At 35.0% G+C, this 144,179-nt stretch overlaps 2 protein-coding genes across 7 annotated transcripts; one reads left to right on the forward strand and one right to left on the reverse strand.

Moving 5' to 3' along the window:
- Window positions 1-19,873: 19,873 nt before the first annotated feature.
- Window positions 19,874-32,123, reverse strand: LOC140165733 (homeobox-containing protein 1-like). 5 transcript variants are annotated; one of them, XM_072189045.1, is made up of 8 exons: window positions 31,953-32,123; window positions 29,368-29,516; window positions 27,075-27,444; window positions 25,294-25,496; window positions 24,283-24,401; window positions 23,368-23,509; window positions 22,258-22,350; window positions 19,874-21,896 (listed from the first exon to the last, which is right to left on the reverse strand). In XM_072189045.1, the coding sequence occupies exons 2-8, from the start codon at window positions 29,504-29,506 to the stop codon at window positions 21,601-21,603; spliced, it is 1,362 nt and encodes a 453-aa protein (XP_072045146.1). In that variant the 5' UTR covers window positions 29,507-29,516; window positions 31,953-32,123; the 3' UTR covers window positions 19,874-21,600. The 5 variants fall into 5 exon arrangements, with proteins under 5 accessions (XP_072045146.1, XP_072045149.1, XP_072045145.1 ...); XM_072189048.1 differs by having other exon boundaries at window positions 23,416-23,509; window positions 31,975-32,122; XM_072189044.1 differs by having other exon boundaries at window positions 31,975-32,122.
- A 242-nt stretch (window positions 32,124-32,365) lies between these two features.
- LOC140165734 (uridine-cytidine kinase-like 1) lies at window positions 32,366-107,274 on the forward strand. 2 transcript variants are annotated; one of them, XM_072189049.1, is made up of 17 exons: window positions 32,366-32,515; window positions 41,528-41,736; window positions 42,309-42,415; window positions 44,986-45,111; window positions 51,441-51,485; window positions 52,727-52,798; window positions 54,916-55,105; window positions 66,834-66,895; window positions 68,979-68,995; window positions 70,039-70,137; window positions 73,206-73,299; window positions 74,477-74,536; window positions 74,947-74,967; window positions 87,224-87,346; window positions 101,586-101,693; window positions 104,797-104,953; window positions 105,952-107,274. In XM_072189049.1, the coding sequence occupies exons 1-17, from the start codon at window positions 32,442-32,444 to the stop codon at window positions 105,987-105,989; spliced, it is 1,602 nt and encodes a 533-aa protein (XP_072045150.1). In that variant the 5' UTR covers window positions 32,366-32,441; the 3' UTR covers window positions 105,990-107,274. The 2 variants fall into 2 exon arrangements, with proteins under 2 accessions (XP_072045150.1, XP_072045151.1); XM_072189050.1 differs by lacking the exon at window positions 74,947-74,967.
- Window positions 107,275-144,179: the final 36,905 nt, after the last annotated feature.

Raw genomic sequence — 144,179 nt, forward strand, 5'->3', positions numbered from 1 at the left:
AAGGTACAGACCATCCCCTATCCCCATCCTTCCCCCATTCCCCCTCAACCAATGTTGTGGGGAATGGAGAGCCCAATGTCAAAATTGCTTTCATCAACATTGAATTGGGGGAGAGGGGCAACAATTTACAGTTATTATGCCAGAGTGTGCCAACATTAATTTGATTGTCTGAGGGAAATCCTAAATATTGCATCTTTATTTCGTTTTTGGCTTATAACTCCAGTACGGATTATCATAAAAACATCTTGTTTCACACAATAACAGAGTATAGTGTGAGCTTTATGATTAACATATTTTGTAAAAATATGCTTATTTATTTAGGGAGCAGTCATAAAAAACACTGCTCAGGCTATTTCGCGCACAATTAGACATGTCTAAGGGAAATCGTAAATATTGCATCTTTATTTTGTTTCGGGCTTATAACTCCAAAACGGATTATTATAAAAATCTTCTTGTTTCCCACAAAAACAAGTACAATGTGGGCTTTATGATTAATGTTATATTTTGTAAAAATATGCTTGTTTATTTAGGGAGCAGCCACAAAAATTACTGCTATAGCTATTTAGCGCACAATTAACATACAGGAATAACACATCTGGTGGCGCGCGATCTCAAGTAATGGCAGTATTTAGCTAAATGTTGTCTATACAACAAATAACATGAGTTAATGATTCATTTAGAATGATTTTGTTTTAATTAAGGCAAAATGAAACGCAATTAAACATTATGTGTGCACATTTGAATGTGCACATTTACATTCTATTAATTAGCTACATTGTAATTACGGAAAGGAAAATGGAAATAATCATCAGTAAAATACAAAGTTAGGAACATGTGATCAAGCAACTTGCACTATAGTTCCTATAATCTGTGAAATATTTTCTATGTAGTTATTTACATGTATTTACTTAGTTATTTACCTATTTATTCATTTGTTTTACTTAGGCCTATTTGGGTAATTATTTAGTTATTTACTTAGTTGTTTACCTATTTACTTACTCCTTTAGTTAGTTATTTACTTACTTTTCACTTATTTACTTATTACTTTACTTTATCTGCTCTATATATGCTTAACAAATGCCCAGAGAACAAACATGAATCAAGAACATATTAATCAATATAAATCAATATGGCAACAAAACAAATAAGAAATAGCAACCTGTATGCCTTATTTTCTTGGCAGAGTACCCATGTTGGTACTCAGCAGTGGAGGACCTGACATGTGAGTACCAGTGTCGGTGCTCCGAGTACCTTCACAGTACATACACCACAAGGTATGTGTGAGTTGTAGCCATAAGAATCCTGTAGTGTAACACACACCTGCACCCTTCATCATCTTGTAGACTTAACTATTACACGCAAGGATAAAATGAAATTTAAAGTGAGTATCTCTGCTTTGTTAACATGTTAGTTGGAAAGAAGTTACACTTACATGTAGAAAATGCATTTACTAGTCATTCATTTGTCAATTCACAGGATTGAAAAGAAGTTACGGGGAGTGTATCATGCAATGGCGCCTCGGTTCATCACTAGATGGAATCGCTACTGCCAACAGGTGAGTGGAAAAGTCTGAAGTAATGAGAAGATGGATATGGATAGATGACAGTGACATAGCTAGCTATCTACAGATTATTTACCTGGTTGAAAAAGGTCTGAAGGTGGTGTGATGTACCCTGTATAGTTGTATTTCATGAAATAGGTGAAGTTACCTGTATAATCATGCAATAGTTTGTTTATTATGACTTTTCTGGAAATCCCCTATAATGGAAATAACAGCATCATATGTGAAGACTATTTATGTCAAGGGGAAAATCCCTGAGACTGTAAAGAAAGAATGACATCACAGGAAAAACCCAGCACAGGAAGTGATGTAAGGTGAAATGTTAATGTCTATTATTAGAATATTGGGAAAATCCCAGATTTGCTACAAAACATCATGTTTGCAATAATTCTAGGCAGACCTGTATCGATGTGATTGTATATGTGGTTGGTGTAGTTATCTCTCAAAATGAGAGCAATAATAATTAAGCTGGGTACTGGAGAGTATTACAAAAGTGTGGCCATGGAGAATTCCTACAGTGCTACAAGTTCAGCCTTTGAGCGAAGAAGATATATGTAGATGGATCTCGTCAAGTGCGGAAACCGTTGTTTGCCCACAGGGCAATTGTTTTGTCTTCAATGACATGCTGAAATTATGTTTATTATTTCGGAGCTACGGAAATGGACCAAAGTAAGACATAGGGTCTACTGCAGATTGTGTCTGACTTTATGGAAAAGGTTACAATTATTATTATCTGGATACAGATCTGACAGGCTGCAATAGCCTTTATCATTGAGACAGTTTATAGTGTTGATCTGGGCTAGCTAGCTAATATGCTTACAGTCCAATTCCTTCAAAGAAAGGAAATTGCAAACCAGAATTATTTTATGTAGTCAATGTACTACTACCTGTCAGTGTTGTCAGAGAAGATCTAGAATACGTCAAAGAACGTACTTCTTCCAAGAAAGGAATATATATTCTTCTGTCAACTTGCTGAAGTCTGGTTTTTTGATCCAACACAACTGTCAAAATAAGTGGGGACTTCGCTGATTTTCGCAGGACAAGTGATTTACATCAGCCGTCCAGAACATTACAAGAACTCTATGATCACCTACAAGAAGACTGCTGGTTAAGTACTGAGTAGTTAAAATATTCTCGTAACAGTGGAAATTGCGGATTTCTTTATTACCGTAAGCGATTCTGCTTTTAGTCTCACCGATGTATGTTTGAGGGCAAATTTTGTGCAGTATTTCATAAACACAGTTCACAGTTCTTTCTCTTGTTGTCCTTGGGATGAACGAGTATGAACAAGACTATATTTCTGATGAATTTGAGGGGGGTTCTGGTTTGGCAAATCATTGATTGGGGTATATGAATGTTGATGAATTTGAGGGGGGTTCTGGTTTTGCAAATCATTGATAATACTTTGAACTAGTCTTCAATTTTTCTTTGATATTTTCTATTTGTGTAATTATTGTCACTTCAGGTTTTCCGTCAGATCCTACAGAAGCTTGAGATGAACCAAGGTGGTGCAGATGAACATCAGAGTGAATTGGGTCAAATTTTGTCCACATATAATGTAAGTTATTGTGCTACAGATGTTCCATACACAAAAACAAACAATAGCAAATTTGTCTGACTTCTTATATGTATGCATGTAGGGGGGCTGTTTATACACCTAGCTGTGAGTGTTGATTATGCATGTTTATAGTTGTTAATGTACATCTATCTGTGAGTGTTACATGTATGCATTTATATAATATGCGACATGTCATGTCAAAAGGAGACACTTTTGGGCAGGTTATCAATTTTCAGGTTTTTACATATAAGTAGAGAGATATTTTGCTCCACAACGCTGTTTTCCCCAATGAAATTGGACATTCTTAAGCGAAAATATTGAGTTTATGGTATATTATTAAGTTATGGTATTATAAAATTGGAAATTGAGATATGAGCCTTTAAAAATATTATTGACAATGTTGAGAGTAGGAATTACCTTGAAAAATGTCTCAAAAAATACAAGATGCCAGTTATATTCCGGTCTGAAACTATCAGACAATATTTTAAACATTAATAACATCACAAATTCACAACAAACCCAAATTGAGAAAAAAAATCACCCCAGCAGATTTTTGTCTATTTCTCCATTTACGATCCTGCCCAAAAGTGTCTCCTTTTGACATGATCATTATGGATTTCTCCAAAGCTTTTGACGTAGTCCCCCACAACAAACTCATCACTAAATTACACAGATCGGCATACAAAACACCACATTGACCTGGATCAGTAGCTTCCTCAAACACCGTACTCAGAGAGTTGTCGCCAGCGGCGAAATCGGCCTGGTCTAACGTTCTTTCTGGCGTCCCTCAGGGTGCGGTGCTGGGGCCGCTACTGTTCCTGGTCTACATCAATGACCTTCCCGACAACATCCATTCATCCGTCTGTCTATTTGCAGACGACTGCATCATTACCGTGAAATAGCAAATGAGTTTGGCGCTCGCACTCTTCAGGAAGATTTGCATACACTTGGGGAATGGGGAAAAAGTGGAAATGAAATTCAATTGCCAAAAATGTTTTGTTATGACTTTAACTCATGCTAGAGCTCCTAAGCAGTTTTCTTACACACTCAGCGGTGTCACATTGTCTGTTGTTAGTAATCATCCATATCTTGGTGTATCCATATCCAACAAACTAAACTGGAACAGTCATATTCAAAATATCTGTGCAAAAGCAAACCGTTCATTAGGCTTCATAAAACGTAATCTTTATTCATGTAACCAATCCACCAAACTTACAGCATACAGATCACTAGTCCGGCCGCAAGTTGAATATTCCTCATCCGTCTGGGATCCGCACACAAAAAAGAACATAGACCAGCTGGAGAGAGTGCAGAAAAGAGCGGCACGATTCATCCTCAATGATTATAAATCTAAATCTCCCAGTTGTGCGACCCAGATGGTCAAAGATCTGGAACTAGAACCACTCAGCACCAGGAGGAAGGCTAGAAGACTCTGCGTATTCCAGCAAGCAAGACTAGGCGACCTGTCCCTGCCCATCGGAAACCTTCTACAGCCCGTCCAGCGCCAGTCGCGCATCATCATCCAGAATCCTATTCAACCATATCAGCCAACAAAGACTGTTACAAAAACTCATTTATACCAAAGACAATACGTGATTGGAACTCTCTTCCACCTCACCTAATCAGTATCACAAAACCGGAACCCTTCAAAACAGCAGTAACAAAATATCTAAGCAACCAAGACTAAGCAAGAATTTCAAAAACCACAGCGCAGATCACACATCCTGGCCGTTTGTCTCCATCTTGGAGTGTTGGGCAGTACCAAACTCAAGACTCAAGACTTTTGACATGACATGTCACATATATGTTTGTGTTTATGGTTGTTTATACATCTTTCTGTGAGTGCTAATATGTATGCATGTAGGGGTGTGTATAGGTTGTTTATACAATGGGGTGTGTGTGGGGGTGCGTCTGTAACTGCATTCAAACTGTGGAGGTGCGTATGTTTCGCCACATATTAACTTTGGAGGCTGCTCTCAACCATGGAGCTCCACAGTTGGAGATAACCTCAAAAAAGGGGTTTGGGGCTATAGAGGGGGGTATACCACCAACCATTTTGTGATTTGAGTGACCTCCAGAGTATGACGGTTGCTGTCAGATTTGTGTGAAAAAATTTCCCCAGTTTGAATGTGGGTGTGTGAGTCTCCAGTGGAATACACACACCTCCACACTTGGCAGCATTTACAAGAGAGTGTGTATACATATCAGTACTCACCCCGTCCAATCGCCGTCAAATGTGGGCGCTGTTTAGGACTATGCAAACGTGGATGTGAACATACCGAGAACCTTTTTGGCCATTTTTTTGTATATTTTTGTTGGTTATGGAATTTAACCTAGTAACTGCGTAGTCATCCCTGGCATAACGATAGAGGACAGACCAGCACTAACCGAGGATGGTCCCCCATTGCCAAGTAGTCCGCGGTTGGAATGTAGAGTGTGTGTGTCCTTGATTGAAGGCAATTGCACACGCTCAGGTGCATAACCAATCGCCTATTAACCAACCATAAAAATACTTACATATATGTATAGGTGTCCGCACTCTTAGCTCAGTTAGGTGTATAAACAACCATCAACACAAATATACATGCACTTATAGATGTATAAACAACCATAAACACAAACAGAAAAATAACTGCGTCGACATTTGATGAAAGAAGCAAAGAAGCGAAGAATAATTATAATGTCGTAATTGAATATTTTATTACACGAATTTTCGGGCCTCGCCCTTCGTCAGGTGACAAAAATAGTGTTGTGAGGCCTACACAAGAGAAACATTTAAAACATGATTAAAACGCGGCGCAGGTGAATGGTGGGAGCGACACGCATAAGCGACACATGAGCGACAAGCGGGTAAAGCGTATACAAATCCAGCGCGTTAAACATGTTTAAGTTGGAAAACAAAACGCGCAAGACGGAAAAAATAATAATAAAATGCGCAAACGGGTGTGCGAGTACAAAAAAAAAATTATAGGCGTCGCGCAAGCACAAGCATAAGCCTAGGTAAAAACGCGAAAAGCGTATACAAAAAAAGAGCGTTAAACATGTTTAATTAAAAAAAAAAAAAAAAAAAATGCACGCAAAACGGAGAATACAAAAAATATATAAAAAGCGGGCAAGCGCGAAAGCGTAACAAGCGAGGTCTAAAGGTTGAAACGCGTGGAGTGAAAAGGGGAAAACGCGCGAAAAAGTATAAGGAAAAGGGAGCGCTGAAGAAAATTATGATTAAAATTTCAAACTGTTGAAACTAGCATTGAGTCCATTGGGTTGAAGGGTGCGAGTCTGAAGATTAATTTCTGTTCCATGTCTCTTCTGGCTTGGTCGTCACCGTGGCATTTGTAGACTCCGGAAATCTTGATGTGTGTGGTGTTGTGTCCACTGCCGGAGAAATGTTGAGCTACTGGCAAACCTGGCATCTTGAGGCGGATTGATCTAAGGTGTTCTGTAAATCGATCTGCCATTCGTCGTTTGGTCTCGCCTATGTACAAGATGTTGCATTTTGTACACTGAATAGCGTAAATGACATTGGTGGTGGTGCAGGTGAAGGCTTCGGTGACTTTGACTGTTTCTTTAGGTCCCACGATGTTATCGGTGGATGATATATGCTTACAAGTGTTGCAGCGTGGTCGGTGACAAGGTGATGTGCTGCCTTCTTGTCGTCTGTCGGTAGGGCTGGTGAAAGAAGAAGTTACCATCTCATCACGAAGATTTCTATCGCGGCGATAAGCACACAAAGGAGGCGATGGGAAGATTTTCTTAGTGGTGCTATCAGCCTGTAAGATGTTGGTATTGCGCTTGATGATCTTGGCAATTCTGGTGTTGAGGGGATGGTAGGTGAGAACCAGAGGTACTCTGTCAGATGTTTTTGATGCATTCGAAGTTAAAGCATCAGTCTGAGTCATGTTGTTGGTACGATGAAGAGCTGCATTGGTGACTGATTCAGGATACCCTCGTTGGTGGAAGAAGGATGTCATTTGATTGGCCTTGCTGTCAAAGTCAGTGTCATCATCACAAAGGCGGCGTAAGCGCAGTAGTTGTGAGTACGGGATGCTATTCTTGCAAGCAGGAGGATGACAGGACTCATATTGGAGGTAACTGTGTGAATCTGTAGGCTTGTAGTATACAGACGTGGAAAGATGGTCTTTGTCAATTGATATGAGAATGTCCAAGAATGGTAGGCTAGTGGTGGATATCTCGTAGGTGAACTCTATGGCTGAATGGAATTTGTTGGCATAGTTCATGAATTCAATTAAGTCTTGACTGGAGCATGATGAAGCGCCCACGCAGTCATCAATATATCTGTGGAAGAACTCTGGTTTGGTGCCGTTATAGCTGTCAAAGATTTGTTGTTCTAGGTGCCCCATAAAAAGACAGGCGAAGCTACATCCCATCCTAGTTCCCATGGCGACGCGCGGTTTCCCCTTTTCACTCCACGCGTTTCAACCTTTAGACCTCGCTTGTTACGCTCGCTTGCGCCCCGTTTTTATATATTTTTTGTATTCTCCGTTTTGCGTGCATTTTTTTTGTTTTTGTTTTTTGTTTTTTTGTTTAATTAAACATGTTTAACGCTTTTTTTTGTATCGCTTTTTCGCGTTTTACCTAGGCTTACGCTTGTGCTGCGCGACGCCTATAATTTTTTTTTTTGTACTCGCACACCCGTTTGCGCATTTTATTATTATTTTTTCCGTCTTGCGCGTTTTGTTTTCCAACTTAAACATGTTTAACGCTGCTGATTTGTATCGCTTTACCCGCTTGTCGCTCATGTGTCGCTTGCGTGTCGCTCCCACCATTCACCTGCGCTCGCGTTTTAATCATGTTTTAAATGTTTCTCTTATGTAGGCCTCACAACACTATTTTTGTCACCTGACGAAGGGCAAGGACCGAAAATTCGTGTAATAAAATATTCAATTACGACATTATAATTATTCTTCGCTTCTTTGCTTCCATAAACACAAACATATATATACCCCTAAGCACTCACAGATAGGTGTATGAAAACAATAAACACAAACATATATACATGTAAGCACTCACAGATCTACATCTGCAAAATACTCAATAATTTTGCTAAAAGCAATATCTAATTGTGATTTCAACAACTCTTCCTGTACAGGAGCTAAGTGTTGTTAATCCATGATGAATCCAGAGTCCAGTAGCATATATGGGAACACACGCGGCCCAATCATATGTCATATCTTTTCCCAATCTTTCACAACAGGTTTCTACTGTAAGCATACATGCATACATATAAACATTCACAGATAGGTGTATAAACAACCATAAACACAAACATACATGCATTATAACAGCACTCACAGATAGGGGTATAAACAACCATAAACACTCATAAGGTGTATAAACAACCAGCAACACAAACATACATGCATACAAGTACTCATAAGGTGATAAACAACCAGAAGCACAAACATACATGCATACAAGTACTCATAAGGTGATAAACAACCAGAAGCACAAACATACATGCATACAAGTACTCATAAGGTGATAAACAACCAGCAACACAAACATACATGCATACAAGTACTCATAAGGTGATAAACAACCAGAAGCACAAACATACATGCATACAAGTACTCATAAGGTGATAAACAACCAGAAGCACAAACATACATGCATACAAGTACTCATAAGGTGATAAACAACCAGAAGCACAAACATACATGCATACAAGTACTCATAAGGTGATAAACAACCAGCAACACAAACATACATGCATACAAGTATTCATAAGGTGATAAACAACCAGCAACACAAACATACATGCATACAAGTACTCATAAGGTGATAAACAACCAGAAGCACAAACATACATGCATACAAGTACTCATAAGGTGATAAACAACCAGAAGCACAAACATACATGCATACAAGTACTCATAAGGTGATAAACAACCAGAAGCACAAACATACATGCATGCAAGTACGCATAAGGTGATAAACAACCAGAAGCACAAACATACATGCATACAAGTACTCATAAGGTGATAAACAACCAGAAGCACAAACATACATGCATACAAGTACTCATAAGGTGATAAACAACCAGAAGCACAAACATACATGCATACATGTACTCATAAGGTGATAAACAACCAGAAGCACAAACATACATGCATATACAAGTACTCATAAGGTGATAAACAACCAGAAGCACAAACATACCTGCATACAAGTACTCATAAGGTGATAAACAACCAGAAGCACAAACATACATGCATACAAGTACTCATAAGGTGATAAACAACCAGAAGCACAAACATACATGCATACAAGTACTCATAAGGTGATAAACAACCAGCAACACAAACATACATGCATACAAGTACTCATAAGGTGATAAACAACCAGAAGCACAAACATACATGCATACAAGTACTCATAAGGTGATAAACAACCAGAAGCACAAACATACATGCATACAAGTATTCATAAGGTGATAAACAACCAGAAGCACAAACATACATGCATGCAAGTACTCATAAGGTGATAAACAACCAGCAACACAAACATACATGCATACAAGTACTCATAAGGTGATAAACAACCAGCAACACAAACATACATGCATACAAGTACTCATAAGGTGATAAACAACCAGCAACACAAACATACATGCATACAAGTACTCATAAGGTGATAAACAACCAGAAGCACAAACATACATGCATACAAGTACTCATTACTGCTCGCCTGTTTGGAATGTTTACAAGAAATGTAATATTGATAAATTGGAACAAATACAGCATCGTGCTACTAGGTCAATTCTTTGTCAACGTAGGGGGGATCAATCATATGAGGACAGACTCAGAACTCTAAATCTCACAACTTTGAAAACTAGAAGGACTTATTTGTCTGTTACATTCGCTTGTTCATGTCTTACTAATGCCAATCCCTTTCTTTTTTTCCAGGTGGTGTGTTAATACATGAGACATGAAGCTTTAATTTTTAAACAATCAATCACTCCTAAAACAGATGCTTACAAAAACTGTCTTTTAGTTAATTTCCCAGTGTTATGGTCTTCAATTCCATCCGATGTCAGAGACTCATATCTCACCTGTAACAAGTCTACTTTTAAATCTCAACTCAAATCTCACTATATGGAGCATGATGATTAATTTGTATTGATGCCTTTTTGTATTTTTTTCCAATATGATTTGTACGTGTGTGGTCTGCTGAGTTGGGAGCGCTGCACCTTGTGGTGACAGTGCTCTTTTGTGCTTTCAGTGTTCCCCGGCAGCTCAGTAGACCCAATTTGTTGTTTTGTCTCAATTTTGTTGTTAATTGCCAGATGAATAAAATAAAATAAAAATAAATAAGGTGATAAACAACCAGAAACACAAACATACATGCATACAAGTACTCATAAGGTGTATAAAGCTTGACCTATTGGTCAGCTTCAGGCTATGGATATGTATGTTGAGCTAACTGAGCTACTTGACTGTCAAAGTGAAAATTGCAAGCAGCTGCCACAAACAACATGCTAATATATATCCCCTTTGTGTAGGTAAAACTATAAAAAAAAAGCAAGTGAAACAGTTCACAGTTGGTAAAAGTTGGTAAAATTTGTAGGCTCAAGGATGTGATATTTCTCAGGATGTTTGCATTTTCTTCTGATTACACTGATTTTAGGATTCCCTCCCTTCCTGCATTTACAAAGTATAGAAAATTCCCATTTTTAGGATCATATTTTCAGGAATTGTTTGACAAGTGCAATTATTGCACCCCTGTAAGTAACAAATTAAATTTTGTTGTCTAAAGGACTTAAAAAAGAGGTGACACTCATCATCCACCCTGTTTTATTTCATTTGTAGTAGCATGCAAATATTTGTTGGATGCCATATTGTCATATGAAATCACTTTCTGTTATCTTATATTTGCATTCAGATGTGTGGTTTCCCACTCAATATGTCTTACACAGAGATGAAAGGAGTGATAGAGAAAGTCCGTAGTACAGGAGTACATAACAATGAGTCAGGAGAAGTGGAGTTTGCATTGGCAGTACACATCCATTCCTACCCTAACAGTGTGTTATCCGTCTGGGTATATATTGCATCACTCACACGAAAGAGATGAGAAGTGTATATGTCTTATGCTGGTTATACTTTCCTGCCGCTTTGATGGCGATTTTGCTTCACTGTGCAATCGCACCAGAAACGCTGGTGGTGACCAGCGGCAAACCGATGTCGATCACCCAACAGCTTTGCCCAAGCGGCAGATTGATAGAAGTTGAATTCAAGTTAACTCTTGGGCAATGCCGCTCTGACGTATGAGAATGGTATACTATTTTTGGCCAATGAGCACAGTCCGACAAAGCAGTGCTTATCAGGAACATTGGCTTTCAGAGTCATACCGCTGTCGCTCAGTGGCGTGCCACTCCACTTGCAGAAAAATGCAAGCGGCATGATGAAGTGTCACACCGCTCAGTTGCGAGCGGCAGAAAGTATAAAACCAGCATTACACATGAGTGCCCTTGGGGTCAGGAGTGGTAGAGCGACTCTGCAAATACAGGAGTACATAAACAACAAGTCAAGAAGAGGTGGAGTTTGCACTACTACCCTAAGTTGGAGAAGCGTTGGCAAACGTTATGCTCTGCATATCACCAACAAAAAAAAGTTACAAGAATATGGATGATTCATGTAACTATTTTATAACATGTAGGCATCAATTAAAGGGAGTTCATTAAGGTAGCACTATTGGATATAGACTTTTTTATATATGATTTAAATATATGAAGTTCATGCTCTGCTGATTACAATACAAGACTTCAAAATTTATTTGAATCGGACGTTCATTCCGTTACCAAAATATGGCCTTTCGAAATGGCACAAAACCAAGGAGTTGCCAACAACTTTCTTTTTATTTTCTTAATTTTTGTCATGCAGTGTTGCCAAGTAATTTTTTAATGCATGAATTATGCAAAGTTAAGTTTTCAGATATAATTCTTGTATTTCACAATACAATGTGCCGCCAACGGTTGCTCTTGCTAGTCCAATTTTTGACCTCCAGCGTCGACATCGCCTTGCTAGCCACCATTGGATTTTTACACGAGTGTGATAATAATGCTGAAAACAGCCCCACCAAGGATTCCGTGTGATCAGCAGATCGAAAATGGATCTAATACAATTATTGTAAACTGTCGTTTAATGGTCATTCGTGTGTAACATAATTATATTGACATTTACACACATAATGTTCCTGTGTTATGGCTTTATAGGCCCCAAAAAGAAGTGCTTGTTTGCCCAGACACGGCCGACCCAAAAAAAACACACAAAAACATCAAACTCTTTTTTTTAAAGGGCAGGTCTATTGCAAAAACAACATCATATCATTGGCAAGCTAATATTATGAGGACAATGAAAATGACTCCTTTTTGAGAAAATAAGACGTTTAAAATTGATATTCATAAAAAACCAACTTAAGCGATGAGTTCCTTCGAACGAGACAGATTTGGCCTAGAAAAAGGTGACGTCATGAAATGAGATGTGCCCGCTTTGAGAAAAAGGACTATAAACGCTCTCAATGGACAGAACGTGATACTGTTGTTGTTCACAGAAAAAAAATCCAAATTAAGTATTACAAATTTAATGTTTTTAAACATATGGATAAAATCAGCCGCTTCTTTTTTTTTTTGTTAGTAAATTGTGATATTACAATTCATATGTATTTCAATATCATGAGAAATATTAGGCCTAAAAAAAAAAACATGATTTGAGCTTAGAATTTCATCTGAGACTAGCATATAAACCGTGTTAAGTCCACAAACTCATGTAGTTATTATAGTTTCAGTTGGATGAAATATTACAAAGCAAACGAATAGTAACAATACTGTGTGGCCTTTGTTTACAAAATGAGAACAATAGTCTGCATATTGTTATGCAGCATTGCTATGGTATATGATAGTGCAACTCATTGTTGCTAATGTCAAACTTATCAAAGTGATTGTGATTGTATGATGAGAGCATGATTTAGTGTCCGCTTCATTTACCTACGTCATCAGCCAAACGGGGGAGAACATGTACGCTTCAAACGCAGGAAGAACACATACGAGGCTGAACTTTACCCACACAATTTCTCCTTTTCAGGAGAAATATGCATAAAAATTGCAACAAGTGTCAACTTGTAATGTAATAATAATATTCTCTTGAATAGAGATAAACTTGTTTTTGCAATAGACCTGTCCTTTAACAATGATATGAAAGTAAAGAAAAGATGTTTTTCCTATAAAATGCCAAATAACACTTTAATATTCCTGGCAATCACACTCACAGCTTTCATTGTTCCCATTTACCATCAAACATTCATAACCTCATTAATAAACGCGATGCGTGCGATCCAATTACATTTAGTTATTTGTTAAAACGCGAACGCAAATCGAGGTCATTAATATCTCACAATTTACTGCAAAATGCGTAATTGTTCCAATGTCGTACACAATTGACCAGCGTTTGCGTGTTGTTGTGCATTGAACAAACTTCTTGCTGGCGCTGGCTGCTGTATTTGGATTACGCGCTACCATATTTGCACAGATTGTGATACGCACTTTTGTTATTGGTAGTTTTGTTTTAGCCTGATCGATTTTTTTGGAAAGGGAAGATGTAAAAATAAAAATCATCTCCGAGATCTACACTCTTTCCCTTCACGTGTCTCTTCGGAACTGTCATAGGTTACACTGTGGTTCATCATGGTTATGAATGAGGTTAATAACTTTGCATCGGTAATATATGGGCATTGTGAAAAATCAAAACATTTTGCTTTGGACCTCGGAATATATTCCTCGGTTCCAAAGGCAAAATGTTTAGATTTTCACAATGACCTCAAATAACGATCTTGCAGTTATTAACCTCTAAACATCAATATAGAGAACCAAGCATGGTCTGGGATTTTGTACTACAGGCTTCCAGCCCATCACCCTGCAACAAGCATGAATTTATACTGAATCTTTATCTTTATCAAGATATTGTTGGCAATATGGTATTAGGTTGAATTACATTAACGTTTGACACAAGTACAAAATGTTAGGCTGAATGTCGTATATTTTCTTTTGCCCCACTTGCTGCAACACATGTACAAAAAAAAAGAAGAGGAAATCGACCTACCGACCCACTCCTTCCTACCCCATGTCTGGGCAAACAAACACTTTTTTTTTCTCCTTACTTGTGACAACTGAATGCGAAATTATGTGCGAGTGCTTGGTGATATCTACTTCGGGGTCTGGCTTGTCGACCAATTTCCCACAATTCAACACGCTATGACGACTATCGTCGATTTAAACCAAATGAGGCGCATAGATTGCGAAATCGAGAATTAGAAGAGGGTTGGTATTGAAACTTGGTACATTGGTACACATGAAATGCAACAAACCTACGATGCATTTGGCAAATTTCCAATTACTCAATGATGCCCAAGTAATATCAAGTCAAAAGTAATTATACAAGTTATTTACTTTTTATTGATGTTTTTGACAATTATGCCTTACCGGTTTTTTTTTTGGGGGTGCAATTTTTGGACCCTAAGAAAATTTGGTAGGCATTTTCTTAATGCATTTTCTTAATGTTATTATTGAATTGTGTGTATGTACGATGGTATCGGTGTCTGTTTCACCTGGAGTAAGTAAAACCTTGAGCTATTAAATGTGTATGAAATACCATGAGCTGATCTAAACATTGTACGCATAAATATATTTGAAAAATATTTATATGAATGACATGTAAAAGTCAATAAATAATTGTTATTGAAATACAACTGATATTTGTTGTTTATTTGGTGGTGTAAGGATATGTTTTAGGCAGGTCTACCAAATGCCCCAAAATATGCCCCTGGATTTCGTGGAGGGTCCTTCAAAGTGACTGCGTGTGCATATCAACTTCTAAGAAAGACCTGGAGCCAGCCCACAGAAATGTTGGCTTATTTCCAAGGCCTCTCACACATGTATTTAAATTCTTTGAAAAATTTCCATCAAATATTCCATAGTAGCTTTCTGAGGAGTGTGATGTGCCCTGAGTAATTAAATTAAATTATTTAACTTTGTTTACAAGCTGAAAGTATGTCATGCGAAATATGAGACAAGGGGAAACACCTTGAAAATAATATGCAAGAGTTTGTGTGTTATGGCATGTTTTAGGGGAATTCCCTTTAATTCATCAAGTGATCAAAACAAATTGAATCATCTAATTTTGGATTGTTTGGGGAAACCCCTCTTCTGTAGAAGATTCTGTGTTAATAATCTTGGGAAAATCCCTTGGATTGTGAAATGGGTAAGATGGCATCATTGGGAATCACCCACAGGAAGTGTTGTAATATGACAGAATGGTCTATTAAAAGGGCATTTCATGATCCACAGCATCATCCCCCCACTTTTTTCAAAAAAAGTTGAGATTTTTATATCACTGGAAACCCTGGCTACATAATGTTTATGTACAACAAATTTCTTGCAGATTAATTCGTTTAGCAAAGATATAATGAAATTTGAATTTCGTTCTGGTATAAAATTACAAGACATAATCATGCATAACTCCCAAACGCAAAATCGGAATCAACAGAAATTTTGGGAACAAGCTTTTTCATGGATATCTACTGAAAATGTCATAAAAAGAGGATCACGAAATACTCCTTTAATAGATCATGGGTTTTTGGGAGCATAAAAAGATGATGCTTGGAGTTTGCACTTTGCAGAATGTCATGAGAGGTTGTAAACTCTCTATCAATGTGTTGGTCTTCATACTTCTGATGTCCTGCTAGGACACAGCAGATAGGCTCCCTCTCTATTTATAATTAATTTACATTGGCCGTGAGACATTTTCGAGAGAATAAAATCATTACATGTTCAATTCGCCGGCAGATCCATCATGAGCTGTTGTGGCGTGTGGTGGTAAACTCAACGACATGTAATCGTGGGTGCGCGCTGGTTCAAAAACCGAACGGTTCTGATTTTTTCTCTCCTCTATTATAATGCCAGTTTGTCTGAGCTCCATTTCCTTATTAATTATATATTTCTCAGGCATGTATCCTCTGGATCCTCGTATTTAATATCTCATATTAAAGCCATATTATAACATTATCATACAAAATTAGCATTTCTTTGCCATAAAATGTTAGTTTTTACTGTCAGATATATCCCCTTTTATTTTTGAGCCGAACAACTACGGCAAAGCAAAGAAAATTGAAATTTACTAACAGCGCGTATATCGCCAATACGTACCACTCCTTCGGTCATGTTATGGTACGACCCTTTGTTGTGTAGATCACCGTCCCTTGCGCCGTGTGCGTACTGTGTGTTATGAACATCGTGTATGTATGCGTGCAAATGTTATAATATGACTTTAAATGATGTCCTGCTAGGACACAGCAGATAGGCTGCCCTCTCTATTTATAATTAATTTACATTGGCGTGACCCATTTTTTAGAGAATAAAATCATTACATGTGCCGGCAGATCCGCCATGAGCTGCTGTAGTGTGTGGTGGTGAACTCAACGACATGTAATCATGGGTGCGCGCTGGTTCGAATCCGAACGGTTTTTCTCTCCTTTCAGTTTGTCTGAGCTCCATTTCCTTATTTAATAAAGTATATTACAATCGTGTAAAAAACAGAATTTTGAAAAATACTGAGGGCGTCCTCCTCGGCAAATGTTACAATATGGCTTCCTTATTTAATAAAGTATATTACAGTCGTGTAAAAAACAGAATTTTGAAAAATACTGAGGGCGTCCTCCTCGGCAAATGTTACAATATGGCTTTAAGGGGTACTACACCCTCGATAAATTTGTGTCTATTTTGCATTTTCTCAAAACCAATAACACAGTGGTAACAAAAGTTATGTATATTATAGGGGCAAGGAATCCAATTACTACACTGGAATTTCAGTGACCCAAGACAAGCGGTTTGTTATTTATGATCAGAAATAAGGTACCGCTAGGATGTACCTCGTTTCCTATCATATATACTGAACCGGTTGTCTTGAGTCACTGAAATTTCAGTGTAGTAATTGGATTCCTTGCCCCAATAATATACATAACTTTTGTTACCAGTGTGTAATTATTTTTTGAGAAAAATGCAAAAATAGTCACAAATTTACCACATGGGTGTAGTACCCCCTTAAGGCCAAACATGCATTTTTAGAGCATTATTCTTATGCTGTGACTATCAAACCCAAAGACTTATACTATTGACTATAGTGAAAATCTCTATTGATTGAACACAGCCCGACAGGGCGTGATGATTTTTTGCGTGCACTGCACGATGTGCGTGAGTAATGTGGAACAGTGGCAGTGCCATGGAGGGGGGGAAGTTCCCCATCAGAACTCTTGCCCCCCTAGTAAAAACCCAAAATAACTAAAATTTCCATGACTTTCTACTGCATTTTTGCATGAAATTTGTTGATTCCCCCCATTCACTTAGCCCCTCAATGCCCCCCCAAAAAATTCCTGGCACCATCACTGATGCGGAAGTGAATCCAAACATGCCAATGCCCTCATGATTGGTATCCAAGGCTGCGTGTTTGTGTTGTAGTTTGAATTACGCGGTTGGGTTGAGTACAACTGTTGAGAGCTGCGTTCCTATCTTTTATAACCAATATATTAAATTTACCTTGAATGCTTGGACTGGTCAGAAATCATGCAAAATTTTGCAATGGTTTTTAACCCATTTCCCCTGAAATTACAGAACTATTCAAATTTGACTTTTATTTCCTGTTAGAAAGTAAGGATTAAGATTTAGCCGTGTCTCCTTTGGCAAAACAGCAGGTCTGCAAAACAGGATATTTTTTTAATCCAAAAAAGTTGGTGCTGTATTTTTCTGGAATGTGGAGTCGATATAAACAATCTGGGGAAACAATCAATACACACAATGTGAAAACAGATCTCATCTTATAAGTGTTTGTTTATTATCACTGCAATGTTCACACAATATAAGTTTGTTCAAATTCATTCTCATTTACATTGTGGCATCACAAAGTGTATCGTGTGATGGTTACACAAACATTTCTTTTGTATTGACCTTTTAGTTAAATCCCATAAGCCTTTGCGAGTGCACCTAATAGAACTCGTCATTCTGCGTCACGCCGCTCCGCGCACACATCGTTTATCAAACATCGTTACTGCGCATTGCAAGTCGGCGTGACGTCAAATGACGAGTTCTCAGGTGTACTCGCAAAGGGTTATGGGATTTACCGAAAAGGTCAATTGGCTCTGTGTTTTGTGCACATTGGGCACACGGATATTGTAAATAGGCTGAAAGTGAAAAAAAACTGGACTCCATGAACAGTTGAAATCCAATTGCAATCATTATTATGTTCGGCCGTGTGTCCTGAACTCGCCACCCTTAGCGTTACATGACAAATATTATGAATTTTTACACCAACCGGGTTTCTAATTAGATTATCTCGACAATCATCAACCCTAAACTAGCAAAAGTATACATTTTTGGAAAGCTGAAGGCATAAGCAATTCAAATATATACATTTTAACTCATTATACAGGGTGACCTGCAAGTTATACAGGGTGAATTAAAGGATTTTGATAAAAAATGGGTCACTCTATGCATTGCTTATTACCAACTTAAAGTAATAAACTGGAATTAAACAACATTCATTTGGTTAGAGGATATGGAGAGCCAACTGACTTTGGAAGAAACCGAAATTACAGCTGTTTGGTAATCTCAGAATATAGGGTGTCCCAAAGTATGTTAGATTTTTTTACAATTCAACATATTTTGAACCTAAACATTTTCACCCTAACCCATACAGAAAAAATATGTGCATATTTAGATTCCTCGTCAAATTTCCCTTCAGAAAATCTATACTTTGACTATGATTATTAGGATAAGTAATTAAATTTTTACAGTAACTTTTAGATTTTGAAGACATCTGCATTATACTTACTACAGTGTTTAATATGACAACGGGTAGTTTTGTATGGAAAAGTTTGTATTTTCTAAACTAAACCAATCATAAATGATTAAAAACAATTAGTAGAATTGTTTAGCTGTAAGGCCATGATTCTTTTAGATGCTAAATAGAGTCCAAATCCAATTAACAGCCTTTACAGAAGCAGATTACGCACCAAAAATGCCAATCCCATAGAGTTTGTGTGTACCACATCCCCCACCACCACATCCCCCACCACCGCCACCCTGCCCATTCTGAATTCTATGCAGCACAGTGTTAGTATTAAAAAAGTTCCAAGTATTTCTTTTTACAGGGTTGAAAGTGCATTTTATTTAGCAATAAAATGATACCACAAGCATGACAATAACTTCTTGCTTGACAGAGATATCATCATTTGTTTTGAGTCGACTTTGGCAAAATGTAGCATTCGCCACCTTTTTTTTTGGTGGCGAGCTCAAGACTTTACGACCGTTCTCAAAATCTTCCTTCCTATACTATTTGTAGAGTTATTAAATGAGTCCAATATAATCAACACTTGGAATCAACACTTGGACTGTGTTTAATAGACTTACTGTACTCTTTCTCCCCAACACTTTTTTCCAACAATTTTTGACCAAAAATCTCAAGTTGTTTTTGAACAAAAAATGTTTTTTACCGAAAAATCACATTTTTTTGACCAAGAAAAGATTTTGAAAACATAATAAAGATAAAATTGGATGTTTTTCTCACCCAATACAAAATGTATTGGTCTTGCTACAAGTTTTAAAATATTGAACTTGACTATACATCTTGCCCAATATTTTAAAACTCATAGCTTGACCAATAAATTTATGTATTGTTCAAGCTCATCAATTTTATATCAAACTTGGGCTATATCTACACTATGGGAACTTCAATGTAATGGTGGTGTTCAAGGTCACACTGAGGTCAAAGTTTATTTGAGGTCAACTTGTAAAATAGGTTGAAAATGGAAAAAAAAACTATGAATAATTACTATGTGTGGTGTTCACTTCCCATGTCTTTGGACAAACCTATTTGGGACTGCTATCCCTATTGTTCTACTTCTGTTACCAAAAGTAATTGAATACATGAGTGGAAGAAGGGCCCAACTCCAATTTTTTACGAAAATGAGTTAGACCCAGCATTTTATTGCCAGCAGACTGTTTTTCCTTGTGTGTGAAAGATGAGCCAAAATCCCCTCTCTAAATAGTCTTCCATGTACACTTAATCATGGTTTTCATGGAAGAAAGGCCCAACTCCATGGAGTTGGGCCCTTCTTCCACAAATATTGGGTTAAAGAGGAATTTTGTTCATCCATGAATTCTGCTTTTCACTACAATAAACTTTCTTGCTAACATACTACATGCTTCTATTTGTGCAATTAATGGACAATTACCAAATTTCTGTAGCTATTTATAACACATCTGCTTAGGGAATTGGCATTTGCAGTATATTAGTGGAAGAAGGGCCCAACTCCAGCTTGTATTAAGACCTGTACCGTTACTATGGAAACATCATATATAATTTTGAATGTATGTAATATTGTATGTTTATGCATTAAAGGTCCCCTGAAGATGAAAACATTCTGTCTATAAAACTTTTCCAAATATTAAGTTTTTTCTTAATATCTCGAAAACAGTTTTGATGGAGTTGGGCCCTTCTTCCACTCAGGTATTCAATTGCTAAAGCAGGCATGCAGTTGCGAAAGCAGGTGCGACTTGTGGTTCCAGAACTGCCTTGTCTGTATTGTGGTCAATAGCATGAGAATTTGGTCATACATATGGGTCACATGCATATTTATAAATATAGTCTAAGCTAGGTGATAGTATTCATTTGAGACAATTGTTTTTTCATTTTCAGCTTCTCAAGTTGACCTCAAATGACCTTTGACCTCAGTAAGTGACATTGAATACCATCATGCATATTACCGAAAAGCTCTGATACCTCCATAGTGGCCAATTGTGAACCATGTTGGCATTGCAAGGGTGGTGACCCAGTGTCACTGCTGCATGATATTGCTCAACTTTGTGTATGCATCAGCTTTTGTTCAAATAAACACTCACAAATTTGACTTTTTGAGCGATATCTATAGCTGCGAAAAATTTTACCCACAGCTATCGTCCGTCTAATACAAAAATGGTCCAAAATGACTATCACCAAGGGTCAAATGTATAGAGTACAATTGCACATTACATATTGAAATTCCAGGTCATAACGTGGAGTTTCAATTATTGAAACTGGTTAATTGAGTGGCAGACGAAACTCTTGAACAATAGGCCACAGTAGGCCAGCATGTATACAGTGCCTTGTCACATTAAGACCCAAGCATGTCTTTACATGGAGTGATTATTTAAACAAACAAAACCTACTTAAATATTTGAGTGCCCTTTGGTAGGTTTCACCAACAATTGATTGTGTCATGATGTGTCACATCATCCCACACACTCCTCAATACAGCCCTATTGTATGTGTGTTGGAATGCGGATGGAGGTTATGACTATATCATTCACAATACTCCTGAAACACAAGAGGTAAATTTTGCAATTGCAAATGTGGCATGGTTGATTTTAGTTCACTATTTGTCATGACTTTTCTTCTTGGTTCTTTTCTTCTACTGCTTCTATGAGAGTAATAATGGAGTTATTCACAGTCTCTAGTTCAAGTGCCACAGCTTGCTGCCTTGGAGGTTGGTGGTGCTCAAGCCTGGTCATGCTTTGTGATGTTTGATGGAATGATGCGTCATCATTATCTGAGGTTCCTTGGTTCAGATCTGATGCTATATGTAGCATGTTAGATTGTGATGTTTCATCTGGGTCAGCTGGTGTGCATGTGAAGGTTACCACGGCTGTTTCTGTGCCATCATTTTCTCCAAGTCCAGCTGTGTGATTAAATGAAACAGGCAAACACATTTATTAAGAATGTAGTGCTTGAAGAAGAATGTGTTGTTTAAAGAGGGGCAATGGTATATGAAGAAAGCCATATTTTTCTAGTAAAACTTACACAATTGTAATAAACGAGATAGAGCGTTGCCTAGGACTACTCTGTGACTACTATAAGGCATTAACAAAACATGATTATTCACAAATGAACCTCTACATCAGTATACAGAGGTACATATAGCAGTGAGGACTACTGTGACTTCAAAGGGGTATATACGTGAGACTGCTATGTCCTGTTCCTCCCACTAACTACATGTATATACATAGAGCTAAGTCCTTTGAGAATAATGTATTACATACATCTTTTTCTTCTGTTGGCATCTTTGCGTCTGTTTGCAAACCAATTGTATACTTTTGCTGTAGTCACAAGTCTACTATCCACAAGAACCTCTCCTAGATAAAAAGACAACAGAACATTAAGTAATAAATACTACAACTAAGGAGTATGACCAAGTAGCTTGATACTACTTCAAATGCAAAGATGTTTCAATATGGCAATAGTATATTTTTAGTAAGGGCTCATATTGAAATACCCTACCACGTTTTCACACAGAAAGAAGGCAGGATTCCCCTCGCTAAGCGCGCGCCTCAGGAAAGCTCAGTCATAAAACGGATGGATTATATGCATCAGTGATACACCCTGCCCAGGATTTTAACAAAGAAGGCTACCACAGGAAAGCTGCAGGATGGCACACACCTTCCTGTGTATATAAAGGTAATTTCAATATGAGCCCTAAATAGACTCAGACAGGGTTCTTCAGATGTTTAAAATCTTGTCCACTGTAGGTTTTTATTACCTGTAGATCAATACAGAAATAAGCTAAATTCAGAAGAAATTCTCATGACTATGTAACTTATCAATGTTGAAAGCTTGACAGAATTTAGATATGAAACTCTTCCCAGGTTTGTAACAACCTTTAGTGCATTATATTGTGATCTAATTTGCAGAAGCGCATCCCCTTGAATAGGAATACAGGGCCAAAAGTGACAAAAAGTTGTAAAATTCATCCTCCTTTGACCCGGTTTTAGGCCACAATTGTCCTTATTTTGGCCCATTTTAGCATTACAACTGAAAATTGTGCATAATTCAAACAGCTTATTTGATGCAAATATATAAAATACACAGGCAGCAACTATTAGTTGAATCTGAAACGTGGTGGGCACATACCAGTTTCAACTAATCAAAATTGTTTGAAAACTAAAAGTTATTATAAACTTTATTTAATCCCTGACAAAATTCTAACAAAATACTGTTTTGAAACTTTGTAAAGCACTGCAGAACATACTTTGATTCACCTGAAGTTTGGTAATGACATCGCGGTTGTGCATGCAGAAAGCTTGCTGACAAACCACCCTGGTAAATGTGCATGTACACACACGATTTGATACTGCGACCAGTGAAATACGCACCTACATCACTACCAAACTTGAGCTGAACCAAAGTATCCATGTCTGTACCTGCTACTTGTTGAGCTGTATTACATGCTTCAGTGATCTTCTCTCTCTCCACATCATTTGGGTATGGATTCTTCTTCCAATATGTCTCCAATACCTAAGCAAAAGTAGGGGTCAAAATGGCCAGTTGGAATATTAAAATGATCTGAAACACATGTTGTCAAAATCCATTCAAATATCTACTGAAAATAATGTGTAACAAAATACAACATTGATACTCAAATAATGTACTTTAGACTAGACGGAAATCTCAAATATTTGCTTGTCTAAAATTGTCGAAGCATTTTGAGTAATAGTTGATCACCTGGTAACTTTAGTAATTTGACCGGCTGAATCCAAAAAAAGCGGTGAGCAAGTATTATTTTGAGTCTATGACCCTCAAAATGACTGTACCATCTAGGAAAGAATTTGATGTTTTTAGGGAAGACAGAATATAACAACTCACAACTTGATGGCCTAACAGTTGTATGAAGTTTCTGGGTCTGACAACACACCTATATATTCCAGCAGGGAAGGGAGGGAACAAGAAAATAAGGAAAGTATGTTTAGATAGCAACCAGCCTAAAATTTTCCCTTTTGGGTCCATTTTTTGGGATCTCAGTTGGGGAAGAATCTGGGGATGGATGTGACACAGCGCGGTAGGGTGAGGGAATAATTTTGATTTTCTGGAAGAATAGACACCCCTGAACAAATTGTTTGTAAAAATGTTCAGTGACTATATTGATAAGCAAGAGGTCTGGGGTTCATTTCCCCACACAGGCAGGTATGTCCAGAGTTTTTTCTTTGGTTTAGTTTCCATTGTAATTTTATGTTTAATTGTGCTTGTGTGTGATGTGTGATTCTTCTTTAACTGTATATTGATACATGTACCTTAAGGCAGGCTTCATTCCAAGAGAATCTTTCTCGTCGTCTGATTGGTGGTATAAGATGTGCATTCTTGCCAGGGTAAACTTTCTTGCTAGCTTCAATGCTTCCACCTGATTCCTTTTCTAATAAGGATACACACAAAACATACACATACTTAGGTTTATGGGGTTGTGTGAGATATTGTGAAAAGCAAATGGGAAAGATATTGGTGATTCTTAGTCAGGGGGAGTGGTCTAGTTCGTAGACATATAATCTAATTGGACAATCGCATGATTTGGGGTGCCGTCTATCAGGCCGTAGTCGACCCCACATCATCATGTAGAGGTGCGTGTATCGTTTATTCCCCTCACAAATAGAGATAGACAAGAATAGATGCAAGATGAAGAGAGAATAAGGCTGTACTGAAATAGAGATGGGCAGAAAGTAACAGAAAATGTTTTGCTAAATCCTTTTTAAAGGGTATATATATATATTGCTCGGACAACATCATATCATTGGCAAGCTAATATTATGAGGACAATGAAAATGACTCCTTTTTTGAGAAAATAAGTCGTTTAAAAATGATCAGTATATGACCTTGGATACCACCAATATATGAGGGTTCCCATAGTGCAGCTATGACCTAAGTTTGGTTACAATAGGATTTGAACTATTTATATGAGACCAAAAAGCAAAAGGTTTACATAATGACCAGATTTTGAATTTTCAGCCTATTTACAAGTTGACCTCAAATGACCTTGACCTCAGGATGACCTTGAACACCACCAATAGATGAGGGTTCCCATAGTGCAGCTATGACCCAAGTTTGGTTGCAATAGGATTTGAACTGTTCATATTGAGACCAAAAAGCAGAAAGCCTTGCATATAATTGTAGACGGACATGCACACTGATGGACTGACTCACGGCTCATGATGCCATAAAGTCTTTCCTTTGGACGACCTAAAAAGGATTTGGCAAAATACTTAAATATATCCTGAGCAATCAATAAGATGGCCAGGCACAGAAGTTCTTACCTATGATATCCATTTCCTTCATCTTGCCCAAGTACCATCTATAGAATAGCGCCTGTGTAGACTGTCTCATGATGGAACCATGGATTAAGAACTGAGATATATAACTTTGACTGATGCCTGTTGCATGTGATATCTGATTTTGGGTGATTTTATGCTTGGATAAGAAATCTTTTATCTCTTCTTTCACAATTACTGTACCACGCCTGAAACATGAATATGAGAAACAAATTTCGATATTAGATTATGAATGTTTTGAGTCATCCAGTAGTATAAAATAGACAAAAATATGAATCAAATACTGGACTCACCAACGATTTTTTCAGTAACGTTGCGACCCGTTCACCGGGTCTTCATCAGACTGCGCAGAGACTTCGAAACTACTTCCTCGCCGATTACCATCACATGACCAAACCATCAGTCAAGTCTCTGAGCAGTCTGATGAAGACCCGGTGAACGGATCGCAACGTTTAATACTGAAAAAATCGTTGGTGAGTCCAGTATTTGATTCATATTTTTGTCTAAATTTCGATATTACATACCAAGTATTCACAGCATGCAGGCGTTGCCTGTTCAAATGTCCCCAGCCTTAGAAGGGAGAGCAGAGGAAAGGGGGTGAGAAATATACACGTTTTCAGTATCACTTACTGAAAAAATGGTCGAACAATTTGCCTCAAATTCATGAGCAGGTAAAACCCTGAAAATGACACCGTTTTAATAATTCACTGAAACACTTCTCTTGTAGTCCAGTCAAAGTAGTTTTTGACCCATCACTAATTGCAACAGATTTTTTTTCACTGCTGTGCATTTCAGAGATGTCCCTGAACAGCGCACAAAAAGTATACTAAATTATTTCTCTAGCCATATGGATTCAGAAAAAGTATAGTTTGCCATACCAAAAGGTCAAAGGTCATATCATCACGACATTTGTAAGCAAACCCGTGCTCGAGTTTGATTGACAGATGACGTCAGACGAAAACTAGTCTTTTTATCTCTGTCTTCCAGTATAACAATTGTCTGATTTTAACCAAAATGGTCTCAAATTGTTCATCTTGCAAATATTTTGCACAGTTTAGGATGCTTACATAGGTAACATATAAAAATAGGTCATGGCCAATGGTGTTCAATGGCCACTGACCTCTTTTACCCTGCTACCTAGGTAACGAAACATCCAAGATATGGCAAACTATTCTTAATTCAGAGTATTTTTCACAGACAAATAAATTCAGACCATTTTTCATGAGTTTGGAGCATATTTTCGAAGTTGACCCACATGGAGCCCAAAATTTGACATTTGACCTTTATGTTTATAACATATGAGAATGGTACATCACAGATATGACAAACTATACTTGTTCTGAATCCTTATGACTGGAGGAATTCTTTGGTATAATTTTTAAAAAGATTAAAGCAATTTTGAAAATGTGACCCCTGTATGACCTTTCCACCAAAGTATATTTTAGTATACTTTTGGTATGATGTTCAGGGGACGTCTCTATTAATTTCTATTAAAGGATTTTAAAACAAATTTACTATAAATCAGTTGCATCAAAACATTTCACACAAACATTGTTTGTGTATTCATTTAAAAAAAATCACTGGTTTCTGGGTGTATGACATGAGGCCATAATATTTTGTATATTTGACTTTGCTACATTGTGTATACGACTAGGTATGTGAGAAATAAGAGCAAATGTATACTATGTGTGAATAAATTATTGAATTGAAGTGAAATTGTGAATTTGAATCAATTGTTTTATACCATATAGTGACCATTCACACACCTGAATAGTTCATTGACCTCTTCATCAGCAACATCAAAGTTTTCAAATCCACACTTGACTTCCTCATCTTCAGACCCAGTAGAGCTTACAGCAGAGCTAAGCCGTACAAGGCTTGGTTGTATCATATGTCGATTTCCTGTGGCTTGATGTACAGCATTCATCAGCTGATTGACAGCAGGAGTTGCTGATGATGGTGATGTGACAACAGTGATTTGAGGTGTTTGTGTTGACGGTACAAAAAAATGCACTGGTGATCTTTGTACCAACCCTGTCTGTTGGGAAGCCTGTATTGGTTGCATCGGTACCAACCCTGTCTGTTGGGAACTCTGTATTGGTTGTACAGGAGTTTGGGATTGGTGTAATGATGAAGCTGCAGATCAAATACGGCAAGTATAAATCAGAGATATTGAAACATAACAGCATCATAATTTTATTTGGAGTGAAGGTGCCGATATCTTGGGAATCAGGTATTTGGTAACAATTATTTAGAGAAACCAACGTATGCTAAACAAAAACATACGCACACACGTCGCACATTAAAGTTTAACTTGAACAACTTTAATCAGGCCCATGACAGTAAATTTCGCTGATCCCCCATGTTCTTTTCCATCCCAGGTCGGTTTAACCAGCGATTCCCGCTGTTGTTTTGGTTCCACACCAGCACCCCCGGTATACGCATGGAGGCCACCATCTTGGTAAAAGGGGGTGCCCAGCACCATGACTACGCGTAACAGTAGTTACCGATTGTCAATCATCGGGGGGTCAATCACCTCGAGCTTGACAACGATATCTCATATCTGAATAGGCTATCGTCAAGTCTTACGCATAGGCGCGAAATTAAGGTTAATTTTTGTGATTGCAAAAAGTATTTTTCTTGTATAAATATTGGCCTGGATAGCTGGATTGTTGTTCGATTTGATTTAATAAATTAAGTTCATGGATGCGCCAAATATTATTAAAAGTACTAAAACCAGCTGTTCAACATTTGAAAAAATGCACTGTAGCAGGCTTGAAAAAGTCTAACCGTGGATGCAGCAAGCCGTGATTTTTACGGGTAATTTTATTACTTGAACATGTTGAACGCGGAGCACAGACGTCCCGCGGACGCGATGCAGCCGCTAGGAATCATGGTAGAGTTCCAGGCCTACGCGTTGGCAGGGTAATGGCGGCTTCCATAGTTTTATTACTTTTTATATCGACTGACACTTCCCAATCTTATTTCTTCCCTGCTTTAATAATAATGCCTTATCCTTTTTACATGAATGTGACACAAGATACCCGGGACAAGATAACACAACAAAACAGGACGAAAACGAAAAAAGAAAATGTTCACCACAATTTTGGCCAAGTTCTACATTAAAGAAGTCGAACTGGCCTGCCTAATGTTGGGAGTGGGGGGAGGAGGAGGCATACTACATTTTTTGTGTGGAAAACAAAATAAACAGTGTTTAGTTAGCTGCAAAGGAGCAACATAATTGTTTCATTTCACCCACTGGAAACCATAATATGGAGTGTTTGATGACATACTCCTCTCAACATACATGTATAATGATAAATAAATGAGAAAGGCAATTCAAGTCTATATCAGGAATGTAACAAGTCGCATACATTGTAAAACATAAATGTACACAGAACTTAAATTCTAGGTTTACAAAGGAACGTTCTATTTTGGTCATACCCAGACAGGGTCTAATTCTGCATAAAACCGGGCAACGTTATTTCTATAGATCTGCTGCGCATTCAAATTGCATTGTATTGCATCGTAATTTCATTTGTGTCTATGGTAATTATGTTTACACAATATGAACTCACGTGTTTTCAAGCAAATTCGCCTATAATAGGTGATCAAAAGCGATCGGAATGTTACAAAAGTACAGATCGTATTCAGCTTACTTCATATGAGATGATCTTAGGAAAAATACGGCATAATTTGTCTTGGTGTTTGCGGAATGCCATGCAGTAAAATATTAATACGTTGCGGCAATTCATGATTGACAACTAACAATCGGCGTGTCCTTCGTATCCTCCACTGTCAATTTCTTATCCACTCACTAATCCTCACAAAAGCTTTGTGTTGATTACGTAATGTGTGGAGGCAAATTGCAATAAGTACAATGAAATAATGAGTAGGGCGGGCTCCGAGGCGGGTTTCTTCTTCATCTTACGTAACAGTATTGTTCTCCAAAAAACCCGGAAGCTTGTCGTTTGGAGCTCTAGCTGAAATACAGCAAGATAATGTAAGATAGTAAATGTAAACCTGTATTTTAGCTAGAGTATCTCGAGCTAGTCATACCTGGGCCCAGCTCTGTATCTAGCTTGGTCATTGTATCCAAAGCATGGATAATATCTTGTTTGGTTAGGCCAGTGCGTATCAATCTCCGCAACAGTTCTATCTGTTCTATAGTGTACCGAGGCTCATTCTGGGTTGCCATGATAACATACCTGCATTATTATAGCAAACAAAGATATGTGTCAATTATATATAATATTCGCCATAGAAATGATGATGTACCGTAATATCCAAATTTGCAAATCTTAAAGCCATATTATAACATTTGCTGAGGAAGACGCCCTCACTGAATTTTTAAAATTTCTTTTTTTACACGATTAAATTGTACTTTTATTGTACCAATATACCCTGCAAAAATCAAGACTCTAGGTGCTGTAGTTTTGTCAAAATCCGCGATTTTGAATAAAACGCTGGAACCGGCGCTTTATTATTACTATGGAATTATTAGTCGAACGCATACACGATGTTCATAACACACAGTGCATTACACGGCGTGCGGGGCGGTGATATACACAACAAAGGGTCGTACCACAACATGACCGAAGGAGTGGTGCGTATTGGCGACATGTCGCTGGTAGTAAATTCAATTTTCTTTGCTTTGCCGTGTTGTTCGGCTCAAAAATAAAAGGGATATATCCGACAGTAAAAGCTAACATTTTATGGCAAAGAAATGCTAATCTATTTTGTTTGAAAATGTTATATGGCTTTAAGGGATGGGGTATGAACATTTGGACAGTATTTATTGTGGGACATTAGAGCACATCAAATTGCATTCTGAATACAAAGAATGTCCTTCTGATATCAAATAATATTGATTTTTTGAAATTCGCAATGTAATACACATTTTATGGCAAATGATTAAAAATTGATATTTTTGATATTTAATAACAGTACTCAAGGTAAACTTTATAAATCTGATGATTTATGCTTAAAGTGTATGTAGGTGGGATGAAAAGCCGACGACAATTGAAAATTTTGACCTTTCGTATTGAAGATATGGATTTTTTTTCCCAAACTACCAAAAAAAATAGGTCTTTTGGGAAAAAAAATCCAAATCTTCAATATGAAAGGTGAAAATTTTCAATTGATCATCGGCTTTTCCTCCCAGCTACATACTTTAAGAATATATCATTACATTTTAAAAATTTACTTCGAGGACTGTTATACAATGTATATCAAATATGTGAAAAATATATAATGAAAATTATTTGATATCAGAAAGACATTCTTCGTATTGAGAATGCAATTCGATATGTCTGATGTGCTCTCATGTCCCACAAAAAATACTGTCGAAATGCTCATTCCAGATCCCTTAAAATGGTCTACATGTTGCGAGTGCAGCCAGCAGGAAAATTTGCATACATTGTATTTAAAGTCCCATTCAGTGATTTGTACAAAATTCAGATTTTGGTACCTTTGTCATTGTCATAGATGTGCTAACATAGCCTGCTGGTGGTTCAGCCAAAAGCCCTGTGCAATAGTTATGAGCCCTGGGGAGGGTAAAATGTGGGGGGGTTGGCGAGCTAAAAGGAAGGGGGCAAGCAATTTTTGGCAAGCCGAGAGGGGGGGGGGGGGGGCAAGCGTTTTTGGCAAACATTCAAAAATAATTCTGCACTGAGAAATACTAAACTGTAGTGTGCAGTCTACACAAAGAAATTCAGTTTTTCAATATTTTCTTGATTTAGTTGTATTTTCCCAGTTTTTGATCAGATTGGTGTATCTACAGTTTGTAGCCTACTTTGTAGAGATATAAAATTCAATAATAAAAATATTTCCTAGACCAACCCAGATGTTGTATGTTGCTGATCATCTTTAATGTTAAGTTAAGTGTGCACTAATTGCCATCATTTTGTCAAACAAAAGCATTGAAAACCCAAACTTGTCCAAGTGATACATAGCCCAGGAATCTGAATGCGCGAAGCGCGCAGAAATTTTGGGTTTTAAAGCGGAAAACTTTTTTGATCCCCTTCGAAATAACTTAAACTTTTTTGTCCCCCCCCCCCCCCTCTTTTATAAGGTCCAAAACTTTTTTGGTCCCCCCCCTCCATTTTTACCAGCCCCCCTACCAAAGTATTAATGAACACTCCCTAAGTTACACATCTGTATGTTGCTCTTCTCTAGTTCCAGTAACTGCAACTCAGTAATCTTTATTTAAAACATTATGACATTATCTGATTACTGATTCAGGTCCGTAGATGTCATGATGTTCATGACAAAGACTAAAGTCTTGCTTCTAGCTTCTCAAGATCAAGTTGATTGAGAAATTTTACAGATTTCTGTTCTTAAGCTTGGCACATGTAGGAATTATTAGGCATTTTACAACTACTTGGAAAATATAGGAAAAGCTAAAAATATAGGAAATATAGGGACGGTTGAAGCCCTGCATTGCATGATTGGCTAGCTCGGTACGCTACCCCGGTACAAATAAGTGAAGGTTAATCGCGGGAAAAGAGATTATGTGAGAAACAGGTTTAGCGCAATTTTATGATCGTGACATATCGTAAATGGCGGTTTAGTAATTTAGCACGTTTATAGCATGGGAAGAATGTTATCAAAGCATGAAATTAATAAAATTAACATTTTTTTACCTAACGTATACGTGGCACTTACACTCTAAGCTCTCTGTAAATGTTTGCTGTTCAAGTATTGCCTCAAATTTGAGAGAAAAGCTGGTAAAATCACCTGATTGTAAGACATTAACCTAGTGTTTAGGTCGCCTAATCGTCGGATTATGATGCGATGTCATCGAAAGGTCAGGCCAGGCTAATTGACCGGTTGGTTGAGGTTTACTGTCTTAAATGTCGCATGTAAAATTTGTCTTTTAAATTTATATTCCAGGATTGGTTTCAACTATAAATTATCGATTTGTATTTGAATTTAATATTATATTATTTTTTTGACAAAAGTTGAATATATGTGTTCCTAAAACCTAAATACATATGTTCCACATCCAGCTTTATGAACACGCTTAACCTGGTTATGATCATAAACCGCATGTTTTTAAATAAAACCGATGTCAGGGCCGATGTACAACAATTTGCTAAAATTGATTGCAAGCGCCTCAATGCAGCCAAGCAATGGCAGACCAGAATCACATCGTACGGCTCGAAAATAGACCGGAAAGACCAGGGTCAGCGAGTTCTAATGATAGGTGAGCTGTGAGCACAAGTCTCTTAGTTGTTCAGAGTGTAGTGGAAGCATAATTACAGAGCTGCAGACCCGGGAAGGGGAGGGGGGACTAGGTAGCCCTTCAGTTCCACTCTTCCACTTCCAAGTTCCAGTTAACTGTAAGTGTAACTCAGTCTCAGCAATCTTTATTTAACATTTATATTATGACATTATCTGATTACATGGATTACTGAGTTACAGATCGGTCTATTGACATTTGTTCCACAAATAAGAAACATCACAATATGTGGGCTCATTTTGGGCTCTAAGGATGTTGCTGAGGAACTCTCTGTCTCTCAGTCTCAACATGCTCAAGGACAGTTTGGGCATGCACTGATGATTTTCCATTCATTGTACCAGGGTTTGGGCGTGCGTGGTCATGGATGATTTTAACATGTTTAATCCCACTGTAGCTATAAAGTTCAGGTAATTGATCTAAAGAAGAGTCAAACCCTGTGCACTAGGGTGCATCATGCCCCCCTTTTGTCAACCAGATTTTATGTAGCTAGTCTTTAAAATGTGCCAAATGATGAAATAATAAGATTCCCAAAATTTGAATTCATTCCGAGTTAAGTCTTATGGGTCCTCCGTGGCCGAAAGTTTGAACGAATAACCCATATGAACATTACGCAATAGGCATATGGCAGCTATTCACATAACATGGATTTTCAATCATAAAAATTGGCTGCTCTAAGTAACCAAGTACTTGGGGTATTATTAAACTGTGCATGTGTAAATGATACAGGCAATCCAAAACCTTTACATTTTAACATGAAGCAGCTGTTCTAACCCATAATTAATCATGTAAACAAATAGCTGCCATATACATTTCTTGTAATTGACACTTAAAAACATTGAAATATGTGTATTTCTAATGGGGGAGTGACTTTTTAAGTCATTTAAAAACAACTTTGGCTAACAATGTAATTGATGATTGGTCTTATATAGGCCTAATAATATAGAGTCAATGAGATAAAAAAATAGTGCATGGACTTCCATTGTATCCCTGGGCACTATATTCTTAGAAAGCTGGGTTTCCCCCAGTAAAGATTCAGATGCAGAATTATTAGACGGTATACGAATTGATACTTTTTGAGATCTGAAAGTCAAAGGCAGAAATGAAGAGAGATAACTACTTTGAATTCATTGAGCTATGTAAGGTATTCTTGGGTGATCAGAAGGTGCTGACATTTAAGCAACCTGGTGCAATGTACAAGGCAAGGTGGATGGCAAAGTTACTAGTATACTGTACTCATCGGGTACTACTCGATGAAGATCACCATGTTGGAAAAAACATCGCCCAGCTGCCACAGGGAACAGTCACAACAAAGCATGCCATCAGCTACCCAAGATGTGGGACTTTGTTATACTTGGAACTACAGTTCCTGGTGGATAACCTGTAGTCAGACTGCTGATGCACCCGGAATGATCTTGACCTCTACAAGCGCCTCTACAATTCTTCAGTATCACAGAGTGCAATCAAGGCACTAAAATGCCAGAGAAGCAAGCAATTGCGATTAAATTTTTAGAGGTAAAACCAGCAGAAGAAGTTATAACTCCCAAGTAGCCGGTTTGGCATGGGGTTTTAAACCAATCCCAGACAACATCACACAGTCAACTTCACTCGCAGACTTGGTAGGACCCAACTCATGGTTCATGATGAGGAATTGAGGATATTACAGATCAACCATCAATTTCTTGAAGAGAGAGTGGAGAGCTGGGCTAGGTGTGCTACTATCAGATTTCTAAAATTTCAACAACGCAGCCGAGTGTGCAGAGAAATTGAGCTCGGATTTCCTCAGCACTGCAAAATCTGAACACCATTATCAAAATGTTCTTCATGCTATTGAGCAGGACAGGAAGAACAGGCCAAATCTGCATAAACGAAAACTATATGAAGACAAACATTGAAGGGGTACTAAGGGAAAGTGTGACTTTCATCCCACATGAACTGTGGTTAAAGTTTTTAACTTAAGTGCGCTTTGAAATATAGTTCAATTTCAGCTATTATTTGTAAATGGCAGCACACTATGCTAAATACATGCAAGTGTGTCAAAGCACATGGCAGCTATTCATTTTTGTGATGTATAACCCATATGCATTTATTGGTAGAGTTTAAACCTATACACACAACTAAAATTGTTCACTTACGTGAGCTTTCGACACAACGACTCTGTGTCTTTTTCAAACTGATGGTGATTGAGTTATTGATCTGGGATGTCACATGACGAGCTGACGATGTCATGTGACATATGCATTTGTTCGTATGGGTTATTCATTCAAACTTTCGGGTCACGGAGGACCCATAAGACGAACTCGGAATGAATTCAAATTTTGGGAATCTTATTATTTCATCATTTGGCACATTTTAAGACTAGCTACATAAAATCTGGTTGACAAAAGGGGGGCATGATGCACCCTACTGTGCACGTTAAGTGTCGGAGCTATTCGAAAAGAGAAGGGGGACCATCCCCGGTACCGGTTCTGATATCTGCAATCAATCCTAGGTTCCAGGATCGTGCATAGGTAAAAAACTATGCACGTTAAGCCCGTGCGACAATACTCAATTTGAGGTACATTGTATGCACGTATATAATAGGAAGAAGAATTCCAATTGAATGAACGCAGCTTTCAATAGTGTGATGATTTTTTGCGTACACTGCGATGCCAGCGTGTGCGACTGTGCGTGAGTAACGCGGTAGTGAATCCAACCATGCCAACGCACTCATGATATTAGCATTGTATCCAAGGTCGCGCTTTCGCGTTGTAGTTTGAAATACACGATATACGATCGCGGTTGTATCGTGTACAGCTGTTGAAAGCTGCGTTCATTCAATTGGAATTCTTTCTATACATTGATCTCATCTTTTGGGTGGGTTCAAAATTCCCTGAGTTGGCAAAACCTGCAATCTTCATGGGAATAATTTACTTAGTGCAAAAGTGGTCAAAATATAATTGCTCTGAAAAAGTGACCAAAATTCAAGATTTTAAATAGCGCAGCGTAGAACCTCGTGGAGGTAGTCTCGGGCCAGACTGTATGTGGCTATCACGAACATACAGGATCGACGAGTGTCAGACCGACTGACACAAACTGGCTGTGTAGGAGACTATCGTAGAGACAGTCTATAAGCAGATGACAATGGCGAATGTATGCTCTGAGGTCAGTCACAGGCTAATGTCATTAGCCTTAGTCGGATGTCCTTCAGCCCACTATGCATTTAAAAACTATTAAACAGGTGGGAACACAATGGCCATCCGTGGCTGTGGATTCAACCTACCATGGCATTTTCTGCCATGAAGATATCGGGGCGATGACACTGTGCATTGATACTCAGCATAATCCTCCAGAGGATGTAGAGCCAAGGAAACAATAGTGCGGTGCCAAAGTTGCGGTGCATATTTTTAATATACAGGGTGCAAGTACATGTAAACCAGGCCTGTCGCCATGGGGGGAGGGTGCGATACCCTGGTGATCCCTAAAAAGGGGGAAAGAGAGAAAGGAAGAAAGAAAGGGAGAGAGAAGGGGAAGAGAGAGGGGAGGGAGAGAAAAGAGAGGGAGAGGGAGGGGAGATTACTTTATTCAGTTTGTAATATAGGCCCTATTGGGCGGGTACCGGTATAATGGGCCTACAATGATGTTGGTCAGGCGCGTTGAGATGATGTGGACATACTATGTGGGACATAGAACTAAGGATTTTGCAAGATCGACAAAATATGTGCGCATCTCATCACCCTCCTGCACCGCGCCCTTCATCAGCATCAATGGAGATTAGGTGTAGATCCCAGGGGTGATGAGGGATAAATTATCACTTTAATATATTGATAGAGGGATGGTCCATACAATCACCCCAATGACCAAATTAACCTCACATTTGGTCATATAAACCTAAAAAGTGCCAATTCTACCCCATGGCCATAGGGCATGGTGGCAAGTTAGTCCCCTCCCCTGCTCAGTCGGCAGAAATGTTGTGACAAAATTTACGATTTGCATCTTCCTTTTGGTCTATTTTAGAAACATTTTGAAACATTTAGCGTTAAACTGCCAAATTGCTGCGTGTGTCGCGCGCATTTATCTCGGCAAACCCGGTGAGTAGATTTGCGAGACGCCCCATTGGAAATTCCTTTTTTTCATCTCAAACTTTGACTCGATCACGAATCTCACCGAGGGTTATAATTCCGTCCTTTCTATTGTGTAAATCATAAACATGAGTGCTAGGGCAACATCTCTGATGCCCGGAATAAGCATAAAACTCATGAGGTGGATCAAAATACCCTGACTAAATTAACCAAAAGATGTAAAAGGCCTAGACATCTTCCATTGGCACGATTTTAGTACTTACAATTATCCTCAATTGTGTTCATTTTAGCATTGAAATTGCATTTTTTCGTGCGCGCATTAGTCCCGGTAATATTCTTTTATTAGAAGATCAGTGGGACAATAGGGAAATTTTACCCCCGGGCTCGGTGACTTGATCCGGTACATCCCCTTTGAATTTTAGGATTGAAATAGCAAATTTTCGCGCGCTACATGCACATTTTATATCAAGAGTTCGTGCATTTTTCCTCGATAAAGGAATTCTGGGGACACCTTGGAAAAACTTGAGTTACAGTGTGGGGGAGGGGTGTCTTCTATCCGAAGAGCCAGGGGTGGTAATCATGTTGCTGAAGGGCCAGCAAAAGGTAAATCCGGCCACTACGCGAACCAAAGTCACTGGTTTAGGTGCTTGTTTGTCTGGGGGATCACACCTCCGTCACTACGATTTCCACTGGCCTCTCTGTACAGTTTGTCCACTCTGAAGTACTGAAAAGTGCTTGGCCTACAAATTATCATGGACTATGCATATGGTAGCGTGATAGTCCCAATTAACAGGATCATTTGAAATATAGGCCTAAATGTCAGGATCATAAATTGCATAAATACCTGGAAGTCATTAATTATGAAAATGGTTGTAGGTTTGATTGTGCTTTGCCACGGATTGTGAATTAATTAATTTAGGTACCGTAGCTAAATTACAGAAATCGGACCAATAAATGAGAGTCATGACAATATATAAAATGAACAGTATTATATTGTACTGGGTTATCCAGCATAAACTGTAAGCTTCACAACAATGTCAATGCACAACAATATACACAATCATCATAGGATAGTAGGATACGAGATGTAGGCTAAAAAGGTCTTACGCATGAGCGGTGGTGTTCTTGAAATCATCTAGAAACACTTTAATTCCCTGGTATCATTTCATGCTGTCTTACTGAAGGTGCCCTATATATAATATATCATGTGTCAGAAAATGCCATGAAAATATAAAGGCGAATTCACTCATTGTTCAACAGCGCGGCATGGCGATTTTGTTCCGCCGTGATTTAATAGTTTTAAGATAAAAGGCCAAGCACTCCAGGACATCCAGGTAAAGTATAACATACCACCTGTTAGGCTTGTTATCGTTTCATTTTTCTTTGGCGACATGTCGCCAAAACTCTGAATCCGACGTCGAATCTTTGTCGACAAACAAGTGAAAAATATAGTCTTTATAAAGCTTCCGAATTTAGCACTCAATGCGTTATTTGTGCATCCATGACGGCCGACGATGGCAAATTCTATGACCCTAAAATAGCACTTGTTACCTGTACGAGCGGTGCTGAACTTTATCCTACCATATTTCCCTTGAATGAATTGACTTCTTCCAAACATTATTCTTATTGGATGGCTTCATTTATTTGCTTTTTCTCCTTTATTTTGAGGATTTATTACGATGATTTACAAGGTCAAATTAATTCAACAGTGAAAGCATGCAGCGATGAAATCCGATGATGTAATAACGTGTGCAGGGGACTCCCCAAAAAGCAGTTCAAAAGTGGTGGGTTCGGGGGAAGGGCTTCGCTTCAATATGACTATGCGACTGTGTTATCATGAACCCATCAACTCATTGCCGTATTCATCTCACTTTTATATTTAAATAAAACAGCTAAATAATAATGCATTGGCGGGCCAAGAAATATAATTACATCTTTACAAGCAGTATTAAAACATCAGCTCAGTTGCCCTCCCAGTGCCTACACGGTAATAATGGACTGACCCATGAGTTACGACATGACGTGTTCGCTATTAATACATTGTAGCTCACACACAGCGTTGCACCACATATACACATGGGTTTCGCTCAGGGCCAATCGCCATGTGCCGTACATCGTACATGCACCTCATTATAAATTCGCTGAACATGCTGAATGTGGCAGGTGTGGACCAAACCAGTTTACACTGGCTCAACACGTGCTGTGTACAGTAGGCCTATGCATTGACTTGTTGTTTACATAGTTACTTACTTTCCATGCTAGCTAGATCGGTAAAAAGTTTTTAGCTTGGAGGTTTGGACGGCATTTTAACTCGGATCATGGCAATTCTATTAGCGTTATCATGGTAGGCCTATACCCGTCTAAGTGTTATATATTAATTGGCTTCCCTTTGTTTTTGCAGGGTCATTTTGTCTGGATTGTGAAGCTCTTGGTTTTATATTTTTACTACTAATTACTAGCCGTGCATGATTTATTATTGATTACTATTTTGTCGACTGTGATAGTCTCTTATCGACTGTCGGAAAAATCTCAAAAAAATTCATTGTCGACAATATTGGCGACAGTAGCTCTGTCGATAACAAGCCTACCACCTGTACCTGTATGAAGACTACGATAAGTACGAACACCACCTGTATGGTATTGGTAGCGATATATACATATAAACGTGTCGTTTCTTTTCCACTAAGCATACACAATGCTCCGCTGCTGAAATTATGATCTGCACATGCTCATTACTCTTTTAATAATGTTACTAAGAAAATTCAATTTTTTTTATTTGGTCAGTTTTTGCTTTCAAGATGCAGGTCTCTACGGAAAATTCACTAAGCAGAGTAACGGCCTGGGGGGTTCACTCGCATACTAAAGTGGTACCCATGCTTGTCACAGCATTTCAAAATTGGACCCTAAATGGTGTATCATCCGTATTCAGGGGTTACAAATTTCACCCCTTATCAATTGGCATAAGATATTAGAAATTTTCACCCCCTAAATGACGAAAGACACTAAAACGGACCCCTAAATGGCGTAATGTGATACATGACAATTTTCTGGCGATCCTGACTTTTAGACCAGACCACCCAAGCTACATGTATATAAAAAGGTTAAAATTGCTAATTTATCAAATTTAACTTTCTCAGCAATGTTAAAGAATATAATAAAAATAAGTTCCCCACCGGGGGTCACACTCCTTGTAACTGTACAAACATACCTTTTATTCCGTCAGATAAGCTTTATCTTGTTCCAACAGATAAGCTTTATTTTGTTCCAACATTCACATTTTATGGCTATTTTTGATGTAAAAGAGCTTGATGCAAAACCGGTGATCCGAGCGCTGAAGCTTTCACGTAGCACGATCGTATGATGTACCGGTACGCGAATTTGATGGTAATTTACGCTAGCAAATCATGCATTTTCAAGTGCTTTTGACATCTTTTTACTGACGCAATGGTGAATTTGTCAAAAAACATGACATATTTTTATGAGAAAATGCCCATATTTCTCTAATTTTCTGCAACTTCACTCATCTGATTCTCGTTTCATGTGACGGAAGTGATACTGATTTTATAAAGTTACGTTTCTTGCTTTTACGATTATTTTGAAATCATATTTCAAGGCAAAAACTCCCTTGAAAAATGGCCATTTTCACTTGTTTTCAAAAAGTTGTTTGTTTTTTACCCCATAATTTCCCTCATTTATCGAAGCCCTGCCCTCCTTCCAATACATTAAACCTTGAGTCCAAAGTGTTTGGCAACTTTTTAACCATGATGTAAACTTAACCTTAAATTAAAAATTTAGTCCCTATATAGCGAGGGTAGTCTAAAAGTCAGGATCCAATTTTCTCAATTAATGAGCAGGACTACTTATAAAGAGAATAAACTGCGAAAAACTGGAACTGTAACATATTCATTTTCTTTGTTTTGGTGATTACCTGTTTACCCGAGTAGGCTAACCATCTCCAGAATCATCTCTGCAAATATATAGTGACCCTAAACGTCAAATACTTCACATGTTAAACATTAAATTTAATATATTATAACAATTTTATGTCAAGAAACATTTGTTACAAATTAAACTGGACTGGAAATATAATGGAATAGATGAAATAATGAAAGCATGTTCCAACCAATATTTCCAATAAAAGTTAGGCAGCAGCCCTTGCATGTTCCATGTTTACCGGCTCGACATATTTATTTTAATTCATACACTAACCTGTACATGTATATTACACAAATTAAGGGAACAACCCAAAAGTATGATGAAGCCTTATAAACGAAAGTCCTTTCATTAGAAGGCTAACCCCCTCTCCCCTTCCCTCTAACGTAAGTGTCAAATATCGAAAATTCCACCCGTATTCATTGGGCACAGGGCCGTCGCTGCGGCCGATGGGGTTGTGGAGGGGTGCGACAATGCTAGGATATTGATCACGTTTAAGAAACATATATTCTATTTTATTTTGAAATAAATAATATTTTGGGTTGTTCCTAAATTAGTTCTTGTTTTTTATAGTCTTTTCATGATCATGATGATTAACTTTTCGTCTTCCCAAATTCATAAACAAACATAATATACAGGCCTGTCATAATATGATAATAATGCTATTTACAGTTGTACTTAAACAAACAAATGGTTTCCATGGTGGTACACCCCCCCCCCCACTCCATCCTTCCATTCCTCCATGATGGATGCTGGCCTGATATTTAAGATTTTAGGCCTTTTTTGTACATTTTTAGCCCATTTTTTTTACCATTTTCATCAAAGTTTAATCGCAAAGTTGGCTTGCCCCCCTTTTGCCCACCCTCTGAAAAAGTGCTGGCTACGCCACTGCTGCCATAAACACCTAAACAACATTGTCCACCCAATTGTCACAGCCTGGTAAAGTACATTGTGTAATCAGTTTGTTTTTCTACTTTTGTTACAGTGATGATGCCTTTAATGACAGCAGTATTGGCTCAAGCAATACACCTCCTTCATCTGTTACAAGTTCCCCATTGAAGACTAGAGCCAGAAATAAATCAACTAGCAGTGTACCAGCCAATGTATTACAATCTTCAAGGAGAACCATTTATACAGCAGGGAGACCACCATGGTATGATTCACAAGGACAGCTGCAAGAGGCCTTTGTCATAGGTAGGTGAATTGTTGAAAATATCTTAGAAACGGGCGTAGAAAAATGTGTCAGATTTATCAGTACGTCGGAACCGTGCAACTGGCTAACAGTCTTGTGTCTCCTTCCTTCCTGGGTGTGGCACCTGCTGGTCCCGGCAACCAATGCCGTTACACTAATCACTCTCATTAACCACTGTTGTTTACTTATTTCTTCTGCTGTTTTGACAAATTGGCATTACTTCATTAAAATAATGAATAAAAAAATCTCTCATCTTTTTTTTTCTCTCTCTTAAATTTTCTTTCAACTTTATTCTTTCTTTTCCCTTCATGTATTTTCTTTCAACAATTACAATTGCCATATCCATATGGCATATGATCATGATGAATCATGATGTTACTACATGATTTAAATAATAGTTGTACCAGTAATAACCTACTCCCAGTAGGGTCATCTATGACACATGGAATCATGCGATTGTTCAATCAGGTTTTGTGTTTACAAAATAGACCACACCCACTGAATAAGAATGTGCATTGATTGAAATATGTATTAACAATGCTATTTCAGTATCTGTGGTAACTTGTTTTTGCAGGTTTGTGTGGTGGGAGTGCATCAGGAAAAACAACTGTAGCCAATGAAATCATCAAAGCACTAGATGTACCATGGGTTAGCTTGCTATCTATGGACTCTTTCTATAAGGCAAGTGTTCTTATCTTTTTTGCAGTATCAAACCTTTAACCCTAACCGAAACCATGGTGTTTTTTTGCTATCGGAAGGGAAAGAAGAAACGAAAAAGAAAAGATGAACAAAGAAGTACAGTCACTTGGTACCCTTGGGATTCAAACCTTGGACCCCTCGCATGCCAAGCTGAAGATCACAGGATGATAGCCACTTGACTTTTGCTGGCCCAGTCAGTGATTCCGTAGGTATACAAAATGTATATAAGGCTGATTGCATCATGGCATCACGTTAGTAATACCCGGGAAATAAGGACATTATTTTTACAAGCCTTGCCATGACTTATAGCATGTTTCTATTGGGACATTTACTGGTAAAGAGAAGGATAAGGGATTAATTCTGTTCAATAGAAACTGACCTTCCCCGCTATTTACCAGCGAATAGCGGCGAGAGTTTACCCTTAACATTTTCCTTGAGGAAGAAAAATAGCGGGGAACTCCAATAGAATATCAAATCGTTCTGATAGAGTGCGCATACAGGGAAAGAAACGGAAGTTGATGATGCCATGTGCCCGCGAAATTGACCTCTGCATCGTCAAGAGCTTGTTTATGTTTACCATTCCGTTCGCGAAAATTCATAGGCCTAATCACATGCAAATACTTGATCTACTTTTAATAATAATATTTTTAATGCATATACATATTTATGCTAAATATTTAACATGATTTATATAATAGCTATGAAATAATACATAAAACAACAACAACAACCACAGATGAATCCAGCTGTGCAGCTAAAATAAATAAAAATCAACTCGGGTCCACATCGGAGTGCTTCATTTTCATAGCAGAGAAGATAAGAAAGATTTTAGGATTTTAATATGATATTGTTGATGTTGTTAAGTTCATTGAAAAGAATATTAATTGAAATTAAACGGTGACCGTCAAATTCTGAATCCTCAGGTCGATAAGAACTTAGCTGTCAGAACAAAGAAATCTTTGCTCTACAAATGATTTGCAAATTACACATTTGTAATCATTTTTCACCACAAAATATGGTATGAACACCCCTGACCCAGGTAAGCAATGTCACATGGTGTATGAATGTATGGATGGGTCACACAGGTTGTCAATATTAATATTTTACTAGATATACTAATGCAATAATAAATCCCGGAGTCACTTACACCGAAGGTTCTACAACTTGAGAACAAGTCCTCAAACTTTCAACATTAGTAGTTACTACAACTGAGGGATTTCCCCAGTGGCGTAATGTGAAAAACCATATTCTTCATTCTTCATTTCTCGAGTTTGCTTCCTCATTATTAGCCAAACAATTAAGAAAATACTTCAATTTGTTTTGCTTTGGGCCAAGGTATTTTTCCGAGGGAGAGACCATTTGGATTTTTGAAAGTTGTTCCATTGAATTTATCATGTCTGGACACTTAAATCATGGAAATTGGACAATAAATGCACCTAGCCGAAAGTGTGTTGACCTTTGTCACGTTTAGTCGCAGATAGGGCAAACTATACCTTTTTGGATTCCTTATGACCAGGCTATTAATTTGGTGTACTTTTTAAAAGAATTAGGACAATTTATAATTTTGACCCCCTGTTTGACCTTAATTGACCCCTGCCAAAAATTTGTTCAGTACCCTTTGGTCACGAAACATTGGGTCTCTTCCTCTACTATTAGAAGTTAGTGTAAAATAATCAATGCAGTATTAATATTGTATTTTTTGTACTCATGCAAATGCAATAACTCAATGGTGCATAATGCTACATAGTATGTGCATTTTCTTGACTAATTGCACTCATTTAAATATCCTTATCATAAACATATGAAATTGTAGATCCTAATATCACAAGTTATGTACACTAGAAGAAGAAACCAAAGTATTGTTGGCAAGATCACAGAATGATATATTTTGGTCAAGGCAGTTTCCTGGACAGTGGCGTAACTTTGGGTTAGGGTGCCCGGGGGCGAAAGTATAGTTCGGGTGCCCCTGACCAAGGGTGTGCATGGTGCAGAGCTAATGATCAATTTTAGTATTGAAAGCCATAGACCTACCGAATAACTTACAAATAGTGTTTCAGATTAAATTTATTTCATGTTTCAATGCAGTTCATGTTAATAAATGAGATGTTTTCATAATTCTCCAATGTCTTTACTTTTGAAGACTCGTCACTAGCTGCAGTGACGTAGCATGTGGCGCCCAGGGGCACTGAGAATAATACACAATACCCCCTCTTCCTAAAACAATTGCGTGCGGTGGCGTGGAAATGTGCATAAATACCACTAATTTGGTATTTAATCAAGTTGAATTTAGGTCTTTAAAATGACAATTTATATAAGTTGCAATGCGCTTGAAGCCTTGAAAAATTTTGTGTGGAAGGGCACCCAAATGAAGAGTAATTCAATCATGGTGGGTAAAGGTTTCCACTTCTTTCCTATAACAAAGTATTTAATATCGTGTCAAAGGCTATCCAGGCTTGGGTGCCCCCTTAGCCCGGGTGCAATTTCCTGAAAAAGATTCTAATTGTTTTGAAGATTTTTTTTATAACATGATGTTTTTTGGTTTTGATATGCAGGTTTTAAATGAGGAACAACACCATTTGGCAGCTGAGAATGAATACAACTTTGATCACCCTGATGCTTTTGATTATGATCTCTTGGTGCAGACATTGAAGAAGCTCAAAGAAGGAAAACATGTAGAGGTAGTTTTTGGTTTGCTTCCTTCCTGGAATATCAACCAAGTAGTGAAGCTATCAGATTTCCAATAAGCTTGATTTAGAAGTTGATTTCACAATCTAGTAGGATCAAAATAAGACACAGCTACCACATAACCCCAAAAAAATTGCAACAGAAGGTTTTTTGGTATTTTCTTGCAGTATGAGGTCTAACAAATAACATATCAAAAGTTTAGAAAAATTGAACTTGGGCGAAGGGTCCAACTGTGACGTAATCAAAATGGCCGCCAAAAGCGGGGAAAATACCCATTAATCTACTGATTTCATCCATTTTTCACTCGTTATTGTGGGTTCCACTGGTGACAACCTTGTTCAGAAGTACATTACTGGATGTAGCAATAAATCTTTATATTGTGGTATTTAGATGGATCGATTTGACAGCCATAATGAATTTCAAAATGGCCGCCATTTTGGTATTTTGACATATAAAATCAAATCATGCACGTAATTGTAAAGCGAAACTTAAAGCGTTGGATTTTCTAAAATAGCCAATATCCTTTGTACCCATATTCCTTTAAAATTTATATAGGGGTAGGCATACGAACCAAATTGGCAGCAAGAGTGAATTTCAAAATGGCCGCCATTTTGGTATGTTGGCTTATTGACTTTAATTATGCACGTATTGCAACTTAAAACTTAAAGCGATAGAAATTCTAAAATAACCAACATCCTATGCGCCCATAGTACCATTAAAATTATACTTTTAAGTAAGCATATGTATCAATTTGGCAGCCATATAGCATGGCTGTCAGCTATAATCACCATTATTAATATATATCAATATGTTGTTTGCATTATATTCTTGAAGTACACAAAATTAATCTTGCTATACCATGATGCGTTGCCTTTGTTTGCAATACTAACATCAACCACATTGTATTATACATGTATGTTGGAATTAGTTGTCATCATCATCATCATCATCTGAGAATAGTTCTTGATCCATGTTCTCACATTGGCCTATGTGTCCACATGCTCCAGTGCAATTAAGTCTATTCTTTCTGCAGCTACATTTCATTGTGATGCATCTGCAGAACAATTGCATCGAATCATCTTCAGCAATGATTCTGGTGCTGGACTTCTTTTCATCATGAGTGGAACAAATTTGTCACCTTGAAGAATCCATCCCCATCACCTGGATTCATACCATCACTTTTACACATCCAATGCATGCCCTGTAGATACATTCTCCTGAAGTGAAGATTTGCAGCAGAGGTAGTGGATGGAAGTCTCTCAGGTTTAACAAAGCTCTTTGCTGTGCAAACTTTTTTGGAAAGAAATCTGTAGAGTAAGGATTCCAAAGACTCTGATTGCTGACCATTTAACAGGGACACCATTGCTTTGCAGCCTTCACTTAATACTTATTCTTGATCCATATTGAGAATGCAAAATGTCTTGGAACAATTTTGTAATACAGGATCACCAATGATGATTTTGTTGAATACAGACTTACCTACCCCAAATACTTTTGAAGTAGTGTTGCAACCTGAAAATGCATGGGCAAACAACAATTCCGAACAAATGTCATAATGAGTAAGCGCTTCGGAACCTTGATATCATACACATGGTTTATCATTGTCAGACAGAAAGTACAAGTCCTTACTGTCTTTTCTACATAATGAAGAAGTAATACCAACAGATGTGTCTTCTACAATTAGGGTTGTTGATAATAAATGATGCCATTGCGACTGCTGCTTTCACTGTATCAACATGTGCATCTTCTTCAGCGTGGATCACATGGCATCCTTTCTGTTGCATACGGTCCCCAAGTAGTTTAATGTGAATCTGTTTGTTCAGATCATTTGAGAAGAAGGCTTCTTTTTTGCCAGCAAATTGCCAGCATCTGATGATATATCTACCTTTTGCAACCTGACTCTTGTGAAAGATGCATGATTATCAAGAGAATCTCCTTCAAGAACATAGTGATCAGTCCTTGAAATTGTCTCAGGGGCATCAGCCTCTGATAAGTCGCATGATCCTGTATGACTTGTAATAGTGGTGCAATGGTTTGGTCATCAGTGACCTTGGCAGTCCAAGCAGATGCAAGGGATAAATGCTGATGAGGATGTTAATGTGCAAAACCTGTTCAAAGTAGGTAAAGATGCAGTCAAACAAATGGAAGGACAGGCTGTCCTTTCATATAGCTACAAATGGAAGGTCCAGATCACTGATGACCAAACCATTGATCCAGCTCTGTTGTTTCGAAGGTTCCTGGTTGTATCACAATCTGGAGATCTGTGCTTAGATAAGGAAGTTTATCATGAACTATCACCATATCCAACATCTTTGTTTGAGGCATAGTATGTTTTACATAAGCCAGATAAAGCACCACTATTACAAGCCATACAGGATCATGTGTTCTCATCAGAGGCTGATGCTCCTAAGACAGTTCCAAGGACTGATCACTATGTTCTTGATGGAAGTTCTCTTCTGCATCGCTTGAAGTGGGCATAATGAAGTACCCTTGCTGATAATTATGCATCTTTGATCACTATGGCAAGACCACAGTTGTCTTTGATGGATACACTGGTGGACCAAGCACAAAGGATAACACGCATCAGCGCCGCAAGAGTCGGGTTGCAAATAAGGTAGACATATCAGATGCTGGCAATTTGCTGGCAAGAAACGCTTACTCAGTGATGACATTTGTTCGGATTTGTTGTTTGCCCATGCGTTTTCAGGTTGCGACACTACTTCAAGAATATTTGGCGTAGGTATGAAGTCTGTATTGCACAAAATTAATGGTGATCCTGTATTACAAGTTTATCCCAAGGCATTTTGCACTCCCAGTATGGATCAAGAATATGTAGAAAGGCTGCCAAGCAATGGTGTTCATGTTTAATGGTCAGCAATCAGAGTCTTTGGAATCCTTACGCTACAGGTTTCTTTCCAAAAAGGTTTGCACAGCAAAGATCTTTGTTTAACCTGAAAGACTTCCACCCACAGCTGCAAAACTTTACTCCAGGAGAACGTAATTACAGGTCATGCATTTGATGTGTAAAAGTGATGGTATGAATCCAACTTACTGGACATGGATTGTTCAAGGTGACAAATTTGTTCCACTCATGATGAAAAGAAGTCCAGCACCAGAATCATTGCTGAAGATGATTCGATACAATTGTTTTGCAGGATGCATCACAGTGAAATGTACATGTAGCTGCAGAAAGAATAGACTCAATTGCACTGGAGCATGTGGACACATAAGCCAATGTGAGAATAGGCCTATAGATCAAGAATTATTCTCAGATGATGATGATGATGATGATGATGATGACAACTAATTCCTACATACATGTATAATACAATGTGATTGATGTTACTACTGCAAACAAAGGCATCGCATCGTGGTATAGCAAGATGTTACTTTAAGAATATACTATTGATTTTTATAATAGTGATTATAGCTGACAGCCATTTTGAAATGTAAATATGGCTGCCAAATTGGTACTTCATCTTCTTCTTCTTCAAGTTACAGCTTAACACTCCAGGTGGAGAAAAGCGAGTCGGTACATATGCCTACTTGGGTATTTTAAAAGTTCTGTCACTTTAAGTTTAAAGTTACAATATGTGCATATTTAAACTCAATAAGCCAACATATACCAAAATGGCGGCCATTTTGAAATTCACTCTTGCTGCCAATTTGTTTCGTATGCCTACCTCTAGGTAAATTTGAATGGGTATATTGGTGCAAGGATATTGGCTATTCTAGAAAATCTAACGCCTTAAGTTTTACCTTACAATCATGTGCATGATTTGACTTCATAAGCCAAAATACCAAAATGGCGGCCATTTTGAAAATCATTATGGGTGTCAAATCGATCCATCTAAATACCACAATATAAAGATTTATTGCTACATCCATGTTAAAAACATGATTGATCACATTTTCAAATAACCAATTTTAAACACAGAGTCTAAGTTAACTGTAATATTTCAACATTTGTGCTTTGTAGTATAGCCTAAAGCATATTTCTCAACATGTAAATCCAGGCCCGTTGCCATGGGGGGGTGTAGGGGTGCGACACCCCCTTGCTGATCCCTAAAAAAAGGAAAAAAGAAAGAAAGGGAGAGAGAAGGGGAAGAAAGAGAGGAGAGGGGGAGGGAGAGAGAGGAGGAGAGGGGGATGGGGAAAATTACATTCAGTTCGTAATATAGGCCCTATTGGACAGGTATATGGGACCTACATTGTACAATGATGTTGGCCATGCGAGTTGAGGTGATGTGCACAAAGAACTAATGATTTTGCAAGATCAACAAAATTATGTGCGCATCCCATGACGGCCTCCGCACCGCGCCCTTCATCAGCACCAATGGAGATTAGACATGGGCGCCATAGGTGTATAGATCCCAGGGGAAGGGGGGGACAAATCCCCCCAAAATGGTCCATACAATCACCCCAACATGTTGACACCGCCACCTGTATTGTGGGTTTCTGACCAAATTAACCTCATATGTGACCGTCCACGGCGAATGAGCCGTAAATTCCTCCCCCGGTCAATTTTGTTTTATTTTGTGTTTAAAAATAAACATCATAAACTTAAAAATGGTATATCATTTGACTTCAAACGATATCCAGAAGCGGGGTTATGGTTTGTTAAACTTTGCTCCTTCAACAAAATTATAGCTTTTTACATTTTTACATGTGTCTCTTTTTCCACATTGTTGGCAATAAATATCAAACAGTCATAATTGGCGGTCATTTCAAATCATCCCCAAGTCAACGAGGTTTAAGAAAGTTCTCTCATTGTTAATTGTTGGTTATGCATACCTGTACAAAATACAATGCCAGGTAACCCACCACTTGAACAGGATTTAGCAATATAAGCAAACAAAGACCAGAGCTATAAAAGTTCTATAGCCATCTAAGGTACATCCACTTCAACAATAGGATTATTGATTAGTTTTTGACTATCGAAATGAGACGGATGTCGGGCCAGCTTAAGTTACCGATGAATATGACCTTCGTACACATTTTACACCGTAACTCAGAATACAAGTTAGGGAATTTACGGCTCATTTGTGCTGCCGGGTCACATATTTGGCTATATAAACCTAAAAAGTGCAAATTTATGCGCGCTTAGCGCGAACTTATTCCACTTTTGAACCATACTTCACATGTTTAGTTTAAAAATGCTAAATTTGTTCACGAATTTGTGCAATAAACTGATTTTGTAACCAAAAGGTGCTGGATTCACTTCAAGAAATATTTTTCCACGCCCACCCATGTTAAAAAGAAATATACAACACTGGCTATAGGGCAGGGTGGCAAGTCAGTCCCCTCCCCTGCGCAGTCGACAGAAATGTTGAGACAAAATTAACGATTTGCATCTCCCTTTTGATCTGTTTTAGACCCGAAATTAGGCCCATTTTGGAACATTTAGTATTAAAATGCCAAAATTGCCACGTACTTCGCGCACATTTATTTTTGCAAACCCATTCTGTGAGTAGATCTGCGAGTCGCCCCATTGGAAATTCCTTCTTTTTTTCATCTCAAACTTGAACACGATCACAAAGTCTTAAAAATTACAGTTATAATTCCATCCTTTCTATTATGTAAATCATAAATATGAGTGCTACTAGTAGGGCAGCTCCTCTGACGCTTGGAATTTGCATAAAGCTCACGAGCTGGATCAAAACACCGGGACTAAATTAATCAAAAGTTGTAAAGGCCTATGCATCTTCCTTCAGCACGATTTTAGGACACGATTGTCCTCATTGTGTTCATTTTAGTATTGAAATTGCAATTTTTTTGTGCGCTTCGCACGCATTTATCCCAGTAATGTTCTTTTAGTAGCAGATCAGTGGGACAATTTGGAAATTTTGCCCCCTGGCCCGGTGACTCCGGTACATCCCCCTTTGAATTTTAGCATTAAAATAGCCAATTTTCACGCGCTACGCACCCAATTTATCAATATTTGGTTCACTTAGTTTCCCGGTAAAGATTCTGGGGACAGCTTGGAAAAACTTGGGTTACAGTTGTGGGGGAGGGGTAAGGGGTGTCAGCACCAGGGGTGGCAATCATGTTGCGCAGGTGCCAGCAAAATGTAAATCAGGCTACAGGCCGACACCAGCAAAATTTATTTCTCGACACCCCCACTGAGAAAATGGTCTAGCGACGGCCCTGTGTAAATCACATTCTCACTAATATGCTTTAAAAGATATCAGATAGCCATAATATTAATCGTCTTCCACATTTGCTGTTTAGTGTACAATGTGATAAGTTTTCTATTCATAAAATAATTATATGAATTAACAAAATACAATTAAATTTCTTGTAAATATTGTTTTTCTGACAGGTTCCTATTTATGATTTTAACACACATGCAAGGAGAAAAGAAAAAGTAAGTGTAGATTACTTGCATTAAAAAAGGTATAAAAAACTCTGCATGACTCTAACATGGTGTATTGTAAATTCATAGACCCAATAGTAAGCTTTTCAATTCAAAATACAATTCATGATATTTTGTACTGGAAAAATTCTTGAAAACATGTCACTACAAGTGTAATGTATGAAAAAGTAATATTGTTGAAAGAGTGACCAAGTTTGAAGATCATGGTGTCAAATTTGACTGTTCTTTAACTTGGTTTTATTTCTGGTAATGTTAAAAAAAGAATTCATTGGCATGTTCGGTGGGGAGCACTTTGTTAAAAATCATGTAAAATCATCCGGTTTTTTTTCGATTTTAGCCATTAAGCCCCTCCCCCCCACAACCCCCCCCCCCAATAACTCTGAAAGCCCCTCTGAGCCCACTGCAGTAACAGATCCTGAATATGCCGGTGGAATTGGTATTATTCTGTCAAGCACTTCCTTCCGACAATATGATCCTTAATATTTATGCTCCGCAGCCGACTGATGATGATAATGACAACCTCAATCAGAGATGGCCTAATCATTTTCTTGTTTTCAAATATCTCAAAGGACTAGCTCCTTATTTACTTTCACACATAACCATGTAACTAGAAGTCACTTATAAAAATACCCTTCCGGTTTTTAAATGTAATTCAAATTCGGGTTTTCATGTAAGAGCAGCACAGTTCTGGAACAACCTTCCCACCATAGGTTGGGGTGCACATTAGGGATGGGAATGTTAAACGCATGTACCGTAAAATGCACGCATGATCCGTTAAACATTTTGCAATTGCGGTAGACATGTACACACAAGTCATTTTCCATTCATCAATGCTAAACAACAGTTGAGTTGAAAGTAACGAAATCTGAAGACTACTTTAATAATTTACATGAAACTTGCTACCATGGATAAAGAACGTTCAAATAAATAAATATTTAAATTTAGCTGATCTCCACTATATTGAGAGCAGGTCTCTTATTTTAACGCTTGAAAAAAGAAAACTTTTGTCTTTTCAAACGTCAGGTTTTTAACTTTGTTTATATGTTTTGTGTTACTCCCGCATTGGATGTTGTGTCATATTTTTCCTGTTTTTAATTAAAATAAATAAAAATTATTACAACTTAATAATATAATAATATAAGGTATGTTTACAATTGAAACAAAGAATTAGAATTTTGAATGAGTTGGTATGTGAAGTGGTTCAAGTAGTTTGTGTTGCTTTTATTTTTCAGAAAACTATGTATGGTGCCAATGTAATCATCTTTGAAGGGATTCTTGCATTTGCTAAGAAATCACTGATCGATGTGAGTATATATCCCCATCAATCATTGCTGTTCTCAATCAGCAAATTGACTTACTCTTTATAATAATAAGTAAACAGATGATATTCTTTTTAATTCTTGATTTGTTGTTTGTCAAAATGTGTTTTTGATATTTCTGTGTTTTTTGATGTATGTATTGTTAGCCAGATGTCTCAGTTTTCTGACTGTATTTCTGGAATTTTATACCGTAATAAATAAATCAATAAATAATATGCATAAAGTTGCGTTCTTCTTTCGTGAAAAAGAGTGCTCAATCCTATGAAGGAGAGCATGTATTCATAAAATTAAAAGAAACAAATTATTCTATGTTCAGTACAATCTGTTTCGCCCAAAGGCTCCTCAGGTGAATGAGAGAAATGTAGACATGAGAGAAATGTAGAAAATAAATAAATAAATATTAATTTGTAATTTGAAAATATTTTGATCACAATTGCACAGCTGTTGTGAGCATCATCTGCTACATAATAAAGTGCAAAGATTTGAGCCAGGGGCCAAAATTTAAAATTTTTTATGGGCTATTTCCTTTTGTAGCCAATAAAAAATGTCCTTTTTGTCTCGCCTGATAAGGCAGGAGACTACATAATCAATGTGTGGGGTGTGTGTGTTTGTGACAAATTTGGTTAAAGGTTTGGTTAAAGTTTGCCTTCCGCCTATTTTCTCGGAGACTAGGAGTCGCACGTTCCTCAAACTTGGTGGGTGGGTGCATCTTGACCCGAGACAGAACCGGTTTGTATTGGTTAGTGGGTCAAGGTCACTGAGGTCATCTAGGGGTCATCTGAGGTCAAATTAGTAAAAACTGTTGTATGGGCATGAAACTTGGTGGTACAGTCAACATTTATAAAGCCAAATGTTTGGAAGGTCATTTCGAGGTCACCAGGGGTCATCTAAGGTCAAATTAGTAAAAACTGTCGTATGGGCATGAAACTTGGTGGGTACAGTCAACATTTAAAGCCAAATTTTTGGAAGGTCATTTCGGAGTCACCAGCGGGCAGCTGAGGTCAAATTAGTAAAAACTATTGTATGGGCATGAAACTTGATGGGTACAGTCAACATTTCAAGCCAAATTTTGGAAGGTCATTTCGGGGTCACCAGGGTCATCTGAGGTCAAATTAGTAAAACTGTCATATGGGCATGAAACTTAGTGAGTACAGTCAACATTTATAGCCAAATTTTTGGAAGGTCAAAAAACTGTTGCATGGGCATGAAACTTGGTGGGTACAGTCACCATCAGCCAGATAATCATGCCCAGCCGATAACCGCCAAAATTTATTTACCTCTACGCTACCAAAAGTAATCGCAAAAGCAGGCGGTTGTGAAAGCAGGTGAGACTCATGGTTCGAGAAGCGACTTGTTTTGTTTAGGGGCAATTTTTAGGTTTGAATGGGCTACTCTTTGTTCAATTGTCGATTTGTCAAGTATTTGAGCTTATTTTGAAACCATTTGTAGTATTATTACATTGTACCCGCAAAAGTAAATGAGGACTCGTGAATTTCCTACTGTACGGATACCCAGCACAGATTTAAACAAACATTGTGTTGATTAAAACTTTTGTATTCCGCAGTCAATGTTTTATGTTCATATGCATCCATGAATTCTAAATTCCGAGAGAGTGATCGGTGGAAATATCATTTGGCTTGGTCTATAATGTATATTTTTATATTTGTGAAGACATTTATTTCAAGACATGAAGACATTTAGTGAGTGGTGGAGTACATGTGACATTTTCTGACTCAGGGCATCATGAGGCCCACAACATTACACTCACCAATTGGAGGACATGAATGATGCCAGTTGATTTGGACCATCCTGCCTTTACAGTTTTGTACCATCAACCTACTCTCCTTTATAACAGAATTCTGTTGTTGCAAGTGTTGGCCCAAATCTGTGGCACCCTAACAATAGCTTGAGTTCCACAGCCCCTCTCTTGCAATATTACTCAATGCTTTGTCAGAAAAATGGAACAAGGGCAAAAGTATTTCATTATAGTGTCTTATCTTATTATTCTAGTGTTTTTGGCTTTATCAAGCTTTTGAGTTGTTTTCTATATGGTGTGTCTGATATGTAACTTTTCTGTCATTTTTCCATGTTTTTTGTACCAGGTGCTAGATCTCAAAATCTTTGTTGATACTGACTCGGACATCAGGCTGGCAAGACGATTGAAACGTGACATATCAGAGAGAGGGCGTGATATAGAAGGCGTACTTAAGCAGTATAATAAATTTGTAAAGCCATCATTTGAGCAGTTTATTGAGCCTTCCATTGTCCATGCAGATATTGTAGTGCCGAGGGGTGAGTGCATTGATAGAAATGAAAAAATATAAGAACTACATATTGCATTTTTTGTGAGCACATTTAAAGCAAGTGGAAAATACCAGAGGCACTGCTTACACTTTTGGGTTTATTAAAGTATATCGAATGCTCACCTTTTTGTAGCTTCATTTAACCCAAAGAAGAAAAAATAAAGGGTTTATAATTAGTAGACAAAGTAATAGGCCAATTCGGTAGATTAATATAACTAGTAGACAAAGTAATCTACCAATTTGGTAGATTAATTGAATTAGTAGACAAAGTAATCTACCAATTTAGTAGATTAATAGAATTAGACAAAGTAATCTACCAATTTAGTAGATTACCGTAATGGTCCGAGTATAGTCCCATGTTCGAGTATCATCCCACCCCCATTTTTCGAAAAATTTCAGAAATTGTAAAAAAAAAAAAAAAAAAAAAAATTTTTTTTTTTTTTTTTTTTTTTTTTTTTTTTTTTTTATTTTTTTTATAATTTTTTTTAAAATTTTTTTTTCAGTTTTAAAAAAAATATAAAAAAAAAAAAAAAAAAAAAAAAAAAAAAAAAAAAAAAAAAAAAAAAAAAAAATTCAAGATATTTTGTATTTTTTGATATGAAAATTGATACTTTGTTTTCATGTCATACTCTATTAATGATTTCAAAATGCATTCAAATTCAATGCATTTTGAAATCATTAATAGAGTATGACATGAATACAAATTATCAATTTTCATATTAAAATACAAAAAAATTCTTGAAATTTTTTTTTTTTTTTTTTTTTTTTTTTTTAGGTCAACCATGAATGATCCTAGCATCTAGGTCTAGGTCCAGGGACACTCCAACACCGGGGAAAATAATTTTTTTTTTTTTTTTTTTTTTTGAAATTGAGTATAATCCCACCCCCAATTGTGAAAAATGTTCACATAAAAACGGGTGGGACTATACTCGGACCAATACGGTAATAGAATTAGTAGACAAAGTAATCTACCAATTTGGTAGATTGATAGAATTAGTAGACAAAGTAATCTACCAATTTGGTAGATTAATAGAATTAGTAGACAAAGTAATCACCAATTTGGTAGATTAATAGAATTAGTAGACAAAGTAATCTACCAATTTGGTAGATTAATAGAATTAGTAGACAAAGTAATCTACCAATTTAGTAGATTAATAGAATTAGTAGACAAAGTAATCTGCCAATTTGGTAGATTGATAGAATTATTAGGCAAAGTAATCTACCAATTTGGTAGATTAATAGAATTAGTAGACAAAGTAATCTACCAATTTGGTAGATTAATAGAATTAGTAGACAAAGTAATCTACCAATTTAGTAGATTTATAGAATTAGTAGACAAAGTAATCTACCAATTTGGTAGATTAATAGAATTAGTAGACAAAGTAATCTACCAATTTGAATTAGAGTAGATTAATAGAATTAGTAGACAAAGTAATGTACCAATTTGGTAGATTAATAAATTAGTAGACAAAGTAATCTACCAATTTGGTAGATTAATGGAATTGGTAGACAAAGTAATCTACCAATTTGGTAGATTAACAGAATTAGTAGACAAAGTAATCTACCAATTTGGTAGATTAATAGAATTAGTAGACAAAGTAATCACCAATTTAGTAGATTAATAGAATTAGTAGACAAAGTAATCACCAATTTGGTAGATTACTTTGAATTAATGAACAAAGTAATCTACCAATTTGGTAGATTAATAGAATTAGTAGACAAAGTAATCTACCAATTTGGTAGATTAATAGAATTAGACAAAGTATCTACCAACTTGGTAGATTAATAGAATTAGTAGACAAAGTAATCACCAATTTGGTAGATTACTTTGAATTAGTAGACAAAGTAATGTACCAATTTGGTAGATTAACAGAATTAGTAGACAAAGTAATCTACCAATTTGGTAGATTAATAGAATTAGTAGACAAAGTAATCTACCAATTTAGTAGATTGATAGAATTATTAGGCAAAGTAATCTACTGATTGAATAGATTAATATAATTAGACAAAGTAATCTACCAATTTGGTAGATTAATAGAATTAATAGACAAAGTAATCTACCAATTTGGTAGATTAATAGAATTAGTAGACAAAGTAATCTACCAATTTGGTAGATTAATAGAATTAGTAGACAAAGTAATCTACCAATTTAGTAGATTTATAGAATTAGTAGACAAAGTAATCTACCAATTTAGTAGATTAATAGAATTAGCAGACAAAGTAATGTACCAATTTGGTAGATTAATAAATTAGTAGACAAAGTAATCTACCAATTTGGTAGATTAATGGAATTGGTAGACAAAGTAATGTACCAATTTAGTAGATTAATAGAATTAGCAGACAAAGTAATCTACCAATCTACCAATTTGGTAGATTAATGGAATTGGTAGACAAAGTAACTCCGTTTTTTAAAGTTGCAAATCTTTTAAAAACTAGATTGTCTCAGCAGCAGGGGACATTAGGCTGTCATGTGCATCTAGGTGTAGAGGCTTATCCTCTTATTCCCACTTGAGCATTCTCAAGTACACTTAAAGTGTTTGGTCTCCTGGTCAAGTCAGTTTTAATTTAGGGGTTGTTGTTATGTTGTTATAGCAACAAGCTCAGTTTTTCTGTCCAGTCAGCTGTCACTTTAGTGGTGTGCAGCCATTCAGGTCTCCCGTCTTATTTTTTAATTCCTTTGTTATGTCCATAGTTCTCCTAGTGATGCACTTGCAATTGTTCCTTCGATCTTGATGGACCAAAAATATTTTGGGCTCTTGGTAGTGAAAAAAGATTACCAGTAGCTAGTGTGGTAGTAATCTATAGGTATATGCTTGATAACTATACATTACTGCATCAGTGGATGTTATTATTTCATTAATATTTAAGTGTATAGAAGCGCTAATCAGCATCCACAGAGCAGAACTGGTTTTGTCATTTTCATGTTGGAATTGGCCATCGGCTTCACATTGCTTACAAACAGGCAAGTAGTCAAAACATTTCTCTGTAAATGCTTTGTTCGAGATAATCAACCCTAGTTACAATCAATTAAGTATTTTATATCTGTTAGTGTTAGTCAGTTAAATGTAAGTCGGCAGAACTTATTAAAATTTTGGTGGTGGCTTTATCACTAAATCTTTTTATTTGCCTGTTTGCACTTTATATCACGAGTTGAATACGATAATAGATGAGGCAATAACAATTGTTTATATTATCAATTTTCTGCCATTATTAGCTCATGCATTACCAGTATGATAAGATGACATATTAAATCACATATTGAGTATCAATTAATGGATTACATGTTGCTCGAAAAGAAATGGTCAACGTGCAAATCAGACAAGGTATTTGGACTTGTTCTATTAATGGGATGGGGATACATATTTATTTGTCAGCTGAATGTAAGCCTTATAAAGTTAAGATTTGTATCATGTTTGCATGCATACCTTATCTGCATGCAAGTCGGTTATTAGTAAATAAAATCTAGAAGTTGCGTTATCTTGGATCAGGCTTACATACCAACCATTAATATCAACATAATAAGGTGCAAAGGTATCAAACAATGGGGGGAAAGCACATAGTTTTCTTCTCTTTGCTGTTTGTTTTTTGTGGTTATATTTCAGAAATATCTTCCGCTGATATTGCACTGAGGATTGCATCATATGTGGTTTGCGATATGTGAATAGACCCATAAGTTACTCAAGCTGACTTGTTGCATTCTCGGCCATGGCAGCAATACGTCGTTTAAATATGCACCTCGAAAATATTCAAGAAAGAAAAGAGGAAGATAACTGAGAATGATAATCCTGCAATAACAAATTTGGCAGAAAATAAATTGAGCAGACTTGAGATGTCAATTTACATGTTGTATACATCAGCATATTTCTTCAGCTCAACACGTATTGAGAGGAATAAAGTTTTGTTAGAATTAGCTTCTTACTCTTCCACAAGCAAGAAGAACAATCCAAGACGGAGTTGAAATTGTTATGACAGCAGCTGATGACGTTCATTTACTTTAGATGAACAATTTAAATTGGCATCGGATACCATTATTTTCTTCTTTCATAAAACTTTGCGAATATCCCGCTCTACGATATCAGTCGTTATTCTTCAGCAAAATACTGTTAACCATAAATAATGCTCATCCGGGGACTCGACTATAGACTTGTAATTCCCACGATTCTGAAATCTAACTTGAAATACAATAGAGACTATAAATGTACATGTGCATTGTATGTAAATTAGATACATTTCATATTGCATATTTTTTACAGAACTGCTGAACTATTGCTTCAATGAAATACCGGTTAAATTTAAAAACAACAAGGTATATTTTTATACATCAATACTTCATCGACCTGATATGATGTCCTTAATGTGATGTCCTTTGCTATGTACAAATATAAAACCATTTTAGTCTTATGGGATGTTGTTCAGCATGAAAACCAAATTTTATAATCTAAAAGACAGAAGTTAACATGCCCTAAGGTGTGGAAAAGAATTGCAAAAAGACTAGGTCGATATTAATACAAGGGACACTTTGCATCATTTATGCATACAGCAAAAGTTGTATAATGATTATGATAGGTCCAACTTTTATTAAGTGATTAAAATTGTATGTAGGCCCTACTTTGCATCATTTACGCATACACAATAAGTGGGATAATGACAGCATATAAATTATGGTATATTTATCAATGATGTAAAAATATGTTCTATTGTAATAGGTTCAACTTTATTTTCACAGTAATTTAAAGATTAAATATGTAGGCCTATTGGATATTACTATTTATCAATTTTGCATTACTTATCAATAAAGAGGAACACAGTCATAAATATAGAAGTCTAGATTAGTGTTCCAGGATGATGGTGGCTTGCATACATGACATGCAAGATGTGAAACATCATAAGCTTGTCATTATAAATTATGATCAAAATTATGAATGGATGTAAAAGAGTAGCCTAAAACAGACAGACATCCAGTTAGTCTAAAACAAAACAAAACAAAACAAAAATAGATGTAAAATTTAATTTCTAACTACAATAATGGTCCTTACATTATTTATAGTTGGTAGAATGGGGAACATATTTAATATTCTGTGGGAAATTCAATATTTGAATTAAATTATGTTCAAGTAATTCAAACTTTTGTATTATCTGATGCTTTTCGTTCAGTATGGAAAAGAAAGTAACATTGTGTAAGGTAATTAAAAATAAGAAAACATATATATTTATTTGTATGTTTTGTATGTATTTATGCCCTTTGCCCTTCTATGTATAAAGGACCCTTCAGAAATAAGCCTTTGGGCTTAAGGGGCTATCCTGTGATATCTCCTTGCTGTGTTTTTATGTGTATTATATGTCATTTATCTTAATGCATTTTATATCTATTTACCTTATATTGTTGTATGTGCAATATGGAGATACCGAATAAAATCAAAATCAAATCAATCAAGTTGAATAGAAGATCACAAACAGTATCAAGTTTTAAAAGGGTAGTTGATTATTGAATATATTCATGGAACATTCAATGATTGATTAATTTGTGGTACAGATAATATACATTTTTTTTTTCAATTCTTGAAAAAATTATTAGTAGATAACTATTCGATTTCTACTAGTTTATTTTTGCTGTACTACCATCTAAAAAGGGGTTATTAAGAGCTTTAACATTAATTATTGTGAATGATTAAACGTATTCGGTGCAACACACTTAAGATTATTTATGAGACTTTTAGCTTTGGTATCTTATTTTATTCATCGGCAAGAACTTTAAAGTTAGCAGTGAGAAAATTATTCTCTGGGTTACCATTCATTGGTAGTGAATTACTTTATTTTATAAATGTCACTTTTAAAATTGGATCAGGTAGGCCCCTATTCATGATCTGTTATCATTAATGGGTCTTTGAAATGGGAGCTACAGTAATACTTTGTGTGGCTCAATTGTCAAATAGCGATTTGTTATCATTTCTTTCAAAATTTGCCACTTACAGCTATTTCTGGTTTTGTTCTCAAGATCAAATAAGATGAACATATCTCTAGATAAATACATTTCAAGGTTAGGATCAGTTAATTAAACTGAAATTTGATGCTTATGTCAATTTGCACATCATGTAAATTACTTCATACTATACACTATTCTTTGTATACAAAGAACATCATTGTCTATCCTTAAGTATGTATTTGATAGCTTACACTAAACATGCTTGGAAATTGCAGCAAGCAATATTATATGTAAAGCGATATCTAGCACAATTAATGGTGCTATCTAATCATGCTAATTGTATACTATATAAGTACATATGTACATTTCATACATTATATAATTATAGAGAGTGTATATATAGAGAGAACAACTAAATATATTTCTATTTCATTAATTAACACCAAACAAACAAATAAAAATCTGGTTGCTATGGCTTGTGCAGAAAATAAATTGAGCAGACTTAAAATTTGATGCTTATGTCAATTTGCACATCATGTGAATATTATCATGTGAGTTACTTCATACTGTACACTATTCTGTCCATCCTTAAGTATGTATTTGATAACTTACACTAAACATGCTTGGAAATTGCAGCAAGCAATATTGTATGTAAAGCGATATCTGGCACAATTAATGGTCCTATCTAATCATGCTAATTGTATAATTTATATATGTTCATATTATGTACATTTCATATAATTATAGAGAGTATATATAGAGAAAGAGAACAACTACATAATTTCTATTCATTATTTTAACACCAAACAAACAATAAAAATCTGGTTGCTATGGCTTGTGCACAACTATTATTATAGGTTTAAGGTTAGTTGCCTGAGCTTGACAACTTATTAAAGTATTATTTATACAATTGCAGTCTTCTTTCCTAAAAGTTTGTCATGTTTATAGCATATTCATTTTTGTTGGGCTTGGTGCATTTAATGCAACTATCATTATATCTATACACCTGTATGCTATTATAATAGATCCCTGTTTAGTTGTTTCATAGAATATATGGTTTAAATTTACAAAATAAATTGCCCTTTTGATTTAATAATATTTGTTTTTAACTTATTGGGTGTATGGGGTGATGCAATATTTTCCTATGTTTTCGGTACAGGCTGTACATAAATCTTTGGTGTATATATTATAGTTTCCTCATTGATCATCAATAGAGATTTTGTAAGAAAACCACTACATGTGTAAATAAAATTTTCAGCAGCTGATTACTTGCTGACATCAAGATGATGGCGATGTGGCTGCCCCATTTAGATATGACAGCTTTCATTGGTCCTTAGAGGGGTTGGATTGGTCCAGGACTCATCTGGAGCATCCTGAGGCTTTTTGCTTTTCCACCTTTGTACATTGTTTTGAGGGAGGGGGAGGGGGGAGGGGAGGGGGGGGGGTTTAATCAAGTTTCTCCATTGAGAAACTTGGTTGGCATTGTTTATTCTTTTGGAGATTTCTAATTATTTAATTGCGGTTAAAAATGCTGTTTTCCAATCCAATCCTCTGTTTGATCCAAAGATGTATCTGTTTAAGATATGCTTAAGATTTGCTTAAGATGAAATTTGGTTAAATGTGATTCAGAAGTCAACTTTTGTTTGTCCAGCCTGTATGGTTGGCTTGTACACATTTTTCCAATAATTTGTGTATTTATTGATTTATATGAAGATGATAAATAATTCCAAATGCTTGCTGCAATTAATCATCTCAATGTATATAATTTGTTTAATTGATATGAAATCTGTTATTATCTCAATATAGTCTTAATTTCTATGAGATTGTGAAATTATTATAAATAAGCTTATGTGTATTAAATGGTCCTCATGATCGTGGGGGCAATGCGGAGTCTATTCTTTGCGTTGTTGTGCTTTCCTGCTGTCTCGAGACAATTCCGTTTTTTTTTGTTGCTTTTCTTTTAAAAACTAGATTGTCTCAGCAGCAGGGACATTAGGCTGTCATGTGCATCTAGGTGTAGAGGCTTATCCTCTTATTCCCACTTGAGCATTCTCAAGTACACTTAAAGTGTTTGGTCTCCTGGTCAAGTCAGTTTTAATTTAGGGGTTGTTGTTATGTTGTTATAGCAACAAGCTCAGTTTTTCTGTCCAGTCAGCTGTCACTTTAGTGGTGTGCAGCCATTCAGGTCTCCGTCTTATTTTTTAATTCCTTTGTTATGTCCATAGTTCTCCTAGTGATGCACTTGCAATTGTTCCTTCGATCTTGATGGACCAAAAATCCCACCCACCCTCCCAAAAGCTGGAAGGGTGATTCAGTAACTAAATATGGTTAAAGATACTCCAATAAAATGGTATGTCCAAATATGCTGCTTTATGCTTAAAAAAATGAGGCTTTGTATGGAATTTCTTGAAATCTTGAAGAATATCATTAGTAGATTGTCTCCACTTTCTACTGCGCTTTTATAGAAGGGGAATGAATGCTTTGTATGGAGTTTCTTCAAAACCTGAAGAATCTCGTCTGTAGATTGTCTCCACTTTCTACTGTGTTTTATGGTGTTTGAATGTGTTACGGAGTTTCTTGAAACCTGAAGAATCTCGTCTGTAGATTGTCTCCACTTTCTACTGCGTTTTATGGTGTTTGAATGTGTTATGGAGTTTCTTCAAAACCTGAAGAATCTCGTCGGTAGATTGTCTCCACTTTCTACTGCGTTTTCTGGTGTTTGGATGTGTTATGGATTTTCTTCAAAACCTGAAGAATCTCGTCGGTAGATTGTCTCCACTTTCTACTGCGTTTTATGGTGCTTGGATGTGTTAAGGATTTTCTTCAAAACCTGAAGAATCTCGTCTGTAGATTGTCTCCACTTTCTACTGCGTTTTATGGTGTTTGAATGTGTTACGGAGTTTCTTGAAACCTGAAGAATCTCGTCGGTAGATTGTCTCCACTTTCTACCGCGCTTTATGGTGTTTGAATGTGTTACGGAGTTTCTTCAAACCCTGAAGAATCTCGTCAGTAGATTGTCTCCACTTTCTACTGCGTTTAATGGTGCTTGGATGTGTTAAGGATTTTCTTCAAAACCTGAAGAATCTCGTCTGTAGATTGTCTCCACTTTCTACCGCGCTTAATGGTGCCTGGATGTGTTACGGAGTTTCTTGAAACCTGAAGAATCTCGTCGGTAGATTGTCTCCACTTTCTACTGCGTTTAATAGTGCCTGGATGTGTTAAGGATTTTCTTCAAAACCTGAAGAATCTCGTCTGTAGATTGTCTCCACTTTCTACTGCGTTTTATGGTGCTTGGATGTGTTAAGGATTTTCTTCAAAACCTGAAGAATCTCGTCTGTAGATTGTCTCCACTTTCTACTGCGTTTAATGGTGCCTGGATGTGTTAAGGATTTTCTTCAAAACCTGAAGAATCTCGTCTGTAGATTGTCTCCACTTTCTACTGCGTTTTATGGTGCTTGAATGTGTTATGGATTTTCTTCAAAACCTGAAGAATCTCGTCTGTAGATTGTCTCCACTTTCTACTGCGCTTTATGGTGTTTGAATATGTTACGGAGTTTCTTGAAACCTGAAGAATCTCGCCTGTAGATTGTCTCCACTTTCTGCTGCGCTTTATGGTGTTTGAATGTGTTATGGAGTTTCTTCAAAACCTGAAGAATCTCGTCGGTAGATTGTCTCCACTTTCTACTGCGTTTTATGGTGCTTGGATGTGTTAAGGATTTTCTTCAAAACCTGAAGAATCTCGTCTGTAGATTGTCTCCACTTTCTACTGCGTTTTATGGTGTTTGAATGTGTTACGGAGTTTCTTCGAAACCTGAAGAATCTCGTCGGTAGATTGTCTCCACTTTCTACTGCGTTTTATGGTGGGCTATTGGTTGCCTTCATGCTTTCCTCCCTTTCTGCTGCGTTTTATACCAGGGTTATAAATGCTTTGTTGCTTATTTGGAGTATCTTTATTTACTTGGTTGTCAATACCAGTGGATTATATATCAGTAAATGGTTTAAGCATTGATGCCGTATCTTGCTGAATACAAAGTGTTCGTTTGCTAGTGTTGGCATTGTTTATTCTTTTGGAGATTTCTAATTATTTAATTGCGGTTAAAAATGCTGTTTTCCAATCCAATCCTCTGTTTGATCCAAAGATGTATCTGTTTAAGATATGCTTAAGATTTGCTTAAGATGAAATTTGGTTAAATGTGATTCAGAAGTCAACTTTTGTTTGTCCAGCCTGTATGGTTGGCTTGTACACATTTTTCCAATAATTTGTGTATTTATTGATTTATATGAAGATGATAAATAATTCCAAATGCTTGCTGCAATTAATCATCTCAATGTATATAATTTGTTTAATTGATATGAAATCTGTTATTATCTCAATATAGTCTTAATTTCTATGAGATTGTGAAATTATTATAAATAAGCTTATGTGTATTAAATGGTCCTCATGATCGTGGGGGCAATGCGGAGTCTATTCTTTGCGTTGTTGTGCTTTCCTGCTGTCTCGAGACAATGTACCAATTTAGTAGATTAATAGAATTAGCAGACAAAGTAATCTACCAATTTGGTAGATTAATAAATTAGTAGACAAAGTAATCTACCAATTTGGTAGATTAATGGAATTGGTAGACAAAGTAATGTACCAATTTAGTAGATTAATAGAATTAGCAGACAAAGTAATCTACCAATTTGGTAGATTAACAGAATTAGTAGACAAGGTAATCTACCAATTTGGTAGATTAATAGAATTAGACAAAGTAATCACCAATTTAGTAGATTAATAGAATTAGTAGACAAAGTAATCACCAATTTGGTAGATTACTTTGAATTAGTAGACAAAGTAATCTACCAATTTGGTAGATTAATAGAATTAGTAGACAAAGTAATCTACCAATTTGGTAGATTAATAGAATTAGTAGACAAAGTAATCTACCAATTTAGTAGATTAATAGAATTAGTAGACAAAGTAATCTACCAATTTAGTAGATTAATAGAATTAGTAGACAAAGTAATGTACCAATTTAGTAGATTAATAGAATTAGTAGACAAAGTAATGTACCAATTTAGTAGATTAATAGAATTAGACAAAGTAATCTACCAATTTGGTAGATTAATAGAATTAGTAGACAAAGTAATGTACCAATTTGGTGGTTTCAAAGATTTTAACTGCTAATTTTAACATTTCATGTCCTTTAAAAACCAATGTTTATATTACTGAAGAACTGATCCACTCTAGATCTGAATCTACAGATTAATAGAATTAGTAGACAAAGTAATGTACCAATTTAGTAGATTAATAGAATTAGTAGACAAAGTAATCTACCAATTTGGTAGATTAATAGAATTAGTAGACAAAGTAATGTACCAATTTGGTGGTTTCAAAGATTTTAACTGCTAATTTTAACATTTCATGTCCTTTAAAAACCAATGTTTATATTACTGAAGAACTGATCCACCCTAGATCTGAATCTACAGATCATTAAATATCAAAAATAACACGCCTCAACACTTATTAATTAGGGTGCCCTCTATAATTGGCGATTATCAACTTTGACTGATGGTAAATAGTTGTAGGCATGTAAAAACCAGTTTAAACCTCTGATAAACACTTTAAACTTGATAATAAAATTTTCCAATAAAATCTGACATGTTAGTTAATGCTGAAAAATTGTGAATTTTGAAGCCATAAATACTGATTTTGTGTGAAAATAAATGTTTGTTCTTTTGATTGGCGAACAAAGGGAATTTTGTGCAATTCAAATCAGGCATGGCCTGTAATATTGTTTATTTCTTTCAACAGGAGCAGAGAATACAGTAGCAATGGAATTAATTGTGCAACATGTACATGACCAATTGGAAAAGGTAATGCTAAATACAAACAGATATTTCTGTTATGCCTCCTTTAAAAATAGTTTGTCTTAACGCGGCTGTGTACTCTAGACATTGTTTCTTTCGCAAAATTGAGTTTTTTTGATATGTTTGTACTTTGTTATGTTTTCTATAAATACAAGGAATGAAAATCCAAATTTGTAAACTCCAACTGCAATATTTTAAGGATTTTATTTCACTATTCGACTCGTGTTTGAAATTGAAAAGGAAAGAAAATCTTTGTTGTACCAGCAGGGTACATCGCACAAGAATAACGCATCGCGTTCGCATGTATCGCGCAATTTGTTAACGCACAAATACGCTACACATACGCGACGCTTATCTACATGCGCGGCGCATCTTATGGACACACCACGGAAGGACAAATGCCGAGTGGTCAAATGGCTCCGTTTGAGCTGATAAAATGTGGGTTTTTTCAAGTTCTTTCCCCGATTTAAATATCAAGTTATGAATGGATTTCGCTCAAACTTCTCAAGGGCCGTGGATTTACCCGATGTTTATGTAATGTAAGGTAGAAAAATAAAACTGCCGCATTCTCCTGCGAGATTCGATGAAAGTGCAAAATGTGACCACTTTAAACTTCAACGGCCATTATTTCAATGTTCATTTTCTCGGTAAAATGACGATTTAGGTACACGATAACTCAATAAATACAGCATCTATAGGTAAGCAAATATAATCATCGTAAAAAGCATGATCGACTCAAGAAACGGTTTTCTCATTTTTTTATATTTTGGTCTATTTCCGATTTTAGGCATCATTTTGTGCAAATAGGCGTTTGTGAATTTTAAAAAGTTCAATTTGATGCCTTATATGGTAAATATCTCAAAAAATAAGGCCAATATCAAAAAAATATAAAAAAAAGTTTTTGGAATGGAGCCTCACGATTGAGCTAAAAACAAAATAAAATATTTTGAAAAGAGTGTTTTTTTGTTATGATGTACCTAACAAATATTGCCAAAAACTCACTTTTTTGTGATTTTCTTCATAATGGTTGTTTTTACCCCAAATCTGTATTTATATTAAGATTTATTGATGTCTTGCCTTCATAAAAATGTATACTTTTATATGTCTTATGCGAATAATTACAAAGTTATTGCACTTTTACTACATGCATGTCTGAGAGTACACAGCCTCCTTAAGCTTTCGGACACATTTGCTAAATCATGCTTGTTTTGCTTACAAGAAGTCATACGATTTTGTTTTCTTAATAAAATAATAAAACCGGAGGAAAATTATACTTCCAAGTTTCTGAAGTATTTTATCAACAATTTTTGACCCCACACATATTTGGGGCATATGTTATTGCCCAAATGGTTGGTTGCCAGTTTGTTTGATTTTTTTGCCTGGTTGTTTGGCTGTCCGTCTGGGTGGAAGCGAAACCATTAATCCACTCTGCAACATAAACGCAATAACCAATCAACTTCAAACATGGTGTGGTGATAGGATATGGTGGTCTGATTTGGTGTAATATTTTGTGTCATGTTACTTGCATATTTATGAATATTAATGAGCTGATTTGCATATTTTGCTTACATTTTCATTAATCCACTCTGCAGCTTAAATGCACTCACCGATTCACTTATTAATGTTATTTGCATATAATTATGAATAATTAATAAGCTTATTTGCCTATTTGCCTACATTTTTATTATTCCACTCTGCAGCTTAAACACAATAACTGATCAACTTCAAACTTGGTATGATATGGTGGCCTGATGTGGTGTATAGTTTTGTCATGTTATTTGCATATTTATATTTACAAACCTTTGTTATTTGCACATTTTTGTGTGGGGGCCACCTTAATTATGAACTGCATAATTCTAGTTTACTGAATTTCCCCCTAAAAATATCGGATGGGATTGTAACCAGGCATAATGGGACCAAACCAAGAGTCAGTACAGTATTTAATAATGAGCACTAAGTTACTAAATTTCTTGTTAAAAGTGGATAGGGCTATAAGACTGGGTAAATCATATTTGATTATTTTTTAAACATTCTTATGTATTGCATGTTTCTTTCTTTTTGCTTTGCTTTCTTTCATGTTAACTCACAGAGGGGCTTCAACTTCAGGTAATTACAATTTATAGTCTTTACCATGGTGTAATTGAATATCATTTTTTAGGACGTGTAAAACTTGACCGTAATATTGTATGAACTGGAAGGCCACATATCAACATATTTAGCACTTCTTTGTGGATATGTGATTTGACTACCAATTAATCAGTTAACTTAATATCAGCCTATATTATATAATAGAGTTGGAACCAAACATGCAGGGAAGCATACAGACCTCTGCAAAAATATACTTTCAGACCAAACGAGACATCAGTATTTGCTAAACTAGAATACCCTAACATTCAGATTTTGGTATATCAAACTGTTCTAATGGCAAATGTGTAAGCAATCTTATGTAGACAAAATTGTACATTTAACATGTATTACTGTATTCATTCCAATAAGCGCCCAGGGTGCTTTTCAAAGTCATTTTGGGTGGGCGCTTATTTTTTCCCTGGTTTACCCAATTTTTTTGTAAGGGCTGTTTATTAGAGACAAATTTATACGTTATAATAGGGTCCTAAGACATTCTAGTAGCTTTTTTGATGCAGTAAATGTATTGCAAGTTTACACAAGACTTCAAATCCTCAAGCTATTGAAAATACCGTGGGTGGATGCTTATTGGGGTATGGGCGCTTATTGGAATGAATATGGTATATATTCTTGCACATGTGAGTGTGTCCAATTTGCAAACTCAAGCAGTCACTGCTGAGGATAGCCAAAAAAAGATTATTTGCTTGCCCTCCAGTGTGATTTTTTTGGGGGGGGGTCAGTAGGTTGGAGAGATAGAGTTAGAATAGATTATATTCAATATAGTACAGGAAGTAAGAAAAAATCCACCCGACTTACCCTATTTTGCAATTAGCCTTTTCGAGATATGGCGTACACAATAGGACGGCAGTCTTCAATATGGTAAAACCCGGCAAATTTAAAAGACTTTACCCATTTCATGCAGCGCCATCCTATTGTGTCCGCCATATCTCGAAAAGGCTAATAGCCCATTACTCCAATGCTACAATTTCTTTTTTCTTGCCTAATGTGAGATTGTTGTTTTTTAGGTCTGAGTTGCCCCAAGCCCATGCCAACCAACCCTTACCAGACACCTTGAATGTAGTAACAAACACAGTACAAGTCAAAGGACTTCATACATTTATCAGGTAATTTTGATTTTCTTTTAGGTATCTTTAACGTTTGTAACTATTTATTCAATGCTGATGTATACTACGTGTCCAAAAACAACTTTACCCTATTTCAAAGGGTGGTTGCTCGAATCTTTCTAAAAGTATGTGATGAAGAAATGAAAGCAAAAGAAGCAAAGTTAACAAAATGGTGTATAGTTTTACATCCGAGGGTCAAAAATCACTCTGTCCACTTGTAATTCAATGGGATGCGTCCGATTGCTAATTGCGTATGCGTTAGGCATACATGTAATTAATAATTGGTAAACACAAGTCATTTAGCTTGTCTTTCAAAAGTGATAATTGTTTTACATACATGAACGAAATACAATCAATTTTAATCTCCATTTACTTGTCATCTATACAATAATGTACTTGAACTTCACTCCTGTCATTGACCAACAACTAGCATAACAATTACACAATTACAAAGGTTTCACCTGGCACAATTTTTGAATTTTAAATAGGCCTTCGTGCATTTTGTAACTGCGTGGCTTATTTCTAGATAGGTTTGCAAGGTGTCAAGATGAGGCAATTCACAACACAAGAGAGGACTTCTTATGGCAGAGGTATACTTTGAACAGAAAGCTTTTTAGAAGTGCAAAACCAATATCGGATTCGTTTCTCGAACGCCGAAACCTACCATAACTCTACATACGAACCACTTTCACAACTTTGGAAGTGTTATGAGCAAAGTGTGAAGAGCAAAGCAAGGAGTGGATGTCCAAGAACTGGCAGATCAGCTGCAAATATTGCAGCTGTTCAAAGGGAACTTGCCGCTAATCCCAGAGTCAGTTCTCGACACAACAATTTGCCGAACATACCACGAACGACGTTCATGCCCATATTAAAGCATGACATCCATTGACATTTTATCCTTACAAGTCATGGACTTCAGCCAGGAGATTCAGGTAGAAGATTGGCATTTTGCAACTAGCTTGTAAATATGCCCCAGGGCTTCCTTAGAGAAGTTGTGGTTGTGGATGAAGCAAACTTTGGCATGAATGGCACAGTGTCCACACAAAATGTGAGAGAATATGCCCCCAGAGGTAACCCTCCAAAAAACTTGTGTTTGACATTCCCAATGACTGTCGCAAGTTAACAGTCTTTGCTGCAATAACAGGGAACAATTGTCTCATTGGGCCTGTTTTTGCCAACCAAAACATCAACAGTGATCTCTATCTGGACATCATAAACCAGGAAGTTGTACCAGAACTTGTTCATGTATATGGACAACGGAATGGGTCCATCCGGAGATCCTAGTTTATTCAAGATGGCACTCCCACACATAGGAGCATTGCAGTCAGGAATCGCCTGCAGGATTTATTTCCTAACCGTGTTGTTGGTCATGGCCAGATGCTGGAAGGGAGACCAATATCGCCTGTATATTATTGTGTACTAAAAGGAAAATAGGGGTCATTTCTGGTGTGTAACCAAATACCTTCAAATGCTGCTGCTTCTGTAAATAGTCCGGCTGCTAGTGGATTTCACATTGTTTTGGTGTCCATAGTTTGTTTTTGATAGATTTTGCTTCTCAAGATCACCCATTTCAAAAATATGTTTTCTGGGCCTCTGTCAGCATTGAGCATTTTGAGTTATGGGGGTCAACATTGATACCGAGGTCAAAATTCAAAACTGCTCAAATGCTGTTGAAAAGTTCACCAAATTATTCCTCTTGTCATAGCAATCCAGAAAAGTATACTTTACCTATCTGTGATATTCCCTTCAGGAGTTATAAGCAGAAAGGTCAAAAGGTCACCATTTGAACTCCACGGGAGTCAAAACCTGAAAAATACTCCAGATTTCTATGCAAATAGTCTCAAATTGTTTGTCTTCTATAAACAATTTAAAAAAAGGATAGTTTGCCACAGTTAGGATGTTTCGCTACCATGGTACCATGACCAAGGTCAATGTCCATTGAATCATATACATGTAGACCTGACCCTTTTTTGCTATGTTTCCAGTAAACTTATTTTTAAAATTTGTGGTCTTGAGAAACAAAATCTACCAAAAGCAAAACTATGGACACCAAAACAAGCTGCTGCGGAAAAGTTACATTTGGCAGCCGGACTTAAATTACATATTACAATGCTGGTGGCACAATGTCATATGAACAACTTGAAGTCAAAAGGTCATACATAGGTCACTATGGCCGAAAATGTGATAGTAACATTTGTTTAAAGGATTACGGTCAAAGGAAATTTAGGGGTCATTTCCAGTATGTAACCAAATATCTTCAAAATGCTGCTGCTTCCACTATTACATGATAGTACAATAATTTCACCTGGTCACTAGAAGGTTGGTGGCACATATGTTACAACTCGAGGTCAAAGGTCATGCATAGGTCACTATTGCTGAAAATGTGATTTTCACTAAAAATGCTTCTCTTCCACACATTATACAGCACAATGACATTACTTTATGCATCACATATAGCCAGTGTCTAAAAATTGTACAAAGAATTGGGGTCAAAGTAAGTAAGTCATACGTGGGCTATATACAACTCTGAATTCAAGTGGCCCCAGGGGGTAATATCACATGATCTTCAGGAAAGAATGCTACATTGTAAATACTGTGGCATTTCACTCATGTTTGGATCCTACCTTATTATGTATGCAGCGGCGTAGCTGGGATTTTTTTCAGGGGGGGGGGCAAGCCTGTATGGGGCGGGGGCCCAAATCCACCAAATTTTCCTGCACTTGGGGGAAGGGGGCGGGGGCCCAAATTTTGCCAGGCTTATTGATAATAATCGTATGGTATTGCATATCGTATGGATTCCCCATCTCTATGCCCCTCCTCTCCCTCTCTCCTCTCTTTCTTCCTTTTCTCCCTCCTTTTTCCTCTTTTTTCCTTGCACTAGGGGGCGGGGCCCAAATCGGCAATTTTTGCCAGGGGGGGCAATTTCCCCTGCCCCCAGGCAGCTACGCCACTGTATGTATGCAGTAACGAGTCCCATAGACAAATAGGCTTGGCTAAATTGCTAAATGGGTTGCACTCATCGAGCACAAATCACATCTAGTTCTTATTATTGTACTTTGTCTTTGCAGGAATAAACACACTAGTCGGGATGAGTTTATTTTCTATTCAGAAAGGTTAACTCGCATTCTAATAGAGCATGCCCTGTCGCTTCTGCCATTTGAAGTAAGCTTATAATCTCAATATTATGTATTGTTATATTTAACCTCCCTGAACTTTTGGTGTTGGAGTGAAAGAATGCATGTATTGGCACATGTATTTGAAGAGCTGAGATGCAAAAGGGCTTACGTCCACCCCTGGCCGAAATTGAGTTATTGGTATAACGTTATAGTGTGGGTAAAAATACACATTTTGGTGGTTGTTTGACCTTCGTGCCATCTTCCCTTCCGGAGATATGGTATATTTTCCTTCGGGAAATCTTTCGAATTTCCGAAATCTGAACTTAAAACGAATATAACATTTTAGGAAAATAGTTTTATTTTAATTTTTTGATGTTTTATAGTAGCCTTGAATGTTCTTTAACTTTTAAACCAAAAGGAACTGTTTTTGGGTCAATATGTTTGAAAAAATTAATTTTAATTAACAAAATGTGTATCTTCGGAAATACTCAAAAAATGGCAGAAAATGGCATTTTGGCGAATTTAATTAAAAATTCATAATTTTATGAGATATTTCAATTTTTCTTTTTGATTTTGAAAGCATTAGTCAAGTTGCATAACATAGTGCGACAAAATGGGCTCAAATGTGATTGCAAAGGTGGTTTCTAGAAAACAGCTAAATTAATTGTGCTGCAAAAGGGCTTACATCCACAAAAGGTGCGACATAAAAGAAATAATAAAATAAATAGAAAGGCTTGAAAATTGTACCAGACCTATTCTTTTAGTTTCTATCCATCAACACTTTATCCAAAACCAAAATGAATCAAATCGAACAAGTAATAATTGCACAATTAAAAAAAGCTGTTTTTCTCAAAAAGCCAAAAAGTGGAGCCCTTTTGCAAATAAGCTCTTCATTTCATGGATATACATTCCAGAATAGTATAAGAGCCACTTTGTATTATGCCAAATGATGGGGTGGGTCTTCATGTAGAATTCCTATTTATGTGCTTTATTTTCAAACCGTGTTGTATCCCCAAACCCCCTAAGCCAATTATATATATTGGACTTTTTCCTGTTAGGAAAAAAATAATTATTGGATAACTTAGTAACCACTAGAGCAGCGCGGGATGAGCTGTGGTGGGGTAAACAAATTAATTTTTAAGAGTAAATATAGTTCCTTTCCAAAAAAAACACCATTGTTTATCTCACTGCACTTGATCTGATTTAATTGGTATTTATAACAGAATTGCAGTGTAAGAACACCACAGAACACTACCTATGAAGGCAAAAGATTCTTGGGAAGGGTAAGTATGAAAACTGTCATGTAGCAGTAGCACTTGGTTTTACAGTCATCTTATGGTATTTAAATAAAGGCACTTAATTTAATGCCCACATCACCCATGGGCCATTTAGGCCAAATTCACATGCTTGTTCAGGCATTTTTTTTTCTTCAAAAAAGCCATTCTCATGCCTGACAACATAGATACTGGTTTTAAACCCATATTGTTAACTGCATTAAATTTCTAAAATCACATAGTTTTGTAGCATTATGAACTTGAAATATATTTGCAGGCCTTTTTAAGGATAATATGTAGTAGATCAGGTAATTTTAATCTTTTTTTGTCCTTGGAAACCCCATATTTTGTTATCTTTTGCAAAGAGACTTTCCATAGCCTTAAAGTAATGCATGTTATTTTATGTTCTTGTTCTGCAGTTGCCAGATGGGCGCATGCAGGTCAGTCAGTTTATAGCGTGCAGTCACAAATATGCATGGTTTTATCTCTTTACATGTTTGCCAGGGTTGCCAAACTGTCATGCAGTATCACATAAAGTTACTCTTGCATATTCATTTCTTCAAAATTAAAGCAATGCATAGCATTTCAGTCCTTTCAGCTCCTTTTCATTTTAACCAATTTCAATTCTTTTTGTTTGATCTATTTTATTTAACAAAATATTTATTGATCAAAGCATGCATGTACCACAAAAGATGTGTATGTGAAGTGTTGGTTCAATTATTTCACTGGTTTCCATAATTCAGCTAATATGGTGAGAATAGCAGACAAGTGGTTGTAGAATACCACCATATTGAATAACTAACATGATGATATTAAAGCCAGTGGAAAGTTTAACCTGCCACACCTTGTATTCATCCAGGATGACCACAAGATATTAACAAATGCTTGCACAGTGCTGAAATTCTAATGATTGTGGTTCAACTTTCATGAAAGCAGTCAGTTAAAGGTGATATTCATTGACAATTGAAAACATCACAAATTATATATCAATGGAAAGCTTAGTGCCTAGGTAACCTAAATACATTGATTTTCACATGTAAAAACATTGAATAATGTTTTAAAAGCAGTGGAAAAGACATTTGAAAACCGGAAGTGCTAATTGCTGAAAAAATTGGTAAAAAACGATTCCAAACTTATTCATCAGTATGTGAAACGGAAAAATAATGTTAACATAGGAAAAAGTGTATCACATAGTGGGGTATCGTACGATACGCCACTATATATGCACTTTTTGGTAAATAGGGAAAAAAGTGCATCACACAGTGGCGTATCCTGCCTACACTTTTTACTAAAATAGTATATCACATAGTGGTGTATCGTGGCATGATACACCACTATGTGATGTGTTGTTTTCCTGTTTTTCGAAAAAGTGCATCACATAGTGGCCTATGTTATACACTTTTCTACATGCTTTACTATTTTCTTACCATACACCAATTTAATTATTTTTAAAATTGAAATTACTAATTAATTAATTAAATTTAAGCTTTGGGACTTGGGGTAATTTAAGAGGACAATATTTAAAACTTATATACCCAAAATTGACCAAAATCATGATACATCACTAACGAATTGTAATTTATTTTCAATAATTGAAGTTTTCTCCAACTATCTTGCTTAAAATGGGCTCTTTCTCCTTTTTATTTGGTGAAATTTCAATATTTTTTCCCAGATGCTTTGGCTCTTATAGATAGCGAGTCATATTCATGCACTACATGCATTGCATATTGGCGCATCACCTGTGACCATCGTGTCGGAAAACCACACTGAAAGTGATAACTTAACTATAGAAAATATTTCAAAAAAATAAAGATTAGAATAACTAGGAAAAAATGAACATTTATCGATGATTTCTTGGGTTCAATACTCGAGACGGTTTCACCATGTTGATGGCAAAGTTGTTTTGTTTTGATCAGAGAGGGGAGCTTGAATTTTGTGGTACACTACGTACACAGGCGAATTGTCCATTCATATTATAGCTTGATGACATGTGATATCATTTGTTTACATCATTTTCTTGGGCATGAATCCATAATTTATTTGTAATATACTAGGCTGAGGAATTAACCAAGAAATTATAACTTAAGTTGCAACATAATATCATAGAACATTTCAAATGTGATTGTGATGAAATTAAGAGGTGAAATGTCTGATGTAGCGGATAAAAGACACAACTTGTTGCAATATGTGGGGGTGAATATGATCGAGTGACTGCAATTAGGTTCTGCATGTATAGAAACTGCACTGGACCGATGTCGTCCTCCATTACAAAATCATGCACTTTGTTCGTCATCCATTACAAAATCATGTCATAAAAGACACATTTTGTTTCCTGAAATATTTTGGAATAAGGATAGACTTGGACTTGGTATACAGTATTAATGGAATGAATAGCCGACTTGCGAAGTTGCGATGTGCACTCAGTATACTGCAGCACTAGCAGCTGATAACCCTAGCGATTGCCGTTTGGCAGGTAATGCATTTTATTTTATCATACCACTAAGGAAAACATCAAAGAACACCGCTAACCGGATTTACTCTCATATCTAGTCAGTGAGTGCATATAATACGCTTATATCTAGTCAGTGAGAGCGTAATGCACAAGCACGATACACGTATATGGCAAGGTACTCGTATAAAGGCAATTCGCGTAAACCGGGCGTGTAAAATGCATGGGATACGTAATACGCGGAACAGTCATCTAATTTTTGTAATGTTTTTCCTATTTTACAACAATTAAAATGTAATTATTTCAGTATTCAGAATGACTTCATAGTGGTATGATAAATTTGTTATTAGGTTCAGCATCGGTATGGTACAAAAAATTATTGTGCACTCAGTGTCGGCTTCACCCAGTATGACACTGAGCACATGATAATTTTTCGTACCATACTGACGCTGAACCTAATAACTATTAATATTATTCCAGTGATCATCATCAAGGTTTACAAGCATGGCAAATAGTGACATAGCTAGACCTTCTCCTTCCAGTTCCCCTTTTGAAATTTAAAATTTCCATGGTATCATTTGAACATTTCTTGCAATCATCTCGGTCACTCCACTGTAGCCATGCAAGCCGGCCAGTGCACCGTATCACACTGTTGCTCGATAGCTTTGCCAGGATCTTTGGATGTAAAATGGTTTTCCTTTCAGTGTCATAATTGTGTAGAACATTCTTAAACAGCTTTAAACATCCCTAGTCCTTATTTATATTAATTTGACAAGAATTGAATGATTTTATGAATGTTTTATAGCTAATGTTTGGTGCCCCATTCTCTAGCTTATCTGTAGCATAAAATCACATGTCCATGATGTAGACATGTGTGTATCCCATTCATGACATCATATTTTTGTGCTCTGTTACGGATATCTTACATGGTCATTAGAGGGTCCATTTTCATGTCTCCACCGCGAGGCATACTGTTTTGGCATTGTCCGTCTGTCCCTCCGGATGCCGCAACTTGTAAATTTGGTCTCATATGAACAGTTCCAATCTTATTGCAACCATTATTATGTTTTGATGAATCCAAGTGTGTGAAAATATTGGATCCAAAACATAATAATGATAAAATTGGATGCTTTATGCCCAATATTTATTGGTCTTGACTATGTCTCGTCTAATATTTTAAAACTCATAGCTCGACCAATAAATATGGGCTCAATCGATCCAATTTTATATCAAATTTGGGTCATAGCTGCACATGGGAACCCTGTTGGTGGTGATTAAAGGTCATATAATTATACTGAGGTCAAAGGTCATTTGAGGTAAACCTGTAAAATACCATTGAAACTTTTGGCTAAAATTAGGTCTCATATGAACACAATGCAACCAAACTTGGGTTATAGCTGCATTATGGGAACCCTCAGCCATTAGTGTTGTTCAAGGTCATATAGTGAGGTCAAAAGTCATCTGAGGTCAACTTGTAAAATACCATTATTTTATACTTTTGGTTAAAATTTGGTCTCATATGAACAGATTAGATCCTAATGCAACCATTATTATGTTTTGATGAATCCAAGTGTGTGAAAATATTAGATCCAAAACATAATAATGATAAAATTGGATGCTTTACGCCCAATATTTATTGGTGTAAAAATATTGGACTCAACTACGTCTCGTCCAATATTTTAAAACTCATAGCTCGATGGGCTCAATTGATCCAATTTTATATCAAACTTGGGTTGTTGCTGTATAAAAATAGGGTACTGTCAAGTATTGGTAGTGTCCAAGGTCCCATACGGAGGTCATGTGAGGTTATGTTTGTTTGCCATACAGTATGATATTCAGCTGTTATAATATATTTCCGAAATTAATTCTCCCCGTGGTGGAGGCATCCCAATTGACACCTTGCATTGAAAACCATGATGTTTCTAGTTCGAAATTTAAATCAGTTAAAAAAATTTTGAATTTTGAATTAAAAAAAATTCATACAGTGCATGATCTAAGCTTTCCATTGATACCCCATCTGTATTTCAATGAATATCACCTTTAAGGTTGTCTAATATGTTGGAGTAAAACTTCAAACAGGGACAAACCAGTGATGTGCACTGATTTTGTAAGTTCCCTCGACTATGTTATACACTTTGTCAAAATTGTATGGCCCTACGCCCTCCCTGGCCCGGGAAATTACTTCCTGCAGAATTTCCAAGAGGAAAATATCAAAGTCATCTGCCTGACTTACTTACTGCATGACTGTTCATGAAAAACCTGCAATTGCAAAATTTGCATTTTGTTACTTATTGGTCAAAATCAAGATGAATTACAAACTAAGACCCTGTTAATAGACTAGGGAAAAGTCATATTTGAACAACAACTTTTTTAAAGTCGAGTTCAGTTGAATTCAGGTCTAAACAGGTACAGTCGTTGTTCAAGTACGACTGAAGTCGAGTTCAAAAGTTGTTGTTCAACAATGCTCCTGAGGTTCATTAAGTTGAATTCAATGTTGAAGTGCGCTTTTCCTGGTCTTTTTCATGCGTGTCGCTGACCTGGCGAGGTGAATTTCCGGTCCGTCAATTTGTCGGTAAGCAACTGCACTGTAATATCGATAAACAACAGCTCTTGTGTATTTTCGTACATGCGCAGCATACTGCAGTGATCCATGTACAAAGTATCTGATCGTATCTTTTTTTATTTTTCCGGGAAGAGTTTTTGCTAATTTTGCATACAGAATCAAATCGTTCGGGTGCATAGTATAAACACCCAGTAAAAACCACAAGCACAAATTAATTTATGTTAATCCTCTGTCTTAATCGAATTTGATGTCAAGTTTGAATTTGACTTTTACTCTAGTCTAAACGTGGTCTTAAACTGTCTCTTATCATGACTTTTGTTTGTCAAAGAAAATGTCTATATTTACAAAAGATATAGCCATGCATAATCATGGAGATTTTTTTGGGCGGTCAAATTAATTTCAAAAGCTGGAAAAGGTCACAAGAAATATTTACATCTTGTTAAAAACCACACCAAAGTGTTCCTCTATTCATAAAAATTCAGTATTTTCTCCTGACTAGTTGCTTTTTCCCAAACTAAGCGTGTAACGGTTCCCCTTTCTGCACGCCACTAATATTCTTTCCTAGTATTTCCTTGCACTGGGGAAATCTTGTTAAATGCCAATGCTAGCTGTTATATTAGCATTTAGGCCGAATTTTATGGGTTAGTAATAGATTTCAACAGTGTGAATGCTTACATGAAGGTAATACCATACTACTAATTCTGATACCTGTGTCCTTTAAAGGGAGTCTCCGGCAATCATAAAATGATGCCTTCCATTTTAGAAAAATAATTATCAAGCACGAATCACATGGTTTTATTTAAAACAAACTCATGTTGACCATAAAAACGAATAAAAACAATGGGCTCTCAACACGCGATATTCAAAATTCCGGTGCCGAAATTGTCTAAGTGCAATGATGTAATGGTTATTTGTGTTCAATTGTCGTCAGCCTCCATTGTAATACTGGGACGTCATTGCACTCAACAATTTCGGCGCCCGGGAGTGTTGAGAGACAGATGTTTTTATTCGTTTTTATATGGTCACTAAGAGTTTGTTTTAAATAAAACCATGTGATTCGTGCTTGATAATTATATATTTTTCTTACATATAAGGCATAATGTTGTGATTGCCGGAGTCATCCTATAAGGTACACATTTGTTAACTATTCTTTGGTGTGAAAAGTGGCAATCCTGGTTTATTCCCTCATGGAGTGACAGGTACAGATGTTCAGTAGATAGTTTATAGATATCCCTGTGTCCCTGACATGTTTGTTTTTGGTTCCAGCTAATTTGTAACTAACTACATGGTGTCCCGAAAGTCATGCTACAAATTTCAATGTGCATAATTTTTGTAAATAATAATCAAGAAGAGAAATTAAGTTATATTTGAATAGAGAATTCTTGTGTAATTATTTTGATACCAAATATGACATGTTTCTGCTTTATTGTGTGATTTAAAATGGACCTTGCATAAAACATTTCATAATGGAAAGTTAAATGTGTTTTGCACTGAGAACTGTAAAATTGCTCTTCAACTATCTTTACCCTAAAAGTTTGAAGAACAAATTCATCTTTTCCTGTTCTGATAACAGTTCATTCATATTCATTTTAAATTTATTTCCATCAAAATCACACCAACAACTTTTTATAAAAACAAGAGGTGCAATAAAAAGCAAAAGCCTGAGAAGATGTTGCACCGCCTGACAATTAAATTGAACACTTAAAAACAGGGTTGTAGCTAGGCCAATTTCTATGCCAGGTGGCAAATTATTGCGAAGCCGAGCGCGCATAGCGCGTGGAGCTCTCGCGCTTACGGCCGGGGGTCCAGGGGCCCGCTTAAGGAGTATCACCCCCCTAAAAAAAATTTTTTTGCTCCTCTTATGATGAAAAATCATTTATTAAAAAAAAAATTTTTTTTTTTTTTTTTTTTTTTTTTTTTGGTGCCGGTGTCAAGGCGGCCCGCCTGGCAGCGCCAGCGTGCTACAACCCTGCTTAAAAACCAAACAAACATGACATGACAAGAGCGGTGACTGAGAAACACACAAATTGCAATGTAACAATGAAAATGCAGTTGACTCTATCCTCCTGATGACCCTGAACATGATGGAGCACCAATCAGAGACCCAACTTGGATTTTATTTTTAATCATTATAATTATAATGGGCCTGATTCACAAACAGGATCACACAAACAACCAGTGCCATGGCGAAATTAAAGCCATTGTGGAATGATAAGAACATCTCTCTGGGATCAAAAATCAAACCAATTTGCACCCTCGCCATATCCATCTTCCTGTATGCTTGCGAATCATAGACAGTGACAGCAGATCTGGAAAGGAGAGTATAACCACTGGAGCTGAGATTTCATCATAGAGAAATTTCTGGATCTGCCTTCAGTGCAGCATGGGAAATCAGTCGCTAACGTGGTTTACCACAATTGAGTTAAATTAATGTTTTTTCACGAGTTCTGCAGAAATATATCGATTTGGGACGCCAAATTTCAGAAAGGTATGAGAAAAATAGGATCTATTATATGATACCAAAATCTCTTCAACGATGAGGTAAATCAGGGGAACGAGGCTGTGGATCGGATCACAGGCCTTTAATCATGTGTACAGTGGAAGAATATTGAGTCCTGCATTGTCATAAATACAGAGGGTCCCAAAAGGTAAATATGTGGAAAATGATCGAACCATTGTGATGGTACATTTGTTCAGATTCATCCTTCTTGCATAAGTGTCTGTTGAATTTCAACTCTGTATAAGCAACTTAACTTACGAGCTCAAGACGATAGGGGTGTCAAAAGTGACTAACCATCAAAATATTGCACAATGAAAGTTTAACACAAGCACACCTTTGTTTTAAAATTTTTTCTTTATTACAAATGATTTTTTTATTTTTTTAAATTTTCTCACCCTTTCTTGGTCATCGTAATTCTTCCCTGAGGGAAGAGCAGCCAGTTTGCTTGAAAATGTTGCTTGTTTTTGTTTTCACTTCTTTTTTTTTGCATTTACAGTGGGTGGTTGTTGAGCTTCATTCTCTAATCCTAGCTGTTTGGTTGCCTTTCCTATACATTTTGCCATATTATTTAAATTTTTTCTTTTTCATATATAATATGTAGGAAAGATTTTTTTCTTGTGAAAATGTGTGATGCCTGATACCTAATCAAACATCATTTTTAAAGCACAGAGAACTTTGCAATATGTTATATTTAATATTCATATCAAGGTGGTTTCAAATGCAAATTAAAGATCTATGGATCGTTTTCATCTTTGGCACAGAAGAAGATAATAATTTTAAAAATTTTCGGCAGTGTTTTCAGCACCCTACCTCCTCTGAGAAATTTCAGACCTGGATACTGCCCTCATACGGTTGAAATTGCCCAAATGTCCAATTTATGTCCAAATAAATTCGGAATCTGTGGCTAAAAAAACGAAAATTTCACTTTGAAATATTTATGGCTCCAAAGAAAATAACAGTCCTCCACCCCCTAAAGGGAGATATTGCGATTAACCCATTGCAGCCACAGTTCCATATTTAGCATTTCTCCTGGACAGACAGATTATAATATGCAATCACACAACTCAGTACTCCATGCTTTGCTTAATAAATGTAGATATTTATATAGCGCTTTATGCCGTAAACAGCCTCAAAGCGCTTTACATTTATTCCGCCGTCATTAGAATATATCGGAACCACATTTGCAGCCTACAAGTAGCGCAGGGTCCATCAGTACAATGACTGTGACTACCCCTAACAGCTTCCCATTGCACCTGGGTGGGGTGAGGCAAGCGAGGCAAAGCGCCTTGCCCAAGGGCGTAACACGGTGGTGGGACAGGGAATCGAACCCACGCACATCGAGCAAGCTCTCGGATTATGAGTCCAAGGCCTTAACCACTGAGCCACCGTGCTCTCAGAAATATGATTCTCGAAGTGAGTGGCTTGTGTGTATTAATTCTGGTACATAATATAGATGTAAAGAGATGCTTTCCGAGTGTGTAAGTCATTGTTTCTGGAGACATTTGCTTAGATGCAGCTGAGGTGCAAGACATTTGTGTGTGCCTGTAATGTGTGTTTTACTATATTTTTAAGAGCCTAAGCTTGAAAGTGCACCAATTTCCATCCTGTTCAATTCTTCCGAGGACTGTTACATGTTTAAATAAAAGGTCATGAAGAAGTGATTTTTCGGTAATTTTAACTTGCATACATGTAATTATCCTGTTTTGGGGCTGTTGAAACATACCAGCTAATGCACACATTTCATGACCTTTTCATCAGAGCTGCTAGCATACACACACATTCAATAATTTATATTTTCAAAAATCCACAACACATTTTGTTCAAATGATTTTTGAATTTTCATTTTTTGCCTGCAAATTTTGTTTTATGGTGTCTACTCACACATTTTTTTTTTAAAGTTCAATATTAACTAGCTATATCGTCGGGCGCATTACATACTGACAGATGTCAAACCTATAGGGTGCATTACATAGTGACGGATGTTGATCGCATAAAAAAACGGGCATCGGGAAAATGTTGAGTAGGTAAATTGTGTTAGGCATAGATTATAAACATGCCATTAATATTCAGCAATTCATGTGTCTATTAAAAGTAGACCCTTTGAAAGATATTTTCAAAATGTTAATATGCAGTAAAATTGTACATCTCACATATAAAATAGTTACCAAAGTTATCCATCACTATGTCATGCGCAATTTTTTTGAGAGCTCAACATCCATCACTATGGATTTTACTGTAAAGTGTAGATCCGTCACTATGTAATGCATCCAACGATATGTTTCAATTAATATTCTTCCGATAATAGGCCTTTATTATTTATTTAATAATAGCATTAGCTTTGTCAATTTCATATTTCAATTTTACAACACAAAGCATAATGAAACACCACTTTCTTTCTTTCCCCTTCTCAATCTCTCTCTCCCCTTCCCCTCCTGTTCCCCCCTTCCTCTTCCATATTCTCCCTTCCCTCTCCCCACCATCTATCCTCACTCTCTCAAACTTTACCCCCTCTTATAATACCCCACTCCAGTTCACTCCAGTTTGCACCTCCCCATTGGCATTGTCAGGGTTTTTCTTTTTGGGTGGTATGGGGAGAGGGGACTTTCAAGGGGGAACATGGGCAAAAAGCCCTAAATGTAAACTGCAGCTAGGTAGAGCTGACCTCCCCTCTACTCCTCCCTACCCTCTTATCAGACACAAGCATGTTCTATTTAAAAAATATATGCACCTGCTATAATCTTCCAGAAGTATGCTACACAGTTCGATCCAGTAAAAACAGGCCAAACTTAATCAGTTACCTTGCCGTTGAAGTCATTACAGACCACCATTTCACAAGCTGATTTTTTTTACGTCATGATCACACACAAAAGTATATTCCAAGCTTGACATTTGGATTAGAAAATTATTTTAAGGAATCGGATAGCAAGGTTTGCACAGTATATTTTATGGGACATGAGAGCACATCAGACATATCGAATTGCATTCTGAATACGAGGAATGTTATGATGATATCAAATAAGTTTGATTTTTTGAAATTTGCAATTTAATACAAATTTTATGGCAAATTATTGAAAATTGATATTTTTAGCAACGAGCTATTGGTTTCTAGCAAATGAGGTAGAGTGCTTTTTGTAATTTTGTTGCGTTGGGATAACAGCAATATCTCATTGGTCAACTACCAATTGCTTCTCACTCAGTGATGGAGTTTAAATTCAGCTTTAACCCCAAATTTTTCATTGTTGACCAGGAAAAACCTTGTATGTACTTGTGCCCCTTAATAGTGTATGAGCCAGGGGTTGGACAATACCACTTGGGGGGGGCAAAGCTGCACTTTTACCATAGGTAGTTGATATCATGGGCTACACAAAAATGCCTAATACATGTAGCAATCGAACTGGAGTAGCATTTGGCAGGAAAAGGTCATCAAACTGTTCAAATTTCAAAGTTGCTCAAATTGTGTTAAAAACCATTACAATGTTTTCTTCTAGTCACAAGGATTCAGAAAATGTATAGTTTGACATATCTAGGATGTACTGTTCTTGAGTTATAACCAAAAAGGGCAAAGGTCACGTTTTTGGCTCTATGGGGGTCAAAACATCAAAGTGCTCTGATTTTGCCAAAAGAGGTGTCAAATTGTTTGTTTTGTTTAAACAATTCAAATAAGAATAGGATTGCACCATCTAGGATGTTCCGTTACCTAGATAACACAGCAAAATAGGTGAAGGGCAATAGGCCTCAATGGTACTTTACTTTTGTAATAAAACTTACTTTGTAGATTGCAAAACTTTCCTTATGATTTCTTTTCAAAACAATATTGCACCCTAACCTAAATTGGGAGAGGTAACTTGTTTGACACAACCTAGAGCAAATATTTTGAGGTCAGATGACCAGTCCTTTTTACCTTAACACTCAGTCCCTTTTTAGAACTACCAATTTGACTGGATAGTCCTTCATGCTGGAATAGATTGTAAGTCTGTGAATGTAGATTGTTTTATGAAGTTTTCAATAGCACAGTTGTAATGTTTTTAATGCACTGCACAGCAAATGTGCATGTTTGTGCTGAAAATCCTGTTCATTGTTCATATAATGTACACACTCAAATAAAGGTGTATGATGATGGAGGAGATCAAAACAGCCAGCAGAATCACATGCCAATTGTCATTTAAGCAGGATGAGAGGGAAGTGTCTAGCTAGAAATATATGCCTACATAAAAACAAAATAATTCCTCATTAAGTTGCCAGTTGAAACCCATACACCCAATGACCTTAAAGCCATATTATAACATTTGCTGAGGAGAATGCCCTCAAAAATATTTTAAATTCTGGTTTTTACATGATTGTAATGTACTTTAGTCAATAAAGATACTCTGCAAAAATTAAGACTTTAGTTGCTGTAGTTTTGTCAAAATCCGAGTAGTAAATTTCAATTTCCTATGCTTTACCTCACTTGTTCAGCTCAAAATTCAAAGGGGACATATCTGACAGTAAAAGCTACCATTTTGGCTTTAAGCTCCTCCCACACAAGGAGTGTGAAGTTCAAATGAGGTTACCTGTATGGGTGACTCACGTTTGAAATCTACACCCACTGTGTACGAGATTAAGGGTGTATTCAGTCGCATTCCTAGGGGGCTTCAGGCCTTCCCCCAGGTTTTCTGAAAAATCCTGCAAATTCAACCTTAGTTGTTTAGTGAATTTCTGGGAATGCCCTTGTTATTTGTAATGGGCTATTGCAGTTGAAATTCAAACACCCCTTATTGAAGACATCATCTTAATATCCTACACAGAGGGTGTAGATTTTATATGGATGGAGTAGTAACCCCATTTGAAATTCACTCTCCCTTTGTGGGAGATTAAGGTCATGTCTTGCATGGGGAATGTTTGGATTTCAACTGCAATACCGTAAATCCCCGTCTACAAGCATATAGAGTGCTTCTGATGAAAGCTAAATTATTCCAGGTGCCATTATGGAGTTTGAACAAATAAATTACAGATTCAAGCATATAAAAACAAGTATTATTGTAAGACCAATCTATTGTATTGGTATATACGCCTAATTAGTATTAGTTCAGCTTTCATAAAAAAACCCATATATGCTTGTAGACGGGGTTTTACGGTAGCCCAATCACTTCACTTTTGTTGTGTACATTACTATCACTATATTGGTTATTTTGTTCTTTGATTCAGCTGTGTGGTGTGTCTGTATTAAGAGCAGGGGAGGTAATGGAACCAGCATTACTGGGTGTGTGCAAGGATATAAGGATGGGCAAGATATTAATACAAACCAATCTAGCAACAGGAGAACCAGAGGTAAGCAACCTACTATGTATTCAATTAACTTTTATTCAGTGTCAGACCCAACAAGTTTTCAGCTTCCACTTGACAAATCTGATAATAAACACTTAAAGGCTTAATGTACGATTTCCTTCAAATTTTAAATTTGTCATTATATACTCAAAATGCTGAAATAATACTAGTAATAATTATCGGGAATGGTTTCTGTCCATTTTGAGCTGAAATAACGAGGTAAAGTGAAAGAAACACTGCTTGTTATTTTGACCGCTTAACACGCAGTTCTATGGGAGGACATAAAGTCATAATTCTTTGAATTATGACTTTATGTCGAACTTTGCTCTGTTTACCTACAAACACAACAAATTTGGCTGATTCCATTTAGGTGCAAGTTGTGACATGTGTAAACATTACAAATATGCCAAAAAATCAGGTTTGAAAAAAATTAACCAAATTCATATTATAAGATCGTACATTATGACTTTAATTCTTACAAATTTGGCTGTTTCCCGTAATATTTGTCTAAAGAGCTGTAGAACAATGGGTACCATAATCTTTCTGTTTAAGTTTCTATCTATCCATTTAGTGCAATGGGCATGAGTGTTCCACTTCATCATCAGATACGCTGCAATGTTATTTATTGGACTATCCCTATTTATCTTTTAAAATCTAAATTGCACATATTTTTGAAATAATTTTTTTGGCTAATATTATAAAACTGCACATTATTTTTAACTTGTTGTTTCATTTTATTTTGCTTGTTGCAGACAAACTATAGGAAAAGAATATTTTGTAACAAAAGCAACATTTGTGGTGCAAGAGCATTGTTCCAAATTTGCATAAAATAATTCTTGTGGCAGAATGTTTAGTTTCTTTGGAATAAAGGATAATATTAATGAGCTCACTTTTCATTTTATCAATGAAACCAGTAAGCAATAAGGAAACCCGTATATTTTAATGAGATTGTGCATGGAAAAATAATGAGCAATGCTGGGATAAAAATTACTTGAGCATAACTCATAATCACAGAGCTTGAATTTTGTGCAACAAAATTGTTGGAATCAGTCTTGATTCACTCTACTGCTATAAAATTTATTTGCCCTCTGTAATGAGTTAAGGGGGTACTACACCCCTGGCCAATTTTGTGCCTATTTTTGCATTTTTCTCAAAAATTACAGCGCATTGGTGATAGGTAAGATATGTATATTATAGGGGCAAAGACTACAACTACTGCACTGAAAATTCAGCACCTCAAGGCAAGTAGATATTGATTTATTGATCAAATATTGGTTTTCCCTCATTTTTTACTGTAACTCCACAACTGTTGTCTGTGCTGAAATAAAATTTCCAGTGCAGTACACTACAAGATTCCTGGCGACGGTGTACCTCTGCTGCACTGGTACTTTGCAGGTACTACTGCTGCTACTACCGAGTACCCCATCCGTGGTAGCCGACGTTGGTACTACACCAAAGTACCAGCGTCCGGCCACCATACTGTAGATACTCCCGTAGTTGAGTACCTATGTCGGTACTCCACCATGCGTCACCTCCGAGTCAACTGCGGTGTGTGTGCCGAGTAGGTGACTTATAGGCACACCATAGTGTGGGTACTTCTAATAGTCCTTCCATGGAAGTACCTGCACAGTAGCCGCACCTACTGTGTACCCATGTGTCACCTACTGTGTACCTCATGTGTCACCTACTGTGTACCCCATGTGTGAAGTAGCAATGAAGGTACTCTTGTCGTGTTTTTGCATTCCTAATCGAATCGCCCAGCGATCACCGTGATGCGCGTCACTCATATTTGGCCGTGACGACGAGTTACGAAGAAACATCATCATTTTCTCAGTTTTTAAACCAAGAAAAGTCAAAATTTCCTGATGTTTATGTCTTCAAATGTTGTGCATGTAAAGATTTGCTGACTTAGATCATATTGGGCACACAGTAACTCTTGAATTGTAAAAGATTTTGGAAAGAAAGGTTCGCCAAATCACCGTAGATAACACACGCAATTTTCCTATTGGACTGTACGTGATGTGGGTTGCATACTCCGTGATTTTCCGTTGGTGTTTTTGGCATTTTTCGTCACAGTATAACCACTTCAGTTGTCTCAATGTTCGGTAAGTAACTGAAGCCGATAACTTAAGTAAGCTTTATTCTCAATTCATCACCAGTTTGATATTAAAAAGCGTGCTAATTAATATTATTTAAAATACCATGAATACATGGTGCTTTGTTAGTGTTAAACTGTATGATGACAGATGTAAAATGCACATTATTGCCAGGCTAGCCTAGCCTATAAACATGATAAAAAACTTTAAAAGCATACTGTCACTGTGATTCGAGTCATCCCCGGGGAGTATTCTCTGTTCAGTGACCGTTTAAATGTGTTAGGCGTAATTAAATATCTGGACATGCTAGACTAAATTAAATAATAAAAAAATGAGTGAGAGGCCTATCTATGCCGGATTTGTCGCCCTAAAAAAAGGGGACACGCCTGTGTTAATTAACATTAGCATGTGTTCCTCACGGACCAACCTGGGTAAACAAACAAACAAACAGGCCGGAGTGCCCATCTCTTTTCAAGGACAAGGTGATTGGGGCAGACTCCTTCCTTCATGTAATGTTGCTGGGGGAGGGTCAAAGTTTTAGGCCACTGTATCGTGTGCCACCTTGTCCGTGCCCCTCACTACAGTGCCACCGTGGCCAAGCAGGGCGTATTAAAGACAATGCGAGACACAAATGATATATGTGTGCGGATTGGACATATACGATGCAAGCATAAGAAATTGTGCAAAAAAATGAATATGATCGGGGCAAACTGAGAGGCCGTTATTAAATCTACTAAAACTTCAGTTCAGAATATAAATAAACACGTCATAGTCTGGCAAACAGGTGATACAGTATAAACATAGCCTACGATCTGTGCCTAACTTAGGCTAGGACTAGTCTAAAAGGGTCACCTTTTGGTATGATTTCTAGGCTATTACAGCAATTTTGGTTCACAATAGGCCTGTCAGTGACAATCAATGTATATGTGTGTGTAGTCTGGATCAAAGAAGATACACCTTGTGTAGAGGGCACATGCCTAGGGCAGCTAGGCTTGCACAGAATAGGCTTCTAATAGGAAGTTGAGGCCGGGCTTACTATTTTAGTCAAATGACATGTCATTAAAAGATTGAAGGGTAAAAAACACTGAGGCCTAGGCTAATTGATAAATAATAGGGCGGGCTATTATATAAGGCTTAGGCCTATCTTAAATTTTTAAAGACTATTCAGGTCACGGCACTCACGGGTCAGGTCAGTACCCGGTATTAAATTCTGAAAAGTTAGGCCTACTATCGGCTTGGCTAATAAAATAACAACATACCGGTACAAATCATGTTTCTTGTACTTTCCTCATTCAATTAGGTCGGTGCCTTGAAGTGAACTGTTGCAGCAACTTAGCCACATGATAGTTGTGAGGAGAATGTGTCGATGCAACTAAACGCTCACGCTCTACAGAGTTTAGTCCAGAACGAACAGATTGTGTTCCATATAAAAGACCTGGTATGTGTAAGTTTTTTGATTTTAAGGCACGTGCTAATATTTTGATTTCATGATGTGGTAGTGGTACAATCATAATTTCACTAAAAGACAATGATCCCTGTCATGTGACAAGGCACTAAACGATAATGTTCCACGTGACATGCCGAAATGACTTTTCCACTACTTTTGATGTGTGTATGTAGGGTCGCCATAAAACTAAATTTGTATTTACAATAAAACTCAAAATCTCTTGAATGTCCCTTTAATAATAATAAACAAACAAGTGCCCTTGGAATGCACAATTTACTAAAAGATGATTATGATCTCATGTGACTATATGAAAACGATCTTTCCTGAAAATCTTTAGAATCATAAAACTCAGCATCTCTGAATGTCCCATTAATGAAATAGTAATACAAATACTGAATCAAACAAACATCTTTAAACAGTCTTTGTGCACTTTCCATTTTAGACTTGTTTTAGTTTTTAGTATTAAAATGTCTTGTCTAAACTTGTCTTTAATTATGTTCCTTTTTCAGATGAAAATTTGCACATTGCACAGGAAGGAACTGGCCTATACAGCAACAAGCTAAAGACCAGAGAATAGGATGGATGATCGTCCCTACATGAAATATCTTCATTTGGCAATTGGATATTGTACCACAGTGAAACTGACCTATAGGGCACAGTTGCACAATATCAAGACATCAAGAACCCAACCCATCAGCTTTAATATCATACCTCAAAGAATAAGAAAAACTTTGGTGACAACAATGCATCTTGGTCAGAAAAGAATTAAAGGTTAAACAGGCGTCAAATTTCATATCTTGTTAAAAACCACACCAAAGTATTCCTCTGATCATAATGAATCTGAAAAAGTATTGTTTGATCTATAAAAGCACTATGTTCTCTATTTTAATATAAACAAAAATTTCAAGGGTCACATTTTTGGCTCCATGGGGATAAAATTTCAAACACTCTTTTAAGATTTTCCTAAACAGTTCCTTATTGTATGGTTTTTGATACCAATTCAAATAATGAATAGTTTGCACCATCTAAGATGTTTCGGTACATGATGACATGATGAATACTTTGTAGGGCTTTTAACTTTTTTCTGAGTAAGGTGTTTTTTTTCTACCAAAGTTTTTCTGATCCCTTAAAGTCTTAAAGAACTAAATTGCAAGCTCCAACGACAAATATCGCACAATGTTTGAAATTCATGCATCATTTATCTACAAATGTTGGAGGAAAACCATGACTGATAAAAAATTAAATTTAATGAAAAGAGTCATTGAAATATAAAGATGAATATTCAGACCAGGGTCTTACTTAAATGGTGGTGTTCCTCAAGGCAATGTCATTGGTCCTGATTCATTCCACTGATGCCTCGGATAAGTATGTGGTTGATTTGACTGTTGGTGAGAACAGAGCCTATGATGCCACCAGCACAATACAAGCCCCAGTCTATGATGTTATGTACACTTTGACTGATAAAAACAAATGGAGGCTGTCAGGTGTTGTTCAAGTCGTAGTTTCCAATCTATAGGCTTTGATTTGTTTGGGCTCCCCATATTAGCATTTATCTGACATTCCCATTTGAGAATAATTTCTTATTATCTTGTTTTATCTTTATATGTTAAAATGTTTTTACATATTTCTAGTGTGCAATTAAACATGTTTTTCAGTATTGCAATTAGTATAAAAATCATGTAGGCTAATTCAGCCACTCGGCTGCAATATGAACCAATACATAATATTGAAATTATTATACTTAGTTCTCTGGGTTGATGAGATGTACACATTTTAATCTTTACCCAGCAGAGCAGCCAGTGCACAGAGCAGCGGCGCACATCGTTGGAAAAAAAAAAACACCTATAGCAAACAACTATAATCTGTATACCTTCCTCGAGTCAGTAATTTAGGTATTGCTTTTTATTGTATCTATAAAGGTAATGATGAGAAGTATACAAAAGTATAAATTTTCAGAAAGGAAATGATGCAAGGAATCCAACTAGCATAACAGATTCCTGAAAAAATTAATAGTTTTTGAGAAATTCTCAAAATTTTATTTCACTTTACTGACTCGAGGAAGGTATATGGACTATAGTACATCTGGTCGGGTTCGAACCGGCAGCCTTCGTAATACTAGCATGATGCCTAACCAACTGAGCCACAGAGGCATGTTGCAGAATGGTTAGAGCGTCATTATAGTATTATGAAGGTCGCCGGTTCGAACCAAACCAAATGCACTATTTTTTCAACGCTTATGTGTGCTGCCTGCTCTGAGTAAGGCTAAGGGCCTGTGCAATAATTATGAGCCCTGGGGAGCAAGAATTTTGGTTGGGAAGCTAAAAAGGGGCAAGTAATTTTTGGCAGAAAGGGTCCCGGACAAACGATTTTAGTTTAGACACACATTCATGAGGAACGCACTAAAAAGGCTTAGGAAAACAGTACGCGGTACGGAAACGTTATAAAAGATTTCTTTTGAAACTTTTGCACTATTGATGCGATCAAGCAAAGTCAGTCGGAAGTCTGCAACATTAAATTTTCAGTTTACTGTTTTGTATACGATAGTAAAAAGCATTCTATACAAAGCTGAATTTTGCAGAACACCCCATTGAAATTGAACATGCAGAACTTTCCAAAGATATGACCAATTTAAGAGTTTCCAAAACAATAGGAAACAAAAGGAAATAGTTGCTTTGTTTGGCTATATCTCAAAATCAATATTGCCGACTTCCGACTGATTTTGCTTGATCGCATCACAAATGGTTTAGCTTATCATGGTCGGTAGGCATCATCAGAATGATGTTTGTTGATCCTTCTGATGTTGTCTACAACCATGATAGGCAAAACGGTCAATAATGAGTAAATGTTTTGGTTTTGTTCAAAAGAAATCTTTTATGTTTAACAACAAATCTGATGAATCTACTTAGTGACGTACGGAAATATTTTTCTGTTCACCGCGCTCGCATTAGGCGCGTGAAAGTCGATTCCGAGTTTATCGTCCCCCGCCCGCGTCACTTTTTGGAGACCAAAAATACCCTCGTCAAATTTTCAAAAATGCCAAAATAATTCATTATTTTCAAAGTATCAGTGTTTTTAGCAGTTTTAGCAATTGGAAACATATATTTTTGTTTGTAAAACATATAAATTCATAACTTGGAAGCAAACCCAGGCTCTTTTCTATTTTTTCTAGTCCCTACCTTTCGTGAAAATTTCTTTTTTTCATTTATTTCCATTTTGCTTTAAATCAACACGCATTTTAGGTCAATAATGAAATCTGATGAAATAATGAAAATGAAAAGTCACCTCACCAACCTGGAAAAAAAAAGTGACGATAAACTCGGAATTGACTTTCATTGGCCTTCTGTATCTAGACCATAAAATTTTAAGGTTTGCAAATCGAGATTCCCAAAATTTGGCATATATGCGGCGGGGGGGGGGGGGCAAATATTTTTTGGCTGGTCAAGGGAGGGGGGGGGCAATTTTTGGCACGCCCATTTTACCTCGGGGCTCAATTACATGACAAAATGAGCCAAAATCCTGGAAATTTCTGGTCATTTTAATATTTAATTCATGTGTAGGCCTATATCCTTTGTTCGTAATACTGTGGGGCTGGAGAATCTGGCACTTACCCGTCAAAATAATGACTGACCCCTTTATAGGCGATGATATAAAACCCATGTTCTACGGGCGGAAGGCCGTTGCAAACATATTCTAAAAATATTCAGCCAAAATGAGTAAAATTTAGCCCCAAAACGGCTGATTTTACATGCTTTTAGCCAAATTTAAAAAAAATTCTCCAAAACGCAAATTCTGGGTCGGTCGCCCGGGCCCGTAGAACGGGGTTCTTTTTTCGTTGTCGCACGGAAGATTGAACAAAAAAAATCAACATCCAGGAAACTTATAAGGACCCCCTCTCCCACTGACTGTCGGTCTGTAAAATGTATAGTAGGCATAGACCCCATTAGGCCTACACCAAATTAATGAGTATAGAGGCCGAGATGCCACTTTTCAGGTTTTAGCCAGGTTTTTAGTGAGTCCAAATTCGCGCTTTTTTATTCATTTTCAGCCCGTTTTGGGGCTTTGTGGCATGCATTCACATGCTTTTTCCGGTTTTTCTCACCAGTTTCAGGTTTTTGAGTGAAACTGAGTGGCATCTCTGTAGAGGTCAAAGATAAACAAATATTCCGGTGGAGTCAGTATAATTCTGGCCCGGTTTTAATACTCGAACAATTGTGAGAATATTTTCAATGTTACACTAGCCACAATTACAAATCAAGGTGAAACTTTGTGTTTACTTGGCCAATTTGCAGTTTTTACAATATTTTAAAGCCCCCAAATCAATGTGTTTGTTTATACTAGGCTAAAAAGGAAAAAAATAAGATTCACAGCAATTCTGGTGATACTGAATATACCCGGTGGAGTGCAAATTTACAAGGGCCCATATTGAAAAATGATCCATCCCCATCAGTCATCCAAAATGATGTTTGCCATATTGAACTGTCTTTCTGATAACAAACCAGTAAATATACACCCAGAGACACCTAAAGACACTTGCAAGAGTGTTGCAAGTCCGTCACGTCATAGGCCGTCAAAAAAACATTTTTGAAGGCCTATGGGCGTCGTGAGAATTCTAAATTTTAGAAAGTTAAATTGCATCTTTATTTGTAAACTTGACGTCCTACTTGATGTTCTATTTAGTATTTGTTGAGTGGTTGTTTCTTTTACCTCTGCCGATATAGCTGTATTCCGTGTTTTGGATTGAAAAAAAGATTTTTTTTTAAATTTCTGACCCTGACTCGAATTCCGTGTGAACCTTCGCAAGCCAAGGGTGCAGAATAAAAAATTTGACCTTCCATTTTTGGAAGGTATTCGATCCTTGATTTTGTTGCGGTCGGATGTTATATCAAGCACAAATATATTAAACACAAAATTTTAAATGATTTTACCACCAAACCCCAGTATTTAAAAAAAGTCTCAAATCGCGGCGATATTGCATTGTGATTTGAGTGACGAACTTGCAATTCTAAATTAGTCCACCCCGAGGCCGGGACGCATATTTTTTTCCAACCATAGTCGTGGGCTGTAATACGCTAAACCCTAAACCTAACACTTAAACCGAACCGTGCGCCCTAACCAACCCTAACCCTTTCCTATGTGTTCTGGGTTGATAATATTTTGCATCCCGTTATGGTTGCAGAAAAAAAAAAAATAAAAAGCGTCCGGGACATTCTCCTCCGCCGACGGCCTCCCCATGTCTTGAAATCAAATGTAAACACAATGTCAGAGCGCACATGGATGTCAAAGGTCAAGCTTATGTGCGGGTTTCTGTGCCCTTGAATCTTCTTCAGTGTTCTTTTTCAGCTCCAATGTTATATTTAAAAATGTTGTTAAAACCCATTCACTGATTGAAAAATAAAAATAAATCTATCTATTTTTATAACTGTAATAATTCTGTACATTATAATAAGTTTTTCTATATAAACCAATGTGTATTAAATACGAAATTCAAAAGCAATAAATTATTAAATATCACGCTACTGATAAATATCCGAGTTTGAACTCTTTATTATCATAGTGAAAGACTAAGTTCCATATATCCACATATAAAAAGGAATTTTACTTCTACGATGAGGTTAAAAAGTTGCCCGAACTCATGGGTGACGCCATTGTTTACGGCTGGAGTACCGGCGTCGGTACTCAGCTGCGGAGTACCTGGCAGGTGAGTACCAGTGTCGGTACTCGAGTACCTTCAAAGTACCTACGCCACGAGGTATTCGCGAGTTGCAGCCGGCATGATGGGCCACAAGGGTCTGGTGGCCGACGGAGTACTCGAGAGTAGCAGCGCTACTCTCATGAGAATCCCGTAGTGTAGTTGTAGTCCTTGCCCCTATAATATACATATCTTACTTGTCACCAATGCGCTATAATTTTTGAGAAAAATGCAAAAATAAAGCAAAAAATTGGGTAGGGGTGTAGTACCCCCTTAAGTTACCAAACAAAACAAAAATGTTACAAACATGTTTTGTATGAAAAAATATTACAGCAGTATGTTAAAAAATGTCAAAATATTTTTTGGCAAACATTTTGTAAAAATATTTAATACTTAAATAGGATGTTTTGAAGCAAGCTTTTAAATGTGTTTTTAAATATTATTAAAATGTTTTATATTCTTTATATACATACCATTTATATAACCCAATATAATTAAATCACTTGGCTGATTACTGTCTAAAATGAGGCAAAATTGAAAAGAAATATGGTTATTTAATTAAACTTGTGAATTTGAATAGTACAAATAGTACAAATCATGCTGAGTCTGAGGGTGATCTACAACTTTTGTTTCATGACTTTCACAAAAAACAAAAATCTTATTTTGTCAAAATGTCTCCAAAAAACACAATATTGCTTAACCCTAACCAAACTGGTGTTTTTGCTGTCGGAAGGGGAAAAAAGAAACAAAAAAAGGAGAGAAGATGAACAAAGAAGTCACTTGGTACCCCCGGGACGGGCCCCAGGATTCAAACCTCGGTCCCCTCACATGCCACACAGAAGATTACGACCTGTAGCCATAGGCAGCGTTCAAAATTTTGGTTGTCCGTTCGCCTGTGACAACTAAAAAAGTCGCCGAACAACCAAAAATACTGATTCGGTTGTCCACCGGACAACCATAAATCTGTAGCCAAAGCGGACCTATGTATGTACAGACAACCAAAAACTTAGACGGACAACCAGAAATTGTAACCGTGGGACAACCATTTATTTTCCCTTAATTCGAACACTGGCCATAGGGGTTGCACAATTCCCAGGGTATATACAGGGTGTCCCAGAATGATTTGTACCGTGTTTGCAAAAATAACTAAAAATAGAAGACGGGCAGTGTATCTATTTTTGATACCAGCATTATAATGTTGGACATGTCTCCTACTTATTCTATTAATTTCAGCACGCTACCTCTATTTGTTTTGGCGTGGCATGCAATAATGTAAAATCGATGAAAAACGACTCTCATACCTTTGAAAAATGGCACGAAAACGATTAAATGAAGAACGTGGGATGTTTGGCACAGCATTTCGACGACAACTACTGTTACCGGTTGCGCCTTAAAGCTTGCGGACAGATACAATGTTCGCTCTAGTTCTTAGAGTCTAACCATGCTTACGAGCACCTGAAGCTTCACTCTGCCGATTCCTGACAGTTCCGTGCTCGTCAAACTTCTTTCGTTATACACTATCGCCTAATGAATCTTCTTTGCGTCTCAACATAGCTGCCGGTTTGCCAGTAAGTTTTTGAAAGAAATCCACGCTGCTGTACAGTAAATTGAGGAGCCGTCTTTCCTGTACCACAACCAGTTCGATCTCTGCAAGCATTTCAAATGACATGGACCTCACACCACAATAAATATATTTTTAAATACAGTTTTAAAAAAACTACCGCCAAAGAGAGAATGGGATTAGGCCACAAATCCGTAATTCCATAATAATGATTGCTTCTTAATGTCATAAATAATAGATCAATATCGGCTATTTAGTGGAAATATGAACAGGGCACAACTAAAATACCTGCACCACTTTTTCCAAATAACTTTGTGCTGAACGGTTAGTAATGTTACAGATTTTCAAAATAGGTTGCGTTGTCAAAACTTAGAATTCACCATTTTTACGCAATCTGCTATAACTTCTACTAGAAACGTCCCATTTTTAAATTCTTAAAAATCTGAGAAAGCTAAATATATGTAGAACTTAAAATGCAAAACAATATGACCATTCAACATGCCCTTCATACCTAAAAAATTCCATCTTTCCCGGTACAGATCATTCTGGGACACCCTGTATATGACTTGGGCTGATTGCATCATTGCATCATATGGAATGCATGCACGGCACGCCTAGTGGTTTTAAGGGCATAGGATGTATTGTTGGTCGAAGCAGCCAAAAAAAAGTAGTTCGCAGCATCTTGAGAATGGTAGTGAGCTTTAACAAAAATTTCATTGCTCAATTCATAGCGAGAGTGTAGAAGAATACAAATATCACAGATATAATTTTGTAGGTCCTGTGGTTCTTGAGTTGTGTTTTAAAGAGGGCTGAAACAACAACACTTTTGTAAAACGTAACTCATTAACAACAATAAATTAAATAAACAGTTAGCCGATATTGCCAGCTTTAATTTGCTTTTTATTTCATGCAAATGTTACATCGCATTCAAAAGTTACACTTGATTGAAGCGATGTCATTTTGCGAATTTTTCGCAAAATATCAATATCACCAGTTGAAAACAATATAATACATAACAATTGCATTTCTTATGTTTTATATTGTTTTTCAAGTGGCAATATTTAGCATATTTTTGATTTACAATAAATTATTGCTAAATTAGTGTCTAGAAACACAATATAAGTGATGAAATTAAATCTTATAATTAATTGTGATGTTTATTGTCAAGAAAATATGCACAAATGAGGTTTAATTTGCATATAAAATGCAAAATTGACGTTAAATTTGTATATAATCTTAAAACGACTATCTTAAAATGTCAACTTTCCCAAGTTTTAAATTTTGAAACAAGATATCTCAAGAATGGTATATTGCGTTAAGGTGGCTGAATCGGCTACGGTGTCATGCTCAGAACTCCTTGAAAATTATATAGGATGTGTGTATTGATGAGAAAACCTTACTTGCCAAGTTTTAATTTTTTCCAAAAAAGCGTTTTTGATTTATGCAACTTTTTGTCATCTCAAAATCCCATTGAATTACTACAGGGAAGGGCTTTTGGCACTTTGCCAATTTCTCAAAATAGCCACATTTTTGAAAACAAAAGATTTTATTAAAACTGATTTTTCTCTCCTTTATAGCAGTTGTATATAAAAGTTTAAAGTTTCATTTTGCTGCCAATATATCACAGAATAATACAAACCAAGTTTACTTTCTAACTTAGTGTTACTTAAGTATATATTTAAAAGGAATGTTGGTACTTTTTAATGACTTTTTGATTTTTTCTAGAAACACTAAATTACCTAAATTCTAGGATTTTTTTAGCCAACAGGGAAGGATGCTATGGTTACCAAACTTTCAGGGATGGTAAGTAAGATTAATACCTAAATTCTCTCGTCAGCTTTTTCCAATTAAATGTTTCTATTTTAAGCTACAGTGTTTCTAACATTCCCTAAAATAAAAAATGGAAAAAAAAATTGTTTCAAAAAGTAAACACTTTATCCAAAAAAGCTGACGAGTGAATTTAGGTATTAAGCTTATTTAACATCCCTGAAAGTTTGATAACCATAGCTCCTTCCTAAGTGGGCAAAAAAAATCAAAAACTGTCAAAATTTAGGGAATTTTCAAAAATAAAGAAAAACATAAGAATTGTTACAATTCTTTTAAGACTCTTAAAATAGGTGGGGAAAATACTTTTCTTTGTTATGTTAAATATTTAAATGAATAGACCTGATTGATTTGATACAGGAGCTATTTTTCTGTTGTATCCGAGGCAGCTACCTTAATCTGAAAATTTGCAGAACTATTCTATAGACAATTCTGTTTGTACCTATAAATTTTGATTTTTGATATCATATTTATTTTTCATCTTATAGGTCATTTGCATACTAATTAGGCATGCAAATTTGTAATTTTTCGTTTTTTTTTTTATAAATGAAAATATTTGGACAAATGTAAAATTTGGAGACTCATGTATTACACACATATTTTAAGTTTCATGTTAATAGGTGGAATGGTTAGGTCAGGAGAGTGTTTCAAAAATATTCAAAATGGCTGCCATTGGAGGCCATATTGCCTACCTGATTTGCATAATTTATGCACAATTTACTCTTTCGCGTATAATTTTTAATATACTTTCATATTATGCCTGAAGATAAACCATAAGGTGTAAAATTTATAAAAAAAGTTTTTTAGTGTTATACTACCTTAAGCAAGTTTTTGGAAAAACACCAAAGTGTTATTTTTCAATAATATATTGATTCAGATAATGAAAATCAATTTTTTGGCTGCTTCGACCAACAATACCTCTTCAACAACTCTTCCCATACCTTTGTACAGGAGCCAAGCGTTGTTAATCTGTGATGAATCCATACTTCCAGTAGCGTATACGCGAACGCAAGGTTATATGTATGCGTGAGCGCGTAAAATTCATCATGCCTGAAACTTATGCGGAAACACTTTCTTAATATGTTATTAAAGTAAGCTAAACATTACCGCTTTATTCTTCAGTTTTATTGCTAATGTCAACAGAGAAATCATTGATCTTCTTGTAAGGTTGAGCGACAATGACAAACGGATATTCCGAATGAAAGAATCATGTGAATTAGACGATCTTTAGCTTGTTTTCGTTGTTGAAAGGGATTCGGTCATGTTTCACCATTGTTCATCACCGATTAACAACGATGCGTCCGCGTCGTCTGTGTGGTTTACTTCGCAAGGGCAGCTGCCCGAGCGAAGTAAACCACGCAGACACTGATGATAATGTGCAACCCCTGTGCACTGGAAGACTTAGGCTCTCTTGCTACATTTGACAAATGGCTGTGTATGTAACAACATCTGGTCACTTCTACTATATCTATTGTTCTCAATTCTTAAATTTGTAAAAAAAAAAATTCCATTGTGATTTCTCAATAAAGATATGGAAGTGAGGGAACAGTTATGTTTTTGTTTATTGGCTTTGTTTTTTCCTTTGGGTTTAGTTATGATATGAAAGTATTTTTTGTTAATTTCAGCTACATTACTTGCGTCTGCCATCAGATATTGAGAAGGATTATGTGATTCTGATGGATGCTACAGTGGCAACAGGAGCAGCAGCTATGATGGCTATTAGAGTGCTCTTGGTGAGTGCATAAATACCTCTTTCCATGTCCTGTCATCCAGTTCACCTCATTGTGTTATAGCTGCATTACGCTTCACAACAGCACCCTTTAAGATCCACTTGGTGGATATAAGTCACGTCATACTTGGGGTGGGCAAATGAAATACAAATTAAAGACAGGTGGATTTTATGGTCATTTTGGTTGCTAAAATGAATCTGGAAAGCTTCTTTGAATTCACATATAAACCAATTACAAAATGATTGATGGTATTGCTATGCTGTTAGCTGAAATATGTCTAAAATGTACATAAAAATACAAAAAAAATGAATCACAAAGCCTAAAAATACTCATTAAAAAGAAACAGGGTTGCACATAGAGCAATAAATTCAAGTTGTTAATTTGTAGATCAAAACCTTAATGATGAATAGCTAAGAGAAGGGTTGGTGTGGAGGGGGTAGCAAATGTTTAGCCGACATTGGTATTATGTCTCTTTATTCCATGTACCCGTATTTACTCTATTAAATGCCCCACATCTTTTTTCAAAGGAAAAGTGACCAAAATGCAGAAATTTCCATGCCATAGCAAGAAGTCATATTCTGGAAACCACAATTCGCAAGTTTTTTCTTTGAAAATTCACTTCTAATAAGCACCCTCTTTTTGAAAATGCCCAAGGGTTCGGGGCCGCTAAGCCCTGGTGAAGGAGGGGCGAAGCCCCAAGCCAGATGGTTTCTGCCGATTTAGCACCACAAAAAAGGTCATTTCAGAGGGTAAAAATAACATTTCAAAGCTCCTGGCTTGTTTTACACTTTTAATAAAAAGTGATTCCTTCTTCCAGAAAACATGCTTCAAAGCTTTGAGTTTTCTATACTTTTGTACATGAGAGTTTTTTTTTTGTTAATAACATGGCCTACATGACTGAAATTGATATATACATGTATAATGCGCAATATAAAAACAATGATTCATCAAATTCTTGACCCCACCCCTTTTCGGGTATGTGGGAGGGTGTCCACATGGGGGTGCTAATGTGCATGAAGAATACATTGTATGAAAAGAGTAATTTGTCAAATTCGGTATGTTAAACATACAGAGTGATGTCACTACAAATTGACCCAACCTCCAAGTCAACCCTGACTGATGGCCACACAAAGCCAAAGGATACAGCTAAAAGGTTCTTATCAAACCTTTGACCCAAGTTTGCTTCAATTTAGACTTCAACATGACTTGATAATTATTAGAGTATACATAGGCATATACAGCATCAGTCCAGCATCACCTCAAACGTCATCGTTCAGTAATACACATTACATACTTCTTACTAGGGTAATATTCATTGAGGATATTGAAGAACACAAAACCCAACACATCAGTATAATATGCTGTCCGATAATGGACCAAAATTCATCAATTTTGGGCATGAAAAGGTGTTCTCAATAATACAAAAGATTTGATCACATGCATGTTAAATGAGTACCATTATCTAGCCGACTCGGGTTCTAAGGAATTTTCATTTTAAAATTGGAGATGTTCCCACACCCGACTCCCCCTGGGTGCCCACAAACAATTACAGGCCTCAAAAATATTGACAGGGCCGGTCTGTTTTTTTCTGGCTGCATCACAATAGGGCAGTGTCTTTTAGGCCGAAAAGTCGTCTTGGGTCGAGCTTGCAACTGATCAGTATAATTTGACATGAGGCTGACATCTTTATAGTATGTTTTATATAGAGATATTGTGTTGCGCATGACAGATGACAAGCTATTGCCTGTCAATCAAATTTGTTACCAATCATCGGTAAACAAATTTAACAATAGGAGATGACTGAAGGTGACAAAATAAGCTAAAATGGTAATTTTTACACTTTTTTTATTTTTATTTCACATGATTTGTATGCATATTTTCTTACGTGTAAGATGATAATATATTGTTTGAGCTGACAAAGCCATAAAAGATATTGTTTAACCTTAATATGCATAATAATTACTTGTTTATTGGGTGGTACTTAATGCCCTTAGGTACTTATGCCCCTCTTTGCCCTATAAGTGTCATGATAATTGAATTTCTGAATGCAGCGGTAAAACAGTATACAAATATTGACTGCTATGAGGGGCACAGTTAAAATTATAGGCCCGAGGTGATGTCAAAACCATGACTATGCCCGAAGCGAAGCTGAGGGCATAGTCATGGTTTTGACATCACAGAGGGCCTGTAAGTTTAAATATTAAGAAGTCAATATTTGTTTTATACCGAATAATATAGATTCTTCTCATTTGATTGGTTAAAAGATTACCTGACTGACAAGGCCTACAAGCTTTTAACTGCATAGGCCTTTAGGCTTAAATGCACACAGCATGACAGTGCATGCGTGCAGAATTTGGACCGATATCTACAGATGTCATAATCTAAAACAACCCTACCGTTTCTGTGCTAACATCACACACTGTCGAGTCTCCAGGTCATAGTAATTTGTCTAAAAAGTGACATTTGGCAGGTATAAATCCTTGACATGTAACATTTTGTAAACAATCACTGCACTCACTACGGCGGCCGGTGAAAGATCGTTGTCAAGCAAGGAGAGGTCAAATTCATTGCGAACTGTGACCGCGATAGTCTCAACACTCGTAATCAACGCCGGCCGTATAGTGGGTGCGCAATGTATACAAGCGATCTGTGTATTCGGGTTGCGAATTTTCCGGATAGAATCAACTGTGCCCGGGCACAGTTGTTGTATGACGTCATCTTGATAGAAAAAGGGGGCACAGCTATTTTAATGACTCCACTTTTAACCAATCAGATGAGAGGAATCTATATATGAGGTATATAATGCTTTATGGTTAATTTTGCACCTACAAACTGTCTCAAATGTAGGTTTTAGTAATAGGAAACTTTCTTTCCAGAAGGCACCATGTCAACAATGCCTTGTAAAATTACTGTAATTTTTCGCTATTTTTTTGCTATTCCTTTTCTCCGATCGTCACAAGATGCATAGACCTTCCTTTTACATGCTACTATTCAATCAGGGTTGTGGGGACTTTGATTGACAGTGACATCAGATGCGAACTAGTCTTTTAATTCTGTCTCACATTATAGTTGATAATTTTGTTCATCTCCTTCTCTCTCTTTGCAGGATCATGATGTTCCTCAAGAGAACATTATGTTGTTATCCTTACTAATGGCTGAATCTGGAGTACACACAATAGCTTATGCTTTCCCCAAAGTAAAGATAGTTACCACAGCAGTAGACAAAGAAGTTAATGATAACTTCCACATAATACCTGGAATAGGTGAGATACAACTTAATATTTGAAATTCAAATGCATCTAGCCCTGCCAAGTCCAACAGAATCCAATACGCTTCAGCAACATAGGGGCGTGCAGCATATATGCCCCCTCCAACCAAACCACCCCTGAAGGTTAGGGATATCCCTAACCCTGTCAAGTCCTACAGAATCCAATACACTTCAGCAACGTAGAGGCGTGCAGCATATATGCCCCCTCCAACCAAACCACCCCTGAAGGTTAGGGATAACCCTAACCGTGCCAAGTCCAACAGAATCCAATACACTTCAGCAACGTAGGGGCGTGCAGCATATATGCCCCCTCCAACCAAACCACCCCTGAAGGTTAGGGATAACCCTAACCCTGCCAAGTCCAACAGAATCCAATACACTTCAGCAACGTAGAGGCGTGCAGCATATGTGCCCCCTCCAACCAAACCACCCCTGAAGGTTAGGGATAACCCTAACCCTGCCAAGTCCAACAGAATCAAATACACTTCAGCAACGTGAGGCGTGCAGCATATATTCCCCTCCAACCAAACCACCCCTGAAGGTTAGGGATAACCCTAACCCTGCCAAGTCCAACAGAATCCAATACACTTCAGCAACATAGAGGCGTGCAGCATATGTGCCCCCTCCAACCAAACCACCCCTGAAGGTTAGGGATAACCCTAACCCTGCCAAGTCCAACAGAATCTAACACACAAGGTGCCATTACTTTAGGGGTGTATTGAAATATTATAATGAATTGTCGGACTTTTTTTAAAATGGTGTAATTAGTATTTCAAAAAATAGATTGCATTTAAAGATATATATTTAAAAGTGTAAACTCAAGGAGTCTATTGCTTCAGCAGGTTATCGGAAATCTGCTTGGTGTGCAGGTTATATATTTATGTCAAGTTGTTTCAGGCTTGATTTGCAGAAATAACCTCACTTTTCAACAATATTTTGATTTATATATTTTATTAATATTAATATATTGTTTATTCATATTTTGTCATGCAGGAAACTTTGGTGATCGTTACTTTGGAACTGATCCTTGAACTGTTCTTTGAAGTATACTGTAGGAATAAGAAGCTGGTTCCAACTTCCATGTGACAGTTCTTTGAAGCTAATTATATTCTGATAGAACTAAATATGAGAGGCGCACTGCGATCGCTAACAGTGTCTCATGAATACCAAGTTCTAACATTTTGTTATCCCGTATGGAAATGAGCTACGATGTGAGGCATTTATAGTAGATGACATAAAAATATATTTTCTCATCTTCTCGGGATGATGTTGTTACATATCTCTAACATATAATATTAAAATACCTTGCAGAAACAAAACATGCACTTCCTATTGAGATTTATTTATATTTTTTTATCACCGGTTATAAACCCAATGGTTCCCACACAGGATTCGTGATTAGGCATCATGGTGATTGATAGCTGCAGGGATGGGGCAGTACAAAAAGGGTTCAAAATTCAAAGCTGCTGCTTATTAGTCTCATTGCACGGTTCAAATATATAGACCTGACTGGCGACGGCCCCATGCAATTTTATCACAAAAGCCTTGAAGATGGTCTCACTGATGTCAATGATATGGCAATCCATAACATTACATGCTGGTTGGTGATTTGTGAATCTGATACAACTGTTGAAGGTTGTGTGTTTTACGGTACGGAATATACCCTGTTATCCATTTTATCCAGTGGAAGATAAATAAAATTAATAATACTTTTAAATATTAAAATATTTTACTGCACAGAAATCCGCTTAAAAGCACTCTTGGCTCAAGCAAAGAGCAGAATAACAAATATATGAAAGCAAGAACTTAACTGTAAGTTGAGTATTATGAGATGGTTTCAATGATTCAAGAGAAGAACAAGCATGGATATGATGAGGTAGAGAGTTCCACAAACGAGGAGTTGCCACAGCATATGGTCTGTTCCCTATGACCGGGATGATGTTTGTTCATCAAGATCTTCTGTAGGTGATTGAAAACCTGTGCATGGATTGTATGGATGAAGTTCAGTGATGTATGATTGTGAACAATTCCATTTACAGCATGATATGTGAGAAGGAGCTTATTTAAAGTCTCAAATGTACAGGTATATATGTGACATGATCTGATTAAATCAGACCAAAGATGGTAATAATGAATCGGGGATATACGTAAAAATAACAAGCAAAAGTACAATGTAATGAACATATTAAAAGTTAATAACTTTACAACCCAAGATGTTGATATTTAAACATCAGTAATGGTTGGGACTGAGCTGGTTTGAATGATAATACTGTAGACCATGAAATGTTTGTGTGCATGAACATTTGAATATATGAATACCAGTGTTGTAGTCCTCGAGTACTGTCCTTGGCCTCGAGGACTCCTCGAGGACAGTTTTGAAGTCCTTGGTCCTCGGACATGTAGTCCTTGGCCTCGGAAGTGTAGTCACTTGGCCTTGGCCTTGGCCTTGGACCTCAAAGTCCTTGGTCCTCGACAACAAGGACCCGACAAGGACAGGCAAAATCATCAAAAATGCAGGCAAATGCACACAATCTGCTGCTATCAATTAGAACTTTTTAGAGAAACATGACCAGGATAGCTTTTTATTGTACCTGATTGAAATACAAAAAACTGTGTCATTATTTTGGTGCACTCTTAACTACCATCTTTGCTTTTTGCAAAACATGCACATGGGGGCCAAATATGCGGTTTTATATTCAAATTCCACTCAGCCAATATGATTCCTAAAATAGGAATACCGAATAGACAAAAAAGGTTCTTTAAATATTTTAAACTCACTTTGATCTTAAGATAGATGCCCATTTTAGGCTGTTTTGTCGCACATGTTATACCACATAACTGTCTAGCATTTTGACATCAAAATGGTAGATATGCGGATCAAAGACATAAGCGTGATATATTGTAATCTTCACTACCGTACTTAAATGGATCAGTGTTGTAGTCAAGACCTGTACACTCTCAGAACATTGGATAAAAAATGAATGGGCAGAAAACAGTTGGTTAAAAAATGCCCAACAATGGTTAAGATTCTTGAAGTTGGGCAAAATACAGTTTAATACATGGTTGGTCAAACCTGTCAATATGGTATTTACACAATGTTGGTTAAAAGTTAACCAACCTTGGTAAAAACATCCTTTTCCGCCAATAAAGTTGGGCAAAGTATGGTTTTGCCCAACCATGGTCACATGGTGTTCCTTTGCGAACTGTGATTGGTCATTGTGTTGGGCAAAAATGCATTTCAGAAAACAAGATGGCCGATATGAGTGGCTTGCTGCAAAGCGGTGGATCGGGGTCTTCAAGATCTGTTGGAGACATTTGAAGGTATGAAATTATATTATAATGTATATCATTTCATTGGGTATAACACTTAGTTTAAGTGTAATGTGCGAGGCCGAGACTGTGAGCAAGACTTACGATGCTTTATCGACGACAACTACCACCACAACCGGTAAAGCTTAAGCTTAAGCTTACCGGTTGTGGTGGTAGCTGTAGTCGATAAAGCATCGTAAGTCTTGCTCACAGTCTGGCCTCGCACACACTTAAACTAAGTGTTATACCCGATGAAATGTTTATAATATAATTTCCTGCCTTCAAATGTCTCCAATTGGTTAAAATATGAACAATGAAACGAACTTCCCATTCATAGTGTTTAACCAACTATTGGTTATGTTTTGCCCAACATGCTTTGCCCAACTGGTTGGTTACCGTAATGTTAACCAGTAGTTGGTCAATGTTTTTAACCAACCTGTGGTTATATTGTTAGTTGGTTAACAATATAACCAACTGTTGGGCTGTTCACCTGTAAATACATGGTTGGTTAAAATTTTAACCAAGTTGGTTAAAATTTTTAACCAATGTTCTGAGAGTGTAGGTCCTAGACAGAGACCAAGACCTTCCCATCCAAGATTGAGACCGAGACCCAACCTTCCGAGACCAAGACCACCCCCCTTCCGAGACCGAGACCTCTAAGTTCCGAGACCATGATCTAGACCTCGGTTTAATTGGGAGGACACATCACTTCTATTTTATTTTTATTTAGCAATATTTAGTGGGTATGCTCCCCGAATTTGGGTATGATGGGTCTTTCGGTTAAGTTAAATTCAGGGGTCTTTCAGAGCTACACGCACGATTCAAAAACAGGGGTCTTTCCGGGGAGCATACCAGTATTAAAAATGAATTTTGTGTTAAGTGCCCCAGGGAGTTTAATCATAACTGAAACTGGAAGCTCATATCTGAACATAGTTTGAAAATACAACATTGGGTTTTGAGGGTTGAAACTAGAATAAAGAGCCCGTTTTAGGCATGTTTATTTTATAAAGTTATATAGGCTTACCGTGCAGCATTATTTAATGTGCATATAAAATTGCCTTATGTTGACGACAATATGACTCCCCCCCCCCCCCCGGTCGGGCGTGGTTTAGTATGGTTCATTATTATGAAAGTCCTTGGTCCTTGGCCTTGGCCTCGGAGACAAAAGTCCTTGGCCTCGGATGGTTGTCCTTGGCCTCGGACACCATGTCCTTGGCCTTGGCCTCGGACACCAAGTCCTTGGCCTTGGCCTTGGCCTCGGACATGAGGTCCTCGACTACAACACTGATGAATACAAAACCCACCCAAGTCCGTACTTTGGCCAAATTGAGTTAAGCATGGGAAATTGTTGCTATACATAGGTATGAAAGAACAACTCAAATTCATCTTCTGTGTCTCTTGAGCATGAGAAAAATAGCATGTACGAAAGAACCACCCAAGTCTAGGATTTGAGTCTTGTAACACATTGATTGAAATCCAGTATGTATAGAAGTGGACTTGTAACACATCCATTGCTGGAGAGTGACTTTTGAAAAAAAAATGGGTTTAATCAAAGAAAGTGTGTGGTTTATATTACATGGCAATATCCCGGGGGCAGTATGCTTATCAGCATTATACAAACCTGTTTGCTTTATTTTGTATTATCTTACTAGTGGTAATCTCATTCCAACATTGTTGTCTTTGTATATGATTCAAAAAACCACCCAAGTCCAGCATTTAAAATGAACCCCACGAATTCCCTGAAATGCTAATCGTCATACCTAATACAGTTTAACCCACTCATTTGCACGATAAACTTACCATATTGACCAGGTAAATCTATCTGAAGGAATTAAAATGATACACTGGTGTTTTTCGCAAAATCACTTCCCATGGACTTGGGTGGGTTTTGAATTCATGTATTCATTTATCTAGTGCATTTGATTGCAACATTTTCATGCTATATTAGTATAAGGAAATGTACTGTGACCAAAACTGGATATGGTAGCATTACAACTGGATTACACTAGATGGCACAAAAAACACAAATACTGATATCCTTGAATGGTCGACCCGGGGCGTTGCATTTTCCAAAAGGGGGGTGTTTATTAGAGGTCATTTTTAGGGCACCAGCTACGGCTGGGCCACTAATTTGGCATGACTTTGTAAAAAGCTTCTAATTTCACTCTTGCTACATTTACTTCGCAATTGTTTTGCTTAAAGTATGACCAGCTTAGAAATAAAACTACAATTTGCTTGGATTTGTTTTTATTATTGTTAACAAATATGCACTGGATGTGGAAATTTTTTGTGTTTCCCCAGTAGAACTTATGATGTAGAACACATTGACAATACAAAAATTAAATTTTAAAATTACTTATTTCAAAATGGCGAAATAACGTACAATTCAATTTGAACACGAATTAGGTGAAATAGGGTATACTTGAATTTTAGCAAAATGTGGAAACAAATTCCAATTTTTTGTGTTTCCCCAGTAGAACTTATGATGTAGAACACATTGACAAGAAAAAAAATTAAAATTTTTGCAATCACTTTTTTCAAAATGGCGAAATAACGTAAAATGCAATTTGAACACGAATTAGGCGAAATAGGGTATGCTTGAATTTTTTGCAAAAATGTGGAAACAAATTTCAATTTTTTTGTGTTTCCCCAGTAGAACTTATGATGTAGAACACATTGACAAGAAAAAAAATTAAAATTTTTGCAATCACTTTTTTCAAAATGGCGAAATAACGTAAAATGCAATTTGAACACGAATTAGGCGAAATAGGGTTGAATTTTTTGCAAAAATGTGGAAACAAATTCGAATTTTTTTGTGTTTCCCAAGTAGAACTTATGATGTAGAACACATTGACAAGAAAAAAATTTTTGCAATCACTTTTTTCAAAATGGCGAAATAACGTAAAATGCAATTTGAACACGAAGTAGGCGAAATAGGGTATGCTTGAATTTTTTGCAAAAATGTGCAAACAAATTTCAATTTTTTGTGTTTCCCCAGTAGAACTTATGATGTAGAACACATTGACAAGAAAAAAAATTAAAATTTTTGCAATCACTTTTTTTTCAAAATGGTGAAATAACGTAAAATGCAATTTGGCGAAATAGGGTATGCTTGAATTTTTTGCAAAAATGTGCAAAAATTTTCAAATTTTTTTGTGTTTCCCAAGTAGAACTTATGATGTAGAACACATTGACAAGAAAAAAAATTAAAATTTTTGCAATCAATTTTTTCAAAATGGCGAAATAACGTAAAATGCAATTTGAACACGAATTAGGCGAAATAGGGTATGCTTGAATTTTTTGCAAAAATGTGCAAACAAATTTCAATTTTTTTGTGTTTCCCCAGTAGAACTTATGTAGAACACATTGACAAGAAAAAAAATTACAATTTTTGCAATCACTTTTTTCAAAATGGCGAAATAACGTAAAATGCAATTTGAACACGAAATAGGGTATGCTTGAATTTTTGCAAAAATGTGCAAACAAATTCCAATTTTTTTGTGTTTCCCCAGTAGAACTTATGATGTAGAACACATTGACAAGAAAAAAAATGAAAATTTTTGCAATCACTTTTTTCAAAATGGCGAAATAACGTAAAATGCAATTTGAACACGAAATAGGGTATGCTTGAATTTTTCGCAAAAATGTGCAAACAAATTTCAAGATTTTTGTGTTTCCCCAGTAGAACTTATGATGTAGAACACATTGACAAGAAAAAAAATTAAAATTTTGCAATCCCTTTTTCAAAATGGCGAATTAACGTAAAATGCAATTTGAACACGAATTAGGCGAAATAGGGTATGCTTGAATTTTTTGCACAAATGTGCAAACAAATTTCAATTTTCTTGTGTTTCCCCAGTAGAACTTATGATGTAGAACACATTGACAAGAAAAAAAATTAAAATTTTTGCAATCCCAAAATGGTGAAATAACGTAAAATGCAATTTGGCGAAATAGGGTATGCTTGAATTTGTTGCAAAATGTGCAAACAAATTCCAATTTTTTGTGTTTCCCCAGTAGAACTTATGATGTAGAACACATTGACAAGAAAAAAAATTAAAATTTTGCAATCCTTTTTTCAAAATGGCGAAATAACGTAAAATGCAATTTGAACACGAATTAGGCGAAATAGGGTATGCTTGAATTTTTTGCAAAAATGTGCAAACAAATTTCAATTTTTTTGTGTTTCCCCAGTAGAACTTATGATGTAGAACACATTGACAAGAAAAAAAATTAAAATTTTTGCAATCAATTTTTTCAAAATGGCGAAATAACGTAAAATGCAATTTGAACACGAATTAGGCGAAATAGGGTATGCTTGAATTTTTTGCAAAAATGTGCAAACAAATTTCAATTTTTGTGTTTCCCCAGTAGAACTTATGATGTAGAACACATTGACAAGAAAAAAATTACAATTTTGCAATCACTTTTTTCAAAATGGCGAAATAACGTAAAATGCAATTTGAACACGAATTAAGCGAAATAGGGTATACTTGAATTTTTTGCAAAAATGTGCAAACAAATTCCAATTTTTTTGTGTTTCCCCAGTAGAACTTATGATGTAGAACACATTGACAAGAAAAAAAATAAAATTTTTGCAATCACTTTTTTCAAAATGGCGAAATAACGTAAAATGCAATTTGAACACGAAATAGGGTATGCTTGAATTTTTCGCAAAAATGGCAAACAAATTTCAATTTTTTTGTGTTTCCCCAGTAGAACTTATGATGTAGAACACATTGACAAGAAAAAAATTAAAATTTTTGCAATCCCTTTTTCAAAATGGCGAATTAACGTAAAATGCAATTTGAACATGAATTAGGCGAAATAGGGTATGCTTGAATTTTTTGCAAAAATGTGCAAACAAATTTCAATTTTTTGTGTTTCCCCAGTAGAACTTATGATGTAGAACACATTGACAAGAAAAAAAATTAAATTTTTTGCAATCACTTTTTTTTCAAAATGGTGAAATAACGTAAAATGCAATTTGGCGAAATAGGGTATGCTTGAATTTGTTGCAAAAATGTGCAAACAAATTCCAATTTTTTTGTGTTTCCCCAGTAGAACTTATGATGTAGAACACATTGACGAGAAAAAAATTAATATTTTTGTAATTACTTATTTCAAAATGGCGAAATAACGTAAAATGCAATTTGAACACGAATTAGGTGAAATAGGGTATACTTGAATTTTTAGCAAAAATGTGGAAACAAATTCCAATTTTTTGTGTTTCCCCAGTAGAACTTATGATGTAGAACACATTGACAAGGAAAAAAAGTTAAAATTTTTGCAATCACTTTTTCAAAATGGCGAAATAACGTAAAATGCAATTTGAACACGAATTAGGCGAAATAGGGTATGCTTGAATTTTTGCAAAAATGTGGAAACAAATTTCAATTTTTTGTGTTTCCCCAGTAGAACTTATGATGTAGAACACATTGACAAGAAAAAAAAGTAAAATTTTGCAATCACTTTTTCAAAATGGCGAAATAACGTAAAATGCAATTTAAACACGAATTAGGCGAAATAGGGTTGAATTTTTTGCAAAAATGTGGAAACAAATTCGAATTTTTTTGTGTTTCCCAAGTAGAACTTATGATGTAGAACACATTGACAAGAAAAAAAATTTTTGCAATCACTTTTTTCAAAATGGCGAAATAACGTAAAATGCAATTTGAACACGAATTAGGCGAAATAGGGTATGCTTGAATTTTTTGCAAAAATGTGCAAACAAATTTCAATTTTTTTTGTGTTTCCCCAGTAGAACTTATGATGTAGAACACATTGACAAGAAAAAAAATTAAAATTTTGCAATCACTTTTTTTCAAAATGGTGAAATAACGTAAAATGCAATTTGGCGAAATAGGGTATGCTTGAATTTTTTGCAAAAACGTGCAAAAATTTTCAAATTTTTTTGTGTTTCCCAAGTAGAACTTATGATGTAGAACACATTGAAAAGAAAAAAAATTAAAATTTTTGCAATCACTTTTTTTTCAAAATGGTGAAATAACGTAAAATGCAATTTGGCGAAATAGGGTATGCTTGAATTTTTTGCAAAAATGTGCAAACAAATTCCAATTTTTGTGTGTTTCCCCAGTAGAACTTATGATGTAGAACACATTGACAAGAAAAAAAGTTAAAATTTTTGCAATCACTTTTTTCAAAATGGCGAAATAACGTAAAATGCAATTTGAACACGAATTAGGCGAAATAGGGTATGCTTGAATTTTTTGCAAAAATGTGCAAACAAATTCCAATTTTTTTGTTTTTCCCCAGTAGAACTTGTGATGTAGAACACATTGACAAGAAAAAAAATTAAAATTTTTGCAATCAATTTTTTCAAAATGGCGAAATAACGTAAAATGCAATTTGAACACGAATTAGGCGAAATAGGGTATGCTTGAATTTTTTGCAAAAATGTGCAAACAAATTCCAATTTTTTTGTGTTTCCCCAGTAGAACTTATGATGTAGAACACATTGACAAGAAAAAAAATTAAAATTTTTGCAATCCCTTTTTTCAAAATGGCGAAATAACGTAAAATGCAATTTGAACATGAATTAGGCGAAATAGGGTATGCTTGAATTTTTTGCAAAAATGTGCAAACAAATTTCCAATTTTTTTGTGTTTCCCCAGTAGAACTTATGATGTAGAACACATTGACAAGAAAAAAAATTAAATTTTTGCAATCACATTTTTTTCAAAATGGTGAAATAACGTAAAATGCAATTTGGCGAAATAGGGTATGCTTGAATTTGTTGCAAAAATGTGCAAACAAATTCCAATTTTTTGTGTTTCCCCAGTAGAACTTATGATGTAGAACACATTGACAAGAAAAAAAATTAAAATTTTTGCAATCCTTTTTTCAAAATGGCGAAATAACGTAAGATGCAATTTGAACACGAATTAGGCGAAATAGGGTATGCTTGAATTTTTTGCAAAAATGTGCAAACAAATTTCAATTTTTTGTGTTTCCCCAGTAGAACTTATGATGTAGAACACATTGACAAGAAAAAAAAATTAAAATTTTTGCAATCACTTTTTTTAAAATGGTGAAATAACGTAAAATGCAATTTGGCGAAATAGGGTATGCTTGAATTTGTTGCAAAAATGTGCAAACAAATTCCAATTTTTTTGTGTTTCTTCAGTAGAACTTATGATGTAGAACACATTACAAGAAAAAAAAATTGAAATTTTTGCAAAAAATTTTTTTTCAAAATGGCGAAATGACGTAATAATGCAATTTGAACACGAATTAAGCGAAATAGGGAATGCTTGAATTTTTTGCAAAAATGTGAAAACAAATTTCAATTTTTTTGTGTTTCCCCAGTAGAACTTATGATGTAGAACACATTGACAAGAAAAAAAAAAATTTTGCAATCACTTTTTTCAAAATGGCGAAATAACGTAAAATGCAATTTGAACACGAATTAGGCGAAATAGGGTATGTTTGAATTTTTTGCAAAAATATGCAAACAAATTTCAAATTTTGTGTTTCCCCAGTAGAACTTATGATGTAGAACACATTGACAAGAAAAAAAGTTAAAATTTTTGCAATCACTTTTTTCAAAATGGCGAAATAACGTAAAATGCAATTTGAACACGAATTAGGCGAAATAGGGTATGCTTGAATTTTTTGCAAAAATGTGCAAACAAATTCCAATTTTTTGTGTTTCCCCAGTAGAACTTATGATGTAGAACACATTGACAAGAAAAAAAATTAAAATTTTGCAATCACTTTTTCAAAATGGCGAAATAACGTAAAATGCAATTTGAACACGAATTAGGCGAAATAGGGTATACTTGAAATTTTTGCAAAAATGTGGAAACAAATTCAATTTTTTGTGTTTCCCCAGTAGAACTTATGATGTAGAACACATTGACAAGAAAAAAATTAAAATTTTGCAATCACTTTTTTCAAAATGGCGAAATAACGTAAAATGCAATTTGAACACGAATTAGGCGAAATAGGGTATGCTTGAATTTTTTGCAAAAATGTGAAAACAAATTCAATTTTTTGTGTTTCCCCAGTAGAACTTATGATGTAGAACACATTGACAAGAAAAAATTAAAATTTTTGCAATCACTTTTTTCAAAATGGCGAAATAACGTAAAATGCAATTTGAACACGAATTAGGCGAAATAGGGTATGCTTGAATTTTTTGCAAAAATGTGCAAACAAATTCAATTTTTTGTGTTTCCCCAGTAGAACTTATGATGTAGAACACATTGACAAGAAAAAAAAATTAAAATTTTGCAATCACTTTTTTTCAAAATGGTGAAATAACGTAAAAAATGCAATTTGGCGAAATAGGGTATGCTTGAATTTTTGCAAAATGTGCAGACAAATTCCAATTTTTTGTGTTTCCCCAGTAGAACTTATGATGTAGAACACATTGACAAGAAAAAAATTAGAATTTTGCAATCACTTTTTTCAAAATGGCGAAATAACGTAAAATGCAATTTGAACACGAATTAAGCGAAATAGGGAATGCTTGAATTTTTTGCAAAAATGTGAAAACAAATTCCAATTTTTTTGTGATACCCAAGTAGATCTTATGATGTAGAACACATTGACAAGAAAAAAATAAAATTTTGCAATCACTTTTTTCAAAATGGCGAAATAACGTAAAATGCAATTTGAACACGAATTAGGCGAAATAGGGTATGCTTGAATTTTTTGCAAAAATGTGCAAACAATTTTCCAATTTTTTTGTGTTTCCCCAGTAGAACTTATGATGTAGAACACATTGACAAGAAAAAAAAATTAAAATTTTTGCAATCACTTTTTTTTTTCAAAATGGTGAAATAACGTAAAATGCAATTTGGCGAAATAGGGTATGCTTGAATTTTTTGCAAAAATGTGCAAACAAATTCCAATTTTTTTGTGTTTCCCCAGTAGAACTTATGATGTAGAACACATTGACAAGAAAAAAAAAATTAAAATTTTAGCAATCACTTTTTTCAAAATGGCGAAATAACGTAAAATGCAATTTGAACACGAATTAGGCGAAATAGGGTATGCTTGAATTTTTTGCAAAAATGTGCAAACATTTTTTCCAATTTTGTTGTGTTTCCCTAGTAGAACTTATGATGTAGAACATATTAACAAGAAAAAAAATTGAAATTTTTGCAAATCACTTTTTTCAAAATGGCGAAATGACGTATAATGCAATTTGAACACGAATTAGGCGAAATAGGGTATGCTTGAATTTTTTGCAAAAATGTGCAAATTCAATTTTTTGTGTTTCCCCAGTAGAACTTATGATGTAGAACACATTGACAAGAAAAAAAATTAAAATTTTTGCAATCACTTTTTTCAAAATGGCGAAATAACGTAAAATGCAATTTGAACACGAATTAGGCGAAATAGGGTATGCTTGAATTTTTTGCAAAAATGTGCAAACAATTTTCCAATTTTTGTGTGTTTCCCCAGTAGAACTTATGATGTAGAACACATTGACAAGAAAAAAAATTAAAATTTTGCAATCACTTTTTTCAAAATGGCGAAATAACGTAAAATGCAATTTGAACACGAATTAGGCGAAATAGGGTATGCTTGAATCTTTTGCAAAAATGTGCAAACAAATTCCAATTTTTTGTGTTTCCCCAGTAGAACTTATGATGTAGAACACATTGACAAGAAAAAAAATTAAAATTTTGCAATCACTTTTTTCAAAATGGCGAAATAACGTAAAATGCAATTTGAACACGAAATAGGGTATGCTTGAATTTTTCGCAAAAATGTGCAAACAAATTTCAATTTTTTTGTGTTTTCCCAGTAGAACTTATGATGTAGAACACATTGACAAGAAAAAATTAAAATTTTTGCAATCCTTTTTCAAAATGGCGAAATAACGTAAAATGCAATTTGAACACGAATTAGGCGAAATAGGGTATGCTTGAATTTTCTGCAAAAATTTGCAAACAAATTTCAATTTTTTTGTGTTTCCCCAGTAGAACTTATGATGTAGAACACATTGACAAGAAAAAAATTAAAATTTTTGCAATCACTTTTTTTTCAAAATGGTGAAATAACGTAAAATGCAATTTGGCGAAATAGGGTATGCTTGAATTTTTTGCAAAAATGTGCAAACAAATTCCAATTTTTTTGTGTTTCCCCAGTAGAACTTATGATGTAGAACACATTGACAAGAAAAAAAAAAAAAATTTTGCAATCACTTTTTTCAAAATGGCGAAATAACGTAAAATGCAATTTGAACACGAATTAGGCGAAATAGATTATGCTTGAATTTTTTGTAAAAATGTGCAAACAAATTCCAATTTTTTTGTGTTTCCCCAGTAGAACTTATGATGTAGAACACATTGACAAGAAAAAAAAAATAAAATTTTTGCAATCACTTTTTTCAAAATGGCGAAATAACGTAAAATGCAATTTGAACACGAATTAGGCGAAATAGGGTATGCTTGAATTTTTGCAAAAATGTGAAAACAAATTTTAATTTTTTGTGTTTCCCCAGTAGAACTTATGATGTAGAACACATTGACAAGAAAAAAAAATAAAATTTTTGCAATCACTGATTTCAAAATGGCGAAATAACGTAAAATGCAATTTGAAAACGAATTAGGCGAAATAGGGTATACTTGAAATTTTTGCAAAAATGTGGAAACAAATTCCAATTTTTTGTGTTTCCCCAGTAGAACTTATGATGTAGAACACATTGACAAGAAAAAAAAATTAAAATTTTTGCAATCACTTTTTTCAAAATGGCGAAATAACGTAAAATGCAATTTGAACACGAATTAGGCGAAATAGGGTATGCTTGAATTTTTTGCAAAAATGTGCAAACAAATTTCAATTTTTTGTGTTTCCCCAGTAGAACTTATGATGTAGAACACATTGACAAAAAAAAAATTAAAATTTTTGAAATCACTTATTTCAAAATGGCGAAATAACGTAAAATGCAATTTGAACACGAATTAGGCGAAATAGAGTATGCTTGAATTTTTTGCAAAAATGTGCAAACAAATTCAATTTTTTGTGTTTCCCCAGTAGAACTTATGATGTAGAACACATTGACAAGAAAAAAATTAAAATTTTTGCAATCACTTTTTCAAAATGGCGAAATAACGTAAAATGCAATTTGAACACGAATTAGGCGAAATAGGGTATGCTTGAATTTTTTGCAAAAATGTGAAAACAAATTCAATTTTTTTGTGTTTCCCCAGTAGAACTTATGATGTAGAACACATTGAAAAAAAAAAAAAAAATTAAAATTTTGCAATCACTTTTTTCAAAATGGCGAAATAACGTAAAATGCAATTTGAACACGAATTAGGCGAAATAGCGTATGCTTGAATTTTTTGCAAAAATGTGCAAACAAATTCCAATTTTTTTGTGTTTCCCCAGTAGAACTTATGATGTAGAACACATTGACAAGAAAAAAAATTAAAATTTTTGCAATCTCTTTTTTCAAAATGGCGAAATAACGTAAAATGCAATTTGAACACGAATTAGGCGAAATAGGGTATGCTTGAATTTTTTGCAAAAATGTGCAAACAATTTTCAATTTTTTTGTGTTTCCCCAGTAGAACTTATGATGTAGAACACATTGATAAGAAAAAAAATTAAAATTTTTGCAATCACTTTTTTTTCAAAATGGTGAAATAACGTAAAATGCAATTTGGCGAAATAGGGTATGCTTGAATTTTTTGCAAAAAAGTGCAAACAAATTCCAATTTTTTTTGTGTTTCCCCAGTAGAACTTATGATGTAGAACACATTGACAAGAAAAAAAAATTAAAATTTTTGCAATCATTTTTTTTCAAAATGGTGAAATAACGTAAAATGCAATTAGGGAAATAGGGTATGCTTGAATTTTTGGAAAATGTGCAAACAAATTTCAATTTTTTGTGTTTCCCCAGTAGAACTTATGATGTAGAACACATTGACAAGAAAAAAATTAAAATTTTTGCAATCACTTTTTTTTCAAAATGGTGAAATAACGTAAAATGCAATTTGGCGAAATAGGGTATGCTTGAATTTGTTGCAAAAATGTGCAAACAAATTCCAATTTTTTATTGTTTCCCCAGTAGAACTTATGATGTAGAACACATTGACAAGAAAAAAAATTAAAATTTTTGCAATCACTTTTTTCAAAATGGCGAAATAACGTAAAATGCAATTTGAACACGAATTAAGCGAAATAGGGAATGCTTGAATTTTTTGCAAAAATGTGAAAACATATTCCAATTTTTTTGTGTTTCCCCAGTAGAACTTATGATGTAGAACACATTGACAAGAAAAAAATAAATTTTGCAATCACTTTTTTCATAATGACGAAATAACGTAAAATGCAATTTGAACACGAATTAGGCGAAATAGGGTATGCTTGAATTTTTGCAAAAATGTGCAAACAAATTTCAATTTTTTTGTGTTTCCCCAGTAGAACTTATGATGTAGAACACATTGACAAGAAAAATAAATTAAAATTTTTGCAATCACTTTTTTCAAAATGGCGAAATAACGTAAAATGCAATTTGAACACGAATTAGGCGAAATAGGTTATGCTTGAATTTTTTGCAAAAATGTGCAAACAAATTTCCAATTTTTTTGTGTTTCCCCAGTAGAACTTATGATGTAGAATACATTGACAAGAAAAAAAGTTATAATTTTTGCAATCACTTTTTCAAAATGGCGAAATAACGTAAAATGCAATTTGAACACGAATTAGGCGAAATAGGGTATACTTGAAATTTTTGCAAAAATGTGGAAACAAATTCCAATTTTTTGTGTTTCCCCAGTAGAACTTATGATGTAGAACACATTGACAAGAAAAAAAAAAAAATTTTGCAATCACTTTTTTCAAAATGGCGAAATAACGTAAAATGCAATTTGAACACGAATTAGGCGAAATAGGGTATGCTTGAATTTTTTGCAAAAATGTGCAAACAAATTTCAATTTTTTTGTGTTTCCCCAGTAGAACTTATGATGTAGAACACATTGACAAGAAAAAAAATTAAAATTTTGCAATCTCTTTTTTCAAAATGGCGAAATAACGTAAAATGCAATTTGAACACGAATTAGGCGAAATAGGGTATGCTTGAATTTTTTGCAAAAATGTGCAAACATTTTCCAATTTTTTTGTGTTTCCCTAGTAGAACTTATGATGTAGAACACATTGACAAGAAAAAAAGTTAAAATTTTTGCAATCACTTTTTTCAAAATGGTGAAATAACGTAAAATGCAATTTGGCGAAATAGGGTATGCTTGAATTTTTTTAAAATTAAAATTTTTGCAATCATTTTTTTCAAAATGGTGAAATAACGTAAAATGCAATTTGAACACGAATTAGGCGAAATAGGGTATGCTTGAATTTTTTGCAAAAATGTGCAAACAAATTTCAATTTTTTGTGTTTCCCAGTAGAACTTATGATGTAGAACACATTGACAAGAAAAAAAATTAAAATTTTGCAATCACTTTTTTTTCAAAATGGTGAAATAACGTAAAATGCAATTTGGCGAAATAGGGTATGCTTGAATTTGTTGCAAAAATGTGCAAACAAATTCCAATTTTTTTGTGTTTCCCCAATAGAACTTATGATGTAGAACACATTGACAAGAAAAAAAATTAAAATTTTTGCAATCACTTTTTTCAAAATGGCGAAATAACGTAAAATGCAATTTGAACACGAATTAAGCGAAATAGGGAATGCTTGAATTTTTTGCAAAAATGTGAAAACAAATTCCAATTTTTTTGTGTTTCCCCAGTAGAACTTATGATGTAGAACACATTGACAAGAAAAAAATTAAATTTTGCAATCACTTTTTTCAAAATGGCGAAATAACGTAAAATGCAATTTGAACACGAATTAGGCGAAATAGGGTATGCTTGAATTTTTTGCAAAAATGTGCAAACAAATTCCAATTTTTTTGTGTTTCCCCAGTAGAACTTATGATGTAGAACACATTGACAAGAAAAATAAATTAAAATTTTTGCAATCACTTTTTTCAAAATGGCGAAATAACGTAAAATGCAATTTGAACACGAAATAGGTTATGCTTGAATTTTTTGCAAAAATGTGCAAACAAATTTCAATTTTTTTGTGTTTCCCCAGTAGAACTTATGATGTAGAACACATTGACATGAAAAAAATTAAAATTTTTGAAATCACTTTTTTCAAAATGGCGAAATAACGTAAAATGCAATTTGAACACGAATTAGGCGAAATAGGGTATACTTGAAATTTTTGCAAAAATGTGGAAACAAATTCCAATTCTTTTGTGTTTCCCCAGTAGAACTTATGATGTAGAACACATTGACAAGAAAAAAAGTTAAAATTTTTGCAATCACTTTTTTCAAAATGGCGAAATAACGTAAAATGCAATTTGAACACGAATTAGGCGAAATAGGGTATGCTTGAATTTTTGCAAAAATGTGCAAACAAATTTCAATTTTTTGTGTTTCCCCAGTAGAACTTATGATGTAGAACACATTGACAAGAAAAAAATTAAAATTTTTGCAATCACTTTTTTTTAACGGCGAAATAACGTAAAATGCAATTTGAACACGAATTAGGCGAAATAGGGTATGCTTGAATTTTTTGCAAAAATGTGAAAACAAATTCCAATTTTTTTGTGTTTCCCCAGTAGAACTTATGATGTAGAACACATTGACAAGAAAAAAATTAAAATTTTTGAAATCACTTTTTTCAAAACTAGCGGGATACCCGCGCTTCGCGCGGGTCCCCGCTAGATGAGTAAATGGGAGCGATCACTAAAACAGGAGGAATTACTGAAAAGGTAGAATCATTGAAAAGGTAAATTTTATTTTTCTAAACCTGTTCCTTCTTGCATTTCCATTTAGCTTCTTTCTTTCTTTCTTTTCAGTTTCTTCTACATGTGTCTAGTTTGTTCCCATTAAAATTGCTATTTAGCTTCGGATTTTCCGTTTCCATGTTATTTATTTATTTAGGCCTAACCGCATTCCCATTATTGTCTAAATCTGTCCTTTCTTACGTTTCCTTTTAGCTTCTTTTTTTATGCTGCTTAGCTTGTGATTTCCCGTTATTTATGTTAATATATTTAATTCTGTTTTCATTATTTTGGCTGCTTCATTTTTCTTATATTTTCTGATATTTGATTGCTGAGAAAACGCGGTTTTAGAGAACAACTTTATACGTCTTTTATACGTTTTTTATACGTTTCTTCGTGTAACCTTAATAATTGTAACAAACTGTAGTGTAATATAAAATAGTACAAGACCAATGAAGACAGAAAATGCAAACAGACAGAAATTTAGAGTTTTAAATTAGAAAGTTGACATGAAGTTGTAAGAGTTAAATTGTTATGGATATGATTGGTGTAAGCGCGAAAATGTTGAATGTCAGATCAAAGTCATCCGAGGTGAATTAAGTAATGTCAATCACAAATTGTTACAGGTCATTTGAGGTGGACTAAGTTTATATTTGGATTGTCAGAACACCTTCCCCAATCAAACACATTTCTCTTGCATTTGATCATCTTCTACTCTTCCCTAGAAAAATCATTATACCAAATCTACACACCATGGAATTCACCATATCACGTCCAAGTTCACATTGGGCGCCACATTCCTTTTTTAAAGGAATTTTTATTTTTCTTACGTTTCCTGATTAGTTTCTTTCTTTCCTTAGGCTTCTTTATTTTGCTCCCGTTTCATTTAGTAACCTGTATAATACCCGTATCTTTTTTGTCTTCCCTTTCTTTTCTTTTTTATTCATTTTATTCTTTCTTTCTTTTCAGTTTCTCCTACATAAATCTATTTTGTTCCAATAGATATATGCTGCTTAGCTTGTGATTTTCCGTTCCCATGTTATTTATTTATTTATTGAAACCCGTTCATATGCATTATTTTATAAATCTACCCTTACTTAGATTTGTCCTTTTAGCTTTAGGGTTTTTTTTCTATTATTTTGTTCCCATTTTTCATATTTCCTGCTTATAAGTTATAGCTTGTGATTTCCCGTTTGTATTTAATTCTGTTCTCATTATTTTAGCTTCCTTTTTCATGAATTATTTATTTATTTATTTATTCTTTCATTTTTAGGTTCCTTCCTGCCTCCTGTAGGCCTATCCTTACGATTTTTATCATTTTGGTAATCTCTTAACCAAACCCATTACCCCTTTTTGTCCTACTTTCTTTTCTTTTCTGGTACGGAAAGTTGGCCTATGCATATGCGTCTTCCTTTTATTTATATAGATTTATTTATTTATTTACTTACTCTAATCCACAACCCTGTACCCATAACCCATCCATAGTAGGCCTACCTTTTCCGTTTTGTCCTACTTTCTTTTCTTTTCTATTTCTCTGGCACGGAAAGTTGGCCTATGCATATGCGACCCGTGCGTGCGAGTCACATCCCTTGTACGCCAACGCACTAACACCAACGCGCTGCCAGTTAGTTACGGTACGCGCTACCACTGAGTTTTGACAGTAAAAAGGCCCGGGGAAAAAATTCCGGTTTTAACCATATTTGTTGGCCGTTTTCAACCAAATAAAGTGCAATGCATTTCCCGTATATATTCCTCAATCTCCGGACGATTCATAGGCCTAGAATAAATAATGAAATTGTACACTGACTGTCTGCACCCGGGTCTCCACGCAGGCACTATCACCACTCTAGACTACCAGACCACTGTTTCCTACGTTACCTTAGTGATGACGCAAAGACCTGATTCACGCGTCGTAGCCTTAATTTCTTGGCTGCCAACCTTGATGCAGTGGCGGTAAATGGGGCGCGTAGATCTGCGTAGGGACGAAAAGCTCGTAAGATCATTATTAAATTATGCGCTGTTGTGCATCTAGATAGCCTGAATCATTTCTTGGCCACCTCGCAGTTGGCAGAAAACGGGGCAATGTTGCTCTGCGTATGGTTTTTTAATGGAAATATTATTACGGGGTTCACACTGTCCTTATTACCCACAATGCCACTGCGATCGATTTTGCATAGCAACACGACAGTTTTTTATGTTATTCTCTTAGTTACCACCAATTTGTGCAAAAATGAACCTCAGATGGTTTAATGGCAATATGTACCCGATCAATGTACCAATAAATCAGAGCTGAAAGTGAAATCATCTCTGAGTCTATTCGCGCACAAGATTTAGCGACTTCCTTTTATTTATATAGATGGCGAAATAACGTAAAATGCAATTTGAACACGAATTAGGCGAAATAGGGTATACTTGAAATTTTTGCAAAAATGTGGAAACAAATTCCAATTTTTTTTGTGTTTCCCCAGTAGAACTTATGATGTAGAACACATTGACAAGAAAAATAAATAAAATTTTTGCAATCACTTTTTTCAAAATGGCGAAATAACGTAAAATGCAATTTGAACACGAATTAGGCGAAATAGGGTATGCTTGAATTTTTAGCAAAAATGTGCAAACAAATTTCAATTTTTTTTTTGTGTTTCCCCAGTAGAACTTATGATGTAGAACACATTGACAAGAAAAAAAATTAAAATTTTTGCAATCTCTTTTTCAAAATGGCGAAATGACGTATAATGCAATTTGAACACGAATTAGGCGAAATAGGGTATGCTTGAATTTTTTGCAAAAATGTGCAAACAAATTTCAATTTTTTTGTGATTCCCCAGTAGAACTTATGATGTAGAACACATTGATAAGAAAAAAAATTAAAATTTTTGCAATCACTTTTTTTTCAAAATGGTGAAATAACGTAAAATGCAATTTGGCGAAATAGGGTATGCTTGAATTTTTTGCAAAAATGTGCAAACAAATTCCAATTTTTTTGTGTTTCCCCAGTAGAACTTATGATGTAGAACACATTGACAAGAAAAAAAAGTTAAAATTTTTGCAATCATTTTTTTCAAAATGGCGAAATAACGTAAAATGCAATTTGAACACGAATTAGGCGAAATAGGGTATGCTTGAATTTTTTGCAAAAATGTGCAAACAAATTTTAATTTTTTTGTGTTTCCCCAGTAGAACTTATGATGTAGAACACATTGACAAGAAAAAAAATTAAAATTTTTGCAATCACTTTTTTTTCAAAATGGTGAAATAACGTAAAATGCAATTTGGCGAAATAGGGTATGCTTGAATTTGTTGCAAAAATGTGGAAACAAATTCCAATTTTTTTTTTTTTCCCAGTAGAACTTATGATGTAGAACACATTGACAAGAAAAAAAAATTAAAATTTTTGCAATCACTTTTTTCAAAATGGCGAAATAACGTAAAATGCAATTTGAACACGAATTAAGCGAAATAGGGAATGCTTGAATTTTTGCAAAAATGTGAAAACAAATTCCAATTTTTTGTGTTTCCCCAGTAGAACTTATGATGTAGAACACATTGACAAGAAAAAAAATTAAATTTTTGCAATCACTTTTTTCAAAATGGCGAAATAACGTAAAATGCAATTTGAACACGAATTAGGCGAAATAGGGTATGCTTGAATTTTTTGCAAAAATGTGCAAACAAATTCCAATTTTTTTGTGTGTTTCCCCAGTAGAACTTATGATGTAGAACACATTGACAAGAAAAAAAATTAAAATTTTTGCAATCACTTTTTTCAAAATGGCGAAATAACGTAAAATGCAATTTGAACACGAATTAGGCGAAATAGGTTATGCTTGAATTTTTTGCAAATATGTGCAAACAAATTTCAATTTTTTGTGTTTCCCCAGTAGAACTTATGATGTAGAACACATTGACAAGAAAAAAATTAAAATTTTTGAAATCACTTTTTCAAAATGGCGAAATAATGTTAAATGTAATTTTAAAACGAATTAGGCGAAATAGGGTATACTTGAAATTTTTGCAAAAATGTGGAAACAAATTCAATTTTTTGTGTTTCCCCAGTAGAACTTATGATGTAGAACACATTGACAAGAAAAAAAAAATAAAATTTTTGCAATCACTTTTTTCAAAATGGCGAAATAACGTAAAATGCAATTTGAACACGAATTAGGCGAAATAGGGTATGCTTGAATTTTTTGCAAAAATGTGCAAACAAATTTCAATTTTTTGTGTTTCCCCAGTAGAACTTATGATGTAGAACACATTGACAAGAAAAAAAGTTAAAATTTTTTCAATCTCTTTTTTCAAAATGGCGAAATAACGTAAAATGCAATTTGAACACGAATTAGGCGAAATAGGGTATGCTTGAATTTTTTGCAAAATGTGCAAACAAATTTCAATTTTTTTGTGTTTCCCCAGTAGAACTTATGATTTAGAACACATTAACAAGAAAAAAAATTAAAATTTTTGCAATCACTTTTTTTTTTTTTTTGGTGAAATAACGTAAAATGCAATTTGAACACGAATTAGGCGAAATAGGGTATGCTTGAATTTTTTGCAAAAATGTGCAAACAAATTCAATTTTTTGTGTTTCCCCAGTAGAACTTATGATGTAGAACACATTGACAAGAAAAAAAAATTAAAATTTTTGCAATCACAAAATGGTGAAATAACGTAAAATGCAATTAGGGAAATAGGGTATGCTTGAATTTTTGCAAAAATGTGCAAACAAATTTCAATTTTTTGTGTTTCCCCAGTAGAACTTATGATGTAGAACACATTGACAAGAAAAAAATTAAAATTTTGCAATCACTTTTTTTTCAAAATGGTGAAATAACGTAAAATGCAATTTGGCGAAATTGGGTATGCTTGAATTTGTGGCAAAAATGTGCAAACAAATTCCAATTTTTTGTGTTTCCCCAGTAGAACTTATGATGTAGAACACATTGACAAGAAAAAAAAATTAAAATTTTTGCAATCACTTATTTCAAAATGGCGAAATAACGTAAAATGCAATTTGAACACGAATTAAGCGAAATAGGGAATGCTTGAATTTTTGCAAAAATGTGAAAACAAATTCCAATTTTTTTGTGTTTCCCCAGTAGAACTTATGATGTAGAACACATTGACAAGAAAAAAATTAAATTTTGCAATCACTTTTTTCAAAATGGCGAAATAACGTAAAATGCAATTTGAACACGATTTAGGCGAAATAGGGTATGCTTGAATTTTTTGCAAAAATGTGCAAACAATTTTCCAATTTTGTTGTGTTTCCCCAGTAGAACTTATGATGTAGAACACATTGATAAGAAAAAAAATTAAAATTTTTGCAATCACTTTTTTTTCAAAATGGTGAAATAACGTAAAATGCAATTTGGCGAAATAGGGTATGCTTGAATTTTTTGCAAAAATGTGCAAACATTTTTCACTTTTTTGTGTTTCCCCAGTAGAACTTATGATGTAGAACACATTGACAAGAAAAAAAATTAAAATTTTTGCAATCATTTTTTTTCAAAATGGTGAAATAACGTAAAATGCAATTAGGGGAAATAGGGTATGCTTGAATTTTTTGCAAAAATGTGCAAACAAATTTTAATTTTTTTGTGTTTCCCCAGTAGAACTTATGATGTAGAACACATTGACAAGAAAAAAAAATTAAAATTTTTGCAATCACTTTTTTTTCAAAATGGTGAAATAACGTAAAATGCAATTTGAACACGAATTAGGCGAAATAGGGTATGCTTGAATTTGTTGCAAAAATGTGCAAACAAATTCCAATTTTTTTGTGTTTCCCCAGTAGAACTTATGATGTAGAACACATTGACAAGAAAAAAAATTAAAATTTTTGCAATCACTTTTTTCAAAATGGCGAAATAACGTAAAATGCAATTTGAACACGAATTAAGCGAAATAGGGAATGCTTGAATTTTTGCAAAAATGTGAAAACAAATTACAATTTTTTGTGTTTCCCCAGTAGAACTTATGATGTAGAACACATTGACAAGAAAAAAAATTAAATTTTGCAATCACTTTTTTCAAAATGGCGAAATAACGTAAAATGCAATTTGAACACGAATTAGGCGAAATAGGGTATGCTTGAATTTTTTGCAAAAATGTGCAAACAAATTCCAATTTTTTTGTGTTTCCCCAGTAGAACTTATGATGTAGAACACATTGACAAGAAAAATAAATTAAAATTTTTGCAATCACTTTTTTCAAAATGGAAATAACGTAAAATGCAATTTGAACACGAATTAGGCGAAATAGGTTATGCTTGAATTTTTTGCAAATATGTGCAAACAAATTTCAATTTTTTGTGTTTCCCCAGTAGAACTTATGATGTAGAACACATTGACAAGAAAAAAAATTAAAATTTTTGAAATCACTTTTTTCAAAATGGCGAAATAACGTAAAATGCAATTTGAACACGAATTAGGCGAAATAGGGTATACTTGAAATTTTTGCAAAAATGTGGAAACAAATTCCAATTTTTTGTGTTTCCCCAGTAGAACTTATGATGTAGAACACATTGACAAGAAAAAAAAATAAAATTTTTGCAATCACTTTTTTCAAAATGGCGAAATAACGTAAAATGCAATTTGAACACGAATTAGGCGAAATAGGGTATGCTTGAATTTTTTGCAAAAATGTGCAAACAAATTTCAATTTTTTGTGTTTCCCCAGTAGAACTTATGATGTAGAACGCATTAACAAGAAAAAAAAATTAAAAATTTTGCAATCTCTTTTTTCAAAATGGCGAAATAACGTATAATGCAATTTGAACACGAATTAGGCGAAATAGGGTATGCTTGAATTTTTTGCAAAAATGTGCAAACAAATTTCAATTTTTTTGTGTTTCCCCAGTAGAACTTATGATTTAGAACACATTGATAAGAAAAAAAATTAAAATTTTTGCAATCACTTTTTTTTCAAAATGGTGAAATAACGTAAAATGCAATTTGGCAAATAGGGTATGCTTGAATTTGAATTTTTTGCAAAATGTGCAAACAAATTCAATTTTTTGTGTTTCCCCAGTAGAACTTATGATGTAGAACACATTGACAAGAAAAAAAAATTAAAATTTTTGCAATCATTTTTTTTCAAAATGGTGAAATAACGTAAAATGCAATTAGGGGAAATAGGGTATGCTTGAATTTTTTGCAAAAATGTGCAAACAAATTTCAATTTTTTTGTGTTTCCCCAGTAGAACTTATGATGTAGAACACATTGACAAGAAAAAAAATTAAAATTTTTGCAATCACTTTTTTTTCAAAATGGTGAAATAACGTAAAATGCAATTTGGCGAAATTGGGTATGCTTGAATTTGTTGCAAAAATGTGCAAACAAATTCCAATTTTTTTTTTTTTTTCCCAGTAGAACTTATGATGTAGAACACATTGACAAGAATACAAACTGAAATTATTGCAATCACTTTTTTCAAAATGGCGAAATAACGTAAAATGCAATTTGAACACGAATTAAGCGAAATAGGGAATGCTTGAATTTTTTGCAAAAATGTGAAAACAAATTCCAATTTTTTTTGTTTCCCCAGTAGAACTTATGATGTAGAACACATTGACAAGAAAAAAAATTAAATTTTGCAATCACTTTTTTCAAAATGGCGAAATAACGTAAAATGCAATTTGAACACGATTTAGGCGAAATAGGGTATGCTTGAATTTTTTGCAAAAATGTGCAAACAAATTTTCAATTTTTTTGTGTTTCCCCAGTAGAACTTATGATGTAGAACACATTGACATGAAAAAAAGTTAAAATTTTTGCAATCACTTTTTTCAAAATGGCGAAATAACGTAAAATGCAATTTGAACACGAATTAGGCGAAATAGGGTATACTTGAAATTTTTGCAAAAATGTGCAAACAAATTCCAATTTTTTGTGTTTCCCCAGTAGAACTTATGATGTAGAACACATTGACAAGAAAAAAAAATTAAAATTTTTGCAATCACTTTTTTCAAAATGGCGAAATGATGTATAATGCAATTTGAACACGAATTAGGCGAAATAGGGTATGCTTGAATTTTTTGCAAAATGTGCAAACAAATTTCAATTTTTTGTGTTTCCCCAGTAGAACTTATGATGTAGAACACATTGACAAGAAAAAAAATTAAAATTTTTGCAATCACTTTTTTCAAAATGGCGAAATAACGTAAAATGCAATTTGAACACGAATTAGGCGAAATAGGGTATGCTTGAATTTTTGCAAAAATGTGAAAACAAATTCCAATTTTTTTTGTGTTTCCCCAGTAGAACTTATGATGTAGAACACATTGACAAGAAAAAAATTAAAATTTTTGAAATCACTTTTTTTAAAACTAGCGGGATACCCGCGCTTCGCGCGGGTCCCCGCTAGATGAGTAAATGGGAGCGATCACTAAAACAGGAGGAATTACTGAAAAGGTAGAATCATTGAAAAGGTAAATTTTATTTTTCTAAACCTGTTCCTTCTTGCATTTCCATTTAGCTTCTTTCTTTCTTTCTTTTCAGTTTCTTCTACATGTGTCTAGTTTGTTCCCATTAAAAATTGCTATTTAGCTTCGGATTTTCCGTTTCCATGTTATTTATTTATTTAGGCCTAACCGCATTCCCATTATTGTCTAAATCTGTCCTTTCTTACGTTTCCCTTTTAGCTTCTTTTTTATGCTGCTTAGCTTGTGATTTCCCGTTATTTATGTTAATATATTTAATTCTGTTTTCATTATTTTGGCTGCTTCATTTTTCTTATATTTTCTGATATTTGATTGCTGAGAAAACGCGGTTTTAGAGAACAACTTTATACGTCTTTTATACGTTTTTTATACGTTTCTTCGTGTAACCTTAATAATTGTAACAAACTGTAGTGTAATATAAAATAGTACAAGACCAATGAAGACAGAAAATGCAAACAGACAGAAATTTAGAGTTTTAAATTAGAAAGTTGACATGAAGTTGTAAGAGTTAAATTGTTATGGATATGATTGGTGTAAGCGCGAAAATGTTGAATGTCAGATCAAAGTCATCCGAGGTGAATTAAGTAATGTCAATCACAAATTGTTACAGGTCATTTGAGGTGGACTAAGTTTATATTTGGATTGTCAGAACACCTTCCCCAATCAAACACATTTCTCTTGCATTTGATCATCTTCTACTCTTCCCTAGAAAAATCATTATACCAAATCTACACACCATGGAATTCACCATATCACGTCCAAGTTCACATTGGGCGCCACATTCCTTTTTAAAGGAATTTTTATTTTTCTTACGTTTCCTGATTAGTTTCTTTCTTTCCTTCTTTATTTTGCTCCCGTTTCATTTAGTAACCTGTATAATACCCGTATCTTTTTTGTCTTCCCTTTCTTTTCTTTTTTTTTTTTTTTATTCTTTCTTTCTTTTCAGTTTCTCCTACATAAATCTATTTTGTTCCAATAGATATATGCTGCTTAGCTTGTGATTTTCCGTTCCCATGTTATTTATTTATTTATTGAAACCCGTTCATATGCATTATTTTATAAATCTACCCTTACTTAGATTTGTCCTTTTAGCTTTAGGGTTTTTTTTTCTATTATTTTGTTCCCATTTTTCATATTTCCTGCTTATAAGTTATAGCTTGTGATTTCCCGTTTGTATTTAATTCTGTTCTCATTATTTTAGCTTCCTTTTTTCATGAATTATTTATTTATTTATTTATTCTTTCATTTTTTAGGTTCCTTCCTGCCTCCTGTAGGCCTATCCTTACGATTTTTATCATTTTGGTAATCTCTACCAAACCCATTACCCCTTTTTGTCCTACTTTCTTTTCTTTTCTGGTACGGAAAGTTGGCCTATGCATATGCGTCTTCCTTTTATTTATATAGATTTATTTATTTATTTACTCTAATCCACAACCCTGTACCCATAACCCATCCATAGTAGGCCTACCTTTTCCGTTTTGTCCTACTTTCTTTTCTTTTCTATTTCTCTGGCACGGAAAGTTGGCCTATGCATATGCGACCCGTGCGTGCGAGTCACATCCCTTGTACGCCAACGCACTAACACCAACGCGCTGCCAGTTAGTTACGGTACGCGCTACCACTGAGTTTTGACAGTAAAAAGGCCCGGGGAAAAAATTCCGGTTTTAACCATATTTGTTGGCCGTTTTCAACCAAATAAAGTGCAATGCATTTCCCGTATATATTCCTCAATCTCCGGACGATTCATAGGCCTAGAATAAATAATGAAATTGTACACTGACTGTCTGCACCCGGGTCTCCACGCAGGCACTATCACCACTCTAGACTACCAGACCACTGTTTCCTACGTTACCTTAGTGATGACGCAAAGACCTGATTCACGCGTCGTAGCCTTAATTTCTTGGCTGCCAACCTTGATGCAGTGGCGGTAAATGGGGCGCGTAGATCTGCGTAGGGACGAAAAGCTCGTAAGATCATTATTAAATTATGCGCTGTTGTGCATCTAGATAGCCTGAATCATTTCTTGGCCACCTCGCAGTTGGCAGAAAACGGGGCAATGTTGCTCTGCGTATGGTTTTTAATGGAAATATTATTACATTCACACTGTCCTTATTACCCACAATGCCACTGCGATCGATTTTGCATAGCAACACGACAGTTTTTTATGTTATTCTCTTAGTTACCACCAATTTGTGCAAAAATGAACCTCAGATGGTTTAATGGCAATATGTACCCGATCAATGTACCAATAAATCAGAGCTGAAAGTGAAATCATCTCTGAGTCTATTCGCGCACAAGATTTAGCGACTTCTTTTATTTATATAGATGGCGAAATAACGTAAAATGCAATTTGAACACGAATTAGGCGAAATAGGGTATACTTGAAATTTTTGCAAAAATGTGGAAACAAATTCCAATTTTTTTTGTGTTTCCCCAGTAGAACTTATGATGTAGAACACATTGACAAGAAAAAAAAATAAAATTTTTGCAATCACTTTTTTCAAAATGGCGAAATAACGTAAAATGCAATTTGAACACGAATTAGGCGAAATAGGGTATGCTTGAATTTTTTGCAAAAATGTGCAAACAAATTTCAATTTTTTGTGTTTCCCCAGTAGAACTTATGATGTAGAACACATTGACAAGAAAAAAATTAAAATTTTTGCAATCTCTTTTTTCAAAATGGCGAAATAACGTAAAATGCAATTTGAACACGAATTAGGCGAAATAGGGTATGCTTGAATTTTTTGCAAAATGTGCAAACATTTCAATTTTTTTGTGATTCCCCAGTAGAACTTATGATGTAGAACACATTGATAAGAAAAAAAAAAAAAAATTTGCAATCACTTTTTTTTCAAAATGGTGAAATAACGTAAAATGCAATTTGGCGAAATAGGGTATGCTTGAATTTTTTGCAAAAATGTGCAAACAAATTCCAATTTTTTTGTGTTTCCCCAGTAGAACTTATGATGTAGAACACATTGACAAGAAAAAAAATTAAAATTTTTGCAATCATTTTTTTTCAAAATGGTGAAATAACGTAAAATGCAATTAGGGAAATAGGGTATGCTTGAATTTTTGCAAAAATGTGCAAACAAATTTTAATTTTTTGTGTTTCCCCAGTAGAACTTATGATGTAGAACACATTGACAAGAAAAAAAAATTAAATTTTTGCAATCACTTTTTTTTCAAAATGGTAAATAACGTAAAATGCAATTTGGCGAAATAGGGTATGCTTGAATTTGTTGCAAAAATGTGCAAACAAATTCCAATTTTTTGTGTTTCCCCAGTAGAACTTATGATGTAGAACACATTGACAAGACAAAAAATTAAAATTTTGCAATCACTTTTTTCAAAATGGCGAAATAACGTAAAATGCAATTTGAACACGAATTAAGCGAAATAGGGAATGCTTGAATTTTTGCAAAAATGTGAAAACAAATTCCAATTTTTTGTGTTTCCCCAGTAGAACTTATGATGTAGAACACATTGACAAGAAAAAAAATTAAATTTTGCAATCACTTTTTTCAAAATGGCGAAATAACGTAAAATGCAATTTGAACACGAATTAGGCGAAATAGGGTATGCTTGAATTTTTTGCAAAATGTGCAAACAAATTCAATTTTTTGTGTTTCCCCAGTAGAACTTATGATGTAGAACACATTGACAAGAAAAATAAATAAAATTTTGCAATCACTTTTTTCAAAATGGCGAAATAACGTAAAATGCAATTTGAACACGAATTAGGCGAAATAGGTTATGCTTGAATTTTTTGCAAATATGTGCAAACAAATTTCAATTTTTTGTGTTTCCCCAGTAGAACTTATGATGTAGAACACATTGACAAGAAAAAAATTAAAATTTTTGAAATCACTTTTTCAAAATGGCGAAATAACGTAAAATGCAATTTGAACACGAATTAGGCGAAATAGGGTATACTTGAAATTTTTGCAAAAATGTGGAAACAAATTCCAATTTTTTGTGTTTCCCCAGTAGAACTTATGATGTAGAACACATTGACAAGAAAAAAAAAATAAAATTTTGCAATCACTTTTTTCAAAATGGCGAAATAACGTAAAATGCAATTTGAACACGAATTAGGCGAAATAGGGTATGCTTGAATTTTTTGCAAAAATGTGCAAACAAATTTCAATTTTTTTGTGTTTCCCCAGTAGAACTTATGATGTAGAACACATTGACAAGAAAAAAAATTAAAATTTTTGCAATCTCTTTTTCAAAATGGCGAAATAACGTAAAATGCAATTTGAACACGAATTAGGCGAAATAGGGTATGCTTGAATTTTTGCAAAAAAGTGCAAAAATTTTTCAATTTTTTTGTGATTCCCCAGTAGAACTTATGATTTAGAACACATTGATAAGAAAAAAAATTAAAATTTTTGCAATCACTTTTTTTTCAAAATGGTGAAATAACGTAAAATGCAATTTGGCGAAATAGGGTATGCTTGAATTTTTGCAAAAATGTGCAAACAAATTCAATTTTTTGTGTTTCCCCAGTAGAACTTATGATGTAGAACACTTTAATAATAAAACAAATTGAAATTTTTGCAATCATTTTTTTCAAAATGGTGAAATAACGTAAAATGCAATTAGGGAAATAGGGTATGCTTGAATTTTTTGCAAAAATGTGCAAACAAATTTCAATTTTTTGTGTTTCCCCAGTAGAACTTATGATGTAGAACACATTGACAAGAAAAAAAAATTAAAATTTTTGCAATCACTTTTTTCAAAATGGCGAAATAACGTAAAATGCAATTTGAACACGAATTAGGCGAAATAGGACATGCTTCAATTTTTAGCAAAAATGTGCAAACAAATTCCAATTTTTATGTGTTTCCCCAGTAGAACTTATGATGTAGAACACATTGACAAGAAAAAAAATCAAAATTTTGCAATCACTTTTTTCAAAATGGCGAAATAACGTAAAATGCAATTTGAACACGAATTAAGCGAAATAGGGAATGCTTGAATTTTTTGCAAAAATGTGAAAACAAATTCAATTTTTTGTGTTTCCCCAGTAGAACTTATGATGTAGAACACATTGACAAGAAAAAAATTAAATTTTGCAATCACTTTTTTCAAAATGGCGAAATAACGTAAAATGCAATTTGAACACGATTTAGGCGAAATAGGGTATGCTTGAATTTTTTGCAAAAATGTGCAAACAAATTCCAATTTTTTGTGTTTCCCCAGTAGAACTTATGATGTAGAACACATTGACAAGAAAAAAAAATAAAATTTTTGCAATCACTTTTTTTTCAAAATGGTGAAATAACGTAAAATGCAATTTGGCGAAATAGGGTATGCTTGAATTTTTTGCAAAAAATGTGCAAACATTTTCCAATTTTTTTGTGTTTCCCCAGTAGAACTTATGATGTAGAACACATTGACAAGAAAAAAAATTAAAATTTTTGCAATCATTTTTTTCAAAATGGTGAAATAACGTAAAATGCAATTAGGCGAAATAGGGTATGCTTGAATTTTTTGCAAAAATGTGCAAACAAATTTTAATTTTTTTGTGTTTCCCCAGTAGAACTTATGATGTAGAACACATTGACAAGAAAAAAAAATTAAAATTTTTGCAATCACTTTTTTTCAAAATGGTGAAATAACGTAAAATGCAATTTGGCGAAATAGGGTATGCTTGAATTTGTTGCAAAAATGTGCAAACAAATTCCAATTTTTTGTGTTTCCCCAGTAGAACTTATGATGTAGAACACATTGACAAGAAAAAAAATTAAAATTTTTGTTTTTACTTTTTTCAAAATGGCGAAATAACGTAAAATGCAATTTGAACACGAATTAAGCGAAATAGGGAATGCTTGAATTTTTTGCAAAATGTGAAAACAAATTCCAATTTTTTGTGTTTCCCCAGTAGAACTTATGATGTAGAACACATTGACAAGAAAAAAAATTAAATTTTGCAATCACTTTTTTCAAAATGGCGAAATAACGTAAAATGCAATTTGAACACGAATTAGGCGAAATAGGGTATGCTTGAATTTTTTGCAAAAATGTGCAAACAAATTCCAATTTTTTGTGTTTCCCCAGTAGAACTTATGATGTAGAACACATTGACAAGAAAAAAAATTAAATTTTGCAATCACTTTTTTCAAAATGGCGAAATAACGTAAAATGCAATTTGAACACGAATTAGGCGAAATAGGTTATGCTTGAATTTTTTGCAAAAATGTGCAAACAAATTTCAATTTTTTTGTGTTTCCCCAGTAGAACTTATGATGTAGAACACATTGACAAGAAAAAAATTAAAATTTTTGAAATCACTTTTTTCAAAATGGCGAAATAACGTAAAATGCAATTTGAACACGAATTAGGCGAAATAGGGTATACTTGAATTTTTTGCAAAAATGTGGAAACAAATGCCAATTTTTTTGTGTTTCCCCAGTAGAACTTATGATGTAGAACACATTGACAAGAAAAAAAAAAATTAAAATTTTTGCAATCACTTTTTTCAAAATGGCGAAATAACGTAAAATGCAATTTGAACACGAATTAGGCGAAATAGGGTATGCTTGAATTTTTTGCAAAAATGTGCAAACAAATTTCAATTTTTTGTGTTTCCCCAGTAGAACTTATGATGTAGAACACATTAACAAGAAAAAAAGTTAAAATTTTGCAATCACTTTTTTCAAAATGGCGAAATAACGTAAAATGCAATTTGAACACGAATTAGGCGAAAAAGGGTATGCTTGAATTTTTTGCAAAAATGTGCAAACAAATTTCCAATTTTTTTGTGTTTCCCCAGTAGAACTTATGATGTAGAACACATTGATAAGAAAAAAAGTTAACATTTTGCAATCACTTTTTTTTCAAAATGGTGAAATAACGTAAAATGCAATTTGGCGAAATAGGGTATGCTTGAATTTTTGCAAAATGTGCAAACAAATTCCAATTTTTTTTCGTTTCCCCAGTAGAACTTATGATGTAGAACACATTGACAAGAAAAAAAGTTAAAATTTTTGCAATCACTTTTTTTTCAAAATGGTGAAATAACGTAAAATGCAATTTGGCGAAATAGGGTATGCTTGAATTTTTTGCAAAAATGTGCAAACAAATTTCCAGTTGTTTTGTGTTTCCCCAGTAGAACTTATGATGTAGAACACATTGACAAGAAAAAAAATTAAAATTTTTGCAATCACTTTTTTTTTCAAAATGGTGAAATAACGTAAAATGCAATTTGGCGAAATTGGGTATGCTTGAATTTGTGCAAAAATGTGCAAACAAATTCCAATTTTTTGTGTTTCCCCAGTAGAACTTATGATGTAGAACACATTGACAAGAAAAAAAATTAAAATTTTGCAATCACTTTTTTCAAAATGGCGAAATAACGTAAAATGCAATTTGAACACGAATTAAGCGAAATAGGGATTGCTTGAATTTTTGCAAAAATGTGAAAACAAATTCCAATTTTTTTGTGTTTCCCCAGTAGAACTTATGATGTAGAACACATTGACAAGAAAAAAATTAAATTTTGCAATCACTTTTTTCAAAATGGCGAAATAACGTAAAATGCAATTTGAACACGATTTAGGCGAAATAGGGTATGCTTGAATTTTTTGCAAAAATGTGCAAACAAATTCAATTTTTTGTGTTTCCCCAGTAGAACTTATGATGTAGAACACATTGACAAGAAAAAAAATTAAAATTTTGCAATCACTTTTTTCAAAATGGCGAAATAACGTAAAATGCAATTTGAACACGAATTAGGCGAAATAGGTTATGCTTGAATTTTTTGCAAAAATGTGCAAACAAATTTCAATTTTTTGTGTTTCCCCAGTAGAACTTATGATGTAGAACACATTGACAAGAAAAAATAGGAAAATTTTTGCGAAAATTTAGTGTGAAAATGCCGAATGACGCAGAATCCAAAATGAAAAAGAATTAGGCGAAATAGGGTATGCTTGAAATTTTTGCAAAAATGTGGAAACAAATTCCAATTTTTTTTGTTTCCCCAGTAGAACTTATGATGTAGAACACATTGACAAGAAAAAAAAATTAAAATTTTGCAATCACTTTTTCAAAATGGCGAAATAACGTAAAATGCAATTTGAACACGAATTAGGCGAAATAGGGTATGCTTGAATTTTTTGCAAAAATGTGCAAACAAATTGAAATTTTTTTGTGTTTCCCCAGTAGAACTTATGATGTAGAACACATTGACAAGAAAAAAAAATTAAAATTTTTGCAATCACTTTTTCAAAATGGCGAAATAACGTAAAATGCAATTTGAACACGAATTAGGCGAAATAGGGTATGCTTGAATTTTTTGCAAAAATGTGCAAACAAATTTCAATTTTTTTGTGTTTCCCCAGTAGAACTTATGATGTAGAACACATTGACAAGAAAAAATTAAAATTTTGAAATCACTTTTTTCAAAATGGCGAAATAACGTAAAATGCAATTTGAACACGAATTAGGCGAAATAGGGTATACTTGAAATTTTTGCAAAAATGTGGAAACAAATTCCAATTTTTTTGTGTTTCCCCAGAACTTATGATGTAGAACACATTGACAAGAAAAAAAATTAAAATTTTTGCAATCGCTTTTTTCAAAATGGCGAAATAACGTAAAATGCAATTTGAACACGAATTAGGCGAAATAGGGTATGCTTGAATTTTTTGCAAAAATGTGCAAACAAATTCCAATTTTTTTTGTGTTTCCCCAGTAGAACTTATGATGTAGAACACATTGACAAGAAAAAAAAATTTTTTGCAATCACTTTTTTCAAAATGGCGAAATAACGTAAAATGCAACTTGAACACGAATTAGGCGAAATAGATTATGCTTGAATTTTTTGTAAAAATGTGCAAACAAATTCCAATTTTTTGTGTTTCCCCAGTAGAACTTATGATGTAGAACACATTGACAAGAAAAAAATTAAAATTTTTGCAATCACTTTTTTCAAAATGGCGAAATAACATAAAATGCAATTTGAACACGAATTAGGCGAAATAGGGTATGCTTGAATTTTTTGCAAAAATGTGCAAACATTTTCCAATTTTTTTGTGTTTCCCTAGTAGAACTTATGATGTAGAACATATTAACAAGAAAAAAAATTGAAATTTTTGCAAAATTTTTTTTCAAAATGGCGAAATGACGTATAATGCAATTTGAACACGAATTAGGCGAAATAGGGTATGCTTGAATTTTTTGCAAAAATGTGCAAACAAATTCAATTTTTTTTGTGTTTCCCCAGTAGAACTTATGATGTAGAACACATTGACAAGAAAAAAAATTAAAATTTTTGCAATCACTTTTTTCAAAATGGCGAAATAACGTAAAATGCAATTTGAACACGAAATAGGGTATGCTTGAATTTTTCGCAAAAATGTGCAAACAAATTTCAATTTTTTTGTGTTTCCCCAGTAGAACTTATGATGTAGAACACATTGACAAGAAAAAAAATTAAAATTTTTGCAATCACTTTTTTCAAAATGGCGAAATAACGTAAAATGCAATTTGAACACGAATTAGGCGAAATAGGGTATGCTTGAATTTTTGCAAAAATGTGCAAACAAATTTCAATTTTTTGTGTTTCCCCAGTAGAACTTATGATGTAGAACACATTGACAAGAAAAAAATTAAAATTTTTGAAATCACTTTTTCAAAATGGCGAAATAACGTAAAATGCAATTTGAACACGAATTAAGCGACATAGGGTATGCTTGAATTTTTTAACAAAAATGTGCAAAAATTTTTCAATTTTTTTGTTTTTCCCCAGTAGAACTTATGATGTAGAACACATTGACAAGAAAAAAATTAAATTTTGCAATCACTTTTTTCAAAATGGCGAAATAACGTAAAATGCAATTTGAACACGAATTAGGCGAAATAGGGTATGCTTGAATTTTTTGCAAAAATGTGCAAACAAATTTCCAGTTTTTTTGTGTTTCCCCAGTAGAACTTATGATGTAGAACACATTGACAAGAAAAAAATTAAAATTTTTGAAATCACTTTTTTCAAAATGGCGAAATAACGTAAAATGCAATTTGAACACGAATTAAGCGAAATAGGGAATGCTTGAATTTTTTGCAAAAATGTGAAAACAAATTTCAATTTTTTTGTGTTTCCCCAGTAGAACTTATGATGTAGAACACATTGACAAGAAAAAAATTAAATTTTGCAATCACTTTTTTCAAAATGGCGAAATAACGTAAAATGCAATTTGAACACGAATTAGGCGAAATAGGGTATGCTTGAATTTTTTGCAAAAATGTGCAAACAAATTCCAATTTTTTGTGTTTCCCCAGTAGAACTTATGATGTAGAACACATTGACAAGAAAAATAAATTAAAATTTTTGCAATCACTTTTTTCAAAATGGCGAAATAACGTAAAATGCAATTTGAACACGAATTAGGCGAAATAGGTTATGCTTGAATTTTTTGCAAATATGTGCAAACAAATTTCAATTTTTTTGTGTTTCCCCAGTAGAACTTATGATGTAGAACACATTGACAAGAAAAAAAATTAAAATTTTTGAAATCACTTTTTTCAAAATGGCAGAAAAAGATTATATGTAATGGGAATACGAGTTTGGCGAAAAAGGGTATACTTGAAATTTTTGCAAAAATGTGGAAACAAATTCCAATTTTTTGTGTTTCCCCAGTAGAACTTATGATGTAGAACACATTGACAAGAAAAAAAAAAATAAAATTTTTGCAATCACTTTTTTCAAAATGGCGAAATAACGTAAAATGCAATTTGAACACGAATTAGGCGAAATAGATTATGCTTGAATTTTTTGCAAAAATGTGCAAACAAATTCCAATTTTTTTGTGTTTCCCCAGTAGAACTTATGATGTAGAACACATTGACAAGAAAAAAAAAAAAATAAAATTTTTGCAATCACTTTTTTCAAAATGGCGAAATAACGTAAAATGCAATTTGAACACGAATTAGGCGAAATAGGGTATGCTTGAATTTTTTGCAAAAATGTGAAAACAAATTCCAATTTTTTTGAGTTTCCCCAGTAGAACTTATGATGTAGAACACATTGACAAGAAAAAAAATAAAATTTTGCAATCACTTTTTCAAAATGGCGAAATAACGTAAAATGCAATTTGAACACGAATTAGGCGAAATAGGGTATGCTTGAATTTTTGCAAAATGTGCAAACAAATTTTAATTTTTTTGTGTTTCCCCAGTAGAACTTATGATGTAGAACACATTGACAAGAAAAAATTAAAATTTTTGAAATCACTTTTTTCAAAATGGCGAAATAACGTAAAATGCAATTTGAAAACGAATTAGGCGAAATAGGGTATACTTGAAATTTTTGCAAAAATGTGGAAACAAATTCCAATTTTTGTGTTTCCCCAGTAGAACTTATGATGTAGAACACATTGACAAGAAAAAAAGTCTACAATTTTTGCAATCACTTTTTTCAAAATGGCGAAATAACGTAAAATGCAATTTGAACACGAATTAGGCGAAATAGGGTATGCTTGAATTTTTTGCAAAAATGTGCAAACAAATTTCAATTTTTTGTGTTTCCCCAGTAGAACTTATGATGTAGAATACATTGACAAAAAAAAAATTAAAATTTTTGAAATCACTTTTTTCAAAATGGCGAAATAACGTAAAATGCAATTTGAACACGAATTAGGCGAAATAGATTATGCTTGAATTTTTTGCAAAAATGTGCAAACAAATTCAATTTTTTGTGTTTCCCCAGTAGAACTTATGATGTAGAACACATTGACAAGAAAAAAATTAAAATTTTTGCAATCACTTTTTTCAAAATGGCGAAATAACGTAAAATGCAATTTGAACACGAATTAGGCGAAATAGGGTATGCTTGAATTTTTTGCAAAATGTGAAAACAAATTCAATTTTTTGTGTTTCCCCAGTAGAACTTATGATGTAGAACACATTGACAAGAAAAAAATTAAAATTTTTGCAATCACTTTTTTCAAAATGGCGAAATAACGTAAAATGCAATTTGAACACGAATTAGGCGAAATAGCGTATGCTTGAATTTTTTGCAAAAATGTGCAAACAAATTCCAATTTTTTTGTGTTTCCCCAGTAGAACTTATGATGTAGAACACATTGACAAGAAAAAAAATTAAAATTTTTGCAATCTCTTTTTCAAAATGGCGAAATAACGTAAAATGCAGTTTGAACACGAATTAGGCAAAATAGGGTATGCTTGAATTTTTTGCAAAAATGTGCAAACATTTTCCAATTTTTTTGTGTTTCCCCAGTAGAACTTATGATGTAGAACACATTGATAAGAAAAAAATTAAAATTTTTGCAATCACTTTTTTTTCAAAATGGTGAAATAACGTAAAATGCAATTTGGCGAAATAGGGTATGCTTGAATTTTTTGCAAAAATGTGCAAACAAATTCAAATTTTTTTGTGTTTCCCCAGTAGAACTTATGATGTAGAACACATTGACAAGAAAAAAAATTAAAATTTTTGCAATCATTTTTTTTCAAAATGGTGAAATAACGTAAAATGCAATTAGGGGAAATAGGGTATGCTTGAATTTTTTGCAAAAATGTGCAAACAAATTTTCCAATTTTTTTGTGTTTTCCCAGTAGAACTTATGATGTAGAACACATTGACAAGAAAAAAAATTAAAATTTTGCAATCACTTTTTTTCAAAATGGTGAAATAACGTAAAATGCAATTTGGCGAAATAGGGTATG

Source organism: Amphiura filiformis, chromosome 12 (assembly GCF_039555335.1).
Source record: "Amphiura filiformis chromosome 12, Afil_fr2py, whole genome shotgun sequence".
Taxonomy (NCBI): Eukaryota; Metazoa; Echinodermata; class Ophiuroidea; order Amphilepidida; family Amphiuridae; genus Amphiura; species Amphiura filiformis.

Excerpts from the sequence above, each read along its gene's own strand:
- LOC140165733 (XM_072189045.1), bottom strand. The coding sequence starts at position 29,506 with ATGGCAACCCAGAATGAGCCTCGGTACACTATAGAACAGATAGAACTG. Across the intron at positions 27,445-29,367 it reads AGATACAGAGCTGGGCCCAG|CTTCATCATTACACCAATCC; the intron begins GTATGACTAGCT and ends TTTGATCTGCAG. Across the intron at positions 25,497-27,074 it reads GAGGTCAATGAACTATTCAG|GCGTGGTACAGTAATTGTGA; the intron begins GTGTGTGAATGG and ends TTCATGTTTCAG.
- LOC140165734 (XM_072189049.1), top strand. The coding sequence starts at position 32,442 with ATGGCAGACCAGAATCACATCGTACGGCTCGAAAATAGACCGGAAAGA. Across the intron at positions 41,737-42,308 it reads GCAAGAGGCCTTTGTCATAG|GTTTGTGTGGTGGGAGTGCA; the intron begins GTAGGTGAATTG and ends TTGTTTTTGCAG. Across the intron at positions 52,799-54,915 it reads CTAAGAAATCACTGATCGAT|GTGCTAGATCTCAAAATCTT; the intron begins GTGAGTATATAT and ends TTTTTGTACCAG.